Below are 144,179 nucleotides of genomic sequence, written 5' to 3'. Positions count from 1 at the left end.
CGTTGCCAGTGCCGCTGTGTTATCGACCATCTGATACGCGACAGCAGAATATTGAAGTTGATATACCAGGACAGACAGAGTCAAGGAAACAGAATCTTGTGTTGAATGATATTGTTGCAGTTGATGTCAGTGTTGTTGAGGATGCTCTACACGCTAACCAATCTCCGTGGACGATAGCATACGCAATGACGATTCACTCATGTCAAGGATTAACTATTACTGATACAGTTGTTTGGATCGTTGATGATCGTATCGAATGGTTGAACTTAGTTTGTCTTGCAGTGTCTAGAGTTAGAAAGATATCTCAAGTGCGGAGAATCGTCTTGGACTTGTCAGAAACCATTAATGATGATAGTGACAACGATGTAATAAGAAAAAAATTGACTGGTTATAAACAAAGTGACAAAAAAAAAACGCGACTTTGATCTTGACGTTGAATTTATCAACGCGCTAAAGCAGCAGCAGAATAATCACTGTGCAAGTTGTAATTGTATAATGTTATGGCAGTACTCGAGTAATAATCCAAGACAATTTACCGTAGATAGAAAAGATAACAGCCGCAGTCATACACGAGAAAATGTGATGCTGACCTGTCTTGAATGTAATCGACGTAGGGGTGCTAGTTAAGTGATCGCGGTGGTAATTGTGTGTCTTCGGGAATTACTTGTAATTGTTCACGTGTAAAATCCACGTTGAGGAGCAGTTGAATCCAGTCTGTAGATTGCGGGTCTACCCGTGGATCTTGTGATGTTAGATATCTTGTGTGTGGTAATACTCCAAATAGGATCAGTCGCTCTTTTTTACCGCCTTCATGTTCACCGGGCTCATATAAATATCTTACAGTGTCATTGCCCAGCACTGGCTGTGTTGAAAAATCACGTCGTTGTACGGGTATATGTTTTTTTGTGACTGCGCTAATGGGTTTCATGTTAGTTGTTCGAGTAATCTCATTATTTAACGTGGTTATCACATTTGGTAATCTTGCAACCCATTCACGAGATCTCTTGTCTTGAATGAATTCCTTCGCATATTGATATCCAAATAACCGCTCAGCAAGTGTTCGATTAAATCGTTCAACAATTGCCTGATCACGATGAATTGCAGTATGTCCTCGTTTGATGGTGACGTTATGTTGCGATGATACTGCACCCTGAAATTCTTTGCCAGGATCAACTTGTAAAAGCTGTGGCCATTGCAAGGGTCCTCGTTGATAAATTCGTTTAAACGCAGAAGCAACTTCAGCAGTTGTCTTTGTTGACAACAGTTCTGCTTCTTTGTATCTACTTGCAACGTCAACGACAGTTAGCACGTACTTGTATGTTATTTGACGTCTTTGGATTTTAACGGTATCATGTGGTAGAAATAATATATCAGCTTGATGAACTTCATTAGGAACACTAACATCGAAATGTGCAAAGTGAATTTGCTTAGGTGGCGGTAGTTATTTTGCCATATTGCCTGTCGGGATAACCATTTTTTAGCAGTAACACGTGTGACATTTGCTGCTTCAGCGAGTTTACTAATCGCTGCGTTACCTTTCCAATATCCTCTTGGGGAATAATAAATCGATTCCATTATAATTAATTACCAGCACCTAGCGCTAATTTACCTTTCATTGCGGATCTTACTAACCAATTAGCCAGTGATTCCTTGAAAGATTTATTCGTGATGGAATTTAGCGCGTGAATTAATTTTACATCTGCGATATACCTATGCTGCAGATCTTAACTTTTATAAGCTACATCATGAGCATGACACGCTTTATCAATAGCGTTTATCGGATACTCACCTGGCTTTGGTTGGTCTTGGTTGTCAAGTCTGATATCAAGTAGGTTCCAGGACCACAGTAATTATATCCTGGAAGATGTTTTTCTCCTGGGTATTTAGCCCACGGAGTCCCTGGTAATTTTGTTAATTTTGCTGCAATATCACCTCCTCGTTTTTATTGAAAACCCGACTGCACTGACTTGTCAGCGGGAATAAATTTAAATTTCTTTGTACCGCATCGTTCACACTTACCCGTAACCGCTGATCTGTTATTTTGTGTTGTAATGGTTGTTAGATCACCTGTTGGGGTACGTGTCCTGCATTTCACACAATATAAATCCATATTCTTTTTATATACCATGAATGTAATTGATTTTTCTGCAACACGAAAACAAGAACCAGTCAAGCATCATGCTGCGCTACCAAATTCTGATTATTATAGGACCATCTGGAAGTGGCAAAACACAACTGCTACTTAATTTGATAATGAGATGGCTTAGGTGGGATAAGTTGTATTTGGTAGCTCCGTCTGTGGATGACCAGCGGTGCTATGAAGTTTTAAAGGATTTTAATGAAAATACAAAATCGTTAAATGAAAACGGCGATAATGTTATCGAGTTTATCACTGATATCGATGAAGCGCCAATTATTGATGATATTGATGGGTTTATTAACAATTTAGTCGTGTACGATGATGTAATTCTTGATAAACAATCAAATCCAGCTAGGATATTTTCCAGAGGCAGACACAAAAACACAGATGTTATTTATGTAACCCAGCGGTATACACAAATGCCAAAAGTCATCAGAGATAATTGTAATATTCTTGCTGTGTTTCATGGAGTTGATACTCACACGTTACGAAATATTCATCAGACCTGGTGTAGCGGTGATATGGACATAATTAAGTTTAGAAATTTGTTTAGTCAGGCTCAGTCAACCCCGCATGGATTTATACAATAAATTTACATGATCCTCGAGCACGATATCGAGTCGGTCTTGATACGATCTTTGGATAATAGCAGCAGAGAGGGCGCGCCTCCAAATTGGCACCGACACGATCGCATATTTTCCTTCGATGCATCGCGATTAGAAAAAACCTATCAGCGATAGACGGGTAAGCCAATTTGTCGTTGGCAGGGTTGTCTTACACTGGATATCGCGATTTTTGGGGGGTTTTTTTGCGATTTTCCAGGAAGGCTCATATTGCGAAAATACGGGTGAACCAATTAGAGTCTGTTCTCCCTCTCTGCTGCTCGTTGATATACACGTATGAGCTCATGTAGCACAATCACCACCAAGAATATCTGGTCAACCAGTTATTTCTGGTGGTTACAAGAGCATTCGCTGTTCTTCTTTCCGACAAAACAATGTTACTTGAAGGTGTTGGTGGACGAATGAGAGTTATTGATGCCCCAGTGGAAAACATGTAATTAAATCGTTCATGATATTATGTCACATCATTATGTTAGTGTTACTCTGATTTCTGGTTAGATTAAAAAGCTGCAATCGAAATCAGCAAATAAATGGGGAACACAAATAACACCAAAACAAGAACAGATCACAGGTTGTCCGAAAAAACAATCGCTGACGTCAACTCAGGCACTTACAGTGAGTCCAAACAATCAAAGACTGGCGTTAGACCTAATCTTTCTTCGGATGATATTAAGGATGCACTCAAGACGGGTGGAATATAACCAATTCTTGCAGTTATACCAGCGTTAATAGCCGCTGAGCCCTAGCCGATGCAAAAGCAGCTGCACTTGGTGCTGTTGGAACTGCTGCTTGGATGGCATTAAACAAAGGAACATGTCAGATAATAAAAACTTCCTAAAAACGGAAAGGGTCCACGAATACCAGGAACTCCCCACTCGTGGTAGGGAAAAGGTCTGAGACTTACCGGGACACTTCAGTAGACGCAAAGCGTCTCCTTCCTACGTCCACTTTAAATTTACTTAATGCTACTAAAAGATAAAACATAAAAAAACTTCAGAGGTGTATTTGTGCTTGACTACTTACCAAAAGAACCAAACCCTGTTTAAACAGGTATCATTGATCTCGATGAAAATTCTGGAAAAGGTACTCATTGGGTTGCATACGCGACTGATCCACGTGGAGTTGTTTATCTTGATTCGTATGGGTTGGCGCCACCAAATGAATTTTTTAAAATATGTCGGCGGACTTCAAAACAATTCCGTCTGGTATTCAACCTTGCCAACACAGACAATAACCGATCCGCCAATATGTGGCCGTGAAGTAATTGCTATACTCGACGCTGTGTCAAGGTCGCAGACACCACCTCATGAAGTGGTGCACGATTATACAATTAGACGGTATCGCCGTCCTCCGTCGTTTCAAACAGATTTTAAAGTATAATGGTAGATATTTAACGGATGATCTTCTCGCCTGAGTATAACTCAGAAAGGCCACTTATCTAAATATGCAGCTCTTGACGAGGTCAAAGATGAACTTGCTAATCTTTTGAGTTTCGCAAATGTGGATCAAAATGAAGTCGTCGTTTTTCAGGATTAAAAAGGACGATTAAAAACGAGTAATATCCCGTTGACAGATATTTTTTGTGGGTTCCATATGCGACCGAAGATAATATAATTGTATTTACTAAAAACGGTAAAATTAAAAACTTAGAGGAATCAGTCTTAACACTCATAGGAGAGATTTGCTGTACGCATCAGAAGAATTGGAGATATTATGTATGCTGATCTCAACATGAGTAAAAATACAAATATTAATGTGACAGAACCGAAATCAGACGATGATGTGGTAAGGAAAAGATGCATAGGCAGCAGCAACAACACGATCAGAATTGAGATCAATGACCGTTTACTAACCGCAGTTGATACAATGACGGGTTCTTTCAATATGACTAACAATAAAAGTACTGGTCTTTGAGAACCAGAATCAAGGCATGATGTTGCAATGAAAAATACGTCGATGATAGCAACATTCCGATGTTGAGCTCGTTAATGACAGTCAATGATGGAATGACCACATTTAGATCTGAATACTCTAATTATGTACAATCGCTTATAAATTTCGCAAACAATAAACATAAATTGTTGATGTTTTCTTTGAAAAGCCATCAGTTATCGTTATTAAACTATCCGAGATCAAAATTATTACTGAAGGTGTATTATATACAGTAGCGTCTGGATCGGCATTATGGACACCACTCAATAAATCCATCAAACATCGTGCTAAGGTTACTGGTATATACCGGTTCTCGGTACTCGGTACTCCGGCATTTATGATATCTACCACAATTTCAGGCGTTATCAGCTAACTGGATTCTCTGGATATGAGTTAGTGATGCTGGAGCAAAACGACGAGGAAACATATGTTGTGTAACCCGAAGATTTTTTTTAATAGGATTGTTGTCCTGTTGGTGTCTTGAATTAATCACTAAACTACCGCCTGCATGAAATATAATTAGCTCCTTAATCGAGTTAAACATTACAGATACATTTAAGTATGTGAATGGCAAAACAAAGCGAAAAATATCGTTGTCAAATATACAGTAAAAGTAAAAAAAATATCGCAGACGTGAAGTAATCGCTGACATAATTGTGTATTCGGCGTCCGCTGTTATCGCTGGAACTAGCGTATTGCTATGACACTGACATTGACAGCAGTTGTAATTTTTGTTTCAGCTGCAACAACAATTGCTGGTATTGTTAATATCATCGTAAGAAATATGTACGTGCACATATACAAAATTGCATGAGTATTCAATACTCCAAGCTATCTTCGTTGATATCATCAGGCTTTAGAGATGGAATAATATCAGGTACTGAATTCACAGAAATGATTAAGATTTACAACGAGGCAATGACTGTGTCAGAATTTACGTACGATTTAGAAAATCGGGATTAAGAATCCTGATTTAAAATCGGGGGTTATAAATAACGTCGTCTTTGCAAGAATTACTGCAACCGATCGTCGCTAATAGAACTCCGTCAAACATCACGATGAAATCAGCAAGCTCAACCAATCCTAAATTTCGCGTTAAGTTTCCAACTGCGATTCCAGCGAAAGAAATAGCACTAGCCCAATTACGAGTATTTCATAGTTGGCCAAATATTGGATCAAGTTCATTCAGTGGGTTGCAAGCAAATAATTCACTGCTATTTTCGTAAATAAATAAACTCTGTGAAATTCCCGAATGACAAGTTGTTGATATTCCCACAGGTAATAACAGATCGAACAAATCAACGATGAATTAAAGCTTAGGATCAAATATATCGCCAACATTGTCAGCCTCGATATAAACAAATTCGCTAGATTATGCTGTAGAAATATCAATCGTCTATACGAAGCGTATTAGGATGGACATAGATACCACCTGATTATCAAGGACACTGAGAACCATAACGTGCTATTTTTTTACACGGACAAGAAACTAAATTTGAAGTTTCTAGATTATGGAAAAAGAGAACCATCGAAGTTTATAGAGCACGGCGAGATGCGGACGGTTATATAAAATTTTATTTTATTGTGTCTGATGGTATGAAATTTTCTAAATTAAGAAAAACATTATATGGTACTGATTACAAAATCCATAATCCATTTATCGAAAAAATTGTATCCAGTCATTTTCTGACCATATTAATCCTGAGCACGCACGTATACTTGATAACCTACGAAGTTTATTTTCTAGTGTCTCACAATACTACAATAACGACGTAAAACAACAGATCATCGAAGCGATACAACATCTAAACCAGGTTCCATCAGACCTCAAGTATGTCTATTGGATTATCATTTAATCAGTAATTTTCGACGAAGACATTTTTTCTTCTTTTCAGGTACCATACATATAAACTAAAACAATTATTTCTCTATCATTATAAAATAACCGAGGCAGAATTACCAAACTTTTGAATACCAGAATTTAAGCAGCAGAGAGGGCGAACAGACCAAGATCGAAAAGCGTCGAAAAACTAAAAATAACCCTTCTTACGAACAAAAAATAATAAAAAGCGTCGACACGAATTAAACCAAAAGCGTCGACACAAATTGAAGCAAAAATAAATCTTCCAAAGATTTCTCAAAATTGGTGTTACTTTACCGTCGTTGTCTTTTTCTTTGTTCGTAGAATGGTTTATTTTACAACGTGGACACTTTATTGAGGTCGCGCCCTCTCTGCTGCTATATTAATTTATCCAAATATTTTGTCAAGACCTACACGATATCTTGTTCTAGGATCGTGCAAATTTATTGTTATAAATCCATGCGGAGTAGCTTGCGCTCGTGAAAAGAAATTTCTGAATTTAATTATATCCATGTCACCGCTGCACCAAGTTTGAGGAATATTTCTCATCGTGTATGTGTCTACGCCATTAAAAACAACTAAAATATTACAATTATCTCTGATCACTTTCGGAATTTGTGTATACCGTTGAGTAACATAGATCACATCTGTATTTTTATGTCTACCACGAGAAAATATTCTAGCTGGGTTTGCTTGTTTGTCCAGCATCACATCATCATACACAACTAAATTATTAATAAATCCGTCTAAAACATCTACGGACGGTGCTTCATCAATATCTGTTATAAAATTAATAATATTTTCACCGTCATTTATTAATCTTGCATTTTCGTTAAAATCTTTAATACTTCATAACACCTCTGATCATCAACGGATGGTGCTACCAAATATAATTTATCCCATTTCAACCATCTCATTATCAAATTAAGTAGTAATTGCGTCTTACCCGATCTAGATGGTCCTATGATAATCATTCTGATGGAGTTTGGTAACGCAGGGTGGTGTTTAACTGGCTCTCGTCGCCGAGTTGCTGAGAAATCAATTATATCCATATATTTTATATCATGAATCTATATTGTTTACGTTGTCGATCTAAAACTCCAACTACTGATTTAGCTACGGTTACAACAAAAAATAAAAAAATAGCGTATGGTGCAAAATGTTCTGTATGCGGTAGAAAGAAATTTTCGTTTTAACCTAATAAGCGCGGTGGTGATATTGCTAAGTTGATGTCAAAGTTTCCAGGTGCTCCATGGGCTAAATATCCAGGAGAAAAACATCTACCAGGATATAATTATTGCGGTCCTGGTACCAGACTTGATATTAGACTTGATAATCAGGATCAACCAAAACCAGGCGAGGAACCAATAAACACTATTGATCGAGCTTGTCACGCTCATGGTGTAGCTTATAAAAGTAAAAATCTACAAGATAGGCATATTGCAGATGTGAAATTAATTCACGCGCTAGATTCTATAAAAAATAAAAATATCAAAGAAAAATTAGCTAATTGGTTAGTAAGATCCGCGATGAAAGGTAAATTAGCGCTTGGGTCTGGTAATATATAATGGAATCAATTTATTATAGTCCAAGAGGATACTGGAGAGGCAGAGCAGCAATTAGTAAACTTGCTGATGCAGCAGCGGTTAAACATTCTACTGCTCAAGCGTGGTTATCCAGGCAAGCGATATGGCAAATTTTTCTACCACCATCGAAACGAATTCATTACGCGTATTTCGATGTTAGTGTTCCTAATGAAGTTCATCAAGCAGATATTTTATTTTTACCACATGATACTGTACGTAGAAAAGCATACAAATACGCGTTAACTGTTGTTGATGTTGCAAGTAGATATAAAGATGCAGAACCGCTATCAACGAAAACATCATCTGAAGTAGCTGATGCGTTTGAACTAATTTATCAACGAGGACCATTACGATGGCCACAGTTATTACAGGTTGATCCTGGTAAGGAATTTCTTGGTACAGTATCATCGGTGATGAAACAACATAATACCAAAATACGACGAGGACATACTGCAATTCACCGTGATCAGGCAATTGTTGAGCGATTTAATCGAACACTTGCTGAGCGGTTATTTGGATATCAATACGCTAAGGAATTTATTCAAGATAAAAGATCTCGCGAATGGGTTGCAAGATTACCAAGCGTGATAGCAGCGTTAAATAACGAGATCACTCGAACAACCAACATGAAACCCATTAATGCAATTACAAAAAAATATATACCAATACAGCGAAAGGATATTGAAAAACAAAAAATACTGGGTGATGTTACAGTTAGATATTTATATGAACCAGGCGAACTTAAAGGTCGTAAAAAGAGAGCGACTGATCCTATTTGGAGTGTTACCACACATAAGATATCCACCGTGACAAGATCCCCAGGTAGACCTGCAATCTACAGATTAGATTCGGCTGCTCCTCAACGTGGATTTGTACGTGAACAATTGCAAGTAGTTCCCGAGCGTACACAACTACCACCGCCATCACTTAACTAGCGCCTCTACGTCGATTACACTCGAGACAGGTCAACATCACATTTTCTCGTGTATGACCGCGACCACTATCTTTTCTGTCAACGGTAAATTGTCTTGAATCATTATTCGAATACCTCCACAGCATTATACAATTACAACTTGCGCAATGATTATTCTGCTGCTGTTTTAACTCAATAATAAATTCAACATCAAGATCAAAGTCGCGTTTATTTATTTATCAGATTGTTTGTATCCGATTAATTTTTTTCTTATTATATCATCATCGATGATGTTGAATTTATTAACGATTTCAGGAATTATAATTCTCCGTAACTGAGATATTTTTCTAACCCTTGATACCACTAAATAAACTAAATTTGACCACTCGATACGATCGTCTACAATCCAAACTTGTGTATCAGAAATAGTTAATCCCTGAGACGAGTGGATCGTCATAGCGTATCCCAACACCCATGGAGATTTGTCAGCGCGTATTGCATCTTGGACCACACTGATATCAACAGCGACAGTATCATTTAATACGAGATTTTGTTTTTCAGTCTGTCCTGGAATATCAACATTAATATTCTGTTTTCGTGTATCTGATGGTCTATAACATAACGGTACGGGTAATTCTGAATATTTTTCTTTATGCAGCTGAAATAACTGCTGTTGTAAAGCGTCTCTGATTATTTTTCTGCTTGCTACCATCAAATCGTCGGGTCTCCATAAATTCAAAAAATCGTTCATTGAGGTCTCTGAGTTCACTCCGCGTATTATTTCACACTGAATTTTGTTTGATTGTAATCTGATTAATTTTTAAAACTCCTTTAAATTTGCATCAAGAACTCTATGATCATCATCTATTTCTTCGTAATAATCAACGAAATTTTTTAACCAATCATGTGGAGATGGTCCAACAAAAGGCGGCGGTTGACCATGATCGCCACACATTATTATAGCGGTATTTTTCGTCAACAACCAATCAAGAAACGTTTTTAATGTATCCAATGACACCGTACATATCTCGTCCCAAATAATCATTTTAGGTATATATTTTTCTCCCATTCGTTCAGGAGTCCATGTATCCCCGCGCCACCGAAAGAAACTATGATACGTGCACGATTGTACTTGCCGTTGTTTCATCTCTCGTGCAAGTTTATGTGTGGGTGTCAGCACGGTCATATCTGAATTTCTAAAAACATTAATTGCTCGAGTCGTCTTGCCGCATCCACCAGGTCCATTGAGATATATTGTCTTATATCTAGTTATTGGATCACTCACCGATGGCGCTTTCGACATTTCTGATATTTTATTACACTTACGATAAACATCTCTCATCGGAACATCTGCTGATTCTGTATAATTGTGTAATATTTCCTTTTTTATTCTCCACGAACTCCATCGTTCATCATTACTTATAAACTTCCTAACAGACTCTAGATATTTACTCGAAATATAAACGAATCTGTTGCGACTCTGACCGCGGTCTCAGGAAACCTATTAATCATCGATAATAAATTTATAGAAACATAAGCCAGCATAGAAGATCTTAGATGTGTATACTGTGGGGAGACATCATTTATGTAGCTAACGATCGTACCCAATTTTGTTCCGTCGGATAAATAAACACTTTCTCGATTTACAAATATATCTCTCGCTGTTGTATCACCAATTATAAAATCGTATTCGGCATCATCTAGAATTAATCGTGCGTAATGTCGTTTATGATCATATGCACCACCCTGAGTAAATTTACCTATAATTCTTCTACCGAGATCTTTTGCGGTTTTTTCGTTATTTTTAAGTTTAATCTCGAGAATTTTAGGAGCTTCTTTGATAATATCATCTTCGGAAACACCAGAACATTTTTCCTTAAATTCCTTAATAACTTCATCGAGACTGATAAAATCTGGCATGGGTAACCAAACTTCGGTCTGCGCGTGATATGATATAATTGCCTCACTGACAACCAACGATGTCAGTATTGCACAATCTAGCATATATCGTAATAAAACTATGGGCGCCCAACGTTTTTCACAAAAATGTCTACCAAACCAAACATAACAAATCTTGTGAAGATTTTCGTTAAACTCGAATGATTCAACACAAGCGAATCCAGTCAGATCAAAATCAGGTAATGGTCCATTAATTGCCACTCGCGTCATCTCGTTTGTAGGGTGACCAAATCTTTTAAAGTACACAGAACAATCTCCGCGTCCTAGAAAACTTCCCGGATAACATGCAACCATATCAACCGAAATAACATCATTGTAATTATACTTGGTATTCCACAATCCGCCGTGTCCGTATTCGACGCAACTTGCGCGTACGTCCTCGAGTAAATCAAATCGTGTTGGTTTCCATGAATTTTTTCTCTGGCGAAATGAGCCGCAACAGATGGAACGGTAAAACAATTAGTTAGTAATTTATCAGTATTTTCCGTGAAAAACTTCTTCGCGAGATTTTTCATCCCGTCGTGGAGAGATTCTGTTCGATATATTTCACGTTTGGTCTAACAAACTGATCAAATCCACCTTCCTCATCACTTTTAAATAACCATACCGATACAGGATCGTTTTTACTTATTTCGTTGATAAAATCAAACATGCTTCCACCAGAATTATCTGGGGGGTAAAATCTAACAGTTCGATCACGTGGAAATATTGTTACTGCGCTGGTCCATACATGCGTATTATGATCAATAATATTTATTGGAGCTCCTTTCGATTTATATTTTGATTCGTATAATATTTCTCCAGTTATCGTTGATTCTTTTATTGGAAATTTTAATATTTTTCCTAATTCAGCAACATCTTTTATTGTAGCACCGGTATCCTTAACTGAATCAGCCCACGAGTTTATTTTTTCACGTCTTAAATCAGTTAATCCGTTTCCACGCATCGCGTTTGTAAAGTGTTCTATTACTCGTTCGGCTACACAGTTTAACCTTGAAAATTTCACTGGTGCCAGTTTATCAACGTTGGGTTTTTATTTATCTTATAGATTCCATAAATAACTGCTGTTACAGGGTACGCTCGTTCATAATACGGTTTATCAATACCAGTCAATAGACCCGGTCTGGAATTTCTACTTAATATGGCAATTTCATTATTACCAAGGACAGGATCATATTTGTCACGGATAATCCAACTATCTGTTTCTGTTAACACAATAAATTTTACTCTGAAGAAATATTTTTGATTACCCTCGTACTCAGCGATGTAGTTAATGATAGTTGACGCTCTTTTGTCATTCATTGTAGCATCCTTGACTTCGTCAGCGTTGCTTATAATCTTGAACGTTGACTATACATGAGATGCACCATCTGTATAAAATTCTTTTTTTGCGTCATGAATTTACTGATCAAACATTTATTTTTCCGATCAACCAGATCTCGTACTGGTAAGTCAGGAGATAATCTGTCGAGATTAAAATTATATTTAGAAGGCCTAGTTTGGGATAATCTCTCGAATTAGTTCATATAATTAAAACAAATATTTAAATAAGGAATATTATGTATACATGATGAATCATTGTACTTGGCCCATGATCGGCTCAGTAAATCGCTGCAACAAATCCTGTAGAGGTGAATTTTGTTGGATGCACTTACAAAGTATACGGCGGGGGAGTCTAGGACCAATACCGTGTCTGCGATATGGTGCTGGAGTGCGAGGAAAAACAGAATTAAGTGCAAATTGCGGTGCAAAATGGTTCGGAGAACTTAAGAGATATTATGACAAAAAAAACATAACAGTGAAAACGCTATAAAATCCGTGGAGGATTATGTATCAAGATTTCAGACAAACAATGATTTAATCAAATAATATTATTATATAATGGAGCAAAATAAATTTGTCCCACATCATAACAAACTATGAATCAAATATTGATGGTGTGATTAGAAATTGTAGGTTTTGTTATCGATCATATTGATGCTAACCCTCAAAATAACTCCTTATCCAATTTACAAGCTATCTCACAGAGTGAGAATAATATACGTGGTAATGTTGGTACATGTAAGACAGTTTCTAGAAGGGTGATCAAGGCTACAAATACAGAGACCAGAGAAGAAATTATATTTCAGTCGATGTGTGCTGCTGAGAAATACTTTGATATTCACCCGTATTCGATACAACTCGTTGCAGAAAATATATATGAAACTGCTTTGTCAAAAAAAATAAACAGAGAATCACCTTCCGATATTGTTAGTGAAATAAACTATCATCACTACCTCGAATTATATTTATTAACTATTTTTTTAATTATTTATTATTTTGGGTCGCAGTATTTCCCCCATATACTACTTATTTTTTGACCCATGCGAAAGGGAGATTACTTCTGAATGTATATATTTATTCGTAGATTTCTGATTTTTATGGTCTTAATTAGTCAGTTTAACCATTTACGTCGTAATTAATTGCTTGTAGAAGTATATTTATGGTTTTTAGCTCACAAAATAAATATATAAACGTATTTCCCATCGTACAACATAGCGGAGTTATTTTTGGATCTGTTACGAGAAATCGAGGCAGAACACTCAGTTTTAATGCAGATATTTACAATTTGCTTAGGAACCTCTGTTATAATACAAATCGATCTGTAGGTAATAATAACGCAGTGGTTGTATATAGGCAGAACACGCTGTTTGAGTGAGATATTTACAATTTGCTTAGGAACCTCTGTTATAATACAAATCGATCTGTAGGTAATAATAATGCAGTGGTTGTATATAGGCAGAACACGCTGTTTTAATACAGAAAACGCTGTTTTAATGTAGAAAACGTTGTTTTAATGTACAAATATGTACCGTAACTATATATTACTTTCTAAAACTAATGTTTATTAACTGATTCGATAGCTCAATCGGTAATGTATTGGACTGTGACGCTCGCGGTCCAGGATCGAATTCCCATGGCTGACAACTGTCAGTGGTTACGCATAATTGCGATTTTTATAATAATTGGGGGGCACCGCCAAACCCCCCTCCCCCCGCTCAGCAGAACCCTCCAACCACATATCAACTGGTGGTTGATACATGTTTTGTATCACCCACGGGCTGATTATTGGGGGGTGTTCTGCTGAGCGTGTATGTTTGTACTGTCCTTCATTCATTGTATATACCCATTTCATTGTATATACCCATTTCATTGTATATACCCATTTCATTGTATATATCCATTTCATTGTATATATCCATTTCACTGTATATATCCATTTCATTGTATATACCCATTTCATTTTATACATTCATTTCATTTCCTTAATTAAGTTATATGTTTGTACCGTCCTGAGCTCGCTAAAACACTCGATTAGGGGCTCGTCATTCATTCATTACATGCATAATCTGAGCTCGCTAAAACACTCGATTAGGGGCTCGTCATTCATTGTATATACTGTATATGTTGTATATGTTGTGCCATCCCGCCGAACTCGCTAAACACTCGATAGGGATAAAATTTTTTTATTTTAAATATTTATATATTATATAAACCATGAAAATATCTTTCTGCTATTAGAAAATTAGAAGAAAACGGAATTAATATATCTGATGGACCAAATCCTGATTTTATCTGATTTTGAAACGTTAGAAGAACTTAAAAATGAAAATAAGTACGTTATATCATCTCAATATAAGTTCATAAAGCGGATTCAGGCAGCTATGTTTCAGTCACTAGCTATGGTGAACGATGATCAGGTAAATGAATTTATTCCTCTTTCTGTTGCAGTAGAAAAGGTCAGATCGGGATTATCCAACGAGTGCGAAACAAAAATAAAACAATCAGTACCCGCATAAGATACTTAAGAAAAATTATGTCAACAGATAACGACCAAAGCAACCCTGTCTGAAATAGTTTATTTCTGAAATATAAAATCTGATTGATTGGCATAATTTTAAATACCAAACTACAAATCTGATTGATTAAGTACCAAATTACAAATCTGATTGATTTACACAAATTTGAGTACCAACCACCCCATCAGAATTAATAAACTGATTGATTTGTATAATTTTAAGTACCAACCACCCATCAGAATTAATAAACTGATTGATTTGTATAATTTTAAGTACCAATTACCCCATCAGAATTAATAAACTGATTGATTTGTATAATTTTAAGTACCAATTACCCCATCAGAATTAATAAACTGATTGATTTGTATAATTTTAAGTACCAGTTACCCCATCAGAATTAATAAACTGATTGATTTGCATAAAAAAATAAAATATTTTAGAATAATAATAAAATATTTTTTTTGTAGTATTTTTTGGAAAACTGATTGATTTGTATAATTTTAAGTACCAACCACCCCTTCAGAATTACAAATCTGATTGATTTGTATAATTTTAAGTACTAATCACCCCATCAGAATTAGCAAATTGATTGATTTACACAAATTTGAGTACCAATCACCCCATCAGAATTAATAAATTGATTGATTTACACGAATTTGAGTACCAATCACCCCATCAGAATTAGCAAACTGATTGATTTGTATAATTTTGAGTATCAATAATAAAAAATATTTGTATTTATTCTGAAATATTATTTTTTTAAGTTGATCGAGTTTAATACAGGAGTGTGCATAATTTAGAATCTGATCTCTGTTACAAATGATCTCGATAATATGTTCTCGACGGAGCTCATCTAACTGTTCTTGTGTTAATAAGAAATCCTCGTTTCCGTATTCATCAATAACTAAATTAACGTTAAATTGCTCCATGTTTGGAGGTTGTGAAAACGCTGTTCTGGTGGCGTTTTCAAGTACTTCTTTTTCATGTATAAAAACCATCACGTGTTGGTAAATTATATAATATTTACTGGATCTTTAAAATCAAAGATCTACGATTTCACATACAGATTTATTACAAGCTCTTCTCCACGTATGTCAATTAAGCGATTAAGGTGATCTGTGAGCTTAAAATTTATTCGTGTTAACATATTATTGTGACACCGCAAATACACAGGATTAGTTGGTTCTTGCACGGTTAAACTTCCAGGGGATACTTGTGGTGTAAATGTATATAAAATATATTCCTGTTGAGCCTGATTTGATTTTCCGAGATCTATTTGATAGCTGCCATCGACTACGTCACAAACCAGATTGACTACGATCGTGTTGGTTATATTAACGATTCCTGGAGATACGTGTCTGCCGCCGCCGTGTGGATCGTTATTGTATCTGAGAACAGTTGGAGGTGGTGCTAGTTTTTTCCACGCATCGAGTATTTTAGGAAAAAATTCATTGATGATGTCATTGACTGATTTTCTTAACTCGGTTACGTTATACCAAAGAAGTTTAAAATTCGGTAAATTCGCCTCTGGTATTATAAAGAAGTCTAAAAATTGCTGCTTATATTTATTTTTATCGCTGTCAACATGATCGATTATCGCCTGAATTAATCGCTGGTTAAAATATTCCATGTCATATACGAGCTGATTTAATATCTCAATTTGGTTAATAATTTCGCTGCGTAAAGTTATATCAAAAAGATGTTCTTGGAAAAGTTGCCGTAGTCGCTGTAGTTGTCTTCTATGCTCTTGATCAATGAATTTGAAGTAATCATTGATCTCATCTAGGCGTATAGTCATGTATTTAGCTGTTCCTCTTTGGAGATTTCGCTCATAAGTAAAAAACCATATGATATTATCCTTACTGTGAAATTCAAATATACTACCAACGTTGCGTTTTGTAGCTGAATTAAATTTTCCTCGTATAATGGTAAAACTCCGTGGTATGATTTATTTTCCGTGACATAATCAGACTTTTTTGGTTCTGGTGGTCCTTCATACACTAGGGGAACATCCGGCCAACCTAGTACGGATCTTATCGTTCACTGATAAATATCAACGGCATAATCAGGAGAATGTATTTCAATCATCGAGGACAGCGTCGGCTCATGAACGTTAATTGATATTTTCGCTTCTTTTCCTGTTATTGATTTTATTCTACGTTGAAATTCCTCATTGATCTCTTCAATCTCATAACTACCAGTGGGTATTTCAACATCTATCCAGTCAGGAGTACCATCTGGTTTGTTCTTGTTAGCAAATACAAGCGAATTATTTGCTGGTATACCATTAAATGATTTTGATCTGATATTTGGCCAGCTGTAATATACCCGTAATTGAGCCAGTGCTATTTCCTTTACTGTAATTGCAGTAGGAAAGTTAACACTAAATTCAGGATTAGTGGAACTAATCGAGATCATCGTTATCTTTAGCGGAGTTGTATTAGTCACGATCTGATGGAGTAATTCTGTCATTATTAGTACTTGTATCTTTAATACCGATACCTTCGTGATATATTTTAGTTATCATTGAAAACTCGAAATCAGATATAATTCCATCACTGAGACTCGTGATAACAACGAAGACAATTTCGAGTATGCTACCGTCGTTGTGTGTAATTTTATTATGTAATCGGATAATTTTTCATTCGTGCAGGTACATATTTTTTTGATATTGAGCACACCTGCAATAGTTGTTGCTGCTGAAATACAAATAGTTACGGCTACTGGTGCCATCATTGTCACCGCTGATAATATAACACCTGTTCCAGCAACAACAGCGGATACTGAATAAACAATCACATCAACGATAATTAATCGTCGTCGATATTTCTTTACTTTTACTGTATACTGTTCGACTCGATCTTTTAATGCTGCCTGCCATTCACGCGCTTGATTGTACCTGTATTGTGCACCATCCACATATATTTTATGCAGTAACCAATTGAGTTGTTTCAACTACAAATTCCAAACACCACCAGTAAGATGTTGCGGTTAATTTCTTATCACCTGCTTCCAGAATAAATATTTCTTCGGTTCCGCTATTTAATATAACAGATACAACCCCGGAAAACTTATCCGTTGAATGACGCCATGGATACGTTGTAAATATTTCAAATTTTGCAGCACTGAACACAGACAACCTGTACACGCCAGTGACTGTTGCGGTATATTTGATAGTTTTATTTTGCTGCGACCATGTTGCAAATCCCGATGATACAGTGTATACGATGTTGGTAATATGCCCAAGAGTTATTCCAGCTGTAATTTTAATCAAATTGGTTTTATTAACGATCTCAGGAATCCCCGCTACGATGTCTTGCTGTGTTTGTTTGATCGTGTCGATGTTCGTCTTGATATCAACGAGTTTTATGTCAATGACGTGCGGAGTGCCAAAGAATTCCTCTGCGGTTTTTTGATGGTTTATGCGAAATTTTGCAAAAGCGCCCACGTGAACGCCATACTCTGCTCGCAACGTGGATAGTTTACTATCTACGGTGTCGACGTATTTTTTTTGTTGCTGCGTCCTCGTCGGATGTTGGATCTCTTAGCACTGTTATCTTATTCCCGTTCATGCTGAGTTCACCCGTCATTGTGTCACCGGTATTTTTTACGCGATTAGCAACGCTTCTTGTAATTTCATCTCTGATGGTTGTAAACGATATACTTGAATCCCTGATTTTGCCGCTGTCAGTAAACACAGGGATATTATCCGTAACTGCACCGAGTACTCGTCGAATTATATCATTCCATCTGATATTGCTCGTTTTTAGTTTTCCGTATCGATCCTGAAAAATAACAACCACATCTGGGTCAACTCCAGCCAGGTTCACGATATCAGCGAGTTCATCTTTAGTCGCATACTTCGACAGATCAACGTCGCCGGGTTTTTTCTTAACGCGTGAAGATCTTCTTACGTAAATATCAACCATTATATTTTAAGATCTGTTTAAAACGAATCGGTTGCTTGTATAATCATGCACGACTTTATGTGGCGGTTTCGATGATTTTGATACAGCGTTAAGTACTTTAATTGCCTCACGGCCACATATTGGCGGATCTGTCATTGTTTGTGTGGGTAGCGTTGAATACCAAACCTGCATGTGAAGTGGTGCAACATACTTGATAAATTCAATGGGTGGAGCTAACCCGTACGAATCAAAATAAACGATTCCACGTGGATCAACCGCGCATGATACCCAATGAGTACCGGGTCCTGAATTCGAGTCGAGATTAATAATACCTGTTTCGAGTTTGTTTGGTCGGTCCGGCAATTGATCTCGCATAAAAAGACCTCTAAAGGCTTTTATTTTTAATTTTTTAGCAACATCAAGTAAATCAAAATTTGATGCTGGAGCATTTAACGTGGAAGCCTCAGACCTCTTCCCCAACGAGATCCCGGTAATCTTAGGCCACGTCCCTTTTTTTTGTATCCCTTTTCTTTAGAGCCATTCCAGCAGCTGTTCCAACAGCACCTAACGCGGCTGCTTTTGCTACGGCTGGAGCAGCAGCAGCTATTAACGCTGGAATAGCCGCAAGAAGTGGAAAAATATTACCGGTTTTAACCATGTCCTTGATGGCGCTCGGAGAAAGATGAAATTGAACCCCGGTTTTTGATTCTAGGGCTTTATTGAAATGTTTAATCTGGTTATTTGTCAACGATAATTTGTTTGGACCACCACCAATCTGATCTCGTTTTAGTGATATTTTAGTTCCGCATTTGTTGGTGTTTTTTGATTGACGCTTTTTTACCTGACCAGGAGTCAGAGTAACATTAACATGACTATACGACATTTTTATATAAATATATTTTTCTAAATAACATGATTAAAGATTTTCCACTAGTACATCAACGACTCTCATTCGACCACTACCACCTTCAAGTAACATGGCTTTATCGCTGAGTATGACCGCGATTGCCCTATAATCAACACCACCCGTATTTAACGCTGCTTTAAGATGTATATCAACGACAGATTGTTTTGATAGATCAAGATGTTCCAATGAAAAATAATAAATCGGATACAAAGTTCTAAAATCATGTTGTGATATTTGCAACCCAGTATCAACATTTTGATCACGTCCCATGAATGACATTAAACGATAATATACACGTCCTATACTAGTTTGTTCATAATTTAGTTGTATATCCTCTGTTGGTTCTTGTTGTCCGTTTATCCGTAAAGAAATATTTGTGACACCTAGTTTATCAAATATCATATGAGAGCGAGTTTGATCACCTAATCGATCATAGTTTTGAAACGCAATAAAAATATGTCGTGGTGCAGAAACACCTTGTTGTGATGCTATATGCCATGTAAACTGACCGTTAACGTCAGTTTGTATACTATCCGTGCTTGTTGTTAACCATGACAACAAGGATTTACCACCAGTGTCCATGAAAGAAATCAACTTTTGTTCTTCTGCGATCGCTGGAGTCATTACCGGCATCCACAGTGAAAGTTTCGATAATACTACTTTACCAGCATCACCAAGAGGTCTCCACAGAGCATCGTTATCATCACCCTTTCTTACAAGAACAACCGTGTGTCTAGCTCCAAAAATAACCTTTCTAACATTTCTACAAAATCCAAAAATATGCGATAGTGGAATTGTACATGAAAATCTTCTATTGGCTCCTAGCAACATATTTTTACGCGCTGCAAATCCCAAGTTGAAACTTTCATTAGAACCATGAACCACCGGCCACACAGCAGCATCAGCGGTATCGGTATCGTTTCTTGGTCGTCTTATATTATACGGATCGCTTTCAGGGTAATTAGAATTATCTTTCACAAACATCATTGTGGGACCTGCTGATCTTGTATAATCATCAGAATATCTTGCTAGACCAATTATTGTTGTAGCAACGTCGACATCATTCTGAATTGATTCAATATTTTTTCCATCAATCATATACGTGGCGCTATTAAATAATAACATGATCCCGTTGTTGACAAAATCAACTTGTACTGCATCTCCGTGATTAGTATTATCCGTTTTTACAATTGTACCTTCTACCTCAAGAAAAGCCGCAGCGGGTAAAAAGTATTTACTTGTGTCATGAACTTGTAGTTCAATTCTTCCTCCACGTTGATCTGGTGTTCGTGATTCATAAGAATAAAACTGATAATCACGTATTGATTCATTTTAAGGACAGGTGCTTCCATATCAAATGCTGTGTCTGATTCACGCTTGAACATTTTATTATAATTATTTCCGTCTAACACGAAGATTACCGGGTTTGGAAACTCCACTTCCTGATATCATGTTTGAAATATTATTGCCTGATTCACCGAGTCCTTGATCTGCTAACGCCGCTAGTTTTTGATTTGCAGCCTGATTTATTATTCTACTGACATCTACTGGCATCACTTCAGTACTTGGTAATTTTACTGGTTGTGATCTTCGTCGCAATAATCGTGCTAGTCTTTCTTTGATTGCCGAGAAAGCCCTACCAGCAACATTGACAATTGCACCAGGAGCTTTTTCACGAACAATATCAATAGCTTTCATCGATAATTGTTTTGCAACAGGTGCTGCTTTTGGAGCTATCCTTGTGAATAATCCCTGAATAACATCACCAAGTCCATCTCCGTAAATTGCTCTATAGATTGGTAATCGTGAGTTTACCGCTCTGACCTGTACATGTTTACGATGATTATTATGTATGATCATCTTATTTTATTTGTTATTTATTTAACAACTAGTCATCAACAAGTTCATCGATAAGTTCTCGGTAAACGCCGATATCCATGATACCACCTTGAAATAATCGCCGACAAATATCAGCTGCTTCATTAATTATTTCTAGTGAATTATTTCCGGCACGTTTTCCTCCTATGAGAACTTCTAACCGTGACACATCATTAATGATATTATCAGGACAAACAAAATTGTTTTCTCCCGATGTAGTCAGAAAACCACTTCCTACAGCGCTCGGAGGATCATCACCAGGATCTCTTTCTTTACCTAGTGAACGTAATTTCTCCTGTTGTTTAGTTTCTATATCTCTGAATATTTCTTCTTCTTGTTTCCATTTTTCTTCTGCTTTTCGCTTCATTTCTTTTGCCATGTGCTTCCTTTTCTCTCTAGATGGTTTTAACATCATCTCTTTTTGTGGTGAAGAAGATTGCTGTTGTTCTATTTGTTGCAGAGGTGGAGGAAGTTGATACTGGGAGAGTTGTTCTTGTTCTAGTTGTTCTATTTTCTCTCTATAAAGTCTTTTTACTTCTTCATCAAGATTTCTGTATTCTAAATCATCATCTCTAGCTTGTCTTTTATTTCTATACACACGATATATCCATTTAATAGGATTATCATCACTTACTTTTTCATGACGGGGTTTTAAAATATCAGATTTATTAAATATGCTAATTAATATCTTTTCAGGTAATTTTTCTTTTTTAGTATTTCTAATATCTTCGACAAACCCTTCCTTAAATCTTGCAATCAGTTCTACGTTTTCTTTTATTGGTTTGGGTTCAGGTGCAACTTTTTTTCTCACGTCGGCGACTTCAGTACGAAGTTTTCCAATATCTTCAAGTATTTCTTCACCAACGGGTGGAGGTTGAGCCGCATCTATATCGGTTGGAAGATCTCGTAAAATCTTTTTTGTCTGTTTAGTTATTCTTGCTATTTTTTCAGTTTGTTCTGCTGTTTGTTTTGATACCGGAAGAAGATCTTCTTTGATGACAGTTGTAACTTTTTCTGTAGCTGCAGTGACGGGTTTAAACAGTTTTATAGTGTCTTCTTCGTACTCAACTTGTGCTTCTTGCTGCGCTTGTAGATTTTTTCTGAATGAATCGCGCACGGGGAGAAATTTTTTAATTGCTTCTAGTCTCTCTCGTGCTATTCTTGCGGTATGATTCTGGATGTACCATTATTTTGATATAACAGTTTTTTTAACTAATAGCAGCAAAGTGTCCACGTGGTAAAATAAACCATTCTACGAACAAAAAAAAAAAGACAACGATATTAAAGTAACACCAATTTGAGAAATTTTTTGGAAGATTTATTTTTGCTTCAATTTGTGTCGACGCTTTTGGTTAAATCTGTCGACGCTTTTTATTTATTTTTTGTTCGTAGGAAGTGTTATTTTTAGTTTTTCAACGTTTTCGATCTTGGTCTGTTCGCCCTCTCTGCTGCTATTTAACACTTATGAACTAAAATAAAATCAATCATATTTCACCAGGAATTGTAAATATCATATCAACAATCGCATCAATCTTACATATGTGTATGTGATGCAATTGATAGCAGCTATCATATAGATCTTGAAAAATCTAGTCAGGATTAATAGGGATATATTTTATATATATTCACACCTCAAGCACCCCCTGGAGTTAGGATTGCATTATAATCTGTTAATCTGGTTTATCTGCAACGTCATAATCCGCTATTATCAAGGATACATTTCAAGCTTACTGACCACCTTGAATCGCGATATGAAGTTTAGAATATAAATATGTATATAGGATCATAAAGATCATTTCTTAAATCTTCACGTTTGTGATTGATTTTCAATCCTGATTCCCAATAAGGGGAAATAAAATAAATTATAACAGAATTTATTTTTACTGATTCTTGTTCAGGTTGAGGTAAATGGTACTCAACCCTGACAAAGTCAAGGCAGTCAGATTTCGTAATTTGCTGGGGTAAATAGTACTCAAAATTGTAAAAACCAGACAGAAAACAGATAAAATAAAAAATTGCAACTTCATAAATTTATTATAACAGAAATTAATTTTCATTGATCATCAGTCAGATTTCAGGTAAAGCAACCTTGACAAAGTCAAAGCAGTCAGATTTTATAATTTGATGGGGTAAATGATACTCAATCTTGACATTGTCAAGTTAGATTTTTTAAATTATAAAATAGGGCAAATGGTACTTAACCTTCACAAAGTCAAGGCAGTGAGATATTTTAAATTGATAGGATAAATAGTACTCAGAATTATGAAAATTCTACCGAAAACAGAAAATTACATAATAAATATTATAATCTGAATAAATATTATTATCGAAATTAAAAATCAATATTATAATCAGAATAAATATCATCATAATAAATGTTATAATCTGAAAAAATATTATTAACAAAATAAAATATAAACATTATAACAAGAATGGATATTATTATCAAAATAAAAATAAAAATCTTATTCTTCACTGATTATCGTATATGCTTGAATAAATGCTATTTAAAATTGTGATCATCCATCACATTTCATAATGTATTGGGGTAAATGATTCTCAAAGTAATAATGATAGGACTGACTGCATAATTTACTGGGATAAATGTTAATAAAAATAATGAAAACCCTACTGAAAACAGAACATTTACATAATAATAATTTCACAAGATAAAATAAAAATACTTTTGAATTAAAATAAATATTATTATCAGAATAAAAATAAATCTGGATCAGAATAATATTATAATCTAAATAAATATTATAATCTGAATAAACATTTTTACTATAGTCAGAAATGAATTATTTTGTTTAGCTGTTAACACAGTCACTAGTGACTGCTCATTCACTTTCACAATCACTTGTCACTTTGTCATTGTTTTCATTTTCATTTTTACAAGGAATCGTTTCATGATCTGACATAATCTTTCTCAACTGCCTTACACGCGTATTCACAATCTGTTTTGTTTCGTATTCGTGAGATAATTCTGATCTAATTTTTTCAATCGCGAGTGCGAGTGATACGAATTGTTCAACTTGTGTAACTTTGAATGTCGCCAAGGATTGTAACCTATCTTGTTGAATCAGATTAATGAATCCGTATTCTGCTGGTAGTGTATATCTATCTTCAAACTTTCTTTGTTGTAATGATTAAAAAACACCAATAATTTTCTCAGGATCAGAAATTTTGACACCATTATTATGTAATTTTTTAATTTCATAAAGAATAACATTACTATTTTTGAAATTCATTATATAATATATATCTGTTTAAAAGAATATTCCTCAACCAGTAATGTATAATGACGACACTACAATTGTACAATATAGAGCAGACACAACAAACGTATATTTTACTTACCTGTTCACATCCACGAATATATTTCCTAAATAACCACGAAGAAAAATTCTGGTTGCCTTTTAAATCGTTATAATGTCCACGAGGAATTTCCAAACGTATTTGCTACAACAGTTTGGAATTTTCCGAAAATAACTTATAATATATTTCCGTTTTGAATTTTCGAAAAGAACTAATGGCGTCTTTCCGTTTCGAAATTTCCAAAAATGTTTTCTTGAACCGTGTGGGAATAACCAAATTATCTCATTACGTGTTTTCGTTTGGGAATTCCATTCAGGCGTTAAAACGATTATAAAAAGGAGCTAGAAATATTAGCAAGTGTATTCGTGGAAGTGAACAGGTAAGCAAAATAATTTCTTGAACGTAGTGTTATGTTAACTACCACACAGATAATTAAATTACTGAATGATGACACAAAAAATAACAATTCGCGTTAGTCATATAATATTACGCAGTAACAAGCAGGGTAACAAGTTACTTACTCTACCGGATAAAGATTCGCTTGACAGAAATATTTCCCTTGATCCAAAGTGTTCGGATCTAACATAACTGGGACATACTGAAATATTTTATTTGTTCATATGTCTTCCAATACGACGATCTGGTATTATATTTGCCACACATTGTAAGAATGCATTGAAAGATCGAAATATTTGCCTGCTGCATTCATTGATTGAAATATTACTTCTTCGCGATCCTCTGTATTTACAGATTTAATAAATTATGCAATTTTGTTTTGCTTACCAGTATTTCCAAATTTTCTATTTTGACTTTGTGTAACAGCTCGTAAATTACCCATATAATTATTAAGATTTCCGCCATTAATATGATCGATCACAAGACCATCTTCGAATAATCCGTGAAAACAATCGTAGACAAATGTATGACATTTATGCATTTTATTCCTCCACCCGTATTGAATCTGAGGTTACCAGTACTAATAACGGTACCGATTTGGTTTTTTAGTCGACAAGTCGACGATAATTCTGATTAAAGTATTCATAACACCACGAAATAATTTCGTGGCGATGGTGCATCTCATGTGTGGTCAACATTCATACGATGAATGACCAACGAGCGGCGCCGATTATTCTTGATCTCGACAATCAAAGATATTTTTAGAGTAATATATATTGTAGCGGTAGACACCACGAAGTAAACGATACTTGGTATTGCCGAGACAAACATTACGCTTTCGTTCTTTACACTGGAAATACTGTCACGTTAGATAAAAATTATAAACAAGGAATGTTGATTGATATTGACAAACCGTATTATGTACGAGGGTATCCTGTGATTTCAGTTATTTATGAAATATATCCGCTGATTGATAAACCTAGCGTTGATGATCGGAAACCAATGAAGTTTTCGAAAATAAATTGTGTACTCGAACGAGTAATGGACCATTTTACAAATGCAGCACATGGAATTAAACTAACAAATCTAAAAATAAACAAATGAGCGGAATCAAAGATAAAAGTGCTACAATAAATGATGTTGCTAAGTTAGAAAAAACATTACAATTTCCAATAATGGTGAAAACGATAACAGGACAGGTATTATACTAGCCAATCTATTCATCGAAAGGAGCTCCGATAAATATAGTTGATCATAATGCGCATGCTTAGGCTTCTACTATGACAATATATCCAAGAGTTAGAACCGTTAGATTTTACCAAGAATATATACTGGACTTTATTAACGAAAAAAGTAAGAAAATGATCCTGTATCAGTAACGTTATTTCAGAGTTCTGAAGAAAATCATGACGAATTAATATAACCTGAGAGAAATATCTTTATCGAAGAAAATAAATTTGATCAGTTTGTAAGACCTAATGCTGAGATTTATCTAACAGAATTTCTTCATATAGAAATTAAAGATCTTGCGTCGAAATGCACCAATGTTCATAAAAAAGTTACTCAGTAATTGTTTTACTATTCCACCAGTCGCGGCTCATTTTGTTAGATATAAACAAAAATCATGGAAACCAACTCGGTTTGATTTTCTCGATGATATATCAAGTTATGTTATATAAGGTCACAGTTGATAATGGAATACCAGATACGATTGCAGAAATATGATATCACTGATATGTCAGCATGTTATCCCAGACGTTTTTCCCGGAAAACTCCAACGACGCTAGATTTTTCTATAACGATTCATTCGTCACAAGGATTAGCTATTTCGGATACTAATATTTCGATTGTTGATGATCGTATCGAATGGTCAAATTTAGTTTATCTCACAGTGCCTACAGTAAGAAAAATATCTCAGGTACCGAGTTATCATAGACATCACAGAAAATAATAATCAAACTCTGGAAATCAATGATGATGTTGTCAGAAAGCATTTATTGGATACTCTTCAGGTCTTGATTGATCTCGCTCGTCAAGTCGGATATTAAGTCGGGTTCTCGGACCACAATAAGTATATCCATGAGGATGTTTTTCTCCTGGATATTTAACCTATGGAGCTCCTGGTAATTTTCCCAGTAAAGCAGCGATATCAGCACCTGTTTTCCTTGACTTGTCAAGTGAGATAAATTTGTATTTTACAGTACCACATTTCATACACTTGCTTATAAGTGCGCGCTTTTTATTGTTTGTTATTATTGTTGTTAATTCACTGGTGGGAGGTGGATGCTATGCATCAAACACAATATAAATCTATGTTATTTATTAAATTTATAACTTTTTGACGGCAGCTTTGCCTTTTCAATAGCTGCAGGGACTGTAGCAGATTTTATGATAGTTATTATATTAACGTGCTTTATTTCCAATGTGTAGCGTTCTAGTGACCACCAAATGTACTTTATCGACAAATGAGAATGTTAGCATTCATGCCTCATTCGATGATCCCTCTAGCAATTCTTTCTCCCAGTATAGGGTTGGTTGCGTTCAAGTAAACGATGAGATCGATATCAGCGAGCTTGACGTCTATATGTTGTTTGAATTGGATCCAATATCCAGCCGTATCTACAGTAATTGCACCGTTGCATGTTCTTTTCACCAGGATAGTTTCTCCCGGACATTCCCGGTAGCTTCATTAACCAAGGTTTTTAGACCATTTTTAGAATGTATAAGCGGCGTGGTTTGTGCAGCATCGCATACGATATGAAGAGTATGCAACAATTGATATTTAACATGGCATTACCACAGAGATAACGTCCAATTTTACCTGCCAGTAACTGCCGCACATGCATATCCCAAACCGCACACGCACGGGGACAGATGACATATTGCCAAAGTCAGTTCGTATGTTAATGATTGGCCTGACCAGATCAGAAAAAATACACAGATGTTATGGAATATGAATTTTAGATTCTTCAAGTAGGATCGGCTGCACAATCAGAGAATGATTTTCCGTTGTCGCTAAGAAGCAAATCTTCTACCACTGAATATCTTTTCAACAGTCGATGAAGCTCCACCATTGACGACTTTGATCGGAGTGAGGACAATCTAGTGTATGACCGAGAAATCACTGCGAGAATATTCTATTGAGGCAGGCACAAAAACGCATATGCGATTTATATAAACAAACATACGAAAATGTGACTAGGTAATTCGGAGAACTGTAATATGTTAGTGATATTTCGCGTCTTTCAAACGCGTGGTCTCACAAACATTTATTGTTTTTTTTGTGTGCTCTTGATTACTTGTAGGATTAGTTTCGGAATATGTCAGTGGAGATCGAGGTGATCTCGAGGTGGACCCGTATAGTTTCCTCATAATCGACTTGATCAATGGAACACGCATGTGTCGTGCTGGCTTGGATATGACAAATTAAACGATTATGATAAAAAGTATACCAAACGCTGCCAGTGAAGGCATAGCCAAGCGCGTCAAATATATCAAGAAAGCCATGAAGGCAACCGCGGAAACCATTGTACGACTGCCAGAGGCGATCTCAAGAATCACAAAAGGCATCTGAAAAATTGGAGTGGAATTTGGTGAGATCTGAAAAAGAACCCGGATACTTGATACATACGTCAAAGCGGCACTAAGTCTCCACCGCCACCTTTGTAAGAGTAAATGATAAGAACATTAAAGAAAGAATAAATAAAACTGGTAGCCAGGGGATCTATGAAAACTGGATCTTTGCTAGTCTTCTTGTACCCATCAACTGCAAAAAACCTTGTACCCATACAACCCAAGAAGAGTGCATAGGGATATGAAGCAATTATGTCTACAAGGATTTTACTGAGTTAAAAAAGCCCCTGGCCCGCTATTTGATTTTATAACAGAACACTTGATATATCTGCAGCTTTGCAATATGACCAAGCCCAAGATATATGAATCTGAACCCGAACTCGAAGCATTTGTTAGGATAACACAAAAAGACATGAAGAAAAAAATGCAAAACCAACGACACGGCCTGGATGACTGCGTAACTCTTGCGACCTTGAGGATCGATTGGAAATACTCATGGGTTAGATTCGCGCGAGTATCTACGAACCGGAAATCTTTAATGAGGCCGCCTCAATCTGTCAGCTGTTGTTCACCTATGACCTGGTGGACTCGGTGACATTGCGCGCGTTGATACATGAACTTACTGAGAACGTCGATGCTGTATATAACGAACGAAGCTCGTACGCCGTTATGAGACGATTGAATTTACGTGACTTTTTCTAGACAAACCATCGCGACCGTGTTTAGCAAACTTTCAATCATAATTTTATCATAGTTGGCACAATAATCAATCACGAACATTTGGGCAATTTCCCACAAATAACTCGCTTGTGTTTTATTAGACGGTGGTGGCACGTTGGAACGTTGCCACATTTCTCACAGACGCATGCAATGTTGATTCAGTCAATAATGAGATCGGACTGATGATCACATTAATAACCTTAAAAGGCCATAATATATCTATACGCACAATTGCTAACACGAATTCAACTGTTTAACGGACATAATACGGAATTGACCCTGGTGATGTTGTCCAGTGATTATTTGCAGACGCACCAAAGATATTCGCTGCTCTCTTATTGCGCTGGGCACCAATAGCTAAACAAGTCTGAATACGAGTAGTTTATAACATTAAAAACTTTGTTGTGGGTCGTTTAAAACAATCTCGGATTGCAGGTGATTCAACTGAGTCAAGATCGGCTACGGCGATTAATGACTTGAGCACCAACATAGGCAGTTTCACATTAATCGACAGAAACAATTCCAGACCTTGTCAGTAAAATCACCAATGAAGCCGCTAAACCGCGTATAGCTGATTCAGTTATTGCAAATTTGGTAATGCGAAGCTGATTACGGTTGTCTCGCGATAGGTAATAGACGATACCATTATTTAGATCGTCTCTGGCATACCAGTAGTATAGTTAAGTGCGGGTTCTGGACCACCTTTTAAAGGGAGGTCACTCAAACGCAGAAACAATTTGTTTTTTATGGATATAGCCAAACCCAGGAAAAAACTGGGGGTGGGGTGTTTGACCGCTTTTTAGTGGGGTGTTCAAGCGAGGTGAAAAATTAACGGATGGTTCTGGGCCATGTGATGAAATGTAGGAGGGAACTATTTTTAGTTAGAAGCTTTTAATTTTGATGTTTTTACGTCCAAAGGCTAATGTGGAGATACCATTAGTGCAGTATCTTTTATCATCAAAGTTGCATAATCATTTTTTATTAATGAGTAAAGTCGCTGTGTGATGTCGATCTGACTTGAATGTTCTCATGGTGTATTAATGGGGATTTCGATCCAAGGCCGCTTTGTAGTGGTGAGTATTAGCCATATGATTACCCGTGTGTTTTGGGAAACTTTGGGTTTTTCTTTATTATGTCTGTATTCGTTTCGAAACAGTACGTTTTGGATCGTAATGCGATGAATTCGACACAGGACCACAATGGGTTTGGTCCTTGAACTTTCTAAGAACGTTGTTATCATCTGCACAGAGTATCCCGTGGATATTCACTGAGGTCCAATTGTTCTCGGTGATCATGTATATCCTGGTAAACATACTCTGTCTGAATCTCATCGGTATCCGTCATGAGAGGACTAGCGCGATCTATATATGTTTGCTTGCTAAATCCATTATAGAAATCGAGCATAAGCATTTTCGAGAAATCGATTATGACTGCTCCAACGTAAACTGGTTTATTCAGCTTAAGCTTGGTTTTCGAGACTCGATGGTGACTAACTCCTCATAATAGATTTTCATATGTTTTAAGGCATCCGATGAAACAAGATTATCATTGACGTGGCCGTCCGAGCGTTCCTGCATAAACTGTTTACCGGATTTCCAGTGAAATCCTCCTGTAGGAAAAGATTGTCACAAAGTCCGATTTTAGAGATTGTTTGAATCGATATAAAGGATATATGTGGACGGTTTATTGGGATCGGAGTTGTGCATATATTTGCTATTGGCAATATCACGTTCTTTGGTGAATACGGAGATTCCCCCTCGCACCATCTGCTATCGTGGAACGGTTCAAATTACTGATAGCATCTATACAAGTCCATACAAATTGGGATGGATATCATAAACGAAATAATGGAGACCTTAAATTATTTTATTATGTGCCAATTTTTTTCTTCTGCCTAAGTCTTAATTATGTAAACAAACATACACAATACAAAATAAAAAAAGTATGCCGTATTCCGAATTAAATACACAAGCGCAGATTCATCATTACACAACAAGGACGGTGTAAATGCGAACATGACTCCGCCCAGATAAATTTGAACTTGGTCACACGCTAAACATAACTTTCAAAAGAAAATGGCGTTTTGGTGTACTTAAAATTGAAATTTGGAGTCACATTGTGAATTGAATGCGCATTGCAACAACTTTTCCATTTGATCTGGATTGAATAGAATTTGTCATCTTTTGTCGTTTGTACGAAATTGTGTGATTATGTGCTGGATTTATGTGCCAGATCTAGATGAAGTACATCGGATTTCATCGGCAAAGCAGGAGCGTACTATTGACATCTGCAAGTGTTTTTCTGTTCTGCCATTAAATGTTTGAAATCAAAATATGGGAAAAATATGAAAACAATTGCAATGATCAAACAGGCGTTATGGAATCTAATGTTTATTTCATTTTGAATGCAGTAAGGAGGATGTAATTGTACTTGGAATATAGTTGAAATTACGGTACAATTTTGAAATGCGTAATCAAGCTTGAGAACCCATGACATGGCTCATGTAATTCGCATTTACAGAACATTTTGAGAAACGTCAGGGTGTAAAACTGTAAGTATATTTTTTGCCATTTGTATTACCAGCTAAAGAAGACAGTTTATGTCTTGCCACTTGGGTGTTATTTGTAAGGAATGTCTGGCGTCCATAGCTTGATTAAATCCGAAAAACTGTATGAATAAAGTTAACGCGCAATGTGCCGAAGCAGTTGGTATGTGTCAGTCCACGAAACATCTGCTATAGTTCATTCAGTTGGTTTACTTTTTCAACAGACAAATAAAATCAATCAAACGTGCTGTCGTCTGCGTCCAATCTCGCTGTCTGTTAAGGTACATTCACTTAGGCAGGAGTAGTTATTGATAGCTTCAGAGAGGGTTGTGCCAAATGTTCTAGGTGATAAGTGTGGAACTCCACATTGAAAGCACTCACAGCAGACACAATGTGTTGACAATGTACACGCTTTATTTCGAACTCCACATGGGAATTTAATACATCTGGAACCAGGATTTGGATTTATTATCTCAGTCAAGAATAAGTCTACATAGGTATAATAAGACTAGCGTCTTCCTACATTCTAGTCCTCTTATCTTGGGCATGGTTAATCGCATGTTAGCTATGAAGTGAATGGAGAATGCGAATCATGGTTTATCTACCACGTAAAGGGGTGTGTATTAACCGTTTCATTTAGACATGGTGAAATGATAAATATTTAGTTAATGACAGAAGGGTGCGGACTAGGCACAATATTGGGTCAAACCAGTGGAGTGTTCATCGGTGTGAACTTAGGGTAATTTACTTGTCTCAGCACGATATAACATTCCATGTGTTGATGTGCCAGATACCGCATTCAGCCAATAACCGACCCCATCTTCAAGCTCAATTTAGACTTCGTGTTATGTTTGATGAAGCACCCATTTATACGATAAATGTGCCGTCCTTGTTACCAACGTGTCATCCTTCTCACAATGCAAGAATTTATCTCCTTGTCGTTGTCCATCTATCTATGTGACAAATAATCAATCATTAATGGACAGCAAGGCTAAGTGATGGATTGATGGAGAAATGGATTGAAGTTTTATATATGTAAATTATGTATGTAAGTATATTCGAACAGACATAATAACATGTACACGTAAAAGAGTAAATGTTAGTTGAAGTGGTGAATATGCATGTGTGTTTATGATTATCTGATTATCTGCAAATCAGATCTGAAGAAGATATTAATAATTTTAATATTTTTAACCAGACAGTAGATGAGTATTTTAAACAAACAAAACAGGAAACTAGACAAAGAGAAGAAGCAATGAAGCAGAACCTTGAAAAAGCAAAAGCAGAAAGGAAATCAGCCTCAAGAACATGGAAGAAAAAAGCAGATAAAACAACATGCAAGGAAAAATGAGAACCTACAACAGAAGAAATAACTGATGAAACTTATTATAAATATTTTGGTCAAAAACTAGAAACTGTCTTATTACTTCCTGTCCTAGCAACGTTCTTGCCGATTGTGAACGATTAGATATTTTGTTTTGTGGAAAACGAGCTGGTAATAAATTCACATAAATAATTAATGAAGCAGCTGATTATTTACAGGCGGTATTATGGACATTAATGTTTATCGGTCGCTTACCAATGAAATCGTTGATGATTATCACACAGTGATTGAGGGTATACAATTAGATCAGTGACAAGAAAATAAGATGATTATACATAATGCTCATCGTGGACCTGTAATGGTCAGGGTGATAAGTTTGCGATTACCAACATACAATGTTACCTACGGAGATGGACTCGGTGATGTTGTTCAGTGTCTATTTAGAAAGATAGCCACAAAAGCTATACCGATTGCAAATCAATTATCAATGAAAGCTATTGACGTTGCTTGTGATAAAGGTATTGGTACTGTTGGTGATGTTGCTAGTAAAGCATTCTCAGCAATCAAGGATAGACTAACACGATTAATATAACGAAAACCACAGCCTTAAAAATTCCCAGCACTGAAGTTATTCCTGCAAATGTTAGTAAAATTATAAATAGAGCTACAAAATCAAAAAGTAGCAGAGTTGGCTGGTGTATCCATGTCAGAAAAGGATTATTCAAGATAACTGCTAGTTTGATAGCAGGAAGTGGTCTTTGTGTTAGACGCACTTATAAAAAAAAGATTTTAAACGTGTATCTGATCCAGCATTTGACATGGACGCACCAGTTCTCGAAGATAAATCTGTACGCGATTACCAATATTATTTGTATGATGCACGAAAGCCAAATCATCCTGGTAGAATTGAGCTGCAAATTCAGGATACAAGTAGATATTTCTTACAAGCTGAAGCATGTATTTAAGTAGATGGTGAAATTCTGAAAACAGATAATGCTGAATATGGAGCTGATAATAGAATTGGTGTCGTTAATAGTAGTATTATTTCGTTATTTAACAGTGCTACATACATAGTTGACGCACAAAACATTGAAATATGCCATACAAAAAACGATGTCGATGTTGTACGACGATATTGGGTCTAGCAAGATATCTTGATGATTATGCAAGTTAAGCTGGTCCGCCAATGATGTTTGCCAAGGACACTTCTGACCACCCTAATAACATACAATATAATATAAGACGACCAAGAAACTTCGCCGACAATGTTGACGCTGTTGTGTGGTCGGTGGTTCATGGTACAAATCCAGAAATTAATTCAGGATTCGCAGCGCTTCAATCAATGCTGAAAGATGGTCGTAGAAGATATTAACGCGCAATTCCACTGTCATATAACTTTGGATTTGCAGAAATGTCAGAAAGGTTATATTGGAGCTAAGCAGACAGTCGTACTTGTAAGAAAAGCTACTGACGATGATGCAATTTGGCGATGCTGGTAAAGTAATACTGACAAAACTATCACTGTGGATGCCAGTAATGACTCCATCAAGACCAATGGTTGCTCTCTTTTATGAGTCAAGGTGGTAAATCAACATTTTCATGGTTGATGATGACCACAGATAGTGTTCAGATGACCACAGATAGTGTTCAGAGTAACATTAATGGTTTATTCACATAGCATATAGCATATAGCACCAAGACATATATTTGTTGCTTTTCAAGATCCTACACGAGTAAACTCACAAACACAGTCCAATGATATTTGACAAACTTATCACTGAAGTTTCATTAAGGATAAACGGGCATCAAGAACCAGTTGAGGATATAATACTAAACTTTGAGAATAATCATGTTGCACGTGTATATCATCGTTTGATGACATTTAAGGGACGTAATCAAAATGTTGATTTTACAACGCTGTATCAAATTTATTACTCAGGCAATCTGCTTTTGAAATACACTTCCGAGCTCGAGTAAACGCATTACCCGCTGGTGATTACAGAGCAATCGTTGTTATACACATTGATTAAACAATGTTACTTGAAGGTGTTGGTGGACGAATAAGAGTTAAAATTAAAAAACTGCAATTTCTCAAAAAGAGAAATGTGATTAAGATATCATTAAAAAGAACAAATTGCAGGTGGTCCGAATAGACTATCTCTGACTGAATGTCAAATCAAACACTTCAATAAAGCCAAATAATCAATAACCGTCGTTAAACTTAATCTTTCTGCTGATGCTATTAAAGATGTAGTAAATACAGGTGGAATATTTCCAGTTCTTGCAGCTACACCAGCAGTAATAGCCGCTGCAGCACCATCTGTAACAAAAGCAGCTACACCCAGTGCTGTTGGATCTGCTGCTAGAAATGGCATTAAAGAAAGCAAGAGAACCAGGAATAAGGACTTGTAACAAAGAGAAGGGGTCTAAGATTAACAGGAACCCTCAATGGTACAAAGAAGGTCTTTGACTTTCAGGAACACTTCGATGATTCTTCGTATGATACATTTTGTTTTACTTAATGATTCTAAAAATTACATATACAAAACTTCAGAGGTGTTTGTGTGGTTGATTAATTATCAAAGCAACCGGATAATATTGAAACAGGCATTATTAATCTCGATAAAAGTTCCAGTCCAGTAATCATTGGATGGCATATGCAATTGATCCGCGTGGAATTGTTTATTTTGATTCGTATGGGTTGGCTCCAACAAAAGAATTTTTAAATTATGTAAACACAATAAAAAAACCAGTCTGGTATTTAAAATTACCAACACAGACAATAACAGATATGGCAATATGCGGGCTCGAAGTAATTTCTGTACTTGACGTCGTGTCATCAGCAACAATACCACCTCATAAGGTCGTGCAGGACTATACAAGCAGACGGTCGGTCATTTTCAACAGATCTCAAAGTATCTTCTCTTGGCATCCGTCCGTCTACCGGAGACGATGGCATAGCTCCAAAGTACGCTTTTCTTTATCCTCTTTTTCTAGCTCTCTTTTCAGCCTGTTTTATTCTTCTCTCTTCCTCTGCTTTTTGAACTCCCTGCCTGACAGCTAGACGCCAGCTGGAACGGTTGTTTGCACAGTTCTCCCAGTCGTTGACATTGATGTTTGCCGTCTTCATATCCTTCTTGCAAACATCTTTGTAGCGCAGATGTGGTCGTCCAGTTGGTCGTGCACCTTCTGCTAACTCCCCATATAACAGGTCCTTGGGAATGCGACCTGGGTCCATTCTCTTGACATGGCCAAGCCAGCGAAGGCGCCTCTCGCTGAGAATGGAGAACATGCTGTTCATGTTGGCGCGTTCTAGAACCTCTGTGTTGGGTACTTTGTCCTGCCACTGGATGTGCAAAATGCGCCGCAGACATCTCAGGTGGAAGCTGTTGAGTTTCCTCTCGTGTCTTGCATAGGTGGTCCATGTTTCGCTGCTGTAGAGAAGTGAGCTGAGTACGCAGGCTTGGTAGACACGCAGTTTGGTCTTCTCTGTGAGGTTGGGGTTGTGCCAGACTCTCTGGTTAAGTCTGGCCATCACTGCTGCTGCCTTGGCAATCCTGCCGTTCACCTCAGAATCAATGGAGAGTGAGCTGGAGATGTTAGACCCGAGGTATGTGAAGTTCTCGACAACTTCCAAGTTGTACCCATCGATGGTGACAGAGGGAGGGGAGTCTGTGTCCTGCGCCATGACGTTCGTTTTCTTCAAACTGATGGTCAGTCCAAATTCCTTACAAGCATGGGAGAGGCGGCATAACAGCTGCTGCAGTCCATCTTCCGTGTCTGATGTCAAGGCTGCATCGTCAGCGAAGAGCAATTCACGGATGAGTACCTCTGTGACTTTAGTCTTAGCACGGAGACGGGCGATGTTGAACAGCTTGCCGTCAGCCCTGGTATGGATGTACACTACCTCGCTGCAGTCCTTGAATGCGTACTGGAGAAGCATGGAGAAGAAGATGGCAAAGAGTGTCGGCGCAAGGACACAGTCTTGTTTGACTCCGCTGATGACTGGGAATGCTTCAGATGTTGCGCCATTGAAGCACACTGTGCTCTGCATGTTCTCGTGGAACGACATGATGACAGCAAGCAGACGTGGGGGGGCAGCCGATCTTCTGCAGAAGTCTGAAGAGTCCACTCCGACTAACCAGGTCAAACGCCTTCGTCAGGTCTATGAAGGCAATGTAGAGGGGCATCTGCTGCTCGCGACACTTCTCCTGCAGCTGAGGTAGTGAGAAGATCATGTCTACAGTTGACCTGCCGGCTCGAAATCCACACTGGGACTCTGGGTAGACGCGGGAGGCTAGGATCTGCAAGCGCGCCAAGGCAACACGGGCGAAAGCCTTTCCAACGATGCTGAGGAGGGAGATGCCCCGATAATTGTTGCAGTCGCTACGGTCTCCTTTGTTTTTGTACAAAGTGACGATGTTGGTGTCACGCATGTCCTGTGGGATGTATCCCTGTTCCCAGCAAAGGCAGAGGAGTGTGTGTAGGGGCTGGAGCAGTGCTGGTTTTCCGCTCTTGAGGATTTCAGGTGGAATGCCGTCGCTTCCAGGAGCCTTCCCATAGGCAAGACAATCGATGGCTTTTCCGAGCTCTTCCAGGGTGGGCTGTGTGTCTAGCTCCTCCATGACAGGCAGGTCTGGAATGGCGTCCAGGGTAGTTCCAGTGACATTGTTTTGGGTTGCATATAGCTCGAGATAGTGTTCAACCCATCGCTGCAGTTGTTTCACCGGTCTCTGATGACTTCGACCGTCTTGGACTTGAGGGGGGCGGTCTTGTAGCTGTGGGCCTGTCGCCTTTTTGATACCCTCATAATTCCTCTTGTATCCCCGGTGTCAGCAGCTGTCTGTATAATGTTGCAAAGGTTCAGCCAGTAGGTGTTGGCACAGCGGCTGGCGGTCTTCTGGGCGTTGTTCCTTGCAATCCTGAGGGCTTGTAGTGTTCTGGGCCTAGGTGCAACCTTGTATGCCAGAAGGGCTTTCCTCTTTGCCTCAGTCACGGGCTCCATCTCCTCCCAGTTTGCCTCATACCAGTCGACATTCTTTCGCTCCCTCTTCCCGTAAGCTGTGATGGCTGAATTGTACACAGAGTCACGGATATTGGACCACTTGGAGTCAATGGTGTCATCAGGTGTCACTTTGGTGAGGGATTCCTTCAGTTTGCTGATGAACTGCTGTGTTTTCTCTGGGTTGCTTGCACAGCAGATGTTGATGCGTGGGTGACCCTTCTTCTTGGCGTGGTGCAGCTTCTTAGGTAATATTCGCACTTTGCTGGCCACGAGGGAATGGTCCGTGTCACAATCGGCGCTGTGGTAGCTGCGGGTGAGGAGGACACTGGCCAGTTCTGCACGCCTGGTGATGACGAGGTCTAGCTGGTGCCAGTGGCATGAACGTGGGTGTCTCCACGACACCTGGTGGATCTCCTTGCATTTGAAGAAAGCATTGGTCACACATAGGCTGTGGGAGCAGCACATCTCCAGCAGTCGCTGACCATTCTCGTTGATCTTGCCCCTTCCGTAAAAGCCGAGACTGGTGGACCAGGCCTCATGGTCAGCTCCCACTCTAGCATTGAAGTCTTCTAGTAAGTAAAGGCTTTCATTGTTGGGGATACTGGATATTGCCTGATCCAGAGCCTCATAAAACTTGTCTTTCTCCTCGTAATGGAGCAGACAGTTGGTGTGTACACGCTGAAGATGTTGACCGGGCCTAAGGATGTTGACAGCCGGAGGGCAAGGATTCTCTCAGTACCTGATGATGGACGTTCAATGAAAGCGATTAGCGTGTTCTTTACAGCAAAGCCTACACCATGCTGCCTTGGTTCATCCAAGGGCTTCCCCTGCCAAAAGAACGTTTAATTGGCTTCCCTGATGGTGCCGCTGTCAGCCAGTCGGGTCTCCTGGAGGCAGGTAATGTCGATGTTCAGTCGGGAGGGTTCTCTGTCAATGACGGCAGTCTTCCGTGCATCGTCGATCTGCTGTAGGTCAGCGGTCAATCCAGGACACATGGTCCTGATGTTCCAGGTGCAAAACGAAGAGTTGGAATCCTCTTATTTCTTCTTTTAGTCTTTCCTGGTGCGGAGTTTTGTGGCCCACTTGTCGAGATGGTTCTCTAAGCTCCATGCACCCAGTTAAGCAGGCAGGCCATGGCGGGCAGCACCTTACTGACTGGGGACTGCCCAGCTTGAGGCGGGCGGTAGCTGTCCAGTGAGACCTGGTGATCTCTCCCACTGTCAGAAGTAACCCCTGGCGCCAAGCTCTACGCCAATTGAGCTTTGACTTAGAACCGGTAAACTGCTACTTCTCGTGTTGTGCCGACGCCGTACGACGACGCTGGAGTGTCCTCTCCAGTGGAGCTATGAAGCCTGGGCAGGGTGGTATGGAGAATCAGCTGTTGTCAATGCAGCAGATCCCCCTCTCCACGCAGCTGGTGAGCCCAAGGGAACGACGAATGCCGATACAGCTTGGCAACAACGGCGTCGCAGGAGTTGCCGGAATGACGTTGAAGTCAATGTCAGACCGCCTTAATTACTCTATCTCCGGATTTTCTGTCGGGGTTTACTCCCTTAGCCTTTCCCATGAGTGGGTATAGCCACAAGGCAGCAGGGGTTTGGAATCGGAGTTTTCCTTCTCCTAGATGAGCTACCATCCAAGGTTTACGAGTCCCATCTACCCGAAGCAACTGGTTTTAAGGCGCCAGTGGGCAACCTTCACCCCTTCTCCTGTTAGTAGAAAACATGGTCTGCTTCAAATCTAAGCCACTCGCGAAGGCCAGGAGCTGGATTTTAGATGACAGAGGCAGTCAGAGACTCAAGCCGTATGGGGCATTTTTGGAGGATTGGGGTGCTTGTCTCCCACTCCCACCCCGGGCAATGTCAACCTTAGACCACATAAAGTATAATGGTATATATATGTAGAAGTTCTTCTTTCAGTAAGACTCAGTGCAAACTTCAGGGCGACTTATCTAAATATGCAACCTTGACGAGCACATGGATGAACACGCTAATCTTTTGAGTCTAGCTTATGTTGACCAAAATGAGGTTGTTGTTTTTCAAGATAAACAAGAACGATTAAAGACGAGTAATATCACGTTGACAGGTATTATTCTGCGGGTTCCAGATGAAACAGAAGATAACTTAGAGGTGTTAACTAAAAACGGTAAAATTAAAAAATCAGAAGAATCAGTTCTATCAATCAAGGGGATAATTTCTGGCCGTATAAGAAGAATTGGGGATTATATGTACTGCGATCTCAATATGAGTAAAAATATAATTCATAATGTGAGAGAACCAAAATCATATAATGATGAGATAACAAAAATATATGTAGACAGCAACAACATGATCAGAACTGAGATCAGTCATCGTTTATTAACCGGAGGTGATACAATGACTGGTTCTCTCAAAATGACTAACGAAGAAATATGTCGATGATAGCATCATCAGGATGATGAAATCATTAATGACAATCAATGATGGAATGGCCACAATTAGATGTGGTTATACTACTCACGTACTCTCATTTACAAGTTTTCGTAGAAAGACAAATAGAACCAGTAATGATATTTTTGGAAATTGATATTAAACACTGACATTAAAAATACCAACCATGTAGTATATACGGTATCATCTGGATCAACATTATGGTCGCCTCTTCATCAATCTATTAAACATCGCGTTGAGGTTACCGGGTTTTACAGGTTCTAAGTACGTGGTACTATCGCAATTTCACGGCGTTATCCACTAGCTGGATCCTCTGGATATATGTTAGGGATGTTGGATCAAAAACACAAGGAAACATTTGTAGTGGAACCCGAATAAAAAGGCAACCTTGAGCTATACTAAGTGTGTCTTGAATTAGTTGCTATTCTACCACCTACGTAAAATATAATGAGCTCCCCAGTCAAAGTTCAACATTACAGATAAAATGAAGTACCTGAATGGCAAACAAATATAAAAGATATCGTTGACGAGTATACAGTAAAAGTTAAAAATATCGCACACGTATAGTTGTTGTTGACATAATTGTTTATTCGACGTCTGCTGTTATCGCTGGACCCAGCATATTACTTTCAACAATAACAATGACATCACCAACAGTTGTAACAATTTGTGTTTCAGCTGCGACAACAATTGCTGGCATTCTTAATATCATCGCAAAAAATATGCACTTGTACAAATACAAAATTACATGAGCATATAATAAAATTACACGCATCAACTTTAGCATATTCTAAATTATCTTTGTTGATACGTCATGGTCTTATTGATGGAATAATATCAGGTACTGAGTTCACGGATGTGATTAAGAGTTACAAAGAAGTAATGACGGTGATATAATCCAGGCCCGATTTAAAGAATGATAAATAAGAGTCTGTTAAAAACTACGATTATATCAGCAAGCTCAACAAATCCTAAATTTAGTGTTAGCTTTCCAAATACAATACCAGCGAAAGAAATAGCACTATCACAATTACGAGTATATCATTGTTGGCCAAATCTTAAATCAAATTCATTCGGTAGATTACCAGAAAATAATTTTTTTGTTTTTTCGTATAAAAATAAAACTGATGGAATGCACGATTGGCAAGTTATTAGAATTCCCACGGGCAGTTATCAAATTTAACAAATCAACGACGAATTCCAGGGTAGAAATAAATCTATTAGAGAAAGAGAATTTAAAATTGCTATTACGGTTCAGGAATCAATAATATCAGCTGCGATAAAAATAAACGATCTAGATTATGCTGTAGGTATATATCTATCGTCGATTCGAAGTGTTTTAGCATGGCCAGAAACAGCAGCAGAATAAAAAGGACCACCTGAACCAAAAGAAGTTGATTTCCTCACGGAAAAGAAAATATTTATAAAACTTCCAGAATATCGAGAAATGGGTAGTGAAAGAAGAAGCGATGAAATAATTTTCCAACCCGATCAAATCCATTCATAAACAATCAATTAATAAACTACAACATTAATTTTCTTGTATTGCACTTTATTACAATGATGATACGCGCCAGCATATTATTGAGCTAATAGAACATTTGATTCAGCTTGTATCAGATCTAGATTATCTTAATAAAGCAATCATTGAATCTGCCGCCCAACTTAAGTAAATTTTACGTCAAAATATAGTACAAGTATTCCTCGATCATTTTGAAAATAACTGAAGCGGAATTACCAACATTCGTAACACCAGAATTTAGAACCGACAAACTAAAATAATCAGCCAACAATCTTATTAATTAAAACGTTTCTAAAATTGTTGAGTCATGAAGAAAAGTAGCCCCACCAGCAGGTATTCTCAAACATAAAAAAGATCCGTATGGCGAAGGTCGTCTTATTTCACCAGGAATCATAAATATAACATCAACGATTGCAGTTAATCTTGTATGTGATGCAATTGATGACAGCTATTAAAAAGATCTTGAAAAATCTAGTCAGGCACAACAAGAATATATTTTATGTACATTTACACCTTAAGTACCTCCAAGATATTTGATCGTACAAGAACCGATTAATTATGTTTATCTCTGTTGCCACAATTAATACTTTCACGAATACCTTTTAGACTTCTCGGTCAGATATAAGGTAAATGGTACTTAAAATACCGAAAATCAGTCAGATTGTATAATTGATGGGGTACAATAGTACTCAAAATAATGAAACTTAGAGTTTATAATTAATGGGGTAAAGTAATATTGAAAATAATTAAAAATCTCATTAAAAAAGCAAAAATATAAAAAATTACATAATTATAATTTCATACTTGACTTTGTCAAAAACAAAAAATATATTATAACAGGATATATTTTTTAATGATCATCAGTTTGATTGCATCAAACTGATGTGTATATTACATATAAATATTCAGATTATCAAACAATTTAATCTAATTGATGGGTATATTACCCAAATTAAATCAGATTATCAAACAATTTCATCAGATTGATGGGGTAAATAATACTCAAAATAATAAAAATCTCATCGAAAACAGAAACAATAAAAAATTACATAATATTAATTTCATCCTTGAATTTGTAAAGGAACACATAAATATATTATAACAGAATTTTATGTTTTACTGATTCCAGGTTTCAGGTAATTGATAATAAATTTCATGAAAATCAGTCAGATTTTATAATTTGATGGGGTATATGGTACTTAAAGTCATGAAAATCATTTAAATTTTATAATTTGATGGGGTGAATTGTACTTCAAATAATAAAAAATCTCATAAAAAAAGAAAATTAAAGATAGTTATTATCAGAATAAATATTGTAATCATGTTCTTCACTGATTCTCAATATTAGTAGGGTATATGGTACTTGTAATTGTGAAAATCAGCCAGATTTTATGATTTGATGGGTGAATGGTACTTACAATCATGAAAATCAGTCAAATATTTTAATTTGACTGAGTATATGGTATTCGTAATTGTGAAAATCAGTCAGATGTTCACTTTGCTGGGATAATAGCTACTAAAAATAATGAAAATCTTATCAAAAACAGAAGAAATCAAAAATTACATAATAATAATTCTTGACAAAGTCAAGGCAAATAACAAAAAAAAATATTATAAAAAACTTTCTTTTACTGATTCGCGTCTAGATTTCAGGTAATTACTCATATTCTGAATAACTAGCGACACGGAACCCAGTTGAAATAACTTTCATTTTCCTCAGTGACGTTGTCACTACTTTCAATTTCACAATCCCTTTTAGAAACGCTGTCACCACTTCGACTCTCATTTTCACAATTACAAGTAGTAGCGATTTCGTTTTCACGATCTGACATAATCGTTCTTAATTGTCTAAAACGTGTATTCATAATTTTTTTAATTTATTAGTCGTACAAATAATACGCAGTAACAAGAGAGGTAACTATTTAGTTACTCTACCGGAGAGAGAGCTTAGCTTGACAGAGTTATCTCCCTTCAGCAATAATGAAATATTTTTTGTTTATCTTTCTTCGAAAATGCTAATTTGTATATTTTATCCGTGATGCGTTGAACCTAAGGCATGCACATATCAAAATGTTTCCAGCTGTAATCATTTATTGAAATATTTCTTCAACTGTCTTTGTACTTACATATTTAATTAGCCCTTTTGCAATAGTTTTATATTTCCCAGTATTTCCAAATTTACAATTCTGATATTGTGCAAAGCTCGTAAATTAATAAATAATTATTTTTCGGATTTAAATCAATGTAATGAATCACATGACCTTCGTTGATTACTCCGTGATAACACTCGTAAATAAATGTGTGGGAGTAATTCTTTTTCTTCCCATCTACACCAAACATTAGGTAACCGGAAGTACTATTAACAAAACCGACTGGTCTTTTTAGTCGACAGTTCCTAATGATACCATCACGAGATGCCTCGTAATGTTTGATGATATAATGTTTTACAAATTCCTTTTGCTCCATTTTATATAATATTATTATTTGCCTAAATTATTATTTTGAAAATCTGGTGAGATAATCTTCAGCGTTTCTTATGACCTTGTCATTATTGTCGATGTTGTTATTTATCATAATATCTTTTCAGCGCTCTGTATTTTTACCACCACATTGCACACACAACTCCGTTTCTCCTCTAACCCAAAGAATCACACTTCAAACACGGTTTTGGCCCATAACTCCCTCTTTGTACACTTTTCAAGTGAGGTCAACAAAATTCCAATACGCAAGCGTTGTTACATGGAGCTGTAGAACCTATCATAAACCATTTGCATTCATTCTTTGTTGAAATCATTATATGTATATATATATATATATACATATATATATATATATATATATATATATATATATATATATATATATATATATATATATATATATATATATATATATATATATATATATATAATTATATTTCAATTTAACTATATATTTGCCTTAATCATAATATGGAAGAATTTGAGAGATTCTCTACAATCGAGCCTTCTAAATCTATTTTTGATCTTGACAAAAGAACCCCTGACTTGCGGAGGCGGGCTCTGGTTGATCTGACGGAAACTGTAATTAAAGGACTTCGTGACACCAAGAAAGAATTTTGCGACAATGATGCAGCTCATGTATAATAATAATAATAATAATAATACTAATTCGTTGATCAATTATCAGCTTCTAATACTAGTTTACCTTATATAGCAGATCTTATCAACCAGTTAGTTAATGATTCATTGAAAGATTTACTTTATATGGAATTTAATTGAAATCGTCTAGATCAGGGGTGGGCAAACAACGGCCCGCCAAGGGTTTTCATGCGGCCTAGGAACAAGTCATCATTCGAACTGACTCTGTTTATGTTACTCTGTTTATCAAATAAATGTGCTTCTTTTGAAGTTTAAGTTTAAGTTTTCAAATATTAACAACATATTAACAACTGAAAATTATGATGTTATTTAGAAAAACCTTTAGTTTTTCCTATTTCAAATATTAATTATTTTACTTAATGAACTATGTGGCCCGCGACAAGGTGTAAATTTGTGTATGCGGCACTTGCACTGGAAAGTTTGCCCACCTCTGGCCTAGATGAGCTAGTAAAATTCATAGAGATGATGCATGCGCTCAATACCAGATATGTTCCTCATACATATATATTCATTTGGAAGGTCATTATTTAGACGCCCCTAGAAGAACATACGGCAAAATCAATATTTTTTGGACGAGATAAAATTAAACGTGTGATCAGTGACCTCACTAAGGGTTGCGGACTGCATCGTGTGACACCAAAATCACTGTCTTTAACATGTTTGAATTGTTGTGCAGAAAGGTGGTTCAAGGGGGTGAAACCAGGAGTTACCGCACATGACTGTCGATAAAAAAAATTTAATTTTTGTGCTGGAAGGAGATCCATAAGAGTGACACCATGAGTTTAAATTTCAATACTCGACCGTTAATTTAGATAACCTAATTCAAATCCCTATTAAATCGGCAACCTTTGTGTCAACTATCCAAGAGATTCCTCTACGTATTGCAATATTAAATGCCCAATCCGTAGGACCACCGGAAACGATCACAGAACTAGTTAATTTTATCAACAATCAGAATATCACGTCTTTTTCCTGACAGAAACATGGCTATGAGCCCAAGTGCGCGGATCTAACACCCACCGGTTACTCCATCAATTCGTTGCCCCCGCCACTCTCGCGGAGATGGCATTGCTGTTATCACAAAGAGCTCCATGATCAAACCTTTTAACCACACCACAACTTTCAATTTCTACCACACATCGTTTGAACGAGTTCAAACCACACTAACACTAGAAGTAAGTTCAGTCCATTTCTTCTGCCTATACCTAGCAGAAACAACAAGCTGAATGATTCTCTCTTTTTTTGGAGCACTTTCCGAATCTACTGGAGTATGGAAATTCGATAGGTGGCAACCTGGTTATTCTTGGAGACTTCAACTTTCACTCTGACTGCCCCAGAAACCCAAACACACCAAAACTCCTTGATTACATTAATGTTTTCAACCTCAAACAGTCAGTTAACCAATCCACACATTAAATATGGTCACTTTTCAGACTGGATTCTTCATAGAGCTGATGATAATATTCTTCGTTCCTCCCTGGTATCCCACGAACTTGCATCAGACCACCTCTGCATTATATGCCATCTTGACCTATCAATCCCTAACCCTCCCCCTTGTTTTGCTACTAAGAGAAACCTCCGTATGATAAATACAACCAAACTAATGCATGACATCCAAGCAAACCTAACAATTTGCCTACCTCCTACAGCAGAACAACTCGATAACTGCCTGCGTTCATTGCTCGACAAACATTCCCCAGCCACCAAGTACAGAGTATCAATTCAAAAGTGTTCTCCATGGTATAGCAGTGTTAGGGACCGGCTGATCACTGCTAAAAGAGACTGCCGTATAGTTAAGATGATTTGGCTTTCCAACAGACTTACTATTCATAAGCATATCTATGAAGCCGCTAAGAAGAACGTCATAAACATAGTCCATGCAGCGAAATCAGCCCATAACAGTACTAAGGTCATGGAAAGTTTCAGCTGCAAAGAGCTCTTCGAGATTACTAACAAGCTAATGTGAAGGAACAAATGTACACCACTTCCAACTATCTTCTCTCTAGTCGACCTTCCGGACCTGTTTGCAAATTTCTTTCGTGACAAAGTACAAACCATTAGAGATAAGCTTGACAAAACAATTTCAATTGACTCGTCGTCACTATACAGTTCGGATACAGAATTTCAGCGGCAACCATTAGCATCATTTGAACCTGTCTCCATGGATTTAGTTCGTACAATCGTGATGAAGAGTGCACCAAAGTCATGTGAGCTTGATCCAATTCCAACACCACTGCTGCTTGAGTGCTTAGATCCAGTATTGCCTTTATTAACTGATATTATTAATACCTCTCTCACATCCGGGGAATTCCCATCATTTTTAAAAACTGCCATTGTAAAGCCTCTGCTGAAGAAACCAACACTCGACCATAACGATTTAAAGAACTACCGCCTAGATTCTAATTTCCATTCATATAACAAATCTTAGAAAAGATTGTTCCATCCCAGCTTGTATCTCATCTGAATTCAAACGGTCTTTTTAGCAATGTACAATTTGCATATCGCCCTTGTCACAGTACTGAAACTACTCTTCTAAAAGTAGTTAATGAAATTCTCTCTGCTTTGGATAGCGGAAAGATTATAGTCCTCACCCTCCTTGATTTGTCTGCAGCAATTGACGCAATAAACCATGGCATATTACTTCACCGTCTCCAGCATGTATTTGACATGCATGATATAGCCATACTGTGGTTCAAGTCCCACTTGGTCAACAGGACACAAATTGGGTCTGCAAATGGAATACACTCCAGCCCAGTAAATCTATGGTGTGGTGTTCCACAGGGGTCTGTTCTTGGACCTGTTCTCTTCATTATATACACTCAGCCGCCCTCAAAAGTCATAGATTATCATCCAGTGTCACACCAATTGTACGCTGACGACACCCAAATATACAAATCTAGCCACCCAACTGAAGTTGATGCTACCATCCACGGTGTAGAGAGTTGCATTTTTGATGTGAAATCATGGATCGCAGTTAACAAGCTGCAGATGAATGATGATAAAACTGAAGCCATTCTGATCACAACACAGACTTTCTCATTGACATCCTTTACCTCAAACAATAAATATCAGTAATACCCAACATTAAATTCAAACAGTCAGTACGAAACCTAGGTGTTACTCTGGAGAGTACTCTCACGTTGCACCAACATGTCATGAACATATGCAAGGCTGTATATCTTGAGCTCAGACGCATCAGCTCCATTCGCGAATATCTTTCAACTGTGCCACTAAAACACTTGTATGTTCATTAGTACTTTCAAGACTGGACTATTGTAACTTAATTCTGTCTGGTTCATCTCAATATCTACTTCAGAAACTTCAAAAAAGTAAAAACACAGATATTCGGATCATACTTTAAGTACCACGACCAGAGCACACTTCCCCGCTGCTCTGTACCCTACACTGGCTATCCATTCGATCCAGAATCAAACACAAAAGATGTTCTCTGTGCTACGTTTTTGACGGACTCCAGTCTAACATACCTATCCGACCTCACCCAAATGTACTCACCAGCAAGATACTTACGCTCCTCTTCTGACAATTGTAGACTCATTATTCACACTACGAAAACGAAGTCATGTGGACAACGTTCTTTTGCATACCAGGGCCCAGCAGCGTGAAAATAATTGTTTACTGAACTAAGACACAAAGACACAGTGATCCCATTCAAGTATGCTCTTAAAACTCACTCATTTCGACTGCAAGAACAAACTTAAAGACCTAATAATGTTTCCTACCTGAAATATTGTCAGCATGTTATTATATGTTAGTTAATTTCATGGTGTTTGTTTTTTTGCAATAATATCATTATATATGATTTTGTTATGCTATAGGTGTTGTCGAATGTTGTAAAGCGTTTAGAGCTTCTAAAGATTAGGTGCTATACAAAGTCCTCATTATTATTATTATTATTACCGCACTGGGTGACACAAACCCTAGTGACGCCATTGAGTGTGATACAGTACACTCCGGATTGAACGTCACGCGCTGTGATGTCATAATGAAAGCTACGCATGTTACTAAAATAGTTCATGCCACTTAATTTTGTGACGATTTGACTTTACATGCTCTTTACCTGACCCGATTTAGTACCTGTCTACCAATTGGAAAAGTCCATAACAATCGATATTTCTCGTCTAGAAGTTTCTTGATAACAGTTAAGGTTCTGGGCATTCAATGAACATGATCATATATACGTTAATTAAACAAAATTAGCATTATATGTTTCAACAATTTATTTTGAATTTAAAAAATCAACATACATGACCTGTGTGACTATAGTTATAAATATCTTTCTGCAGTAATATAACCCAAAGCCAGTCTATATATATATATATATATATATATATATATATATATATATATATATATATATATATATATATATATATATATATATATTTCGTTCAGTCTAATGTAACCTTACAACATTGTGTAAACATATTTGTTAAAAACAAAGAAATAATAATATTATCCAACACCAGTATATAAATATATGAGTAATACACATCCTTTTGAGTTGCATTTAACCTGTTAAAAGGTTCATACTGACATATGCAAATATTTAATGAAATAGTCATAACGGACCTTTGTTTTAGAGCCCTGAACTAAACAACAATGGTACATCAAAGTGTTTAATCACAAATACCACAGAGTAGTCCCTGTGCGGTCCAGTGACTAATTTCTCTCATTAAAGAGATAATTGCCCCAAAGAAAATCTTTACAAGATTCAACCTGCACAACTTTCTCGGTACACTCTATTACACTTGATCAGACGACAAACTCGAGCTCGTGCCGACCTGTTAAATGTATGTACATGTAGTTGTATATTTACTATACGTCCTGAGTGGCTAGCTAAGGTGGGAAATCCACTGCATTGCCTCGCCTTTTAAGTGGTGATGATAACAATAGCAACACATATCACAACCAAAAAAGGGTTATTAAATTCTTGAAGTTGTATTCACGAAAAATGTGTGTGTGATTTGGATTTTTAACGTAGCTTTAACAATTTTCAGTCATATTGCTACGATGTCTGCAGTGTGACAGTTTATAGTGATGTCCAGCACTGGGGCATCATGCCGCAGACATGTAGCATGATGACCCGGCCAGTCACTTTATCCTGACACCAGACCGACCAGTCCTAACACTAACCTCTTAATCCTGAGCGCCAAGCGAGGCATCTGTTAGTACCATTTTTGTAAGTCTTTGGTATGATTCGACCGGGGATCGAACCCACGACCTTCCGATTCCGAGGCGGACGCTCTAACCACTATGCCACCGGAGCGGTCGTATTAACGATAAAAGCAGTGAAGATCGAACGAAGAAAATGACAAGAGATAAAGACAATGTAAATTGTATGATTGGCTCCAAAAATAGCCTCTCTGATATGTCTACAAAATCCAAATTTATGTGACTGTGGAATCACACAAAAAATCTTCTTCATCAGTTTACCTTAGTCTACGTGCCGCAAATCCTAAGTTGAATTCTGGATTAGCATCATGAACCAACGGCCACACATCAGCGTCAGCGTTGTCGGCGAAGTTTCTTGATCGTCGTATATTATAATGTCTGCTTTCCAGATGATCAGTTGTATCCTTTGCAAGCATCATTGATGGACCAGCGGATCTCGAGTAATCCTCGCTTTATCTTCCAAGGCCAAGTATCGTTGTGGCAATATCGACGTTTTCCAGGCATAATTCAATAGGTTTTCCGTCAATCATGTATATGGCACTTTTAAATAACGCCATAAACCGTTGTTAACAAAACCTGGTCGTTCGCCAATTATGATGCCTGTACCATCTGCTTGTAAAGGTCTACCTTCTACTTCAGTGAATGCCCTGGCGAGTAAGAGATATCTGTTTGTATCCTAAACTTGCAGTTCGATTCCTCCACGCTGATTTGGCTCTCGTGCATCATAAAAATAATATTGATAATCCCGCACCAATTCATCCTTGAGAACTGGTGCATTAATGTCAAATGCTAGATCAGGTATGCATTTAAACATTTTATTGTAATTGTGTTTGTCTAGCACGAAAACAACTTCCTGTTATTAGACTACCAGTTATATTTTTTTCCTTTTCTTACCGAGGTACACCTGCCAAATCTGCTAGTTTTATTTTATTTGCAGCTTGATTTATTATTGTATTGGCATTTGAAAGCATTTGAAGGCATAACGTCACTGCTGGGCAGTTGTATTGGCTGTGGTTTTCGTCCTGTTAATCGTGTTAGTCTGTCCTTGATTGCTGAGAATACTTTGCTAGCCATATTACAAGCAGCACCAATACCGTTATCACGAACAAAGTCAATGGTTTTCATTCCCATTTGTTTTGCAGTCGTTTTGCTTTTTGGGGCTATCCTTCTAAATAGACCCTGAACAATATCACCGAGTCCATCCCCGTAGGTAACTTAATACGTAGGTAATCATGAATTTATCACCCTGACCATGATCGGTCCACGTTGACCATTATGTATTTTTTTTGTTACCGATCTAATTACATACCCTCAATCACTGTTATAATCATCAATGATTTCATCAGTTCGAGACCGATAAATATTGATGTCCAAGATACCGCCTGTAAATACTAGTTGACAAATATCAGCTGCTTCATTAATGGTTTTTGGGGAAATATTACCAGCTTGTTTTCCGCCAAACAGAATTTTCAGCCGTTCAACATCGGCAAGGACGTTGCTGGGACATGGATTAATAAGACAGCTTCCAGTGGTTGTAGGTACATCCTGCAATTCCTATTCTTTTTCCTCACTTGTTGTTTGGACCGGTTGCTGTTATTCTTGTTTTTGTTGTCGTTGTTGTTTTTGTCGTTGTTAATATGGTTGTTGCGATTATCTATTTATTCTTTTCACGATTAAACTCAATATATCTTGGATAATTATTTCGGGCCTGATTAACTTCGTAGTGTGTGCGATATATTCATTTGTACCAGGTTTTACAACTCACATTATCATTAGTGTACTCGGGTTTCAGAAGAAGAAAAAAAATCTGATCAAAGCTGTTCATGGCAATTTCAGATAGGTTGCTCACGTTTTGAATTTCTTTTTTGATGAAGGTAATAATTGTTTCGGTAAATTTATCAATTACATCAACTTTCTCTCTTGCTCGTTTTGGTATATCACCTTCTTCAATTACCTCTAATAATTCTTCCTCAACAATAGGTTGCGCAGCAGCTATTTCACCTGGAAACTCTCGTACAGTCTTTTTTGTTACCTTCGTTCTTTCTGCTATTTTCTCAGTCTCTCAAGCTGTTTTCTCCAACGTGGGGAGGAGACCTTTAGTAGCTTTTGTAAAGGGCTCAGATAACTGTTCTGCATCCTATGTAAATTCCACCTGAGAATCCTGACGAGCTTGTAACTTTTGTTTGACAGAATCACGGACTGGAATACATTTCTTACTAGCTCTAGTCGCTCTCGAGCTAACCTATCTGTGTGAGATTCCATTATTAAAATAATAATGATTTAATTACGCACACACTGCATCAGCAGGGAGAGTGGCGACCAGCAATGAGTGTCCTGGTGGGTAAACGAACACGCATGCACATTTGAAAACACTAGCGACAAAGATAGAGTAACAAAATGAGTTAACCCAATATAAGAAACTTTCAGTCGGCTAAAGGCTTCGGTTTGACGTTATTGACCTTGTATTTTTAATTTTATTTTGTCAAAACACCTAAGGAAGTTCATCGGGTGGATCTTTGATTTCTTTCACATTAGTATCGACGAGAACGTATATACGACTACGCGTTAACTATCGTGGACGTTGTGAGCAGATACAAGAAAGTATGGTGACGTCTATTGATTCAGCATGTGTCGCATTTGCTTTTATACGTATTTATCCAAGCGGACCAGTAACATGATAATGGATGTTGAAAATGGTGGACCCATGCAAAGAATTCGTGGATTCATGTTAGACATCTTAACAAGCATCTTGATCAAACCATTGTCGAACGATTTGATCGAACATTTGCGGAACGACTAATTGGATATCATTCCTTACAGGAATTATTTAGAAAGTCTCATGACATGTCTTCCATCAAGCATGCAAGTATTATATAGTACAATTGAGTTAAAACCCGCTGAGGTTTTTCGACATTAAAACGTCAAATTTATCTTTAAAACGATTTCACAACCTCACTCGTTGGACTCACAAGGAAACAATGATGTCCGGTATCTATATGCGTTGGGAGAGCTAGAAGGCGGGCAACGTTGGGCTACTGACTCGGTATAGTTCGTCGATGTTTTTATAATGGACCAGACTGATACTCCAAATCAACCAATACGTTCCGGTTTGGCGCCTACGGATGAAGGTGCGGGACAGACACCACACAGAACATTTGGTAGAGAAAAAACTGCAAGTCATTCCCACAAACACGAAACTATCACTAATTTTTGGGGGGGATCTGCGCATGCTGGTACGTGCAAGTAGAGCTGGCATCTGCAAATATCTACCATTTTATGTCACGCGATGACAACCATACTTTAGTGTAACGATACAAATCCATCGGATTTTTTAGACCTGATCAGATTAGCTGCGTGTGCCAAATCATGTAGTTGCTGCAGACATACTTATCATCTCGAAGGTATTTTTGCACAATCACATGTAAGAACCTTTCGCCTTATTAATAATTTTGGATCGAATATCTACTGGGGCGCAGTTCAGGGTATTCCTCGATATATTTACCAGATTTGTTTAACAGCGATGTCTGACCTATGCCCGAGTACACATCGTTGGTGGTATCCCAATGATGAAAAGTAATGCGCGTAATAGAGCTTCTACACTCACATGGCTGTATTATGAAACGTTTTAAAGACATCTCCAAGCAGAAGAACGTCTGTTTTAAAATACAGATCATGATTGTCACAAGCTTTGACCAGAGAATATTTGTATGTTCGTTGTAGTTGGTGGAAATGCCGTCGCGAGATAACGACCAATGAAACTCCTGAATCAATGACAAGTAAGTTTCGACAACTTGTCACAGACTCTTATGTATTAATATGGGTACAATTCTTTTCTAGTTATGAACTTCATCTTTTTTAAGTGTAAGTGGTACCATATCGACTACCGATTTTGAATCTGGAAGATTAGCTTCCTGTTGCAATGTTACTGACCAGCTTATCCAGGCTCGAATTCCAGAACTGTAACTAGTCAAATAAACTGCAGCTGGCCGAGTCTAAAAAGATTGACAGCGAAAGTGCTCCAATAAGCATCGACAATTTTACGCTTTACAAAAACACATTTTAACCCAAGTTTTGAAACAATTGTACTTAGTTTATAATTTCTACAAAAAGATATATTAAACGGACTTCAGTAAGTCATGTAAATTAACCAAGTAATGGGACTAGTTTGTTGCTCATACACGTGATCCCACTGCTGCTCGGCATAGGCACTATATCCAAAATTGAATGATAAATCTTCAGATAGCAGAGTCAATTCTTTAGCGACTATGGTGCAGAGTCCCTGACCAGTTGAGCAGTTGCTAAGGTGAGCTAATAAAATAACAAGACATCCACCTAGCGGGACAGTATATTCTCATCTGCGTCACGACGTCAGTAACATGTGTACCAAATATTATTTGACTATAACACCCGGTTAGAGTTACGGCCCGGACAGGAGTTGACCTTTGACCCACATTGTGACATTAACCTTTGATGCACTGCACTGAGAGTTGCGCCTGGCACATCGTCTTGATATAAGTAACATTTGTAACAATTGTAATTCGAATATAAAATCTGGTTCAAGAATTACAGCCTTGACACGAATTTGAGAAAGATGTACATACAGAGGCAAAGAGCCATCACATAAGACGGGCGTAATAAGACGGGCGTATAATAAACACAGTTATGCTATAAAAGCTACATAATTAGTGTATTCATCGAAACTAAATATACGCCATAACTAACTGTATATATGTATAACAATGTATACATGATTGGGAATTAAAATAACTGAGGGATCTGGTGACCTAGTGGATAACGTTACAAAATTGAAACTAGCAGGATGCTGATCCGATTAGCATGTATGCCTATATACTTGCTATGTGATGAGATTTTAAGATTTTGAGCAGCAGGGAGGGCGAACAGACCAATGGTCGAAAAAACGTCCAAACGTCGAAAATAAGCCGTCCTACAAATGATCGAAAAAAAGAAAAGTGTCGACAGATTTTAAAAAAGCGTCGACACTTTACTGAGAGAGTCTCTATGGAATTTCTAATTAATATTACTTTATTGTCGTTGGTGATTTTTTCTAGTTTATTATGCACGCGCTTTACGCAATTACGTCAACTTGAGGTCGCGCCCTCCCTGCTGCTATTAATTTATCCAAATATTTTATCGAGACCTACACGATATCGGGATCTAGAATCGTGTAAATTTATTGTTATAAATCCGTGCGGAGTAGCTTGCGCTCGTGAAAAGAAATGTCTAAATTTAATTATATCCATATCTCCGAGACACCAAGTTTGATGAATATTGCGCAACGTATGTGTGTCTACGCCATTAAACACAACTAAAACATTACAGTTATCCCTGATTACTTTCGGAATCTGTACATATGGCTGAGTAACATATATCACATCAGTGTTTTTATGTCTTCCTCGAGAAAATATTCTAGCTGGATTTGATTGTTTGTCCAGCATCACATCATCGTATGCAACTAAATTATTAATAAATCCATCTAGATCATCTACAGATGGTGCTTCATCAATATCGGTTATAAATTTAATGACATCTTCATCCAGTAATCGCGCGTTTTCATTAAAATCTTTAAGCACATCATAACATCGTTGATCATCAACGTTTTTATATCTTCATCGAGAAAATATTCTAGCTGGATTTAATTGATTCGTCAATCTAATCATCCTTGAATCTCAAATAATATTATATTTCTGATTGTGGTTTTTCCATTATAGGATCTTTAGTTTTCCTTTTTTGTAATATACCATCAAACGCCTGTATCGATCTCCGTGACATTTTGTTACAAATCAAGTAAACGTAAAATCTGTATGAGCGTAACTTCTGACTCACATAGACCGCTTTATTTTATTTTCGGCACACCAATTTTTAGCACCAGTTTGAAACTCTTTTTGCAATACTTTATGCAAAATCTTACCTGCTATAAAAATAGTCAAATTTTATTAGCGTCGCTCCCAGCTAACTAAACCCTAACATTTTATGAGTGTAACTCCAAACTCAGCGGACGTCACATTTTTGTGAAAGACCTGGCTCAATGGTGGCCACATTTCATGAGTTGTACTCCTGGCTCGGTGGTTGTCAAGACGCTGTTATAACAACCAAAAAATCCTGGCCACAAACTAGTTGTTACCACACAAACACAAACTCACACACACACACTTTTTTATATTATTTTGTTTAAACAACTATTACATGACTAAAGTATTCTCTATGTTCATGGGATTAAAATCTGAATTATTATTAATAGAAGTAAATATGTTTATTTGGTTCTAGGTATTGGAATTTCTTTAGCGTATTTTACATAATCCAGCTTATGGTTATTTCTTTGTTTTGTTGTAAATATCAGGATCATTATAGAAGGTCATTTTCCATTAGTTAAAACAAAAATTTAAAAATAGAAAATGCTAATTGCGACATGCGGTCAAATACAGATCTATATAATCTTGTAACTGAGAGGAATTTTTCAGCAGTGCTTTAAGATCTAGCACTTTCAAACTGTGTTATATGTTGTGTCCAGTATTTTATTTTTTGAGCTAGAAATTTTATTTCTTCAAATTATCGAACTCAAGTGCTTATTTTCTCTGGAAACACAAAAGTGCTCTGATACGATTTCATAGGCAGAGGCTGAATTTATTACTGAATTTTATTCAGGGTTTTAAATTATTTGGATTTGTGTCTGTAACTTTTGGATGATTTTGGTATTTAATTCACAATACTGTAAGTTCTTTTTTCTCATTTTCACTTCGTATACAGGGGAAATAAATTATTTGTTAAATATCACAAAACTTGTTCCCTTTCACTCTTTTCTCTTACTTATTTTAAGAGCATATACTCGTAACATAAATTGGGGGTTGTTCCGGGATCCAAATTTATCTAAAATCTTACTCTCTTTCAGAGGCAAAGGCTATTTTAACGAAGTAGGAAATAAAAAATAATTTGGTCCAGTATTTGGTGGGAAAGAATTTTCTTGATTAAAGAGCTTTGGATGTTAACAAACAAGTAAAGAAATTACAATGGAAATACAAGATGGAGTTAGAGTTAAGAAAGAGAAAGAAGAAAAACAAATGCAATTGGAGAAAAAGGAGAGAGTGGCAAATGCAGTTAGAGAAAGAAGAAAACCAAATGCAATTAGATTAAAAGGAAAGAGATAAGACAGTGCAATTGGAGAAAGAGAGAGACGAAGACGGTTACAAAAAGCAGAAAAACAAATGCAGTTACAGACAAAATAAAAACAAATGCAAACGCAATTGGAGAAGAATGAAAGAGAGACTCAAATGCGATTTCAAATGCAGAGAGAAAGAGAAAATGAAGAAAGGGAATATTAATTTCGATTACAAGAATTAGAGCTGGAAATTGAAAAGCAATCATCAATTTTACACAAAAATTTAATTTTTGATGTGATTACGAATATTAGGCTAGTACCCCCTTTAAGAGAAAAAGAAGTAGATAAATATTTACCTCATTTTGATAAACAATTGCTGAAAATTCGAAATGGTCAAGTGAGCATTGGACTTTATTATCACAAAGTGCACTCTTTGCAAAGCCTAAGTTATATACGCTTCCTTGTCAGTGTAGCAAAGTGCTGACTATAATCTGGTTAAGAAACCATTTTAAAGGGCTACGAGTTAGCCACTTACGCTTATCGACAAAATTTCAGGAACTATTAAAAATAAGTTGGACAAACTCATGTCGAATTGGCAAGAGAAAAAGAGCAGTTATTTGATAGGTGTTGCTTAGCCAAGAAAGTTGATTAAGATTACGAAAATCTCAGACAACTCATATTAGTCGAAGAGTTCAAGAATTCCAACCATAGTGATATTAAGATTTATCTTTATGAACATAAGGTCAAAACTTTAGAAAATGCTGCTCGTACTGCTGACGAGAATTCCTTAATTTATGATTATTTTGTCAGTAAGTCTTCCACACAGCAGCAATCTGGTACAAAAAAAGTATTTCAGCCTAATACGACGTTCCTAAATCTCAATCTGGCACAACGTTTAGAGATCAAGTTATAACTTCCTACATGTACCTATTGCAAGAAGAAAGAGCGTGTTATTTCTGATTGCTACAAATTGAAAAATAAGCAAAAGAATCAAGATATACGTATTCCAAATGCTCTAATTTCTAAGAGGTCAAGGTCATGGTCATGTATTGAGAGCAAACAACAGTATGATTTTTTCATGGAGAATTATGAACATTCAAATCGAAGGATTATATATCACTCTTAAGTAATTCAGATAATCCTATTCCAATTAAAAACTTTAAGGGACACATGGGCTTCTCAGATTCTTTTATTATCAGGTACTTTGTCTTTTTCTGAGAAGCTTTCTTCTAATGAGAATGTTCTTATTCAGGGAGTAGAGTGCGGCTTTGTTAATGTTCCTCTCCATTGTGTACATTTGTCATCAGACTTAGACTCAGGACCCGTGACAGTTTGGATAGTGTATGCTTTACTCATTTATTGCATTCATTTATTACTAGACAAAACATAGCTAGTGATAAGGTTGTAGTCAATCCACTTGTAACGGACAATCATTGTTTGGATCAGAAAGTCAATCCTCTTAAAAAGAAATCCCTAATTTATACTCATCTTGTGCAGTAACTAGAGCGATTGCAAAGAAAACTCGATATTGATCAGGAAAGCATACCTTTAGCTGAAACATGAATTGTTCAGGATTGAAGAGGACACTTTTATTCCTTGTTCAATCAAAGGGTATTGATCACAGTAATCCTCTTTTAACTACTCATTCTCTTTATTCTAATCAGGGTGACAAACGACAATCACTTTTCGTTGAACACGAAAAAGATCCTGGGATCTCCTGTTTGTTTCAATGGGACATTAGTAAAACTGAAGCCAAAGAAGTACTTGTTTGTTATTTTGTTAAAAATACGATTCTGATGAGAAAATGCGGACTACCTGAAGTGAGGTGTGCTCAGTGAACTATCAAATTGTAGTTCCAAAATCGTTCAGAGAGGAACTTCTTAGTCCGGCCCATGAACTCCTTTGGCTGGACATTTAGTGATTAATAAGACCTATCACGAAATCTTGAATCAGTGTTATTTGCCAAAAATTAAATATGGTGTTTGTAAATATTGCAGATCTTGTCGAACTTGTTGAATGGTAGGAAAACCCAATCAAAATATACATAAGGCTCATCTGCAACCAATTCATGACTTTGACGAACAAGTTAACAGAATAATGGTATATTATGTCAGTCCCTTACCTAAGACTAAGTTAGGTAAACAATACTTGTTGACTAGAAGATTCCTAGAGGCATTTCCTTTGAGGACTATTAAAACAAAGATAATAGTAAAGACTTTGATACAGATTATTACTCTGTACGGCTTTCCCAAATCTGGTAATAGAATTCTCGCTGTCTTGCCCGTGTCACAAAATCCTTTTCAGGCTAATTATTATGGCCCTTATACATTTTAAAAAAAAGAAAATGATTTAAATTATATCAATACTCTTGGCAGGCGAAAATAAAACATAATTCGCCATATAAATATGTTAAAGGAGTATTTTGATAGAGATAGCTAAGTTAATCATGCAACTAATTTAGTTGTACCTGTCCCACACAATGAGGATTTAAGTGATGGAATGCAATCGGACTGTGTTGACTTTGGAGTAACAAATCTTCGAAATTCAGTAATAATGAATAATCTGGACCAGAAACTCTAACATTTGCAGCCACACAAAAAGAAATTAAACAATTATTTAGTTGAATATCAGCACATGTTTCCAGATGTTCCTACAAGAACAGATACAATCTGTTCAGCTCCTTTTCTTTTATTGTGTTTAGTGATCACAACACTATTGCTTTCATTGGCAAGATGAAAAACAAATATCAGATATTACTAAGGTTTAGTTTTATGTTGCAGGAATATTATATGACATCAGGCACAACAAGGGAAAAGATAACTTAATAGCACATTAGTACATTCACGTTTATAGAAATATAGTGTTTCATGTATAATTTGTGTCATTCATAAGATTTCTCCTTACGTAATTGTTCTTTTTACATGTATGTTGTACTAATTGTAAGAAGAAAGCTTTATTGCGTAAATCTTTATTTTTCTTTAAATGGGGAGAAGTTATGTGTATTTAAGTTACCTTGTTTGTTAGTTTTTTTTTATTATTTTGTTATTTCTTTACAAGCTATCGTAATGTAACATTGTATGTTGGACTGGACCTTATCCAAAAGTGCATTTATTTCTGCTTGACCCATATCTGACTGTTTTATTTTAATATGCGTAAACAACTAATATATAGCTAAGTTATTATCTATGTGTATGGAATTAAAATCAGAATTATTATTAATAGAAGTAAATATATTATTGGGTGTAGGTCTAGGTTTTGCAATTTCGATACAATATTGTACATAATCCAAGTTATGTTTTTTTTTATTTTTTTAGCATCAGGATCATTCTAGAAGGTTATTTTACATTAGGTAATAATTCTTTTAGAAAACGCTAATTGTGACCCGAGTTAAAGTAGAGAACTATATAATCTTATATTTGAAAGGATTGTTTCCGTCGTACTTTAAGATCCAGCACTTTCAAACGATTGGGGTATTTTTAAGTTCCCTAGTGTATCTATAGGGTTGTTCATCCGAAAGTGGTTTCTATTACCCTTTCTCTGTATAGGGTTTCCTTATTAATATAATGCAATTTAAAGTTCCATATGTATTTAATTATCTGATTATCTATGTTGTTTAATGTAACGTTACTTATATCAGTGGATTTCATAATATAATTTACATTAGTATACATATATGTTTTGGCCACTTGGGCCCGTTCGATGATGCATAGTGGCGTTAGTGCCCAGATATCAACGTTTCTTTTAATTTCATTTTCCACTTTTTTTAGTTTTCTTTTTCCTCATTTGCTCCAAAATATATCCCTAATGCTTTGACTGTCTTTTTGAACAGGTGTGCCGGTAAGTCTGAGTGCTTACCACGCCAGTTGCCTATCTCTAGGATTTCTGTTTTATCGTGATTGATTTGCGATCCTGATGCATTGCCGAATTTTTTAAATTCCTTAATTAAGTGTTTAAAGGAATTAGGATCTTCTATAAAGTTTGTGCAATCGTCTGCATGTTGTAACATTTTCACATCATCTTTTATGTTTGGAACTTTTATACCTTTTATATCTTTGTTGAGTTTTATGCTGATACTTAGCATTTCGATTGCTATTACGTATAATAGCATGGATAGTGGGCATCCTTGTCTCACTGATCTTTGGATATCAAATTTCTCTGTCGTGGCTCCATTAACTTGTACTCTAGAGGTTATATTATTGTACAGTATTTTAGTCCATTTTCGGAAGTTTTCTCCGTATCCAAATTTTTCTAGGACCTTTTGTATATAGTTGTGGTCAAGTCTGTCGAATGCTTTTTCTTGGTCAAAAAGTACCATGGCAAGTTTTTTTTCTCCATTTTCCTGTAGATAATCTATGATTGTTCTTATGTTTAATATATTATTTTGGATTTCTCTCTTTTTAGGTCCACATGTTTGATGTATGTTTATAATTTGGTCCAACCCTTTTTTTTAATTCTATTTGATAAAATTTTGCTTAAAATCTTGTAATCATTATTTGGGAGGGAGATGGGCCTCCAATTTTTTAGGTCATCTCTTTCCCCTTTTCCTTTATATATTAATATTATGATTCCCTCCATCACTGTTTCAGGCATTTTGTTATCTTTAAGTAATATATTATTGCATAACCATTCAAGTATGGGCGACAACTCTCCACAGAATTTCGCATAGAAATCCACGGAGAGTCCACCTCCTCCTGGTGATTTCCCTTTGTTTAGTGTTGGGGTACTTTCTCTTATTTTCTTCCTGCGAGATGAAATCGTCACATAAGTCTTTATGTTCTGACGATATCATCTCGCAGGGGATTTTTTAAAAAATATTCATCAATTAAATCTCCTGTGATATTTTGTGATTTATATAAATTAGTGTAAATTTTTTTAAATATATTCCATGATTTCTCCCTGATCTGTTGCTATCTTATTTTCTGCTACTTGGTCTAGTATTTTTTCTCCCCCCCCCCCCTTCCTTCTTTCTTCCCTTTTATATAGACCCTCTGCCTTTTTATAGATTTGGGTAAATTTTCCCGCTCTAATTTCCTTTCCTCTAATTTCTTCCCCTATAATTTCTTCTAATCTATTTTTAAGCTTGGCTTCTAATTCTTTATTGTTTATTTTTTTAAGTTGAAATTTAATTGCCTCTTTTTCCATTTTCAATTTTTTACTTTTAATATTTGAAAATTTTATTGCAATTTCTTAAAATTTCTTTTTTAGAATTTCCCATTCTATCATAATATCGAAATTTCTTTTTTGTTTAAAGTTCTCTATTTCCTGTTTAATTTCATTTATAAAGTTTTTATCTTTTAATAATGAGTTGTTAATCATCCACCTCCCATTTCCCCATCTTTTAATTTCCATAGTCATATATATAAGTTTACGGTCTGAAATTTTAAAATTTACTATCCCAGCTTTTTCATATATTTTTTCATTGTAATTTATACAGAGAAATTTGTCTAACCTACTTCCTTTATTTATTTTATAATCATATGTGTATTCTTTTCTTAATAAGTTTAACCTTCTATATATGTCTATTAAATTGTGTTTCTTGATGAAAAATTCCATTTCCGGTTTGATTCTTATGTCTTTTGTGCTAGGTCACCTTCCCTGTCTATATTTTCACCTACCCAATTAAAATCCCAACCCCCCCATAATTACATTTTCCATGGAAAACTTTTCCAGGTATTTTGACAATTTTTCTAAAAATATTTTCTTGTGATTTCTATTAGCTGGCATATATATATTTATAAAGTGAGTTTTTTCTATAATTATATGTAGGAGCCTTCCTTTGAAATATTTTCCTTCCTCTACTCTTTCCCAGTTCAACCCTCTTTTATTTTTTATAAGAGTCGCTACTCCCCCTTTAACATCATTTCCTTCTTAATCGTTCATCAAGAGTATGCCATCTAAAAAACTTTCACACAATATTCTGTTTTCATTATTAAAACCATTGTGCGTTTCTTGAATAAAGATTAAATCATACTTTAGGTCTTTTGGAAACATTAGTATTTTATATGTATTAATTCCATTAACATTAATAGACAGGAGCTGTAAGTTTATTCCTTCCATTCCTGTCTCTTACCAGGGTGTCGCATTGATGGTTATACCTTAAAATTTTGTTTATCTTTAAATAATTTTGTTTCACTGGGATTATATTGAAATTTGAGGGATGGGGGCACTGGTTTCCCAACCCACCCACCCACCCCTCAGATGAACTGGGTGTAATTTCATTTTCTGATGTTAGTGTGTTTCTTGGAGTTGTTTCTTGTAGTGTACTGTTTGTTCCATCAGTTGTTTCGGTCCTAATTGTTTCTTTTGTCTCTTCATTTTAGTGTGTTCTTCTGTATCCATCTCCGATCCTGTTTCATATTCTGATTCATCTTCTTGGTTATTTCCATGGTCAGTTTCCTCATCCTCTTCAGTAGCATTTGTTTCCCTCTCACTCTCTTGATCTGTTTCCTCATCTGTTTCTTCTTCTCTTATCTTTTTTGGTTTGGTTTGGGTCTTTTGACTGGCTTCTTTTATGGGTGATGTAGCCCTCTCTTGGGGGGATATAGAATCCGCTTTCCTCCTTTTCCTATTTCTCCTAGGTAGAGGTGTGGATGTTAAGGGCGTGGCTGCTATGTTTTCATTTTCTTCTTCCTTTTGGGTTGATTCAATCTCAAGACTCTCGAATTTGTTTTTGGTGTTTACATCTGTTTCCATTGCCTGTGTGGGAACCCTTCCGGTTTTGTTGGGACTTAGAAACTGCTCCCACTCTAGGGTTTTCTGTCCTTCCATGTGGGTTATGTCGAGTTCCGGTAGTGTTTGAATCACTTCTTCTGTTTATTTTCCTTCCCTCACCTGCTTTACGAGCTTGAGTATCTCCAAAGTTTGTTCTAGGTTCCCCATTTGTTGTTGTTGTTGTTGTTGCTGCTGCTGCTGCTGTGGTGGTTTCTGAGTAGCGACTTTGCTGGCATAAGTTCCCACTTGTTGTGCATTTGTCGCCTGTTATTCCCTGGGGCCATGTCCTATCTGATGACACATGGGACATATCCTATCGTTCTCAAACCCCTTATACCAAGATTTCAGTTGAAATCCAAGAGCGTAGGAAAAAAACAGGTATTTTCTTCGCATCTTCTTTACTCATGTACACGAGTCTATTTCCAGATTTGATGGGGGCAAAGCCCCACACAGTGGCCATTTTATGGGTAATCACTTTGGCCCCTAGTTTCTTTTCTATCTTTTGAATTAGCTCTCTGCTGTCCACTTCTAGCGGGAGTCCCATGATGTGGACTTCCGTTGCTCTGTGTTCAATTTCTCTGATGAAAGGAGGTGTCTTAGTAACTTTAACTGGCATCCCTTTTATCTCGATTGTGTCAGTTTCAATCAGAGGTATGTTAAGCTTTGGATAAATAACAAATTTGTTTATCCCTCTGTTCTGTAGGGCTTCTATCTTCCCTATATCGATGCCAAGAGTGTGTAGGCCCATAAGTACTTCCCCTTGTCTAGGCATGGATGTTGTGGCCCCAAAATCGAGCGTTTGGCATCCCTCTGGGTGACAGACGACCATCCTCGTGTCTTCAATTATAGTGTGGAAGTACTGTTTGATTTTCGAGCCTCTCGGTATGGCTCTTACAGGCATAGTCTCAGTTTCCATTCTGCATTGTAGGCCTGCTTGTAGAACAAAAACTACAGGTCTCACACTTTTTTTTCTATAAAAGTAAGTTTTGGAAGGGTTTTTTTTTCTTCCTAAATTTAGGCGGTCAATATTCCTGCTGTTTGGTCAAAAGATCTATTTTAGGGGTCACTCAATCAGATTTAAGCTGGCCCCAAATATAGAGAAGGTTTAAAGTGCTATGTGTCTAAACACAAAAATTTTAGACGATGATAGGTATATGCTGAGTATATCTCACTCCCGTCTACTGCTTGTTAATCCCAGCCGGGATTATTTACATGCAGAAGACCAGATCAAGATAAATAGTTATGTATAGTAACAAAATAAATGTAAAAGGTGTTAGTAATGAAATGTCTCACCAATACTCTACTTTGTCCTTTGCTTTGTCCTTGCCATTTTAGACGATAAAACAACAGACTGTACCTCTCAAGAAGGAGTATACGAAATATATCAACGGACTAAAACATGAAACAATATCACGTCTAAGTCACAGTATTTGTAATATGTCACTTCTAATATAGAGGTTTAAGTACATAATATAACAAGTATTATACAAGCTATTTCTACTGTACAATACAAAGTAAAAATTATTTCTGAATATTTAATTTAGTGGAACTATGTTATATTCAAACAAAAACTTCGCAAAAGATTTCAAAATTTATCTGATGATCAAACGTTAGGTTACAGAAACCTGAAGTTTCTACTGACGGTGCATGTGTTATGCTTATTGATATGGTTATGAATACGAGTAGTAAAGTCAGTTATAATAATCATTTACTAAGGTCATCATATTCGTTTATACTAAAGACTGAATTCTACTGCATATACCGTCATTGTAACGAATATAATAAAAAAGATGGAAAATACTCTAATAATTAGCGAAAAGACAGACAAAGTTGAAAAAATAAAGGAATCATGTAGAAGAGCTACATTGTTTAATGATATAGGAATAAATGAATCATGTAGAAAAGCCTACAAATATTTAATGATATATGCATGATAAGGTATAAAGAAATAATGCAGACAAGACTACAATACATGAAGATATAATGATATAGGCTCGTGGATAAGGAATAAAGGAATCGTGTGGACAAACTTATGATACATAATGAAAAGGGCATGAGAACCATATCGAAAAGACTATATCACCTAATTATATAGGCACGATGATAAAGAATAAACGAATCGTGTAGACAAGCTTATGATACCTAATGATATAGGCCGTGAATAAGGAATAAAGGAACTTTATCGACAAGCCTATAATACCTAACGATATAGACATTAGGATAAGGAATACAGGAATCATGTAGACAAGCCTATTATACCTAATGCTACACACAATATTTCAAATAAGGAAGCGTTTATTAATATGCCTATGATTGTATCATCTGGATCATTTAATCTTTCAAAATAACTTCACTAAGGTGTTTAAATATTATTTAAAACAGAGTAATCTCTAATTCTTTTCGTTATTACAAATAAACTTTTTAAGTATAATTGCAATTAAGCAGCTAATTAAAGCAATAATTAATAAAACATCATTATCATATATTATATATATGTTTTTCTTCCTCGCGATATTAAAATCCAGCTTATTACATTGCTAGTAATGGCAGACAATGATCTTGTTACAATTTAATCTTCTAGGAATTTTTGAACATGCAATTTTATTTATTCAAATGTTTTTAACTTTCAATGGCAGCAGAATTGGAAGTACCTGAATAATAATGTTTCACATTGCAGAGATAGAATAGAGATTCATTATATATATCGCGATTGGTATGGCAACGTTTCAGTTCAAGAAAATTGCATATATCAGTAGCATCAGCCACATCATACGTGGACTGAAAACACATAATACTGTTTGGACGGTCCTGGGTTCTGAACTTAGGGTGGCGTTATAATCATCTAACGCACAAACCATATGTGTGGATGGAATGTGTGTATGAGATATATATTATTTCGTTCAGTATTAATTCTGTATAGACTACGTTAAATGGGTACATGCTCAATCACAATAGTACCCGAAAACTGTTTAGTGCTACCGCAGCCTCCACCGCTCTGAACCCTCGATCGAAGAGTCATGGAAATAAAATTCGTAGAAAATGAGTTTTATTGTCATTATAATTTCATATAGTATATACAGTACATAGGGATACCACTTCACCCAATCATATTACTTAGTACAACATTTCTCATATATATTCACTTGTAAATAAAGAATATAAGCTGTTTGGTATACATCAAACAAATTAATCAGAATAATTTTACATGCAGACTTGTTAGATAATTATGATCATAATACGATTGGACTGGACGGTTTCCGTAATAGCAACCTTAGGTAATAAAAAATACCTTAAGTAGGTTAGATTGTTTTGATACTAATTATGAAAGCCTATTTGAGTGTTGGGTAAAAGCGTAGTGCTGGCATGGGTGTGAAACATACGTATTCTGCCTGGGTAGTCAAGTTGGGGCCGATGTTTGTCGGGGGAGGGTGAAAAAAGTTCCATGTGATATTGATTACAATCGGAAAAGGAACCATTTGGCCTGATTCCTTTCCCTAACCGTTCATGTAGGTAATGGGCGTCTCTACACAGTTTCTTGAATTTATGATAAGGAAGCATACGATCTTCTAAAAGAGAAAGGGGCAACTGAGCTGCACGAAAATATAATTCGGCCATCCGCGGGTATCCCGTAATCGATAGGTGTTTTAAAAAATTCTAACAAATCAGGATTATAAAAGCTGAGGTTATATGACCCTAGATTAAGTTTGCCAACATTTCGTCGGAGAATTGAAGGAAAACTGCAATATGTACCAGCTGGAACAGGATGCCCAGTTCGTTATAAAATATTGCGCCCCTATGAAGGCAAAATATAACATATTTAAAGACACTAACGTCATAATTGATATAACATTTCTTGTCATCTAGTAAATAGATGATAAAGTCCTTTCTCTCTTGCAGATTGAATTTTCTAGAAATTTTGGTGACTGTATAGTCAAATGAATATTGCATAGTCAAATGAATATTGCAGATAAGTATCTGCCTAACAATATAACTCAACACTTTCTAAGTAAGGAGATCATGGGAATGAGAGTTAAATTAAGCATACTAGAATGCTAAATCAACTTCGTGGCGCATCAGATATCCAACACACAGGAAATCAACCAAGTATCCAATAACATACTCGATGATATAGCAGGATATGTCGAATACCCCACCAGTATAAAGAGATTGAAGGCAATGCGGGTCAACCATCGCTAATCCATGTTGAAACTGAATGAAAATTCAGAGATTGGGGGAGGTCAGAAGTTGTCTGGACAATCGCGGCGTAAATGAACACTGAGACAAATATTGAGAATGCCATTGATTTTAATGGTCAGAAAAAAGTTCCTGAAAATATTGGATATATTGTTAAAGTAAACGCGCACACGTCTTGTGAAATGCGACAACATTCCCTGTTTGCTCTCCTCTTCAAGTAAATCTATGCTAGGCTGATCCCAGCATTATAGTGTACTCTGGGTTGATCCCAGCTCAACTGTAATTGGTGCTCGGCTAATCCCAACATTAAAGTGTATTCTGTGCTGATCATAGCTTCCGCAGACTGTGCTGGGCTGATCACAGCATTCAAGTGTATTATGGGCTGATCCCAGCTTAAGTAGACTAAGTGCTAGGCTGATCCTAGCATACTATTGTATTTTGCCCGTCAAGAACGTCAAGAGAAGAAACGGAAAGAAAAGAAGTTTTTGAGATATTTCATAGAAGTTATACAAACTCAAATTACTTTCATATACCATAACATGGTTTGGTAAATTATATTTTCTTGTTCTTAAAAGTAAAGAATACCATATATTTTCTATGACTGTTCTCCTTGCAATTGATGTACTCGTTTAAAGTTTAAATATTTCTCCTCCTTAATAGGCATTTCTTTTCTTAAATTTTCCATCAGTTTATTATACAGTGACAAAAAGTAACTGTTTCAAAGACGTATTCATTTCAATGCAAGATTTTAACCAAAACTTGTGCTATTCAATGTTTCTGTTTGTTTCATGTCTGACTTAAAGTTAAGATCATCGAGTGCATTTCTCTCGTTCCTTTTTATCTTACATAATAATTTAGATACTTCATGTCTTGTTCCCTTTTATCTTACGTTACGGATCACTGCCATCTCACCTCTGTCTACGTGGGTTCGAGTCTCGGATTCGGGCAATGTGGGTATGTGAGAAAGCTTGCCAGTAGCTTCTCGTGGGTCGGTGGTTCTTCCCGGGGTTTTCCCGGGTTCTTCCTCCACCATTAATACTGGCCGCCATACATAGCCTATCGTGTGCTGAAAAATGGCGTTAAACCCCACAACAACAACAACAACAACCCTTTTATCTTCAATGAATTTATTCTATAATGTTGAGAAATCAGACTCATCCCATGTTAGATTTTAAACTGCTGAAAAATATGATTTAATATAGACGCTAATTATAAAAGACGATATTTAATACAAAAGAGTGATCAGTTTTCAACTCTTGTAAATACACTTATGTTATAGGCGTAATTCATTAGATATGTTGTTTTCATGGTGCGCTAACCGTATTGAAAATATGTAAAGGTACTTAGAAAAGTGTGTAAAAAACAGACGAAATGTAACTTTCGTAATGAAGACAAGCAGCGAGCAAAACTAAGAAACAAATGACTAGAGTCAGTGGTACTCTGTAAGCCAAATGCCTCCTTAAAAACGAATAGTAGGCATTGATGCGCTTAGTTAAAAGAAACAAAAACAATTATAGCAATGAGAGAGAAATAATTAGTATTATGCATGTGTATTGTATGACTTATTTATCTAAGTGTTATAGTAATCTATTGGTCGGTATTGTGAAATGATTGCACCATCACATTCATATCGCTAAAACAACCTGTATTTTGACATTCACATCGATACAATCAATTCTAAGAAGAGGTAAAAATCTCTTTTGGGACAGACCGTCTTAACTTTATTAGAGGAAGGTGGTACTTCACAGTGATTTTCATCTGAGGTTTACTTTCCGTCTCCAACCAACACATTATGTACCGAGGCTGCACGACTTTAGACGGGCACGGCGGAAAACTACTAACTGCAACTGATACGGGAGTAGTAGTTCTAAATGCCGTTTCTAGTACAAAACATGATTGTCTATTATAATAAGTTTATTCTGACAAAACCTTACTGATATTATAATATGCTTAGTTTGGTAAGAACTCTCCTCTTTTCCTAGGACCGTCATCCACTATCCGTACTACCTCTACTGTCATCTGGTGAGGTTTACTAAATCAATCCGAGATCAACCAATAAATTAGCTTCAGCAGTAACAGGATAACATCTGTTTGTAAAGCGAGTATGTAAATAGGTTATGACAATTCGATATGATCGTGTTAATGTGAAAAAAAAATATTTTAATCCCATTCAAGGCCGCCAAATATGTATCGTGAGTCAAAGATTTTTTCAATGCCTTTGAGACAATTTTTGACATCCTCAACTGCTAATTTAACCGAATATGTTTTACTTCCTTATCCAATAAATGCCGCTATAGGCACTACTTCGTCTCGAATTTAAACTTTCCGATGATCTTGTTGAAATTTGCTCATTTTAATGTAATCCGAAAAAATCAAAGAAAATGTTTGTCCTCATTCACATCTTCTAAAGACCTCTCCTCTTCCTACGCTTGCTTCTTTTGTTTCCCCTATTTTCTCTTAGAGCAACCTGAAGACCAGTGTTCTTTCTCCTGACAATGATAACAGATAACTTGAAAAGGACAAATATTCTTTAAGTATTCGCAATGAAACATATCTCTTTGAACGACATGAAGGACAACATCAAAGTTCTTTGACAAGTGATAATCCGCGACTTTTAAGCAATTAGCTCAATGACAGATAAAATAATTTTGTGGTTTAAGGTCTAAACTCTAGACTTAACAGTACGATATAAAGGGCAAGGGGGGTAAATATATGATATAAATGGTTCATTGTCTTTTTGTACATGGATTGTTTATAAAATCAGGATGATAATTAAAATATCAACATGCAAAATAACTTTGTCAGCTCATAGTGACAGAAGATGTTTTGGCTGACAAAATACATACTTTATCTTATGGATCTTTTAAGTAATTTTACAGTCAATACAATTGCATAGCACCAAATGAAAACAAGCTACAAATATTTATGCCAGGAAATGGAATAACTTCAGTCAAAAACAATAAAGACATCACCAACAACTAATAAGTGTCGTCATTATATTTTTAACATCATCATAGAACTAAAAATGACTGAAATATACAAAGTGTATGTAATCAGTTTGTTTTTCCAAGGAGTACATATCTTATATGTAAAAATTAAAATGTATGTTGTCTGAAAATACGCTGTAAAATCAGGACACAAAAGCACTCAACACACAAGAAAAAAACGAAAACAATAAAACATTAGTAAAAACTACTAATGAAGCAGTAAGTGACGCTCTACTCGACATTAAAACAGTATCAGCATCTTTTAAATCGAAATCCTGAAGATTGAAGAAAATAGTGTGAAAATTAGCTCATACTAAACAAAATAGAAAAATAAACATTTGCCTGACACTGATTCGTTGGAAAGTTTCATAGAAAATGCTAGAACTGAGTTTGTACCCCGGTACACCAATGCAAATTCACCTTTAGAAGGTTTTCCGAGCGTGATTCCACAAATATGGATGCATTGTTGTTCGTGAAACATTGCCAAACTCAAATGATTAAATTGAAAAAAGTTAAGAAAACGAAAACGTGAAATTATGAAAACATTTAACAACAAGATTGTTACAAAATGCTTGCAAACAAGTTAACACAATAGGAAAGCGAAAAGAAAGAACGAGCAAGATCGGCATACAAATTTGATTGGAGGTTTGAAAGGGTATATCAACTGAATAAGAAGTTAATTATTTAAATAGATACTATTTTTGTGTTTATTAATCAGTCTGTCTTTCACTATAGGAAGTGATGATGATTATTTAGCTCATTCACTTATAAAGTATAGAAGCTGATATTTTGTGTCCTAATGATAGTTTAGCTTGTAATTTAATGTTAAAAGGCTTTAAATAATGATATGCGTTATTATTTTTACAAATCTTACAAACAATACCTTAGTGCGCTAAAAGCACAGACTTTATATGCTACTGGTACTTTAATTTTTAAAGTTCTTACAGCTTTTACCTTTTAAGTTCCTAATCAAAAAGTGATTGAATTACATATTTTAAAAAGAAGATATTATGAATTTAAACATGCACAATATACAATTACTCAATATTACAACTTGATAAACGTATAATAAATTTCATATTTTTTCTTAGTATCATAGAGGTATGTGCAATCCTAAGCGTAATTGTAATTATCAAATCTAATCGCCTTAGACAGGACGAAGTAAGAAAACCAAATTGTTATTTGACATAATTTTATAATGTACGAAAATTACCAAACTCTATGTTTCAATTAAAGAGGTTTCCCTTATGGAAAATATACGGAGGTATTATCCCATTCAATCAAATCTTGTTCAGCCATATTCCCAACATACCCGATATTTGATCCGACGTAATGGGTATTAGTGAACTACCTAAACAAATACATGCCAATAGAAGACAATACCGTGATAGGGCTCTTGTACAACAAAGCAGTCTACGAAGCGGATGACAGGCAAGTAATGAGGGTATACGTGTTTGGAATTGACAATAGTGTATCCGTTGGAGGATTTCGTTGATATGGTGAAAAATATACATAAATGCATGTGCTGATTATTGATTATAATATGTAGCAGAATCGATGGATTGTTTTGGTGGAAACTAACATGGAGAAAAAGGTTAGTATGTATACTAATCGAAATAGTTTATACAACTATAATGATATAAAACAAAATCAAAGTTATTATTCCAGAATTAGTTTTCACCTAAAACTGGAACTTTTTTCGAGTAAGATTAATCTTATTTGCACTTTGCAAGTCCAGTGAAATAAATTTCAAGCCCCAGTTTTGTTAAATAAGTTTTCAAACTTCATCTCAGCAACAATTCATGATTGGAGGCAACTTTAACATGATTTATTTACTGATATCGCGCTCTCTATGGGGAATATTTGTGTGGGGGAGGGGAGCCATGGTGTTCTAACATTATAAGAAACAAGTTATAGACATCTAACGAACTGCATTTGCTAACAAAGGATGGCTGAAAAATTGTGAAAGCAACGATAAAAATCCAAATCACATACACGCACACACAAAGGAACATTCCCAAGAAAAATTAGTTCCGCCGCCTCTAAAATGCATTGTTCAGCTAAATATTAAAATTCGCTGTATTCGCATAATTTCTCAAACTTAGACCCAAACGTTGTCTACATGCTAAGAAACAATTCATTCAAACTGATTATGCGTTCGTTTAAATGGTAAATTAATCTTGGCTTTATTTCATATTTCTTCAATACTAGTCTGGACTTCGCCCAAATTGAAGACACTCGCATTGACAGATCAATATTAAGTTCATTACCATCTCTGTATGATTGCATCGATTAAAGCATTGTCCAAATGTGATGGCAAATATCTGTCTCAGTACTGATATGATCCAACCATACAAAGTATCCGCATGACCAAGCAGAATGAATGCTATCTCTTGTGTGTAACAATAAGACAAAAGTAGTTGGTTTTGAAGTAATATTTTGTCTTCAATCTAGGACTAGAAATATATATGTATGTATGTCTTCTTCACCGTCTACTGATCCTTTTGTGCAATTGGGGCCTCGGCGTACTTAATTTATTACCTTAAAGTACCACATTATTTATTTTCAAAGTTTATTCAAGTATCCTTAAATGAATAAAATATATGAATATGTAAGAATGTACTTCATTTAAACAGTACTTGCAAGTTATAATGAAACATTGCAATGAAAGGGACAGAACATTTTGCTCATAAATAAATGTATGTATATTTTTGTAAACCACTTTGATCCTTTTGTTTCTATAATATAGGAATTAAACTTATACTTACTGATATAGTATATGCACATTGTAATATATACGAATATGTACTTAAAAGATTTTGTTTTCCATAGACGCAATGCAAAACGACCGTAAAATGATATTCGAGAAAAAGCATGAGAAAAAAAATGTCTCCTCGTTCACAACTCCGAATATCACCTTGATAATCATCTTCTGTTGGTAATAAAGAGCCAAGTAAATAGTCTCGGAGACTAGGTACCCTGGTTTTACTTTTGTGGTCTACTAACAATAAGTGCTAAATCAATTTCTGGGGTCATCATTTTGCATATCACTAACGAGTTAGACTTAGGTTCTGAAAGGGCTTAGTTACCAATTCCTGTGTAATAAGTCTACCAACAAAATAAAGATGACCATGCCTACTCATTAGCACAACAAGTCATATAAAAGCAAAGTAATTTATGTTATTACTTAACTAATAAAGTGACATCTATAAATGATATATAGATGTCGCTGTTCCATGTGAATTACGCTGAATTCAGTTAGTGTATAAAGAAACGTTCACGAAATGTTGAAGAAGAATTTTGAAATTATGACGATTTTTTGGGGTAGACGATTAATAGTGACAGAACTCTGTGTGATGGACACGTATGTATTAGTAAATTTTGCAGACTGACAAGGCATTTTAGAGACCTGTTGAAATGAGGAATATCTAGTTACATATCTTATATATATATATATATATATATATATATATATATATATATATATATATATATATATATATATATATATATATATGCGTTTCTTTATTCACATATTTGCTCATGTTGCTACACAGAAAAATTATATGCATATCATTAACTGAAATTATTTTTCTAACACCAAAAAATAGTCTTTAAAAAAATCTACGTTTCAGTCCTAACTTTACCTTAGTGCTAATACTCCAATGATGCTGAGAGCGAACATGTGTATTGTTATGTGTGTTGTGATACAATACTTTCAAAATGCAGATGTTTCTGTACCGTACATATTTGTACTCATGTCACTAAATGAGTTAATATCATATTTTATTATATACTTAAGTGTGAAATACAGAGACTTATTGGCGAAATATATGCGACGCATAATTGTGTGTACCTCTAAAAGTTGTACGTGCAGCAAGAAAAACGAATAGTTTGAGAGTTACAGAAAATAAATAGAAACGAAATGCCTTACATTGCTAACAGAAAATAATCATTGATAAACTTGGCCTGAAGTTATTTCCCCTTACTTCTTTGACAACAAAGATAAATCCGCTTTAATGCATTGCTGAATCGGACTGGAAATGTTTTGAGGTAGGGCAAAGTGTTTTAAAAATGACAATACTAATGTACTGCGACAAATTGGGTAGACCCAATCGTTTCGCTTTCTTAAGTCGAGTTTATTTGTATGAGGCAAATTTCCTTAAAAGGGGATCTGGGTGAACGTGCTATGACGAAGAGTGACAGCTTAATCGTGTAAAATTAAATTCTGGAGCAAGTTTTGTATAAGAAGTTCAAATTGTTTTGTGGTTTAGGGCCAATTTTATCACTGCGTGACAAAATTGGTGTCCTAGAGAAAGCTTCTATATACTAATGGGTTCTGGGGCGTCTGGGCCACCTTTTATGGATGTTGGGTTCTGTGCCATGTGATAAATAAGTGTCCATGGGTTACTGGGCCTCTTTCCGCTTTTGTCCCTGTTAGAGATGTGTTTGTAGTTTAGTGACGATGTCTCTTTAGTATTATCAGCATGTTTTTTATGTTTTCTAATTTCATGGTGTTTGTTTTTTGTAATCATATCATTATAAAGGTCTTGGTCTTTTCTGTTATATGTGTTGTCTAATGTTGTAAAGCGCTTAGAGCTTCTAAAGATTAGGCGCTATACAAAGTCCTCATTATTATAATTATTACAATTATTATTATTATTATTATTATTATTATTATTACGATGATGATGATGATGATTATTATTATTATTATTATTATTATTATTATCAGTGGAAAGTGGATCAATTGGGTTTAAGTGATAAGTTTATTATGTGAATAAGAATCTGAGATATGTGCTTGAGATGATGTATTGTGAGGAAGGAAGAAGAGGAGAACGAGAAGCGGGTACCATCAGCAATATTACATCATGAATAAGATGAATTGCTTTCTTGTGTCGCAGTCTCAGCGAAATGAGTTTTATTATTGGCTGAATAAGGTGACGACTTCTGATGGCAGGCCTTGAAAAATTCCTAACAGCTGAGTGTGTGTTGAAGCGCATCTTCGAGACGATGGGTTTTAACGAGTATGCGACGAAATGTAAATCTGTCTTTGTAAAGAACCTAGATGATACGTATGATAAGATTCTTTCATATGCATTGTCGGATTCACACTAGTCAAAAGGGGCTGTGGGAAGCTACTAGATGAATCGTTCAGGTTAGCCAAACTACTTGACGTTCAATTTTTAACCTCAGTTAGAGATTACTATTTCGACTCTGAAGACGTCCTGGGTTGTTTTTATTTTTGTTGCTGTAATTCCTGCTCGTAAAAAGACCCTTGGATGGGTTTTCCTAAGAAATCTTTGAGCTTGTAGGTGACTGGAATGGTTTTTGAACGGTAACGACGCTAACGACAACGAAGACGTGGATTTTTTGTCTGTAGATTCTGACGTGATCCCCTCACCTTGAATTTGGATCTAAAAAATAAGGTCTCTGTGACCTGATGTTTTTGATGTGTGGAAGAAGCTTCCGTGGGTGTCATACGAATGATGAGATGCCAAATGTGATTTTATTGGTCAACGAGGTCTTGTAATATGTCTAAGTATCGATTAGTGTTACAACTGGTGGATCTATTTCACGTGTGATTTTTAATAGTTCGGTTAAACCTCTCGACGACAGAGGCCTTGAGTGGACATTGTGTCCTGTACAGGTAAATGTTATTTTTTAAGCCAGTCGAAAACGATTTTGTTATAAAATTCACTACCATGATTTGCTCATAATTTATTGGGTTTTCGTGCACCTACAATGCTTCTAATGCTTCCACGATAGAATTTCCATTTTTTGTTTTTGAGAGGAAGCACCCGTGAGTATTGGTTGAACACGCCAATGACCATCATGAGATATTTGAAATGATTGTTATACGAGCTGTAATCTCTCATGTCGACGAGATCTGCCGACCATATATCGTCTGCGGAGGCAGCAACGACCCCGTTCGTGGAAAATGCTTGAGTGCTGTTTATTCAGTTCTTCTGCAACAAATAACATGTCTTGAATGCCAACACCCAATTTATGTTTAGTACCAATGATGCCACGCACGAGAGCCCGGTCTACACCTTCTCTGAATTATTTGGGCTTGAGTTCTTCCAAGTTCCCCAGCGTGACTCTATCGCATCCCGCTTTATCGTCGGGATGATCTCGGTAACATATATAGCGATGGCATCGACACCGTTGTAGGGTTCTTGACCTGGCAGTGGCTGATCGTGTTTATCCAGTTGTTGTTCTAAGGAATGTCACGGTTCGTGTATTTATGTCCTAGCAGCGTCCATCTACCAAGAGGTCTTGGAAGTTTTTTTATCAGCGCATGAACATCCACGGCTCGGCCGAGAATTTGTCGTTGTCCGCAGCCTTTACTTTCTCCCACGCACAGATTTCCTTCTACGCGAAGGTCGAGTTCTCAATGCCTACAGTGGTACATGTTCTACATAGATCCACTCTAAATTGTATTGTCCAACTCGTTTTGTTTGACGAAATGTGATCTTTTTAACCACACACAGCACACAACGATTTGACCATGAGTCGATGACTTTTGGCTACCACCAGCACGGTGTTTGCACTCTCCGTTCTGGCCTTGAACTTGAGACATCACGAGTACTTATTGCTATGCTATGTGGATATTAGTTGAGAAATAACAGTTTCGACGGGAGATTGTCCATTATACCTACGCTAGATGTACTCGATGCATTATCAGACACACGTGCTATTGTTAAGGTCTTGCAGTTGTAACGAGTTGTACACAGTGTCTTTAGTGGTCTGCTGGTGATATCGTACGACTTCATCAGGATGAGGTAATCCAAACGAATTGAAATAATAGACATCGTTGGATAGAGGATCGTTGACGACGGCGACCCATGTCCATCGAAATATTTTTGTAGATTAATGACGCCGTTTTCATTGGGTGTAACGTGGTCAGGCTACTAGTCCTTCGAAAAGACACCTCTGAAATTGCCACCAATGGAACCTAAGAGGTGCTCGAGGTCGAAGTTAGTTAAAACCTGTTGTTGTTTTTTTCTTCATGTCGGCAATTAACTTTCCGTACGTGGTTCCAGGAATTGTAGTCTTTCTCTGATGCCGAGCAATAATGGAAGTAAGGATGCAGCAATTCCTGCTAACAGAAGTCCGAGAAATCCTTGTTTAGACATGTGCGACACCGATAAGTTCAGGACGATGCCTTTCCGTGTAACCTTATGTTTGACGACGTAAGTCGCTTGGCGATGTGTGAGTATGAGTCTATCGGGTCCGATCAATGCCGACGCTGTAAATCAAAAGAAGGCGGGTCTTTTGTGCGTGTCTGTCCTAGCGATACTTTTTTCTGCTGTGGTGACAGTGTGACATCCATTGGAATAAAGGATGAGATGATGTTATATGAAATGCTATTATTTTGAGATTTTTAGTTTAGCTCGTTTGCGATTAGGATAGCCATCGGACGAGGTGACGATGGCTCTATTTGTTGTCCTCCTGTCCATAAACTCTGCTGCCATACATATCGCTTCCCAGAGTTACTTTTGAGTAGCTCTGGTAATGGCTCCCATCGCTGAAGCCATTTCTAACGGTGCAAGGGCCGAAGCAAATAGCTTGGCAACCATCTCTTGATGATAGGAACGATGACATTAGCAATGCCTTGTCCGCGACATCAGGATGACCTTTTTAGTCATGTTTGCCGATACAAGAATATTCGTTTTTCCATTGCGTACGTTAAGCATCCTGAATCGGTCTGACGTCACCAGCTCGTAACAGACGTATTCGCCACCTGAATTTACGTCCACCGGAGTTCGATGTCGGCAGGAGAATCTTTGAGACGTTCGGAATGTTTGGATACATCAAAATGGAAGATAGGATACAAGCTAGCGAAATCGTCCAGCGAAACCTGCGTACTCGTATCCACGTCTTGATATTTCTGAACGGCCTCCACCAGCATCATATACGACCGAGAACAATTTTGGGTTGAGACGGCGACGTTGCATTCCAGTTCTCATTATAGATACTGTCTAGAAATGATGCGGATGTGAATGGGAGACAGACCGAGATTATTAAACACTAGATTGTTTCCGGTCTGTTCATTATGCTGATTAGCTAGCTGAAACGCAAAGAAGACGTGTCTGGGAAGTTCGCTCCCTGGATTGGTGGCGAATCTCCACGATGATGTTGTTTGATCTATGATAAATTGTTGCATATGGATGTGGTGTTGTTCGACGTACATTATTTTTTGGTGAATTTGGCCAGTATCGATTCCAGTTCGAGCATGTGTGTCGTGGAGGGCGTAATTTTGGGCATTCACATCATCAACCATATCATGTTGAATAGCACTCATCGACTCCTGCTGATCTGTACATGTATTTGGCGGGTACGTCTCTTTCAAGCACCAGCGTGTGTTTAACTCCTCTGAAGACCGTGATGATATCCCTGCATACGTCAAAAACGCTGCTCAGAGGAAGAAATATCTCGTGGTTGCAATGGGTAAGAACACGTCGAGAAAAATTGGCTCTGAAAGTGGCTCCAGTCACTTTAGTAGCATCCGCCATGCTTGTCACGGGAAGAAGGTTTGCTTTGGCAGCGAATTCGTTACTGGTCTCAGCACCACCTACTGTATCCCTGAAACACCACACAACTGTGCAGGAAACGGTGTCGCTGAAGCTTCAGCTGACAACTGAATGAGCATCATGAATGAGCATCATGGCTATTTATTTTTGTCCCACAACCGCTCCTGCAAAAGAGGCTGTTCTGATGGTTCCTTTTCGGCTGTCTTGAGGACAATCGGAGCGGATTTGGCGGAAATGCCTTAAAGGGCTGCTCGTATGGAAGAAAACGATCTGGATGAATCTCCGCCCACGATTGTACGTCGTTGTACTCGTGAAGTTCTCATAGCTGCTTATTTTATATCCAAACATTTTTATGCACATTTTGTACGCACATGCAGTCCATATGTTATTCTTTTGTTGTTATTATGGATGGTATTTCAGGACTGATTGATGAGTAACGTGGTGATGGGATAGTAAATCATAGCATATGTGCTCCTGTGGGAACGTTAATCGATGTGGAATAAATTACGTTGGCGGCTGAACCTACCGAGGATAACGCAAATCGAACATCAGCGTGGTGTTGTCTAGAGACATTCAATATAAAGTCCTCGTACACATTCGAAACTCATCCAAGGTCACCAGCTTTTCATCCGAAGATGATTGAGGTTCTCTACTAATTCGTTATCGATTTCTACACCGACATTTTCCTCTTATTTAGAGGCAATCAGCAACCGAAGACGTGAGACGATCTCAGCGTTAGTGTTGAAGTAGCGGATACTACCTCCATGACGTCTTCCGATACCTTCTCCCTGAGTCGCTGACATATTCTGCCCCGCAGGTTCACATGTTGTCTTTTCTTCAAATTGTTTAATCACATCCTCTTTCCTTTTCCACACTAAGGTTTCTGTATAACTATAAAGACTTCTAAGAAAGAATTATGTTTAAGCACCTCTGCTTTCGCTTCTGTAAGTTTCACAAGCTTCTCTTTTGATAATGATTCCACATGTGGACTCTCTACATGTGACTGCTTGTTCTTTCGGTCGAGCAGACTCTAATCCTGTTGGTGTTTCCGACTGCTTTACAACGGGCACCATGAAGGCTGATTCTGCCATTGGAAAACAATGTGCAGCTCCTCTTCGGTATTGTTCTCTGGTTCTGACCTGTTATGCAAGATGAACGTTAATCTCCTTTGACCGAACAAGCAGCTTTTCCATGCATTTGTTTTACCGCGTCCTGATGCTTCTCGATCCTTGATCTATATACTTGGTTGACCTTGCTGACCAAGTGACGTGCAGCGGGTGCCTTAAAGTAATTATCCTCTGCAGACGATCCTAAAGACGCATAATTAACGATTTCTGAAATCGTTTCATGCACAAAACTCTCTAGTTATTCTTTGATGTGTAGTGCTGGTTGATATCTGATATCATTCTTCAAATTTTCCGAGCCTCAAGTGAACTTATCCTTCTCACGTTTTCTGAATATTTCCTCTTCAGAAAAATTCTTCTGAAACCTTTCTTTCTCATGCTGAATTCTATCTTTCATTTCCTTTTCCATCTTTTGTGGAGTTGCCACTGCTTCTTTTTATTTTCTCTTCATTTTTTCAGTTTAGCTTACCTAGCTTCTCTTTTTTTTCTTCCGATCGTCTTATCATCTCAGATATGTCAAGTTCAATAGGAACTGGTGGCGTGAGCTCCTCGGTAATCGCTGCTTCTTTTGCAGAGTCGGTTTGAGCGTGTCCTATAACTGATCTTGTCTGATATCGTACGTCGTTTTGGCTTCGTCGTGAAAGGTCAGAATGGGTTTGAACAATTATCCAGCCACATCGCGCTGAAAGTATTGATGGCCTACCTTGTCTTTGAGAACGCGCTCACGTAAGGCTGTGCGTAGGTCGATAAACCTCTTGCCGACATGATTCCGATAACGACGACTGGTGATCTTTTCGAACGACATGTCATTAGATCAATCAGGAAGGTAAAATTCGTCAAAGCCTTTGCGATAACGTTCAGGGACTGTTTCCGCGTCGAGATAGAAAATCACAAAATCGTGCTTGGATCCCCACGTCGATGTGGCATAGCAATCATTGAATTAGTGGGTGGTGATGCCTCTGCAATTGTCTCTCGCAATCGCATCGATATATCGGATATGGAGTCCTGAAACAATATGAAGCATCATGTGATCCGTCAAATTTATTTAGGTAACATCATAGTACGACTGAGTAAGATAAATACTATTATAGCGCTTGTGCCTAGACAATGAAAATTTGAAAAATACTCGCAGATTTTATTCAGGTTCTCTTGATCGATTTTAATGTCCTAATCCAGATCTTCTATGGGTTGGATATCGTCTGGATCGGCTAGGTTGAAGACGTCAACGTTTTCTTCAACAGTATTTGCAAACTGGTGCAACGTGTGGAATTTGTGTTGATGAGGATTAAGTATGTAAATCTACCCTCGGTTGTATCTAAGCATGTTATTAAGCAGGAGATTCAGGAAGAGATTGGTTTTACCACGACCTGTTGGACCCACGATCATGTCATGGCAGTCCAACATCAGAAAGTTATGCAGATGCTTTTTTGTAGTTTTCTTCGTGTCCAAGTTAATGATGATCATGTTCTATATAACACTCCATGTCGTACACGTCTTTTGATACTCTGATCGCATCATGAAGTTCTGAAAATAAGTTGGATCAAAAAGTCAACCGCACAGGAGATCCCATGCAGGGTCATCTCAACTTGAGCGGCAACAGTCTCGCCAATCTCGAAGACGTGAGTTATCCACCCCCAGACGCCAACGCTGAGCGATGGTTTCACGTGAATCTACTCGCGCAGACCAAATTATCGTTGGCTGATGGAACGATGACAAGAAATCTCAACATGGGTAGAATGAATGCGGTCGGACTTCCCTCGGCAGCAGCTTGGTCTTCTCAACCCATAACAGCCTCCGATCTCGATGTGTCTATAGCTGTAAAATACAATAGCACGGGCGGCTAGGTCACTGGCTATGTAGCAGTGACTGGTTATGTTCTCTCCAAAGTCTGGACCCACGTCTCAAAATCCATGACGTGTGGGGGTGTATAGCGGACTCCTCACGAGAGCTACCATTGTCTATTACATTGGAACACCAGATCATTCCATCTGGATCGACAGACAGGCGAGTGGAAATTACACTCATCACAATTCAAACGGTAGAGGGATTTCGCGTCAACAACTCTAGTTACTACTCTTTCTTAGAGATATGTGATAGCCAATTTAATCTGTACATAACCAAGTTTGCACAAAACCATCAGTTGTACGGACTTCCTACAACGTCGCCTATCACTGATAAAACTCAGGCGATCTCGTATTCACAAATCAACTCGATTGGAAGCACTATGTTATCCACAAAAGGAGGCACCATGATAGAAAGCGATCACCATGTCGGTAAGCGCCATAAAAGATCTTATCACCACCACTCTGTCAAGCGATAATACCGCGAATAATTATCTAGATGTGAAAAGTTATGCAGTCAACAAAAGTGGAGATACGGTGATGGGCAGTGTATGATTGGCTACGGGTGCAATATTGATGGTTCCAGACTATCCTCCAGCATTCGACACCGAGGCCGCAAAATTACAGTACGTGGACAAACGACGCGTCAAAAATAACAATGGTCACATTCCCGTGTTACCCGCTCCGACTGGAAATCGATGTGTCTTTTCAGTCTCGGTGTCATCGGAAAACGATGATTTTCGCATGGCCTATCTCGTTTACTATCATAACTTACTAGTGAGTAATACCACCAACGAGTGTAACGCCAGAGTTACCTCCAATTGTTTAATGTGAGACAGGAACACAGTGCGTGCTCACCTAGAGAATCAATTGCTTTAAATCTGATACCAAAACCTATGTGCTGTATAATGGAACAACGATGATCAGAGGTAAACTTCTGGAGTTCACGACTTTGTATAGATCATGGCGAAAATAGTTATCATCGCTATGGATTTGTACCACCTGCTGATCGACGATACTTACAGACATGATTCGTCGTACTCTGACAACGATCAGCACGTGCTTAAGCAGACCACGGGAGTGCATGCGGAGCTGAATGAGGTGAGAAATGCGGACAAATCCTCCTGAAGGTACGAGCGATAGAAGCATCACAATGTGAAACGGTCTCATCTTTCTGTGTGGTATATGCTGCAGGAGCAGCTCAGAGAGCGATACTGGACGGTCTTTAAAATTTTAACTTTAGAGAGTCAGTACGGTTAGTCAAAACCGTCGAAGGGATCGTGCAAGGCCTAATTCACGAATTACATTCAAACATCGTGGACACCATCGTTAGGGTTGGCTACAACAAGCGACGTAAGGAAGACTTCGAGGCACACAAAAAATCACGAGTGCTTGAACAAATTGGTGTCATTAAAACGCTTTCGCGGTAATAAAAGACTACGTGAAACTATCAACAAACGTAAATTTTTTATCATGAAAGAACAAAGTATCATCATATGGACACGATTATAGCAGTGATGGCGCTCGATGAATGCTATGTTGGTATCAGCGATGATGAGGAGCGTCATAAACCATCCATATTTGGAGGCTCTGTTTTACATGCACATGTACTATCACCATGGAAAGATCAATGTTGACGTCTTCTCGCATCAGCATATCGTTATCTCGAATCTCTGCCTAAAATAGAGCTGGAGCTTACCCCATTCACTAGTGTACCTAAATGATATTTTGCTACCTATTCTTCAGCAGAAGATGACTTCAAAAATATGATCGGATCGTTAGCAGGCACCTCGATGTGTCAAAATATGTGTAAACGAGGTGGTCTAACCCTAAGGAGGCTTTCGATACGCTTAATGCTGCTTTGTTTGAGTATGAAAACGTCAACCTTAACGACGACAAAATGGATCTTGCCTTTTATCAACCTTTTAGGAATCAGCTCGATTATGTGGTGGTTGCGCTCAAAAAACTTGCATCCTACCTATATCTGGAAAGAATAAATGTTAAGGAGGAGGTAGTGGAAGATCTTGTGAGGATAAGTGAGATCACTAAAATAAATACACAAGCATCTGACCGACCTCGAGTCACATTGAAGCGAGAATGAGACCCATCCTCGACTTCAACCACAACAGTAAGAATTTACATGCAGATCAGCGCCGCGAACTAGAATTGTATTACCACTATTATCACCGACGGGTCTACGGGTACAAATATGAATACCGATGATACAAGCACATCCTGAGAGTCATTTCGCTGATTCCTCACGCCATGACAGCCATCGGAGTGGTGTCCATGGGTCCGATGGTTTATCCAATGATGTTGATTGTGTCCAGAGCTGGACAGACCATGCAGACACTGATGAAACGTCTCGAACAACGACTAGAGGCAAAAACAATACAAAAACAATATCACCAAGCAGGCCATGCTGTCCTATATATAAAAATGTTCAACCGATCTTATCTGCGCGGAACTCCTTTTTACATGCCGTGACACATTCATGAGAAGAGGACCGTCGACGATCTCATCGTCGAAATGGTAGGCAACGGATGTGGATTGACACAACTAGGCCAATTTTAAAATGTTTTTGACCCAAAATATGAGATCTGATTCTATAAAAGATGTCTGGATTCAACAGCTATGATGACGAAGAGGTCTTTCTCAGCCACGTGATATTGCATCATCAAGAAGCGCTCCATGAAGCCATTACGAATTAATGTTTCGGTAACGCTCGAAGTGACGCTGACCAAAACACAAGGGTCAGCGAGTGGAGAGTTATTACTCACGCGAGAGCAACGTGCGCTGTTATCACGAGATGATCTTCTGCGATGAATATATTATCAGACAGACAAAATCTTAAAAATATCTTAGTATAGAGACTTGTAGGACGTAGAGATGGTTCACAATGACCACAGCGTGGGTGATACGCGATATCCCACCTACGCCCTCGTGGAAAATCGAAAAGATCTCGAGGATGCCACCGCGAATGACTTACAGCTAAACATAGACATCAACGTGTCTCTCTCACTTACTAAAGTCGTGTGAATAGGAAACAATCTCATGCTGCTCACGGCGGCACAGCAGAAAGAGCTCTACGTCAATAGCTTGCTCAGCAGCATCTACGATAAGGAAATCCTTTTCAAGCACTGCATCTCTTGCATACATCTAGAAGAACTCAAGTTGATGTACAGATCTACCAAGGTGTAGAAATGAAATTTTAAAACATAGTATTTGAATTTTTTGCTATCTGTCAGGCGTTATCTCTAAGTTGCACAACCGATTATCCGATTTATCTCCGTTGAGATGCACGACGGTATATCCGAAGGGAACCACTCCACGATGAGCTTCAAACACAAATTGATGACAGCACATCGTAGCCCTAACTCCATTACACACACGTGAAAGATGGAGTAAACAATGATGATAAACTTCACAAAATGCCTAATTTTGCTGCGTATGCTACGCACCCCTCCCTCCGTGTTAGCTTCGTAACGACTAAACACGGGATGCACTTTCCACATGGTCAACTGTGTTGTGGGAAACACTGTTTCCTGCGTCATGCATACTGTTAGGCGAAAACTCGTTGAACAATGCTGAAAGGTTTTTGGGTCTCTGTGTAGATCTCGCTTTTCGTAGAAATATTTAATCGCCGAAATATTTCGTCCACCGCACCGCTGACACACTTGGTGATGCCATCGAACCCCCTACTGGAAACCCATCCAACGTTTTATTCCTGGACTTCCACGCGTGTTAAGAGCATGATGCTGAGCGCAGTACTTTCTCACCAATGCGACAGAAAAATCTAGCCATTTTGCTAACCTTATTTTTTTTTATCTCAGTCTAGTCTTCTCAGACCAGTCGTCTCAGTCAGTGTGTCCACACGCTCAGAACTACTTTTAAAAACAGAAAACCTTGTTGTCTTCTGCTGTGCCTGACGTAGTTGTTCTAAAAACCAATAACAACAAGAAATACAGAACAAAAACACAGTCACTTAAGGTCAATTCATCTTTGAGAACACATCATACAAAACATCTCTCATGCATGACTTATTGCATTTTTCCGGACTACCTTAACGTAACCATGCACACTTGTGAGCTCCACGAACAGGCATTGTGCTATAGAATAGAATAAACTTTTTTATTTACAATGAAAGAAATGACAAATGAACAAGCAATTAAAGAATTTAAATACGGGGCTATATGATATAGCATCTCTATCATCGCAAAGATAGATTAGAATCATGCCCACTATTCATGGAATCTCGTATTATAGTTCCAGGAAAAGATTTTATTCTTCTGCATGATATTGCTCGTCGACTGAGGAGCATCGCTCAATCACGGTCAGCAACAAAGTTACCGTATCCCAGACTGAATGCCGCTCTGCACGAGTTAATTCAGCGCGTTGAGACCTCAAGGCGATGCCCCAAAAAATATCCTGCACTTTGGAAGCCCGTCAACAAGTAGAAAGCACTGGTGGGACGAGAGATGCTCACCACGCCGCAATACCTAAAGCAACTGCGAGACAATTACAACGCGCTCATGGGAAAAGCCACTTAGTTTTCCAAACGTCTCCGACTTCAGCATGAAATCATCAGTCGATCGCGACGAGCTGATATCGAGAATAAAACTCCCCAGAATCGATTAACAAACCCTTCAACGGCAATTCGACTGTATCACCCAGGCGCACTGAAAAGGCGTACGGACGTGCAGAAAAAGGATTCATTTAGGATCATTCCCATCTTCTTCAGCAAGGAATCGACAAAGAACTCACGTAGCGCATTCTACAACCTACCGTAAAAAACAGAACTACTTACATACACTGCCATCAAACTTGAAGTAGCTCTCAACGTCCATTTGGTTACGGAAAACAAGAGCATCGACGTGTGGATCGGAGACAAATTGCCCGTCGTGTCTCGCAGTGACGATTTCAGTCACATCGTCGATGTCGCCTCTCGTTTATCCACCGTTCGTGATCTATAACATGCTGATCTCCAAAACATCATCACAACACAGCATCAATTTACTTTGTTACCAAAACCATTTCGTGCACATCAAAGACTTCAGTCGGTTATGTCCATCTCTGTACATGCAGAATAAGAATCATGGTTATTTCTGCTTTCGTTGCTTACAATGCCTTTCTCAAATGCATTGACTACATGATCACGTCTCGTCGGGATACTGTCAAGAACTACAAACCGTACAGATGATACGCGAGGGAACAGTTCAATTCGAACATCCCTACAAAATTTAAATACACGCAAACTTTTCACATCTTGGAAAAAGTACAAGGAACATGTCTTAGTCAAGACCATTATTTTACTCACATGTACCACAAACACATCTGCTGGGCGATTGGCTATAAACACTTGTTGGAATTTGTCCTCTCCCTATCGTCAACATCGTGGTGAGGATTGCGTTCTCTGGTTCTTCGAGCAACTCGTCGAGAAGTGGAAACGTATCCGAGAACAACGAAAAGGTCCAGCCAAGATGATTTCACTCACACCACCAATTTTTTTACAGCACAAAGCAGCACAGTATTGTTACATTTGCGATTAGTACTTAGCCTCACGACAAAAAATCAGAGACCATTTTCATGTCACTGAACGTCATCTAGAAGTCGCTCGTAATCACTGTAATCTACGCTTCAAAGATCCCGACTTCCTTCAGTCATCGCGCATAATCTGTGAGGATACGACTGACATTTTATCGAGCCAGCATTCAGTCATCCACGAGTCAAACACATTGTCTCCGAAATGGCAGCTCACATCAAATGCATTCCCCAACAATACTGAAAAGTACCTGTCGTTCTAAATTGGAACTTCCCGATTCATCAATTCGTTTCAGTTCATGTCTATTTCACTGGAAAAGAAAATATCCTCTATATTCTGAATTACACTCAACCATTTACCATTACAGACATGTTTCTTTTATCCGCGTTCATAACGAGGCTAATTGCAAACTTGTCAGCAAGTGGAAGCCTTCATTAAAAACAATATAATTTGTGTATCTTCCAGCTATAAATAGAACACAAAATGGTGTGGCATTCCTAACGTTAAGATACTATTTCATGACATGAAAGTTTCATTTTAAAGTTGTAATATTTAAATGCATTTATAGTAAATATAAACTTACAACGTTTAATTAAAAATATCAACATTAGTCTACAACGAAATCTATTTTACATGATATATATTTAAATTCACACATGTACCACTCATATTATCTTTGTGAAAATTACACGGTAACAGATACTTTGAAAAGAATGAAAGAAAGGACGAAATCAAGACGAATAAACTAAATTTAAAAGATAAAGAACGAAGAGCGAAAAGTTTAAAATATAAACGGTCTAGTGTGTAACAATAGTTACTCAGTGCAAATAAGCAGGCAACAACCATTGCCAGTTAAGTAATCTCATTTTCAATTATGGTATAGGGCAATATTAAACACTATATGTATAAACTGGTGAATATTTCGCAGAGTATGTGTATCAACTCCGTTAAATACAACTAAAATATTACAGTTGTCTCTAATCACTATTGGTATTTGTGTATATCACTGAGTCACATAAATCACGTCTGTGTTTTTATGCCTACCTCTGGAAAATATTCTAGCTGGATGTGACTGTTTATCTAAGATTACATCATCATATACTACTTAATTATTAATAAATCCATCTAGTTCATCTACAGATGGGGCTTCATCAATATCGGTAATAAATTCAATAATAGCATTGTCGTCTTCGTTCAACAATTTTGCGTTTTCATTAAAATCTTTAAGCACTTCGTAGCATCGCTGATCATCAACTGAAGGAGCTACTAAATACAACTTATCCCATTTGAGCCATTTCATTATCACATTAAATAATAATTGCGTTTTACTAGACCCAAATGGATCTATTATTATCATTCGGATGGAATTTGGTAATGCTTTAATATGTTTGACTGGTTCTTGCTTTCGTGTCGCAGAGAAATCAATGACATGTTCTAGAAATATAATTAAAAAATGAATTTATATTGCGTTCGATGCAGAACATCCACCCCCACAAGTGGATTAACAACTACGATAACAAAACTTAAAAAGCGTGCACTTACATGTAAATGTGCAAAATGTGGTACAAAAATATATAAATTTATTTCCCTAACTAAGTTAGGGACACAGTCAGGACATAAAATCGGTTGTGATATTGTCGCTTCATTAGGAAAATTACCAGGAACTCCATGGCCTAAATTTACAGGAGAAAAACATCTTCTATGATATAATTATTGCGGTCCTGGTACTCGACTTGATGTTCGACTTGATAGACAAGACCAACCAAGACCTGGTGAATATCCAATCAATGCTATTGATAAAGCGTGCCACGCTCGTGGTGTAGCTTATAAAAGTCAAGATCATCAGCAACGACATATGGCAGATGTGAAGCTAATTCATGCATTAAATTCTATATTTTAAAAAATCTGTCAGATAATCATTAGCTAATTGGTTAGTAATCTCTGCGATGAAAGATTATTATTCAGAGCCGGTAATTAATCAACCGATAATTATAACATAATGGAATCGAATTATTATAGGCCAAGGGGATATTGGAGGGGTAGAGCGGCGATTAGTAAACTCACTGATGCAGCAAATGTTACACGTTATCTTACTTAAAAATGGTTAGCACGATAGGTAATATGGCAAATTTTATCTACCACCACCTAAAACAATTCAGCATGCACATTTTTATGTCAGTATTCCTAATGAAGTTCATTAAGCAGATATTTTATTTTTACCACATGATACTATTAAAATTTGAAGACGTAAATCACGTACATATAAATACGCGTTAACTGTCGTTGACGTTGCAAGTAGATATAAGGAAGCGGAACCATTATGAACTAAAACAGCAACTGACTTTTCTTCTGCTTTTGAGCGAATTTATCAACGATGACCCTTACGATGGCCACAACTATTACAGGATGATCCTAGCAAAGAATTTCTTGGTGCAGTATCATCTCTGATGAAAAAATATAACGTCAAAATTACATAAGGACATAATGCATTTCATCGTGATCAGGCAATTGTTGAACAATTTAATCGAACACTTGCTTAGCCATTATTTGGCTCTCAATATGCGAAGGAAATAATTCAGAAAAATAAGAGATCTCGCGAATGGGTTGCAAGATAGTCAAGTGTGATAGCTGCGTAAAATAACGAAATTACTCGAACAACTCCCATGAAACCCGTTAATGTTATTACAACAACAAAAATATACCAATGCAACGATATAAATTTTCAAAACAACCAGTATTAGGTAATCTAACTGTCAGGTATTTATATGAACCCAGTGAATTTGAAGGCGGAAACGAAATAGCGACTGATCCTATTTGTAGTATTACAACACATAACATTTCTAGCTTGGTAAGATCCACGGGTAGAGCTGCAATCTACATATTATGTTCAACCGCTCCTCAACGTGGATTTGTACGCGACCAATTACAAGTAATTTCGGAAGACACACAATTACCACCACATTCTCTTTTGTAAACTAGCACCTCGACGACGATTACATTCAAAACAGGTCAGCACTACATTTTCGCATGTATACCCAAAATTACTATTAATTCTGTCTACGTTAAATTGCCTTGGATTATTATGTGAATACTGCCACAACATTACAGTGTTACAGCTCGCACAATGATTATTTTGCTGTTGTTTCAATGTCATGATGAATTCAGCATCGAGATCAAAGTCGCACTTATTAATTTTTTTGTCACACTGTATATAGTTATTTTTTTTTACTATATCATTGTCAATTCTCCGCAGCTGAGATATTGCTCTGACTCGAGACACTGCGAGATAAATTAAATTTGACCATTCGATAATATCATTGACGATCCGAACATTTGTATCAGAGATGGTTATTCCTTGTGATGAATGACAGGAACTAAGAAAATATCATTTAATACAAGTTTTGTTTTTATGATAATCCTGGAATATCAACGTCGATATTCTGCCGTCGCGTATCAACCGGTCGATAAACAATGGTACGGGTAGATTTGAGAAAAAAATTCTTTATGTAACATAACTAACTGTTGCTAAAGTGTATCACGAACTATCTTTCTACTTGCAACTATCAAATCAGTTGGTGTCCATAAATTCCAAGTTGTCAATAGAAGTTTCTGAACTTATATATCGCATTATTTCACATTGAATTGTTTTCGCTTGATATCTGATTAATTTCTTAAACTCTCTTAAATCTGGATCAAGTGCTCTATGATAATCAGTTATTTCTTCATAATAATCCACAAAATTCCTTAGCCATCTATGTGGAGACAATCCAACAAAAGGTGGTGGTTGACCATGATCGCCACACATTATTACAGCAGTATATTTTGTCAATAACCACTCAAACAATATTTTAATATTTCTAATAAAACAGACATTTTTCATCATAAACAATAAGCCTTGGAATATATTCCTCTCCCATTCGTTCAGGACTCCGTTTATTTCTCTTCCATTGAAAGAATTTATAAGTGCATGATTTAATATTTCTTTCTTTTTTCATTTCTCTTGCGAGTCTGTGTGTATGTGTTAATACAACTATTTCCGAATAACGGTTCAAGAATAATTCAATCACACGAGTAGTTCTACCACAACCCCAAGCCCACTGAGATAAACTATTTTATGTCTAGCTACAGGATCAAATACAGATTGTGCTGATGACAATTTTGATATTTTATTTTTTTGTTAATAAATACCCTTAATTTCAACGTCGGCGGATTCAGAATAGCTAAGTATATTTTCTTGTTTTATTCTCCATTCACCCCATGATGCATAAGAGCCGATATGTAGTTGTTCTAGCAATCCTATATATTTTATTGATATAAAATGAATCCTTAGCGACTCTGACAGCAAACTCAGAAACTCTATTTATCATCAATATTAGATTTATCGAAACGTATGCAAGCATTGAAGATCTTAAATGAGTAAACAGCGGTGACTCCCCATCAATATAACTCACATTTATACATAATTTAGTTCCGTCTGATAAATTAGCATTACCTTGACTTATAAACGTATTGTATTCGTTGTGTCAGCAATTATAAAATCTAGTTCAGCATCGTCTATAATCAAACTTGTACAATGATCCTCCATGGGTGATTTTTTCTGCCAAGATATTGGACGAATTTATTCTCAAAATCAGTTATATCGGGATATTCATCATCAGAATATATCTTTTGTTGTGTTAACCAAACTTCCTTCTGCGGATGATAAGATCTAATTGCTTCACTTACCGTTAAGAATAATAGTATTTTTACATCGAGAATATACCGCAATAATATTGTTGGTACCCACATTTGTCTGAAAAATGTTTGCCAAACCAGACATAACAAATCAGATGAAGATTTTGGGCAAACTTAAATGACTCGATACAAGCGAATCCAGTGAAATCAAAAGCTGGTAATGGTTCATTTATCAATACTCTGGTCATTTCGTGTGTGGGATTTCCAAATCGCTCAAAATACTTAGAACACCCCTAATTCCAAGAAAACTTCCAGGATAACCTGCAACCATATCAACTGAAATAACATCTGTATAATCGTATTTAAAATTCCATAATCCACCGTGTCCGTATTCGACACAACTGCGCTGTAATTCTTCAATAAAATCCAACCGTGTTAGTTTCCACGAATTGTTTCTCCAGCAAAATGAGCAGCAACTGAAGAAATAGTAAAACAATCACTCAGTTATTTTTCAGTATCATCATGGTTTATTTCAACGCAAGATTTTTCATTTCTACGAGGAGAGATTCTGTACGATAAAAAACGCCATTAGGCCGTACAAACTTATGATAATTTCCATTATCTGAACTTTGAAATAACCACACTGTTACGGGATCTTTCTTACTTATTTCGTTAATAAATTCAAATATATCTCCTTGATAAAATTTAACAGTTCGATTTCGTGGTAATATTGTTACAGCATTAGTCCACGCATGTACATTATGATCAATAATTTCAATAGAAGCTACTTTTATTCGTATAAAATCTCTGGGATTATCGTTCTCGATGGTATTGAAAAATTTAATTTCTTTCCTGATTCAGCGAAGTCTTTGACAGATGCTTCCGTATCTTTAACTATTTCTCCCCCACTCGTTTATTAATTTACGTCTTTTATCCATTTCCACGTATCGCCTTTGTAAAATGTACCGTTACTCATTTGGCTACACAATTTATTGTTGAAAATTGTATCGGTTTTTAATTGTTAATGCTGGGTTAATCATTTACCAGATAAATTCCATAAATAACAGCGGTTACAGGATACGCTCTTTCATAATACGGTTTGTCCGTACCAGTCAACGTTCCTGGTTTTCAATTTTTACTTAATACGGCAATTATTTCCTTATGAAGGAAAGGGTCACGTTTGTCACCGATAACCCAAGTATTGTTTGTTTCTGCTATGCAATAAACTTTACTCGTCGAGATAATTATTAATCGTTGCCACTCGTTTGTCGTTCATTGTCGCATCGACGACATTGTCGACACCATCGGCGTCGCGTATGATTTTGAACGTCGACCACACATAAGATGCACCATCCATGCTAAATTCTTTTTTGGAGTCATGACTAGTATTAATTAACTTTTAATCGTCGGATCAACCAGAGCTCGTATCGGTAAGCCAGGGGATATTCTGTCAGGATTAAATTTATTTTTAGAAGGCTTAATTTTAATCTCTGTCAATTCGTTCATAATAAAGTTAAGCCATATTTATATTTAAATGGATATTACATATATATAATATAGTTAAGACAAATTTATATTTAAATGGATATTACAATTGTTATATATATATATACAACGATTCAAGCAAAGAACAAATGCAGGTGGCTTATGATAGGCTCTATAACTCCGTGTGACGAAGCTTCTGTAAACGAACTCTGCGGATATCATTTACAAAGTGTACGGAGAGGGAATTTAGGACCTAAGCCGTGCAATCTGGTAGTAACAAATACAGAGAGCTTAAAAGATAGTATGATATATAAAAAAACGACAATACGGATAAAGTTATGAGAAATGTGAAAGATTATCTAGCTAGATTTTTATATTGATTTAGACAAATTATTATTAAAACAATGATATTATATGTAAATGGAGCAAAAAGAATTTGTGAGACATTCCATCATCAAGAATAATGAAACATCTTGTCTTGGTATCATAAGGCACTGTCGACTGAAAAAACCAGTCGGTTATATCACTAAGACTGGTTATCTCGTGATTAATACTAAGGGGAATAAAAATTATCTTTGCCATAAATTTGTATAAGGGTGTTTTCGGTGGTACTTGAAGATGATCTTGTGATAAATCATATTGATGGAGAAAAACTCAATAACTCTTTATATAATTTGCAAACTATTACACAAAGCCAGAACAGCAGATTTTGAAATACTGGTAACCATTCAAAAATTGCAAGACTTGATAAATCTGTAAATACAGAAACTGGCGAAGAAATAAAATTTCAATCAATGAACGCAGATGTCAAATATTTTGATATTTCAGTACGTTCGGTAAAATATATTTCAGATAATATTACCAGATCGGCCTTTTCTAAGAAATAAAAAAAACAAAAAATTATATTTCATTATTGTCAAGAGATAACTCTCTCCGATAAAGTAATTAAGTTGTTGTTTCTAACTATTTATTTAATTTTTTGTGTCATATTTATTGTTAAAATAATTGTGATACATCAGTTATTTTATCATTCTGATGTTAGAGGGAGATGACTCTATCAAGAATACGTAAAGCGGCTAAAGAATTATCTCGTCTGTATTTTACAATGATATTCGCTTATAAATAAAATATATGTTTTGGGTTAATTTTATCCCATCGTGTTGCAAATCGGTATTTTCAAAGCTATACAAAAGTATCTTACTTTAGAGCATACCTCTATTGTAAGACAGAGAAATTCAACGTCAATGACAGTCGTTCAACTTGATCCAGAAAAATTATTTGTGATTTGAATCGCTGCAAACACGTAAATTTGAAGATAGATATAAACTACCAGCGAAATATAGATTCATAAAGATTATACAACAACCTATGTTCCAATCTTTGGCTACTGTAAAAATTCGTATCCCTCTCAAGCGTGATCGAACACATCAGATCAGAATACGAGACGAAGAAAATTATTCATACGTGCGTGAGGCAGTTTAGAAAGTTTATATCAGATCGTAAATATGAAAACAACGACAAAGTTATTAGCGAAAGTACTATCCTCTGACTTTTATTCTACCTGAGAAATAAAATAAAAAATCTGTTATAATATATTTATTTGGTATTAATTTTGACTTTTGTCAAGGATTATTATATATTCTTTTAATATTTTCTGTTTTTGATGAGACTTTCACTATTTTAGTACTATGTACCCATCAGAATTATAAAATCTTACTGATTTTTACTATTTTAGATCCACTTACCCCATCATAATTTTGAAATTTAACTGATTTTCACTATTTTAGTACTATTTACCCCATGAAATTAACGTAAACTCAGCATTAAAAATAAATTCTCTTATAATATATTTATTTGTTATTTGCTGTAATATAGTGTAATTTTTTTCTTCTTCTGTTTTTGATGAGATAATCACTATTTTAGTACTATTTACCCCATCCATTTGATGAAATTGTTTGATACTCTGGTAATAAACCAATCAATTTAATGAAATTGGCTAATAATCAGAACAATCATGGTTATTATACCTATCAATTTAATGAAATTGACTAATAATCTGAAAAAGTATGGGTAATATACCCACCAATTTAATGAAAACAGATTTTTTTATTCACAATTAGACAATTTTTTAAGTTTGTCTAATTCAATACAACAATGTGCTTAATTCATAATTGATATCTATTGCACGTAATCATACTAATTATGTTCTCGCTACAGTTCATTTATTTGTTCCTGAGTCAACAAAAGTTTTTCATTGCCGTATTCGTCAATAATTATATTACCACTAAATTATTCTGTATTGACTGGGGGGCTGTGTCATTATTGTTCTGATGGCTTTTTCAAGTACCTCTTTGTGAAAACTCTTACGTGTTAGTACATTATATGATACCTCTTGATTAAATAATTAATTGCAAAACACTCTGCATAATCAAAAATCGTTAAGATCAAACATATAAATTTATATTCAAATTTTCATTTCTAAAGTAATTAAGTGTCCGGATTGGTAAGTAATTTTGAAATGTATTCTTGACAATAAATTATTATGACATCGCAGATAATTCGGATTAATCGGTTCTTGTACGATTAAATTATCCAGGAAGTACATGGGGTGTAAAGGTATACAGAATATATCCTTGTTGAGCCTGACTAGATTTGTCAAGATCTATTTGATTGCTGCCATCAGTTGCATCACATACAAGACTAACTGCGATTGTCGATGTGATATTTACTATACCGAAAGGATCATTGTTATGTTTGAGAAGAGATGCTGGTGGGGCTATTTTTCTCCATGACTCAACAATTTTAGGAAAATTTTCATTAAGACATTTTCTTAGATCTTCTTTATTAAATGTTGGTACAACAAATGTAAAATCACCTGGAACTTTATACTCTTCTTCTGTTATTTTATAATGATTGAAAAGAAATGATATGTTTATATACTTCTTCAGTAAAAATTTTATTGACAGAATCATAATCTGGTTCTACATGATTTAGATGTTGTATTGACTCAATGATCTGTTGTTTTAAATAATCATTATAGTACTGTGATAACGACGAAAACAAATTTCGCATTTTTTGATTGGTTAATTGATCTCAGAATTAATGGGATCGGAATACATTTTATAAACGTCTATATATCTTAACTCATCACGAAAAGCATAAATATTTATATACATCATCAGTGCTACTTTACGAGAAAATAGGTCGATATTTTGGAGTTGTTATATATTTTTTTTTTCATTTCTAAGAAATTCATTTAACCTTGGTTCTGGTGGTCCATGATATTCTGGTGTAATTTCAGGCCAACTTAAAACAGATTTAATTGACGATTGATAAATATCTACAACGTAATCTGGAGAATATATTTCAATTGTAGCCTTAAATGTTGGTTAGCTATTTTGGATTCTCGTCCCATTCTATATTTTATTCTGCGCTGGAATCAATCATCGATTTGTTCCATTTGATAATTGCCTGTTTGAAATTCTCACAACATTCCAGTCTGGTGTTCCATCATCTTTATTTTTATTTGCAAATAAAAGTAAATTATTCGCCTGTAATCCACCGAATGATTTTGATCTGATATTTGGCCAGCTGTAATATACTCGCAATTGTGATAGCTCTATTTCTTTCATTGCAATTGCAGTTGAAAACTTAACATTAAATTTAGGAATTGTTGATCTTACTAATATCATTGTTGATTTTGTTGGAGCTGTGTTAGTTACAATTTGTTGGAGTAATTCGTTCGGAGTTGACATTATTTAAATCCCGATTTTCTCAATCAATCACAGTCATTGTTTCTTCGTAGATTTTAATTATCTCCGTGAACTCAAAATCTGATATTTTTCCATCACTAAGACTTCTTGATAATAACGAGGATAAAATTTGCAGTATGCTAACATCGCTGCGTGTAATTTAATTATATAATTATACAATTTTGTTTGTACACGTGTATATTTTCTTGCAATTATATTAAGGATACCGGCAATCGTTGTCGCAGCTGAAACGCAAATTGTTACAACTGCTGGTGTCATCACTAGCGATGGTGTTATTGTTGATAATAATACGCCGGCTCCAGCATAACAGCAGACGCTGAATACACTATTATATCAACGATAGCTACAAGTCTACAATATTGTTTTTACTTTTACTGTATACTTGTCAACGATAATTTTTTAAATTTTGTTTGTCATTCCCTTGCTTGGTTGTATCTGAAACGTTAAACGTTGATCGGACTACTCATTATTTTTAATTAGGTGGGAATTTAGCTACTAACTGAAGACACTAATAATAAATCAAGCCGAGCTTTCTTAATTCGGATTCCACAGTAAATGTTTCCTCGTCGTTTTAACCTAATATCACTAACATAGATCCAGGAGATACACCTGACGGAGTTAGTGGATAACGCCGTGAAATTGTGGTAGATAAAATTATTGTTACAACACCAAGTACTGATAGCCTGTATATATCGGTAATGGTTTAATTGAGTGGTGACCATAATGCTTGGTCAGACGCTACTGTATACCAGGTTGATAATTTGCTTGTGGAAAATTTTAATCAGATTAATTTTTTAACGATATCAGGAATTCAACTTATAACATCTTCTAGTCTTTTTCTAATATCATCGATATTACTCTGTGCTATCGTGATTAGCTCTGAAAATGATTTAGGATCTCTGATAACATCTAATCATTTATTAAGCGTTTCGGGGCCCCGAGTGGCCGAGTGGTCTAAAGCGCTCACCGTTCCGGATCACTGCCATCTCACCTCTGTTTGCGTGGGTTCGATTCTAAGGCTCGGCTAGCGTGGGAAAGCCTGCCAGTAGCTTCTCGTGGGTCGGTGGTTCTTCCCTGGGTTTTCCAGGGGTCTTCCTCCACCATTTATACTGGCCGCCATGTATAGCCTATCTTGTGCTGAAAAATGGCGTTAAACCCTAGAACAACAACAACAACATTAAGCGTTTCAATGTCTGACATAGCTGTTTTAATATCGCCAAGCTTTGTGTTAATATCAACGAGTTTTACGTCAACAGTCAACGAAATTGTGATTGTCGTTGACATTCTTCAACATCAGAAATGCAGCACCAGGTCTGGCTATTGCTACAGCTGGTTGTGGACCACTCGCAGTATTTTGTGGTACTTGTACTTTTAATTATTGTCTATGATCAGGATGATTAGTGTTGTCTTTGGTAAACCTCATTGATGGTTCAGCTGATCTAGTATAATCATCTGAATATCTTGCTAAATTTATTATCGTTGTAGCAACATCAACATCTTTTTGAATTGTTTCAATCATGTACGTAGCGCTGTCAAACAATGCCAAAATACCATTGTTAACAAAATCAACTATGCCATTAGCTCCATATGCTGTATTAAGAGGAACATCTGTTACAAGCTCTCCTCCTACTTCAACAAATACTTCATCAGGTAAGAAATATCTACTTGTATCTTGATTCAGTTCGACCACGCTGATTTGGTACACGTGTGTCGTAAGAATAAAACTGATAATTGCATATAGATTCGTCTTTAAGAATGGGTGCGTCCATATCAAACACTGAATAAGATATACGTTTGAACATCTTATTATAACTATCTTCGTTTAACACAAAGACCACTTCCTGAAATAAAACTTGTATTTGTCGGCATAATTTCATTAGTCAACTTTGTAGGAACAACTTTATTAATTCTGCTAGTTTTTCATTTGCAGCTTGATTTATTTTTTTGCTAATTTTAGCAGGCATAACTTCAGTACTGGGTAATTTTACTGGTTGTGGTTTTCATTGTACTAATCGAGCTAATCTTTTCTTGATTGATGAAAATGTTTTACCGACAATATTACCAATAGTATTAATACCTTTATCATGAACAGCCTCAATAGCTTCATCTCCGTAAATCGCTTTGTTAGTTGGCAATCGCGAATTTACTACCCTAACTATCATAGTCCACGTTGAGCAATGTGTATGATCATTTTTAAATTACACGCTGATTAATTAATTGTTTCAGTCGTAGTATAATCATCAGTGATTTCATTAATAAAAGAATGATAAATGTTGCTATCCATAACACCGCCTGTAAATAATCTTCGACGAATATTAGATATTTGATTAATAATTTCTGGAGAATCATTTACTGCGCGTTTTCCTCCGATCAGAATTTCTAGTCGGTCAACATGGCAAGAATACTGTCAGAACAAGTAATAAGACCACTTCCTTGAGCCTCACTTATTGTTTCACCCGCTTTTCTCTTCCATAATCTTAGGGGTGATCTTTCCACTTTTGCTTTTTTAAGTTGCTGCTTCATTTGTTCTTCCTTTCGTCTTTTATCTTGCATTTTTTCTTTAATATACTCATCTACTCATATACTTAATTTTCAAAGACCTCAAAATTATAAATGTCGTCCTTAGATTCGATTCGCGGAGTATTAGTAGCGACACGATAGACATCCTTATTCCAATCGGTAGCTTTTAAAGTATTAATATATTCGGGTTTTACATCATTTTCTCTTTCACGATATCCAAACGAGGCAATTTCAATTACTTTGTCTGGGTTTTAGATATCGGCAATATCTTCAGGCGTAAATTTATCTATTATCTTGGTTCTGACTCTTGGCAGAGTTTGTTGCTGAACTTCAAGTTGTGGTTGAGGAGGTTGCTGGGGTGGTGGTTGAGCTACTTGAACACGGCCAGCAATATCAACAATTACTCAGGATTTTGGCTTTCTTTTTCAGACCTTGAAGCTACAAGGGTTCAACTTACTCTAGCAATACAGATAAAATAACAATAGAAAAGATAATAAATCCATGACAGATTTATTCAATCATTTCTCATCTGTAAAAAAAAAAAATGCGTCCTTTTTACCAGTTCACAGATTCAAATTTTACATACCAGTAGATAGAACCATAGTGGATATATCTCAATTATCTAAACCCAGTTCATAATTTACTAAACCTAAGCTTGAGTGTTAAAGATATAATGTGGGTAAATTATGTCGAAATCCAAATTTGGGTTCCAACATTCGTATATAGAAAATTCGTCTGCTTCTGAAAACTTGCAATTTAAGGTGTAAGTTCAAAATTATTTTTCAAAATTTCATACAATAAATTTTCGTTTCGTTTCGTTTTTTTCTAAGATCTCTATCTTCCTCTACCCCCTTCCCCCCCTTCCACTTCCCTTCCCCCCCCCCCACCCGCCCACCCCCCGCTTTATCTTCCTAATCCTATCTGTCTCCGATTTGGAACAACAGCGCTCTTTGTATACCATTTGGCACGTGTAAGCATTCTGGTAAACAAATCATGGATTGTTGGGTATTGCAATCGATCGGCCAATCCGAATCGACCATGTTGACGGAACATGACCTCACAACATCAATACACACAATTCCGTGTTGTGATTCTTCTAATTTAACATAATGTTAGACAGTAACATCAGTCATGACAAACCTACCCCAATATATTATTCTCATTTTCGAATGTTTGTGTAGGTAATTTAATTTTATAATCTTGTATCGTACAACATAGACGAACGGCTAACAAGCATTTCAATGTACAAGGGGATATCTCAAAATGGCTATGCTCGATTACAACAACGTGTTGTGACTAAAATTAGCTGATCGGAAAATACATGAAATAACGGCATATATATGTAAATACAAAATAAAATTCATACGTAGGATTTGCTTTCTGACTGAGTAAATTGGTCATGCACAAGTACACATTTGTATTCATTTACAATCGTTTGTTTGAACAAAGATATTTTGTCGTATGTATGTGTTCAAACTGAAAAATAAATAAATAAACAACAACAAAAATTAAGTTAATTAGCCTGAGATCACATTTGGAAACACAGATTCAATTTTTTTTAAAGTACAAATACAGAAACAGTTGTTGAAAATATACTGTACTGTCTAGTTTAGGGAAGTCGAGTTTTAATAAGCAAATGATAGAAGTACTTTGAAGAGTAGAAGTGCAATGGGTTCAATTGTTTGGTTTCGGCCAATATGACACCGACCTGCGTTCGACGATTTTAATTTATTTATCCGCTTTCTTATTTTTTTATTTGGATGGATAAATACATACATAGATACATACATACGTATACATACATGCAGACATACATGCATGCATACATACATACATACATACATACATACATACATACATACATGCATGCATGCATGCATGCATGCATACATACATACATACAGATACATACATACATACATTAATTCTTTTCTTCCTGAAAAAAATTATATACCTTTTGTAAAACAAAAAGAAGTATCACAGCATGAAGAAAAAAACAATAGCTACCAAATCAAGAAAAGCATTAATGACAACGCACGAAATCGGGAACAAAAGTAAATTAAAATAACACATAAGTTTTTTGTTTTAGATGCACTTTAACCTAACAGTTTGAAATACTGATAAAATCTAACCTGATTAATTTACATTGTCAGGAAACCATTGACAGAGGGCATTTTAAGATAACTGACATATATTTGGAGGAGGATACCCTGACCTTATGGAAGCCACCTGAAACCAAACAACAGTACAAACTCATTCCGGAGATAATTCCTGAAGGTGATTGGTCCGGAATACTGCAGACATATTACACAAAATTTGATTGCGTCACCAATTTCTTGCCTTTGGATGATCTCGTGCCAATAATATCTCGCCAAAGCACAACGCTTAAACCCACAGATGACTACTCCATCCTTAGGGATTACCCAACTATAAAGGGATTGTGGTTCAAACCAGACATTGATGAGAACATAGGCCCAAATTTGGACACAACTCTTGGCAATGTAAAGCTAAATATTTCGTTACATCGCTCAGAACAGGAGAATATCTTCACTCAGATGAATGTCTACTTTCTAGAAGTTCTTGATTACCCAGCAGAGGATAAATCAGTATCCAGATTTCTTTTGACACGGTCCTTTCATGAAGAGTTTCATATGTACAATGTATTCAAACCAGGTGGACCCATTCTAGCCATTCGCCACATTGGCCCATTGCATGGCGAAATAGAAATGCTCTACCTGAGATTTAGCAAAAACTATTACAGCCAAAGATGGAGACATGAGGTAGAATTTATGCTTGAAGATGATCCATGGCCCATATGTAAAATTATGCCTGTGAACAACACATGTTTGCCAATATTAGTGTCACGTGCCGATGGTCTCGAGGTCCATGTCTCCAATCGTTATCGTAGTGCATCTTGGGAACTGACCATTGCAGGACTTTTTGTCTGGGCTTTGAGGGCTCGTCTTGCTTGGCTTGTCTTTGAAAGACTACACGACAAAGCCAAAGAAGAGGTTAACATAGTTGTTAGAGGTGTTACGAACTACTGCAGTACTGCAAACCCTCCTGTGGTATGTCCATTAGTATACGAGGTGCTTGAATCGCTGATGTCGTTCATTGCAAAATGTCAAAACGAGGAGGACATAAAAGATTTTTTAAAGATTTTTCTGTCCTTACATACATGCAAAAAAGACTGCCCTTTCACTTCATTGACAAATATGGACATTCAAGCAGTGATTGATTCATATTTGTTTCTTCTGGAGAAAGTGATTGCATGTTGTTCCGTAGAAGTGCGAAGAGATATCACCTCGACTATTTTACCATGGTCTGTGATGGCATATTACTGTTCATCACAAAGAATACACAGCTACAACAAGATAATTGCTTTCATCAGTAAGATTGCAGGACTAAAAACGAGATCATTATTACATACACCAATTACAAACGGGCGATCTCACATATTCTCATCGTCAAGTTCCTCTTCCACGAGATTTTCTTTGATGGGCCAAGCAGCAGGTGGCACAGCTATATGCCAAGGCGACGATGAAATATATCCCGATGATGTGCAAGACTTACGTACCGATGACTTCCTAGGAACGCCAAATGAGGAGTGTCTCAGTAATGGTCCTCAAGATGGCCGGTATGAAATTGATATCAATGGTACAGCACATGCTCTCGATGATTAAAATATTAATTACAGCCTATCAAAACCTGTGCAGCACAAACTAGTTAAAACGTTTGTATAAATGACTTGTTATTGTTCCAATGTTCGATCCCCCCAAAAGTCTTTTTAGCATAACAAAATTAATCATTTTTTTGGGAGGTAACGTGCTTGTCTGAAATACCGAAGACAATCATGGAAACTATTAATGGAGTGTAAATTTAAGATTCTCCTACTTACGCCACTCTTCAGGCGATTAGTAGTCATACCTTTTATTTCGTTGTCGACAACGCAGTAAGCCAGGTCAAGCTGGCATGCACAAACATAAAATAAAACATCCATCCAACCCACAGAAAACAACACACACACACACACACACACACACACACACACCATGAATTAACAATAAAAATGATAATGGTTAAAAATCGTGTAAGGTTTAATTCATAATGTCTAAAAGAATGCCCCATGGTATAATGTAGACGAAGTATACACACAATTATTTTCTTGGATATCAACTATTTTAATGTTTATGGAATGTAGTCATATTGAAATAGCTATTACGAGACTTGAAATGTGAATGATGTTTTACGACACGGCCATATTTACAGGTTATCTAGTGCCTGAACATTCTGAGTAAAGTGCCTTGCCCATGGATACACCATTGTAGCTGACCCAGCATTATCCGATCGTAGGTTCAAACCCGCACCTTTTCACTCACACTACTTACTACTTAGCCACCGTAGCTACTGCCTCTTTTACTAGTGGTCTCTTACAAATATATGTGTGAATGGGTTTATAATATACTGAGGGAACACGACTTTAAGGAAAATAAACCTATTAGGGTAGTTAATTCAATCGAAATATGTGACATTACAAATTATAGAGAACCAATTAAAACAATATCAAGATTTAGCTCAACAGGCAATGTTTATATCCATAGTCTCAATAGAACGTAATGTCAGCTACACATATTGTGAGACAAACAATTGCGGTGGAAAATATTAGATACTTAGGCAATACTTAAAATGTTATTTTATAACAAAATATATTGATCAGAGTGAAAAATAGAAAAGATCAGATTCAGTATGATGTATTACAACTTTATTTCGTGGATTTTAAGTCGGTCATATTCATAATTTTTCTCTTTAGTATATCTTTCAGAGATGACTAAACCCGGATTGACCAATATACTTTTTTTACGTATTATTTAATTCAGAACGCTGTGTTGTATTGTTTTGTGTTTATTCTTTTGCAAAGTGCTTCAAACCAATTTTATTTTGAAACTTGGTGGGGGTGGGGGGGTAGTGTGAAGCTTTGTGACGTCATATATTAGAGGTGGATGAGAATTTATAGGAAATGTGCCCGGCGAGGATGAAAGATCTACCAGAATTACGTAACATATACAGATGACCCCTAACCTAGGATAAGTTAATTCCCCGAGTACTGAGTTTGGCCATTGGGGTTTTTGGTCCGTATTCAAGGTTTCAAGAAACTTTTCACATACAGGCATGTTAATATCATGAAATAAGTGCTTGCACACTCCTATCTTTGCGTTTGCAACAAGGCTAATAATACCACTAATACTTGGTATTAATAAATAGCTTATTATTATTCGGTGTCCTGTATCCTGTATTCTTTTCAGTTGTTATATTTTTATTTCCAGCCAAGTTTTCGTTATCTTTCTTAGTGCTTGACTTTACTTTATAGGCATATTAAATTTACCCGTAGTGATTATTATCAACCTTAAGTAAAGAAAAATTCAAATGTTGGATTGTTTTTTAAATATTATTTTTCTCTATTTTTTATTCTTTGCCTATATTTAATAAATACCAAATATTTAGTAAATTCAGGCGATATATGAGGTTTTGATTCCTTTATATATTAAGATTTTGATATTAGATGTTCTGTGTAATTGTTCTGTTTGAGAATAAAATCTAACTCTCGATATGAAATCATTGAATAGGCGAGACAATTAGGTTGTTTAAATATTTATATAGCTATGATAATTTTGGACAAATGTGCTTTATATTATTCTTTATGTAGTTCTGTATATGTGGCGCACCATTTTATATGGAAAAGAGTGAGGTGGGTAGCACTACTTGTAGTAAACGAAAATAGGCAACTGGCAGAGTATTTATGTCCGTCTTATCGACATCAAAAGCCTAATGCTTACTCTTTCCCGTATCAATTATAATCGATACTTATTACACCTAAGAGATTACAGTCTTTATAATTACATTTTCTACATTATTTTTATAATGTTCACTATCTTCAAATTACTCCTTATCTGCATATTTTCTTAATAGAAAATCTTAATTGTCATCATAAGAGAGAAAAATCTTAATTTCTCTTAGATGTTTTTGTATGTCCATTCCCTCCCTAAAACTCACACAAAATTCTCAATTTTATTCAATAAATTTGTCATCTTCATGGTAATATTCCAAACAATGTGCTCTCCATTGGTGGAAAATGTGTAGACAGTCAGAACTGAACGTCTGATGGACCGATAGTATCGCTGATCTTGCGATCTCGTTTACAAAACAATATGACCGTGCTATTTCATTAAATTTAGGTCAGTTTAATATCTTCGGTAATATATATCTGGTTATCACCGTTGTGATATTATTAAGACAAATATTTTAGTACAAGTAATAAGATTGAAATTCTCTCTAAATTGCATTAAAATTACTTTTTGATTAAATTATAGTGAAGGTAATTTTCTATTAAAATATATTAAGATTAAATCCATTTATTTCGGTATTACAATTATATACTATTTAATAAAGATTGCGCCCTTATGAGCAAAGGCAAAACTCTTCATACATTTCCCTTGTATCATAAGTCAGCAAAAACTACACTCGCTAAGTTGTGTAAATTACTGCATTGCGGAAGCATAAAATTCCTGACTAAGCTATAAGCTCCACGCGCTGACGTGATAGAATTGTCTCACTAAGGACGTACATAGACCCAGACGATAGTCTTTAAGAAACTATGAGGCCTCACTTTGAGATTCTGGTGGACACGGTCACTAAACGCATGTCCATATTTGGACGTGTCCTAAGAAACTGTTATTAAAAGCGTCAATCCACGAACATTCCAGTTCATTCGTCAGAAACTCAAAGAGACTTCTGGCTTTACAGGTAAGATTATCGTCTATGTACAATATTTCATGTAGTATAATGATTTTTAGTGTTATAAGGATTTTTAGTGTTAAGATGTTAATCTAACATCAGTACTTTGCAACAGTGGATTATTTTAATATTTCTTAACTATTCTTTAATATAATGTATTGGAAAGTTTAATTGTTTGAAGAACTTATATTTATTTGTAATTATATTGTTGATTATAGTAAAAAGCAACGTTCGCTACCAACTTCATATTCAGTAATAGTTCATTTAAAAACAAAATACTCTTTAAACAATAGCGTTTAATATGTTGAAATTTTAGATTAAATTCAGTAAAATATATTTCAATTACGGTATTAGTCTGAAATATTGAATTTTAGATTCTTTAGCTATCGTGAATCTATTCGATATTTAATTATCTGTATTATATTCAAAAAGGCAGAAATTATACAATGAATGATGTTGATAAGTGAAATAATATTGTAGTTTTATATGTATCTCTTCTATCTGTAATTTAAGTTATGTAGATTGATATTGGAATGTAATTTTACATGTTGCGTATTTCAATAAAAAGTTCTTTCGTCAGATACTCAAAGAGACTTCTGTCTTTACAGTCGTTCCCGTACTTCCGCTTGCCAAAATTCCCCAGATGTAGCCATACCTTCGTTGTCAAAGTGACACCTCTTTCAAGAGAGTTTGATCTTGTTCTCTCTCTCTCTCTCTCTCTCTCTCTCTCTCGGGTCATGGAAACAGCTTGACCAAGAGTTGATGAGACAATCAGTCTCGTAAAAGCTGATGGATAAATCTATTTCTCATAAAAATATTACCAGAGGAACAATCGTTTTAATTAGGCTAACTGTATGTCTAAAAAAGAACAACTGATTGCTGCTGAACTGTGGGAGAATGGAGTTTACTAGCTATAATTTGTTGACATTACTGGAAATGTGGCTATTTAAATCATACTGATTATAAGGTTGTTGTTGACCAAGAGTTAGTCGGTGGGTGTGGATGCATGTACGTATACTCATTTTTCTGTATAATTATGCTAGTTTCTGTATACGTCAGTACGTGTAAAATATACGCCTGACTAAATATTTTATTGTACAGGGTATTGCTGGCGTGTGAAGTTCTGTATTAGATGGATAAATTCTTTTTCAGCAGATTTAATTTCTGTAAATTATATGTTCAATGTTCATATGCTGTACTTACAACGAAAGGAGAGTTCATTAGGATATGTAGACGATTTTCTTGTCGATTACTCCAAGATATGAATAACTGTTTCTCAATATATGCTATTTACAAGATTTTATTTATTTACAGTTAAAGTGCGTGATATAAATAAAATATTTATAAATTCAAGTTAATTCAGCTAATACATACACATGAGCAAATTAAAATATCTACGTTATCCATACTTCAAAGATTTAATCATTTTCAGTTTGAATAAAAAATATTAGAATCTTCCTGAAGTCTGATATAATCAGAAATAATATCAACAACATATTATATAAACACAAACGTTCCTATGCAAGCAAACATAAATGTGTATTCCAGAACGTACTGTTATATATACTAACGATCACACATGCGAAAGTTGTTGAAAGGGTTATTACCTACAAAACTGTACCCTTTTGGGCAGCATCAGTTATATTTATGACATTTATAAAGTTAATGATACCTACAGTTTTCAATAAATATAACGTAATAAAGTCATTGTTAAGAAAGTAGTCACCAAAAGAATTTATGTACAATCTTCAATAATTTCAATTTAAATTAGATAATTTATGCAGAGCCTCAATTTACCAATACAACTGTTATCAGTGTATGGAATGAAAACAGAACCTGATGAAAACCTGATGAAAAAATAACGATTCTTAGACAAAAAATAACGGTTCTTAGACGTTGTGTGTTTTTTGTTATTAAAAACAAAATATATCGGAAAAAACATTTACGATACAAAATGTTTGCTGATATTTATGAAACAAGATCAAGTAATCCACCACTTAAAGATAATACAACCGAATTCTAAACAATCAGTCAAGGACTAGCAAATTGCTAAACTAGTATGTGCAGAAGGCTTGGGCTGGGTTGGGTCCGTGAAATAGGTATGGTTTTATCCAGAAATCTAAGCTGCAAAGTCCATTTCTATATAAATATGCAACAAAATGAACAATTTGGAGGAAGGTAATTTCCCCTAATGTCCCTTTTAATCCTCAAAATTCCATTTGCTTCTTGTTAACATTTCTTCTTTAATAGCAGAGGTTTGCTTTCTTTGTTTTCCCGCCCCACCCCACTCACACCCCACCTCGTCAACGTCTCACCGCATTTAAACACTTAACTATTTTCATATTGTGCTTGACAAGTTTCATATTAGTTTCGGATGACGCCATAAATGCATATGTAAGCCTTCCTTGTGTGTTGGTGAATTGATTCATCGAATCCATGATGCCTTCATAAATCCGACGTTATCTAAAACGTTCTTTGAATATTGGTGAATTGTTTCATCCAAATATTGCTGTTCAATGGATTGTAGGGTACACCACTCTTCCTCAGCGGCAAATTTTTATATCATATTTCTGAAATGACATCTTCTTTGTCGGATATTTTCATCGATTTCTTTGACTGATTACTTTGATTACTTTTTTGTGATCCTTTGCGTGATGGTGTATCTAAAATGAACACAAAATAATATGATAAAGTGCAAAATTAATCAAGAAAAACTCACAATTGTAATGAACCATATATATAAAGCAACTCTGCCAATATACAGTATATATATATATATATATATATATATATATATATATATATATATATATATATATATATATATACATCCATCCATCTATCTATCAATCCATCCATCCATCCATCTATCTATCTATCTATCTATCTCTCTATCTGTCTATCCACGTTAGTTCTGTTGATAAAACGTCGAGTTCGTTATCCTAAGAGTGTAAGTTCGATTTCCTCTGTGTATTAGAGGAACAATGCTGCATAATATGAAAAAATATATAAAATTCTTGAAAATAGTGTTATAACGATAACACTATTTTCAAGAATTTTATATATTTTTTCTGATTCATAAAGTACGTGTCTAATATTTAGACTTAAAGAGAAAATTTCAGTCAGACTTTCAAATTTGAACAATTTCAATCGTATTTTAGTTTGATAGATAGATAGATGGCCCACGGGAATAATATATACAAATTAGAATAACTACGGTTGTTAACGTAGAAGCTGATGACTCCATGTAAACATAGGAGAGGCGAAGATGAAATAAAAAACTGCCGGTACAGAAGGGATTACTTTGATGAAGAAGACAGAAGATGATGAAATGGTAGATAGTGCAACAAATGCAAATGAATTTGAAGCTTTCAACTTATGGAAAATGGGGCTGGGTGGGGGTGTTTGTGTGTGTAGGTATTCATGTTTATGCAGCCCTGTATGTATATGTGTACTTATATGCTTACAGTTATGTATGCATGTATGCGAGTAGGTAGGTAGTTAGGAATAATAATAATAATAATAAAATAATAAACTTTCTTTAACAAGGATAACATGTTTGGTCATTTCTGACACATCTGACATATGGTCCTCAATTTTTGTAATTGGTTATGTTAAAAGTATACAAAACTATCAAATCATACACATACTCGGGTATCGTCACACACTTATTCATTCGAATTTAACATGAAGGAATTTGTGTGACTATACTGAGAAACAGATACATATATGTAGAGAGAGAGAGATAGACATCGAATAAGACATGGATATATTAGTTATGGACATAATTAGTCTTCTATTCAGAGGCTTTATTATGTCATTCCAGCAGGTCAATAAAGAGTACGTTTTCGTATGGGCAGCCATTGCAGAAGTGAAAACAAAACATTTGAGGGAGTCATAATAAGAAGTTTCAATATCATTCGGACAGCTTTTTTCTAGAGTTTATCAATTCTGGACACATTATACCTGGGTGTGTTTCCATATTTGGTACAAAACTAGTCAATCAGTGATAGAATATATCCTGACAAATAATTTTCAAGTGATTGGGAAGGTAGAGATCTCTACAGCAATTTTAACAGAGTTATTCTTTTGACAACCATTGCACATAATTGATAGACATATGCATTCCAGCTGAGAAGTTGATCAATGTAGATACCAAGAAGTTTCTTTATTTTTTACGATATACACGTCTAAGCCATTTTAAGTTAGAAGTAAATCCATGTTAGAGGATTCCATTGTCGTGCATTTCGTTTTAGAGATATTAATATGCATTTTGTTTTGTTGACACCAAATTGATATATTGTTGATATATATATAACTATCATTGCGCTTGCTGAATCTTTAGATGTCAACGGCTTGTTGAAAACATCTATAATGGTTAGCGCGTAATAGAAATGTATCTTGGTGTGGGTAGATATATATACTACAGTTCTTGCTTAGCCAACAATGCTCGAGCAGCCTCGTGGTGGGCTTTGATGCGCTTGCTAGCGTTTAAATGGCAGATTCTCCTTTCCAATAAATGCGGCGTCTATAGAGGACCGCGACTGTTTTCATTATATTAATATGTCTTACCTCCAATACGTGTCGCACTAGATACCATCAAATGCGATCCTAACCTTCTTACAGCCTTTGATGATCCATCTTGCAATTCGTTTCCAAGTGTAGGATAAATGGTGTTAAAGTCAAGGATGAGATCCGCATCATCGCGATTACGTGCATAGGTATAATTTAATATTTGGTACACGAGATCGTGTCGGTCACAAACAACATCATCAAATCCAGTTGTATATTCAGCCGTGTCCCAGATCCGCGGTATTCGTATCTAAGTCATAAAGGGATTCAAATGTATTTTTATTAGTGTATTTGCTGCACAGATAACCGGGTAGCTTTGTTTATTCTTCAACAAAATCACCACCGCCAAATCTTTATTTTGTTGGGGGAAGAGGTATTTAAAAATGCATTTTCGTTCACCACATCCGAGAAACATGAACTTCTTTGCTGATAATCTAGCACAAGTTTCAGCGATCGCAGAATGACCATCACGTACTTGACCTGGAGTTCGACTTGTAGTTTCTTTTTTAGGCAACATCGTACACAGTATGTAGGCACGATTATATTATTCAAGACTTGACATTGAACATGGTACCACGAAACAGAAATTCACCGTCATTGACTTTTCTGCGCAGGCAAAGCCCAGATCATCGAAGCAAGATGATATATTTCCAAACTCAGTTTGAGTGCTGATCATTGATTGGGCTGGGTCCAGGAAAACCCAGCTGTTACTGAATCTGATTATGAGATGGTTAATGTGTACTAGGTTGTATGCGATTGTGCCGTCCCCAGTCGATCAACCATGTTATGATGTACTCAAAGGTTTTACGTAAGAGCTTCGGTCGTTCCAGCACGATTGATGAAGCTCATGTCACTGATGGCTTTCAAACAAGCGGTAATAATTTTGTTGTTTACGATGATGTGATGCTTGAACACCAAGACGATCCTGCAAGAATATTTCCTGAGGTTGACACAAAAACACAGACGGAATCTATGTAGCAAAGCGATACCCACGTGAACCTAAAGTGATCCTGGGCAACTGTAGCATGTCGATAATATTTCGTGACATTGACATGCATATTGTGGTAAGTATTCATTGGACCAGCTATGCCAGCTATGCCGCTGATAATTAGTGGGAAGAGTTTCGAAATCTGTTCCCGGAGGTCACCTAGTTTCCAAAACGTTTTCTCACTATTAACTTTACTGATCTTGCGCTTATTTGATTAAATTAGCTTTAAATCAAAGCGAGATGTATGTAAGAGCCACTACCAATGATGTCATAGCCGAATAAGCTGACCGATGCCACAAATGTGTCCAGGATCAACTGAAATTCTGCGGTTAAATTGATGTCCGTGAACACGTCAGAGATATGCTTGCGTTCCCACAGAACAAACAGGAGTACCTTACAGCGGGCTTTGCATAAACGTTCGCACCGCTGATGAAACCCATGCGCGAATCGCGAAACAGGTCAAGAAAATAAGTTACGAAAACCACCACAGCGATGATGGGAAAAGTAGATGAACCGGATCAGATTTTCGGGACAACCCGAGCCATTTAACAGTTGCCTTAGCGCCCAGAGGTGGCTGTTGACCATGTAGTTAAAAAAACAGGGAACGTCACAACCGAAGAGTAAGTTAAAGGTACCACAGCATGATTTAGAGAGTTAGGCCGCAAAAGACTGATAAACATATCGTAACATTTGCCGCGTCTTTCGCCAGCTACTGAAAATATTACTTATCAGTGTCATATACAAAACGCTCCAACAATGTAACATCCGCACAGTGAGACAGGTGGGATGTACCGGAGAAAGTTTACAAAGCCCGCGAAAACTGGCGACGAGTTTGTGGAACAGTGAAGTCACAAATATACGGCTTGAAGAAGAAGTCTCAAGTTGAAGTATATGTTTGCTCTTTGTTAGTTGCGCAAACGCAGGCAAGGAACTCGTAAACGCAGTGAAAACACTGATGGGATCAACTCGAGCCTAAATCAACGTCCGAGAAGTCATTAATGAGGATGCATTGATTTGTCAATGCTTACGCACATGCACGAACACATTATGATATTAGTGATATTTATAACACCGATTATGAATTATCGAGGCCTGTCTTCACGCGTTGCATCACGAAACTAGTTGCAGATAAAATGATTGATGGCAACAACAATATTGCACAATCGGTCGAATCGTGCCGACAACAATGTTGCGTATGGTGAGAATAATAAAGTCGGATTTGTCAGCATTGTCACTGTTATTTCTGTTCCCATTATCTCATCGATGGAACAAAAATCGAAGCCTTTTTGGATACTGTTGACATTTCTACAACAATTTTCGGACTATTCAGACACAGCAACGATTAGATCCGCTGGCCCATCTATGACGTTCATCAAAGACTCAAACAATCATGCAGATCATATCCCGAATATCTTTAGGGACCTTACGCATGTTGCTTTCCTGGACCCGCAGCATTCTGCCTGCCAGACCTGGCATTATCGGGTCGGCCCTACACTCTTTGGCGCTAACCAGAATTTCAATTTTGGCTTTGCAAGGGAACGAAAAAGAACTAAAGAGCTCGGGAAGTTTACCTGCATGATTACACACTCAAACATAATTAAATTTTGCAGAAGCTTTTGTAACGTTATTTTGGAGGCCAAACATACAATCACGTTAACAAATAAGAACACCACAATGATACGATCTGGCGTGATGATTGCGCCGCCAGTGATGGTAAAGTTAAATTATCCAAGCATAGTCACTGCAAACCTTCAACGAGTCCTTCAGTAACTAGAGAGAAACATTTGACACCATTTCTCGTGTGGTACATTCATTATTCTAGTTCTGAATTTTCTATTCTTCATTGACGCAAACTGTAAATGGCTGCTTGCAAGTGTTTAGATCTACTTTCCTTCTGCGTCACTGTATCTTTCAGTTTGCCTACGACTGAATTGATTCTGAAGTCTGCCTTATTACAAATGCTATGCAATTTTTCACAAGTTTTAATATTATATTTATAAATTTGATATATCTCAAGTTACATCATTCCAACTGTTGATTTTATTCTGCATTGCACAGAGCTTGCCTTGCAACACCGTAACTTCAGAATGTTCTCCTTGTATATGCTTATGACACCTTCTAAAAAGATGATTATAATGTCGCATCAAGCATGTTGCAAGTTAGCATCACGGAAGTTTGCATAAAATAATGCCTCATTATGACAGTAGATGACGCTTTGACACGTCCATTCCTTACAATACGACTACTCCCCTGGTCCTAACAACAAGAGGTTATACCATTTTACGGTTTGTTTGGGCGTCTTTTTTAAACTATCATTCGAATATATAATTCGAATATATCCTGCATTACAGTCAGCTGGTTTCCTAGAGTATTAACTTTCGGAAAGGTCTGCAAGTAGCATAAAACAAATTTAATGCTTCAAATTGTATATAATTAGATGTGTTTACACAATGTTATATATCCGCTGACCCTTCCCATCCCATTGTTATTTGGACATTTTGTGGGTTTAATATACCGCTATCGCACGGTGGCAAAATAATAGGGTATCCGCTTACAAGCAAGGCTTAAGGTCCTAAGTTGTTTATATATTCTCATTCACAATGTTATCAATTTAGAGCAAGTTTATGATTTTAGAGTAATGCAGTGCAGATTCTGCATTTTGTGTCATTAAAGACTTCATAAGATTTGAGAAAATTGCAGATAATTGCACCTCAAGGCCATACTTTTTCTTGTTGGTTCACGAGAGAGAGAGAGAGTACATTACAGATATGAGGATTCTGCTCATTCTCTCATCCCTATGAAATTATTATCTTATACTAATCCAACTATATATATATATATATATATATATATATATATATATATATATATATATATATATATATCACACAAGCAGTAAGGTAAATATTCAATTTATAGAAAAGTGCTTATATATTCATGGTTATAATTATGCAATAGCCAGCAAGTGTTTGTGACTAGATGTCTGTGGCAAGTATCTCATATCTCCAATTTCAATTTAAATCTCCAATTCCAATACAATAGCAAGAGGTAAATGACTTAAAACAAGGATATTACATATTACATACAAAGCATATATAAAGCAAAGAAGAAAATCTACCAGTATGAAATATATTTTATATATCTAAACATAAAGAACATTTTCATACAACTATGATATGCTTTTATTACAGATATCAAACTGGAAATATTTTTTATTATTTAAAATCGTATGCGTCCATGTAGTGATAGTTATGGTACAGATGATTGACGTTAAGGTACTTCACTGATAAAACGTCAGATTTTTTTGGTAGCAGCTATATAAATATAATATATTAAATATAAGTAACGTTGCTGCCGCCACCAGTAACCAGCTCAATTTGCTTTTATTATTACTGCTTCAACACAGTACCAAACTTGCTTGATACATTTAGGTATGAAATTAATGTAGTAGTTGAAAGGATTCATACTAATTTTACATGTATCTTTTACAAATGTGATTGCTTTATGTTAGAAGAAAAGACGCACACACCCACATTACAATTTTTTTAAAAACTTTTAAAGTTTTTAAGGCTACTCACAACTCAGGCTGTTGTAGCATCCATCCCCCGTGCAATAACATCTTCATTTGTCTGTGATTTTATCATTATCTTATCCTGTTAAAAATAGCTAAAATTTTCATGACACAAAATATCAGCACAATAAAACTATAAAATAAAGCGAAAAAATAAATAAATAGAAAGTATATACAGACCTGTTTTTAACTTTTCATAGGAAATGTTAGAGAAAAATAAATATTTTATATAAACTGGCGTTCATAAAAACAGTATTGTTAGATGAATTAGTCTAAAAGAAAATTATCATGCCGATAGGCATTTATAAAGAACAAATACCTGCATTGTCGTGTAAAATTGCTATCACATATTGATTTGCCAATAACTTTGGTTTTTCACTTTCACATGAATAAAACATAAATAAAGACAAGCTTTTCACACAAGTTGGCTTCTGGACTGGACATACACTGTACACACATAACTGCAAATTCTGAGGAATTTTAACTGTAAATTACTTGACCTATATTAAACATATACACTTGTACAAAAATGCTCACTTTTGGAGAATATTGTTTGCAGGCAATGAAATAAGTTATTTAAGCAAAGACCATGAAAAGGATTATATTGTTATTGCTAAATTGTTGTTTCTTATGCTCTGACCTTCAAGAAACTACCATATTATGAACCTGAGATGAAATGTTTAATCTGGTCTAAACAATGGATACGGTACATTCCATAACTTAATCCTTAATCACTCAGCAGACAGAGTGAGAGAGAGAGAGAGAAAGAGAGAGAGATTCATAAATAAATTAGTTTCTTCACAGAATAATAGAAACCACTCACCAATTTCTGACTGCAGTTGTAAAATATCTCAGCAGAAAGTAACAGCTACTTTTTTAAGCATGCAATACCTTTTGATGAGAGTTAAAAGCCCCCAAGTACTATTCTTTAGAGAGGACACAATACTGGATTTCAGAAACTGAAGCCACACAAGTACTAGTTTGTTACTTTGTGAAAAATGTGGTCACTGTGAAAAAATGGAGACCACCTACTGGAGATGAATGATCCGTGATCAATCAAATTGTTGTCCCTGAGTCATATAGACAGAATAATCATAGACTAGCCCAAAAAACACCTTAAGCTGGAATTTAGGTGTCAAGACTTATGACAAGATCCTGAATCATTTTCATCGGCCGCCAATTAAAAGTGATGTTTATAAGTGCAGTAAATCTTGTCACACTTGTCAAATGGTAGGAAATCCCAATCAGAAGATACCTAAGCTACATGCGCAACCTATTCCTGCATTTGACCATTTGACGAAAAATTTAACAGAAAAATGGTAAACTGTTGGTTCCTTACCTAATACCACGTCATGTAACCAGGATACGTGTTGACAATTAAATAAAGTCAAACCAAGCAAAAGACTGTGATCAGTAAAATTCTACACTATATGATTATCGAGTAAGATCTGTAGGGTTATTTTTCCTTGTTGATAGTTGTTGAATTAAAGACCCTAAGACTGTCCCAGAACATGCTCATCGACCCATGATATATGTAGATCATTACAATAACTTAATGAAATATGCAAGTGTTGATGCATTCTCTCTCTCTCTCTCTCTCTCTCTCTCATCATATATAATTTTAACCAAGCTACTTTTCTATCACAAAGAGCGGCCCACTTAATAAGTCCGAATCATGCATCGATACATTAATTTTCAAAAATTATTTTACAGTTATTTTGTAAGCTTTAATGTGACAAAGAACCAAATAATTGGAACCTAAGGATACTATATATATACGTTTTTTAAAATTATTGAACCAATTTATTATTTTGAATTAGGTTGATAATGGTAAGAATTACAATAAATAAAAGTAAAATCTCCTGCAACATTGTTTTGTGCTGTCTCTGATTATTTCCACTTTTAGAGACACAAGTTTTAAAGTTTAAAACCAGCTTTAAAATGTACAAATTTACATTCAAAGGTTGTGGTCTGTACATTAACAATGCAAATTAAGCATTGGAAAAACAATCGTAAACAAAATCTAATACTTTTAATTAAGAGCAAACATATTTATCACGATTCGAATATGATTTTCCACAATTTGATTATTTCAGCTTTTGCGACAAAAAAATTTCCAAACTGAAGAATATGATAAGAATAATAAAAACCTTAAGGAATTTTTAATTTGTTTATGTTTTTTTTATATCTATAAGCTTTTTTATGTGTTGTTGATGTTGCTGTGAAATATATGATCTTTACAACCTGAAATCGTCTGAAGAAAGCTCGTTAAGAAGAGTACGAGGGAATATATCATTGTCATTTCTGATCCGTACTTTGCTAAAATAACTAATGTTTCCTGAGTAATGAGACATATCATTAAAAAGTGAGTTCATAAAAGGTGAAATTAAATACTTAAGTTTGTCAAAACTGGAGTTCAAGAAAATGAACCACCATAACAGGCCAAATGTAAAACTTCATCTAAGGTTAATAAATATGGTATTTTTGAGAAGGTCAAAGCATTCAAAATAACAAATTAGCAAATAGAGTATACTCCTTTTCATGGTTTTGTTCATAGTAAATGCAAACAACTTATTTTATTGCCTGCAAAGAAAAAGAATTCTCCAAAAGTGAGTATTTCTTGTACAGTGTATATATTGAAAATAAATCCAGTAATGGAAAGTTTTTTGGGGTAATGAATGAAGCGGTCACTAAAGAATATATCTAGACTGTTCTTGAGGCATAATTTACAAATGTATGTGGTATATAAAAGGAAAGTTTGCTGAAATGTGCCTCAGACAATCCAGAATTTGCAGCTTGAATTACTCAGAATTTACAATTATGAGTACATGTCCAATCCAAAAGCTTTATTATGTGTAAAGCTAGTTTTTATTCCTGTTTTATTCATCTGAAAGTGAAAACAAGGCATTGGATGCTACAAAGAGCCTGAACTGTGAGTAACCTTAAAAAGTTTATATTAAATTATTACGCAGGTGGGCTTATTCTTCAAACAGAAAAAAAATCACATATCTTCTGTAAAGATACAAGTATACATTTGTATTAATCTTTTTTACTACTACATTAATATCATATCCAAATATATCAAACAGGTGTTGTACTATTTTGTAGCAGTAATAATAAAAACAAACTGCTGGTTACAGGTAGTGGTAGCAACGATATTTATATTCATTGAGTATATAGTTGCTACCGAAGGAGTCTGGCTTTTAGTCAGTAAAGTATCTTACAATAAATTCCCTGAATGTACTATAAATATATGTATATTTATTATACGGATAAGATGATTTCGTGTGGTCACATATTTCGTTGTACTTTATTGATGAAACGTCAGACTGTGGTTGATACCTCTACCATGTGCTCAAGGGAGAGAACTAACACATATTTCTGGTTAAAGATGAGACGGATGGTATGTTATAATATAACCTTATTCCCACGAAACGATGATAAGTACCGCAATATTCTTGGCACATTCTATATTATGATACATAAATAAAACCTCTCCCATATGAAACCCTCCATGATCCACACGTTTTGTGGATTTTGTACGAAAATATTCTTTGAGCCGTATCATATTCTTACCAATAATGTATAATTTAAAAGAAAAGCCAAACGGTTTTCTTTGCGCAGGTTATCACGTAAACTTTACTCGCTATTCATGAAATTATCCGATCAAAATTAAAAGAATGGGAGCCGCGTAAAGAGGGGTACCCTCTCTGTACAAAAATAGTAAGATGGTGGCACTCGGCCCGACTGAAGCGCCCTCTAGTTACGTTGTTATCGCTAATATGCTGTAGTGTATGCGTAAGGTGCCATAAATCACTTAGATCTTCGAGAAAGCATATCATTGTAAAGAACGATTAAAACATTGTCGCTAACGTACACCTTTAAAAAAGAGATTAAAAGAGTGACTATATCTATTCGACACGTTGATCTTGTAATTTCTTTATATGGTGTTTGCCATACAAATTGAATGCCGTAAAGCAATCTAAATTCCAGTCTAGAGCATTCATTATTTTTGATAAACGAAAAACTTTAGAAATTTATAGCGCCGTCTGTTTTCATAATGCCAAGCTAATACTCTATTATCCCATTATTACAATAGATGGCAACGCGAGTTGGACAGCAGTGATGATACTGATAACGCTATTTACTAGGGGTGAAACGATTCAAAGATATATCGATGCGTCGATACTTATGCTGGAACAATACACATATTGATATAAGAGGAGAATTGACACAAAACGATGCTTACCATATATAAGTTATTTTAGCCTTCAGCAGTTATTAATAATTATTATAGGTTCGCCTTCTTATTATTTAAATACATAATTCATCTGAGACAGCAGTTAAAGTCCTAGACACTCATTTTTGTTTAGTATAAACGATAAAGACTATTGAGAATACTCGCTCGCCATCTGCAAATTCAAACAAAGTTCTTAATCTGCCCTCAACCCCTATTCCATGTTAATTATCTTAACCCAGCAGCATGTTCAGCATAAAGGATACATTTCAAACGTGTTCCACGTGCATAATGAATATAATGAAGTACTTTACTCATCATTTAATATCCAATTTTACGCGAAATTGATCTTGTCTACTTTGGTCGATTTGAAAGCTACACTAGTGGCGTGTCACACGGTGAAATATGTTACGTTCAAATCTTATTGTGGTTACCGCTTGTTCCGGTCCAGGATAATAACTACCAATCAGTAATCAGTGTAGCTTATTCCCTGCATAACAGACAGGAAGTACTAGCAAAGCAACAGAGAAGCTTCGCTCCAAAGTCATTGATATATAAAGTACTTAAACTGGGATGCTGTATGGGTGTGCGATTGCGTGAATCGTGCAAAATATGTACAAATTTGCACACTTGGAGATTGGTGATGCGCGAAAACTCCCGCAAGAAGGATGAAAGTTCAGCATATGAAAATGTGCTCGACGAAGTATACCATTTTTATTTAACCATTCTTGTCGCAAAATCTTTTTTTCAGGTTGGCAACTGTTTACACATCTGGGGACTTCGAGCATAACAAAATTGGTTGTTAAACTAAATTTGATTGGCACATTGTGCCCTGGAATAAGCGTTATGACGTAGCTTGAACGCTCCATGAAGGAAGTTTTACAAATGCGCGTATAAAATACGGGCAACCTAGAAAACCCAAATTGTCTGATTCCCGGCGTGGTTCATTACGTTTTCGTTCGCCAGATAATGACTGGTGATAGTGATGATGACAATAATTTTTAAAGTTATGAAATATATTGGATTATTAGAGCTGGGAAATTGTTAATGGAGATACCAGCGAATGGTTTTGAGTCCGAAAATTTTGTTAAATATGAGTCAGATGTATATGTTGCATGGACAATAATAGAGGTCATGACGGTCAGTCTCCCTTTCAGCGGTTTTTCGAAATTTAATTTAGAAAGGGCTGATTATTGAGCCTGATTAAAATACAGACAATTTAAAAGCAGAACGCAATTTTGATTTGTTTTATCAATCAATTTAGTCTTGTGAATCGTATACTACAAAACCATATATCCATATCAAGTGTCACGTTGTGTGAGAAAAATTTGCTAAGAATTCCTGCCTCGTGTTTATACATGTCTTCTGATAGAATTCAAGCAGACTATGGCATTGACTGACTAAAAACCTTAATAAAGCATTATGGAACAGATAGGAAATCTAGCATATTAGTCGGTTAATTATTGATTCAAGAAGTATGTTCGTTTTAGTGAACAGTCCTATTTTGGAGCAGATGTATAAAAAAGATAATATCTGTGAGCTCTGGAAAATTCTAAATAACAGCCATAAACATCAGTTTCGAAACATCTTCAGGTTGACAAAGCTAGCCATGCATATGCCTTTTCAGAAAGAAGCGCAGACAATATTCATATATAGATAAGGCACAGGGTATTCTCAGAAATAATTAACAGATTAATACTTATATAGCTAGAGGTGACATTTTTTGTGAAGATTTTGATTTCAGCAGAGTTCTAAATAAGTGGAGTATTGAAATGGCAGGTAAATATTGAACCATGACTGTTTCCTAATCCCCCTCCTTCTTTTCTCCTATCCCCTTCTTTCGGTGACAAAGTGTGAATTCCCCTTTAATATAAAATCCTGGCAGCATTTGGCCTTAACTTTTAAATGGAGAACGAGCTTGGAATTTCTCTATTTAAGCAGAGATATTTAACCAGTGAATGAAGGTACTGATGGAATAAATAAAATTACCATCGAATCAGCAAGGAGGCAGATTTCAAACAGCTGAAGCTTATCACCTTGTGTAAAAAAAAATTTTATATAAAATTATAGTATAGGACTGGGTGTTGTCAATAGTTTTCTTTCTTCATTAATTAATACAAGTACCTGTAGCCACAACAGTCGTTTGCATATGCAGGAAGTACAATGTGATACATTTTGTTGGTATTTATCCTCATTCCCATGCTCGGATTTGTTCTTGATGAGATTTTCTTAGCACTAGTAATTCGCTTTATTTCTTCTTTTTTGAAGATAACATCATAATGTCTTCCAAGTTTAAGTTAGACGTGAAATTGGTAATAAGATGTTTTCAAAGCATTCATGCAGTGCAAAACAATGGGTCTGGTGGCTAAAGTGAGTTAAAATGAGCCACTATTAAACAGCCTGAAACGCTGAATAAAACTCACTGATAACCAACAGATAGTCTGTTTGGAAGTATTTATTTATCTTGTCATCGATGAGATTTGCATATAAATATATGATAAATATATCTCTATCTGTAATCTGCATTCTGGAAATACTACCAGTATGTCAACATGCATAAATGGGCACGTCCTACCTTTCAAATATGAAAGGACCATCCAGTTTATCGATATGTATCGTATCGTAGGCTGTGTCATGAATCGTATCGATACGCAGCACAGCTGTATCATTTCACCCCTAGTATATACATTGTTGCAAAGCCAAATATTTATGATCTTCGCTAGCCAAGGTTCCGATATGATAATCCTATATTTATCTTGGCGTATCGAACAGATAGATATACTGGTACATTGTCCTAGCGACATCTGATTTCATGAGTTGTCTCCCTTATTTAATGCCAACTGGAATCAGGTCACAATTACTAATTCCGGTTCAGTACCCACGAATGTAGTTCTAGTCTATTTTTAGAAACATTTATCCTCTCTCATTTTGGTGTTGATAGAAGAGATAGATTTATGCATTTTAGGTAGGGATTCAAAGGTAATTGTTCATTCTTAAGACTATGAGCTCAGGGTGTGGTTGTTTCTTGTGTATTTCGGCGACAGTGCACAATGAGTAATAAGGCCTTGGTGATGATCCGGAAGTGAAATCATTGTTCTGTTTACAAACTGCTCTGTTTACAGTCCAGCCTCTCAAAACAATGCAGGTGAACCTTTGACAAGAACTTCACCGTGAAGTCATCTTTGAAGGTATTTTAGATTAACATATGATCTGAATTGATTGTCACACAGTTGAAAGGTCAATACTGAGAAACAAATGTAGAGAATATATAATAAAATTAATTGTGTTCTATGGCCAACTAACCAATAGCGTGGTGCATAGTATATCAGCCGAAAATGGTGGGGGCAATAGACCTGAAAGAATGCTTTGCAAGTTTAACATCGAAAGTATGAATATGTACCAGAGCGAAGCAATTACAGTAGTATTTGAGTGAAAGGTATTCGTGCAAACACGGACCGGTACTGGAAAATTGCTTATTTATAAGTCCATTCAAGCTTTGTGCTCCCCTTATTTCGATCACGTAGGAACAGTGTCCAAATTTAAACTACTTAATTTTGATTTGATGCGCTCGCCACCGCATCCAATGAAATTCAAAGACTCGAAGCACAGAAATATCTGCTCGATCCACCAAGGTGTAGATAGGCTTATTACATCGGAACCTTGGCTACCGACGATGAATACAAAAAAACAGCTGTATGGAATGATGTAATTGTAATATGGCAAATTTATAAATAGAATACGAAGAAAAAATCTAGTAATACCTGACATAGCATTTGCCTTACGACAAACTAAAGAATCAGTTTTTTAGCCGGCAAACTGTAAGATACAATGACGCAGAAAGAAAGCATTTGCAAGCAGCCATTTGCAGCTTGCATTAATCAAGGATAGATAATTCATTACTAGAATTATGAATGTAGCACTTGCAAGCAGCTATTTACAATAATGCAGAGGGAAAGTAGCACTTGAAAACTGCCTCATACGTTTGCATCAGCGAAGAATTTCAATATGCATGGATAGAATCATAAAAGTAGCACTTGCAAGCAGCCATTTACATTAATACATCAAGAAAGAAGAGAAAACACGTACATAGAATTATGGCAGTATTATCCCTCCATACCTAGGTAGTGTCAGCCATACTCTCAAACGAGACCGGAAAGAATATTAACAGAGAAAGCAGAGAAAAGAAAAGATAGTGTAGTAAATGGCAGAATTGTTCAAAAGGCACAGAGGATGATTTTGATATTCCTAATCATTAGATTTTCAAAGTGTGCTCATTTGAACCAGAACTAAACGCGGGTGGAGATGACTAACAATGTTTGAAAATGATAAGCAAAGTGATGGTTTTCCAATATCACATGCTATTGATGCTAATGTCGCAAAATCTTTTACATTTGCATGAACAGAGCCGTTGGTCGCCATAGATGAAATTCAGTTTGAATCATTTAATATATATTCGTATTGGTGCTTAACCATCCGTGGCATTTGTGTTTAACATTCAATGTTTCATTACATATAAGTGCGCGGTATGTTTGTTCACGTGATTGTTTTAGCAAATCATGATTATCTATGTGGACGTGGGTGTAATACTCGGGTCGTACTCCTGGCATACTCGTGTGGTACTCGCGTCACTCTCACGCCTGTATTAGTCACGTCACGGAGATATGTATAGTAGCATGACAATATCGGTTTGTTCTGGTTACTGCTTTATGTTAGTTTTCTACAGCACATGTGTGCAAGTATGTTGTGAGGACAGAGTCATGGGGATGGGGTGAAAGGCTTTGATCTAGATTAGTAATAAAATTCCAATAGTGATATGATCATAATACTACTACAAAATGTATGCTAATGGAACAACCTTTTATTTTGGCAGAGTGGGCGGCGGCACCTTGAATTTTCTTTCAAATCAAAATTATTTGTATTTATTTTACCTTAAGATAGTTCTTTGCAGCTAATAAAACGGATATAATAATTTATTTTTGTCTACAAATCAGACCTTTAGATTTTCGGTCTTTATGAGGGCTGGAAATTTGTAGTGTTTGGGATAAACTACTCTAACCTGTTCAATTCTGAAATTAAATGGGCAGTACCTGAGTTTAATATAACTAAGAGTGTGGGTCTATGTGTCTTTCATGTTCTGTACAGTTTCACTCATTAACGTTAAGCATTCACTGTGGATGACCATGGGATTACTATTTATTTTGCCATATAGATCAAGCAGATATAGGGTACATTCTTTTTTTATTTAATGAAATAGAGGGGGGAGGAGGGAGAGAGGGGGTCTTATCACTTAAACGTTCAGTCCGTAACACTTTGAGATGACCACCTATGTACCTTTATAAAAAAAATTAATTGCTTTGTCCTCTGATCGCAAACAGCGTATAAAAATGTATTACTTCAAGTAGAATACATTACTATGCATTAAAACTACACTGGTGACAAGAGTACGTATTTTTCTTATTATCACATAAATTAATGTTAAACCATCAACATCCACTCTATGCCGTTTATGCTTTAGACTACCAATTTCATGTATCAGTATTTACAGACTGTTTTTTTTTTAAAAAGCAATTTTCAGCCTTTTCGACTGACCACATGCTTAATTTCAACATATATTAGCATTTTTTTTAAATAAAAAAAGCCTAAAGGCAGTTAAGTGTTTAGGGAAAATGTGTGCTGTGTTTGGTCTTCTAAACGTGACGTTAAAATAAACAAACCAGTCAAACCTAACCATCGCTTTATCTATCATTCAATAAAGTAATAGTAAGTCCCTGCGATAAAGGTAGAATTTTTAACAAATGAACTATAATACATTATCGTCTAAGAAATGTCACATTCTATTGAAAAAAGCATTAATTGAAGCAGGGATCACAAACACGTGGCCCGTCAACCGTATTCTGATGCCCGCAAAATAATTGGCGTCACAAGATGTCATGCGAGATAACAGAAGCGGTGTTGTGGCCCTTGGGCCATCGAAAATGCCCTCATGCGGCCCTCGGGGTGGTTTGAGTTTGAGACCCCTGAATTAAAGTCTGAACCAAGTGTAATTTTCTTAATTTCTTTCCAAACAGAAATACTACCGAAGTCACCTGGACTTATCGTGTTCCCAGATGTTATATCCTCACCTAAAACATACATTTAAAATAGTTTTTACATATTAGCTAAATATGAACATGATTAATAGAAGAAACTTTTCATATGCTTTCTTGTATGCAATCAAAAGATAGCCGCTTAAGATGCAAATTATCATGAAATTTTACTAATGATAAAAGTTGAAGAGCTAGACATTTAAAAGCCTCATATACCTCCCAAGAAGCACTAATACAAACACTGCAATAAAATAATCATAATAATCATAATATAAATATATTGTAAATAACCGTCTTAATAGATTCTGCTCTTTTGAAAACGCATTTTTGTCGCAGAGATTACACTTGGTGTTTCATCTGCAGCTATTAAGATTTCCAACCTATGACGTCAGTAAAATAACCCACATTACAGTATACCTGAATTACCTGAAACAAGTGGTTGGAATTCATATGGAGACTCTTTCAACGGTGACATGGCAGAATTTCTAGGAGATACGTAACTGCTATTAGAACCATTTGTAGATGAGTTGCTTCCTCTCTTTGACAACATAAATGTACTCACGCCGGCAAAAGGTGTCTGTATCCCACTGAAATAATTAATTAATAGTACTACTACTACTACTGCTACTACTACTACTACTAATAATAATAATAATAATAATAATAATAATAACAATAATAATAAGAAGAAGAAGAAATAGAAGAAGAAGAAGAAGAATTTCGGTTATGAACATATAGGAAATTACATTAAAGAGAGTTATGTCAATTTACTAACTTTCGATAGATCAGCTTGTAGCTTTATATTTTTGGGGTTCTACATATTTAATTGTATGGATAACGATACCATGCATACACTCAAGATGAAAGTATCGATATTTTTAAACATGTTGCAAAAGTAAATTTGAATAACAAGCCAGCAGAAATATCAGTCTTTTCTATAATTTGGTGATTTGAGCAAAAGCTGTGCCGTAAATAGTACTTGCCTTTATCACAAAGTTTGCGCGGCGTTTGAAATATCATGTATTATACTACTAAACAAGAAAATAGATAAAAACAAACATAATGCTTTATCTTAGGGTTACGTCGCTTGATTTTAACCAGTGTTTCTTTAAGATACTTCAAAAAGAAAATAATGCAGAAATGAAACTAAATTCACCGTGCATGATAATTTATGTTCAATGCAAAACAGGTAAACAATTCTTGAAACTAAATTCTATTTTTTTTCCATTGAAGATTGCGAATTATATATATATATATATATATATATATATATATATATATATATATATATATATATATATATATATATATATATATATATATATATATAACATAGGCTTGATGTTGGATATAAATTATGCAAAATGAATGCGCAAAATTTATAACGATTTAAACTTTATGTCAAAATATCACTTTCTATAATAATTGTAACCGATGTGCAATCAGTTATTTTTGTCTAATTATCAAACAACATATCCCCTTTCAGTCCCGAAAGACTTTTGTGTACTATGGTGTCAGTACTGTGTTTGTGTGTTTCTTTTGGATTTTTAACACAGCTTTATCAAATTTTCATTCATATCGCTACGATGTCTGCAGTGTGACAGTTTATAGTAATGCCTAGCACTGGGGCATCATGCCGCAGACATATAGCATGATGTTCCACAGGGTCGACCAGTCCTAACACTAACCTGTTAATATTGAGCGCCAAGGATGGCGGATGTTAGTACCATTTTTGTAAGTCTTTGGTATGACTCGGCCAGGGATCGAACCCACGACCTCCAGCATCCGAGGCGGACGCTCTAACCACTAGGCCACAGGAGCGTCAGTACTGTGCGAGGGAGCAAAAGCTTAATTAATTAACATTGTTTACGGGTAAAAACATTAAATCGATATGTCTTTATTGGCAGTTTTACTCTAATATCAAAAATATATCCACTAAAAGTGAAGTTAGGAATGCAGTTTAGTCAATATCAGCCATATTAAAATAACATTCCGACATGATGTGAGTCACTCTCTCAATTTGAAAAAAAAAAAAAACATCTTCAATGATTTCAATAACTTCTCGTAACATGGAAAATAGATTAATGATTATTAGCGGACGAATGAAGTTGTATGTAATAGGTTTTCTTTTAATAGCCATGTGAAAGATCAATTTACATAACGTTTTAGTGAAATAAATGTGACCGAAACTTAAAATTATATAATAAAGCTTTCTACACATTCATTATATAATTGATTTAATGTTATATTATTATTAATATAACTATAAAGACATAAATGTATATGTTAGACGGAAAATTTTACTAAACAAATTGAATAATGTTTGTATGTCTCATCTCACCCTGGTGGACGGACACTTATTCGGTTATTTCCATTATCGTAACCAAGGGAATATGTTTGCAATCCGTCATCTTTGCTTTCTCCCAATCCTGGTACTTCAAGCATGCGTAGACGTGGACTTCTGTCTTCATCCTGAATGTCTACTGGTCTACATTTCTTTCTCCGTTGTGTCAGGACAAAGATTAATGCAAATACCAGAATCATGACCACTGCTATAGTTATCCCAAATGCCAGAAGACCATATCGACCAAAAGCAGTTTCTCCCTTGACGTCTTTTCCTGGAACACAGTATAAACACAGAACGCACTGGATAGATAAAACACACTACGACTTTTCAAATATACACAAGTTAGGTCTTCAACCCGTATTTCATCCCATGTACAAAAAGGCAATAAGAGGTTTTTAAAAAAAAATCGAGTTAACAAAGTTTAAAAAGTATTATCATTCACTTATGTGGGAAAAATAGGATCGTTTCAGGAGAAACTAAAGCAAATGAAGAGAAAACATAATGAGAGTTGTATTACAATAAATATTACTGAGTCATAACGAAATAAGTGCACTGAGAAATATTTTAGCAGACAGCTGGCAATTCATGTTCGAAAATTGCAACCTTAAGTAATTTAACCGGCTACATCTTATTGTTGTTGTTGTTGTGGGGTTTAACGCCATTTTTCAGCACGATAGGCTATACATGGCGGCCAGTATTAATGGTGGAGGAAGAACCCGGAAAACCCCGGAAAGAACCACCGACCCACGAGAAGCTACTGGCAAGCTTTCTCACATGCCACATTGGCTGAATCTTAGACTCGAACCGCCGCAGACAGAGGTGAGATGGCAGTGATCCGTAACGAAGAGCGCTTTAGACCACTCGGCCACTCGGGGCCCCGGCTACATCTTAAAGTAAACGATAAAATTTTTTGAATTAATGACATTCTTTCTATTTATTTAAAACTCATCGTATAACGTTAGCTTTAAACTATTAGGAAAAGAGACATTATAGCAAACCATCTTACAGCAAGTCATCGGAAATGATATGATTTATAGTGTGAAAGTTACAATTATAAAATAAAATATATAGTTGAAAATTAATCACATTCAAATCTACTTCAGGCAAAACAACATGAAATTTCAGATAACAATCAATTCAGACTTATAATAAAAATGATCATTCGTATGCTGAACAACTTCTCTTTACTGGGAGCGTTACTTAAGACAAAATACCACCGTAGTTCAGTGGTTAATATGCCGGACTCGGAAACAGAACGTTGTGGGATTCGATTCCTACCAACAGATCAGCACAATACTGCTGATCCCTCGGACAAGATAATTTACTCTTGGCTCAACATGATATAACCCTCAAATGCTGATGTGCATTAAATTAAAAAAAAAAAAACTACTAAGTTGTTATGGCAAAAGTTGTGATGTTTTCATAAGTAATATAACTCATTCAATAAAATTCCTAGTCGAAGGCCGTGTTTGTTTTTAATCGGGACCATTTTTGTTAAAGTGTAAGTCCAGTATATTGAGAAAAGATGACAAACGATATTTTTGCCCACCAAAACAATTGTGTAAGTATTTTAAAGTCGAACAACTAAACACAGTTATTATCCAAAAGATGAACATTTATAGAATACGGACATTTATTACACCAATAATTTTACCTAAAGTACTAGTTGTTTGTGTTGATGTTACAATGTGTTTGAAAGTTGGGTCCGTCATTTTTGCTGGTGCTTCAGATATTGTAGAGGTAGAAGCATTTGTGTTGTGTGTGCTTGAATTCGACATCGCTATAGTGGAAAGCTGAGTACTTGCTATGGATGTGGATTTGCTATGGACAATTGCGTCTTGTGTGCCGTTTTCTGTTTGTATATATGCAGATGATTTCTCGACAGGCATTATATAAGATGTAGTTGGTGAAGATGTTGCGACAGTTGCATTATCTTGGACGATGAGCACAGATTTTCCCGTAATTTCTACAATCGACATGAGTGTAGTCCACGTAAGTTTTGTTGCCATCTCATTTCTGGTCGTGGGAGAGTTTGTAGCTGTTTCATTCTGTGAACGCGTTTCGTTAACACTTTGTCTCCTAGATCGTTGCAATATGTGATGGTCTGGACTTTCATGAAATGATCTACCTTCAGCATTAAGAGTTCTTCTCCCTGCAAGTAAAATTATTTGCATGTGATTGTTTAACTCGACTTTACGATCTTTGGACATACATGGCATCAAAATGTACCTTAGCAAACAAATCGCAATCGTAAAAGTACAATTGATTTACCCACATGATTTTCTGCAGTTAAGTTATACAGTGCTCCAATATTTTAGATCTAATAGTGATGCAATTGATAAACAATATCTTAACGACTAAATTTATTTTTTTATATGTTACTTTTTTTATTGAGTACAGTTATAAAATTCAACGGCATGATTCAGTGTTTATTTTTAATAAATTTATAATAATCTTTACAATTTACCCATTAAATATAGTAATTCGGTGATTGCCTATTCCAGTACCATTATAATAATATAATTAGTGAGTAACTTTGAGTAAACCAGCCGATGCTTGTGCAGTAAGAAGTGATTTGCTTCAAGAAGAAATAACTGACATCATAACAATATCAATACTGCATGAAGCTGAATAACAGTCGTTCCCATAAGCTTACAAATCTTACAAACGCTTTAGTCTGTTTGAAAATGTGCCTGACTCCGATTAGAATAACGACAATTTTATTTCACATTCCTGCAAACTTTGAAGAGTAGAAATGATATTACTAAATAAACATGTTATCCTTTCCAATTTAATCATCGTGAAATTTCAAGTCAGCCTTTTCAGAACTGGCAATCGGTTGCAACTGTTGTTTAACACATAATATCGAGACTTTAACTGAACAAATAGATCAGTTAATATTAGTTTTTTCTTGCCAAGGAGATAATAAGGATAATTACCGTAATAATTGCGCTTAAAACATGTATTGCTTGGACAAATATATCAATCTAAAACTCATTCCAGCAAGCACACACTGTCAAAGTCGTATACTATGTTTTTATTGCTCGTAAGGACATGCTAGAAAAATTAGCTACTTGTGGGGACTCGGGTCACAATTATTGCTTCCATTTAGCACCCACAAATGTAGATCCTGTGTACTTTTATAGCATATTTCCACTCTCATTTTGATGGTGATAAAATAATAAGCATTCTTGGTATTAGTTGAAAGGTATTTGTTTTTTCTTTAGAATTTGAGCATTATGTTTTGGTTGTCTTTGTGTATTTCGCTGCTAGTGCGGTGAGTACCGAGGAAATGATGCTGATATGGAAGTGAAAACTGTGACCCATTGCACTTTGCTTTGTTTATAGTCAGGCCTGTTTTCTTTTCACCGTGAGTCCATTGTTGAAGGTATTTTAATACATAATATGATTTATTAGGATTTTAACACCACTGAATTTTCAATACTAAGAAACACATTTAGAGACCATATATGAAAAATAATTGTGATCTAAGTCCGTATGTATTTTGAGAGCTCTCCACCGAGGAGGTTCATTGTTCTCTTCTAATAAGGTCACAAAGCACAGTCGATATCAATTTTAGATGCTGATTTAGCCAGCAGACTTAAGTGATGACGTAGACATTAAATAGAGATGGTGATATACATCTAGAAAATGTTGATATTTTAGGCAGGGACTCTTATCTTTACTTAAAATTTACCTAACAATTATACATATACTATTAAAATAACATGGGAAGACATGTCTCTCCCACCTATTTACGAGTCAACGCCGATATTTCAAGATAAACTTCGCATAGTATAGTAAATTTGGTACCTATACTTAGTTCAGGCATTCGAATTTTTATGCCTATGCAAAGTGCGACTTATTACCTCATCTTCAAGGAGAGACAAACAATTATCCCTCTACCGGTTGTCACGATCATGATCACGCCCGCTTAATATTCAAGTACAACACACTGAATGGAATACTAACTTTTCATGTTCTCATGTTCCACTGAATCAGGTTATCTGTAGAAATGTACGTCATTTTCGGTATTCCAGTATTCCATTCCACTCGTTGCACATCGGTACCAAATTTATTTGTTTTCTTCCCACAACATAAATTGAGATCGGAACATGCGTAGTTATAAGTACTATATAACCGTTTTAGCTACTTTGACACGAATGAAGGGTGCACGCTCATCACTTCATTGCGGAGTACGATTTAAAGCCTCTTTTGCATTGTTCAGGCAAGCAGTTAGCAGACTGTGTATACACTAGTAACTCTGCCATACGCGTTTATATTAAAAAGTTTACCAATGTATTTATTTGCATTCACAACCTACTCAATCCCACCCCCAGCAAAAAATGACCAAGTTCACATCATAAAATTCACTTCTTCAGTGATGCTATTAGATTAGATACTGTTAATGTAACCAACGTTTACTAACAAATCGATCTGATTAAAATCAGATTTCCACGTTCCTACGTGTAGATCTGACAGACACCGATAAGCGTTCATGGTTTGGTGACCGTTAAAATTTTCAGTCCACTCATTTTTAGTATCCTATCAGATACAGCGTTGCAAATTTGTGCTGGGGAGAGTAAGTATTTCTACGTTCCGAGCAACCTCTTACTGATGTCCATCGGAAGGACGGTGAAGATCTGATTTTTATAAAGATTGACTAACAAATATAAATGAAGGGACCCGACTGCCAATCGAGGCTAAATACAATGTTAGGGTAATGATTATTAAATTTTAAGAGAAAGATACGTGTATATATTAAATGCTGATATAGATCTTGACTAACATAAATTATATTCCAATAAAAAATATACCATTATATCGATCACTACTACCACCGCCACCACAATGTTTCGAATGACATCTGAATCTACGAAGGACACTTTATTATTATATGCTCATAGTTAGGTTTGAGAAGTAATTGTAATGTTCTCCATGACAGATGATATTAAATAAGAAAAACAGTACCTAACACTTCTAATACTATAGCAACTGCTACAACCACAACAGCAACAATAACAACAACAACTGCTACTACTACTACTAATAGACCTTGTACTTTAAAAAGATCGTCTCTAATGCATTCTGCAATTAATGATGTGCCATAAAACGGTAAGCCAGACCTTTCATGTTATAATAGAGAGGAAATATAAATGCAGGCGAAACAGGGTGTCGTCAGATATAAAAGGATATCTCTCTTTACGTGTCAAGATTAAAATATCTAAGAACCTGATTCCGTCCTTTCAACACGTTTCTGTCTTTTACTCTAAGTTGTACAAATGTTAATGTATGGTGCCTCTCAATTTTTCTGGAAGAAATGTGATAATATGATAGAGTATGCATGCGATAGTTACGCATTGTAACTTCTAATGCATATGCTATCAGATATGATTTACGTCAGTATAAACATCTACACATACAGACATAAACCCACACACACACGCGTCTGCAGAACACGTTGATAAAAGTTGGATTCGTCAACCTCATTTATAGTGGAAGGTGAACCATTGCGTCATAAATGATACATTATGACATGTTTGTCTTTCACAAAGAACCTAGGACAAACAGAAAACCATACTAGGTGATGATGTGACTATGTATGTATGTATGTATGTATGTATGTATCCGTTAGTTGAAGAATCTACGTATATATTGTATAGGTTTGTGCTAATTAGGGAATCACTTACCGTTAGAATTGCAAAAGAACAGGAGAAAAAGGCAAATGTACCAAAACAATGATAGAGCCATCGTAAGATGATCCATGAATCTCGTTATTATATTTTCTCTAACATCGCTTATTGGACTACATCACACTAAAGTAAGTATGCGTATGTGTAAGCCCCCAATCTACATACAAGCACAACATAACATGATTTCCGGTATTGAAGTACTTGACGACAGTGTCACAACAGCCTGCTTCCGGCAAGATAAGAGAATATCTGCTAGTATATAGAAACCTTCTAAACATACTTGATCAGCTATCACAAAATATGTATGTTAATTACATATTATTGCACTGAAAGCTTGGATTTAATGAAAAGTGATATGTAACGTTGAAAAAACACTGGAGTACGTGTTTCATGCATGACCCAAAGCAACAAGAAGTGAATGTGCCCGTCTACACATCGCAAATGATCACAAGTACATTTCCATGTTCCTCTATTTTCTTGCATTTAATTAACTGATTATGTACTTTACACGGGGAAGTATAGATCCTTATGGCTTACCGACAAAGGTGCTTCCCGTTTAAATCCAAGAGCCGGAATGTGCGATGTTTAGCAGTCATCCATCCAGCCCCCCTCCCCTATTGCTTGTATTTTATATAACAGTTCAAATTGCACAAAGCCCGGAAAGAGGGTGGGGAACTTAATGTATAGTGAACATTATATTCATACATTAGCCAAAATAAATAACTGTTATTGGTGTATTATGTAAAAGTTGTAATTTCTGTCAGGCATTAAAAACTTGAATCACCTGGCAACATATGAGATAATGTTATTTCAATTCGAGATAATGTTGTGCATTTCTTTCATGATTTGTTATTTAAAATTTAAAAAAAAAAACAACAACATGATACACATCATTGGCAATGTATGTTGTGACTGGATAAAGTTTTACCCTGTCTAGTTCTAGCAGAATTATCTCTCTTAAGTGCACTGGAGTACCTGTTTCTGTCCTCGTCAAAGAGCCCTCTTTTGGTCTATGTGACAGTGTGTGACACGCATGTTAAAGTAGGGCATAAAGTATTTTTATTTCACCAAACGTTAGCATTGAAGACTATGGAGACACCAAAAAAAAAAAAAAAAAAAAAAAGGTGGTACCCTGATACCATATCCAAGAGTGGATAATTCTTACCTAGTGTTATATCCCTTGAAAATGTATATGTTCATCATATATTTGTACACAAGACACTACACATAATTCATCAGGCATAGTGTACAGAAACTACGTATATGATTGATTGATAAAAGTTTATGTTTTTCGTAAATATTTGTCCTAATACAAGTGCCATTTAAATAGGAATTATATATCGTCGGATATCCTATTCAACGCGTTGGATGAGAAAATACCTGCTTGCCTGTTCTACTTTTTTCCTAATATAAATTTTGCTTTTAAATCCAGTTATATTTAAACCTGAAGTTTGATTAGGCAGTATTAAATAGAAAAGATATTTTGCCAGTATAATTATTAGTCAATACTGCTCCACAACAATTAACATCCTAACTTGATTATCTCTTGGAGATTTATTTGGTTACGCAAAATATTTTTTACTATTTAAATAACGGATTTACTCGCAAAAGATGACTTTCTAATTCTTATGTTACGTGTTTAGGATCGAATAAACAGTAACACAAGAATGAGTGACAACAACAAGCTTTGGAAAATATAACAAATAATTTATTTCCCTGGAAAAACATTGTAAACATTATTTTTTAAAATATGAGAACTTACGGTTTCCAGGACAAAATCCAAACTTAATACAAGAATAATCCACGAATAAAGCTTTTGCAGTCCTAATATTGAAATATTCTAATGATGTCAAGTTTGAGTCCCGACGAAGAATCCAAGATGGAAGGTGATGACGTATGCTGTAGCCTGTACTGTGCTGACGTCTACAGTTCCTTTTACAAACACAATAATTCATCATCCGGTCTTGGAAATCCAAACAGAATTTTCAATAAATGTCCTTGTTCAAGAATTCTGTATGAATACAATAATATTTCCAGAGAAACTAATTGATCTTTTTGGGTTCAAATAATTTGGAGAAAAATTAACTAATAACTCAAAAACTCAAAAGTTCAAATCCCGGAAAAGCCCCCAGTTTTCTTATGTTACGTGTTTAGGCTCGAATAAACATTAACACAAGAAAGAGTGAAAAGAAGAAGCTTTGGAAAATATAACAAATAATTTATTTCCCTGGAACATTGTGTGTGTGCGTGTGTGTGTGTGTGTGTGTGTGTGTGTGTGTGTGTGTGTGATTAGGATTTTTTAGCGTAGCTTTAACAATTTTTCAGTCATATCGCTACGATGTATGCAGTCTGGCAGTTTATAGTGATGTCTAGCACTGGGGCATATTCCGCAGACATATAGTATGATGTCCCACCCAGTCACATTATCCTGACACCAGGCCGACCAGTCCTAACACAAACCTCTTAATGCTGAGCGCATAGCGAAGCAGCTGTTAGTACCATTTTTGTAAGTCTTTGGTATGACTCGGCCGGGGATCGAACCCACGACCTCCCGCTTCCGAATTAGATGCTCTAACCACTAGGCCACCGGATCGGTTCCCTGGAAAAATACTGTAAAAATTAATTTAAAAAATATGAGAACTTACGGTTTCCAGAATCACAATATCAGTTTCCTCGTAAACAAAATTGCATTATATTGACATGTAAAGAAGGGGCCCCGAGTGGCCGAGTGGTCTAAAGCGCTCTCCGTTACGGATCACTGCCATCTCACCTCTCTCTGTGTGAGTTCGAGTCTCGGATTCAGCCAATGTAGGTATGTGAGAAAACTTGCCAGTAGCTTCTCGTGAGTCGGTGGTTCTTTCCGGGGTTTTCCCGGGTTCTTCCTCCACCATTAATACTGGCGGCCATGTATAGCCTATCGTGTGCTGAAAAATGGCGTTAAACCCTACAGCAACAACAACATGTAAAGAAAATAAAAGATTCTAAAACCCACAATCGAATCAATCAAATACAACTTAAACCAAATATAAATTGAATCAAATATATGTAACATAAGTAACGTATTTTTATCATTCTGGAACGAATTTTTGTTTCTTTTTAATATTTTTTTAAATATTTTGTATATCCCCCCTCCCCCCGTCTTTCAATCAGTAGATAGCTACTTCGTCTATATTTAAATTCATTTCGAACTGATATGATGTAGAATATACATAAATGGGCAGTAAGCAATAACTTGTGGAAAAAGCAAGACATACTTCGAAATTTAAACTTCAGACTTCTTTAGATCACCTTCATAAAACCCCTTCTGAACTATGTGGATTTTATTTGAAATGACTGCACCCAGTGACAAAATGATTAAATTGAAAAAAAAAGCAAGTTGTAGCAGGTAAAACTGCTAACGAGGCAGGGGTGCCTGGTGGCCGAGTGGCCCAAGGTGAAAGATCAGCACAAACTATATATAGACTTCCATTAGGATGTTACTTATTAAACCACGATCCTTTTAAAAATAAAATAAACACTTGTCATTTAGCAGTAGGTGATCATACGATGAGTCAGAAACCAGAAAACACTTCCTCTCCTACTGCATACAATATTTTACAATCAGAAACTGAACAGTAGCAAATTTTGTCCCATAGTATAGACATTATTTCGATATTATTGCATACCATCTTGTAATCGCTTGAGGTCAAAGAGGAGCTTTTAAGGAGTTCAAAAGTACGTAACAGAAGTCACGAGATTTGTTTAATTGTCTAATTTGGATTTACATTAAGCTTTTGTATCGCTGATACGTGTTAAATTGCAACATAATACAGCCAGAGCTGAAGAAGTTAAACTTCCCATTGACTACTTCCATCACCACCATCCAAATAACAACACAATTTTCATTTATTTTTCTTTTAAGAATACAGTGAAGTTTGTCTGCTATAGGCAGTTGTGAAAATACGGTTACCTACCCTGTCTCCTAGAGCGCGCCGCTGCATAAGTATAACTTCCGGTAAGTATATGGAATCGGTTCACAATTAATACTTCCAGTTAAGTACCCACGAATGTAGTTCTAGTCTATTTTTAGAACATTTTTTTCCTCTCTCATTTTGGTGGTGATAGAAGAGTTTTATTTATGCATTTTTGGTAGGGATGTAAAGATAACGGTTTATTCTTGATAATATGAGCTCAGGGTGTTGTTGTCTGTGTGTATTTCGGCGACAGTGCACAGTGAGTAATAAGGCCTTGGTGATGATCAGGAAGTGAAATTTGTGTTCTGTTTACTTGCTGCTATGTTGACAGTCCTGCATAAAAAAAAGAGCAGGTCAACCTTTGACGAGAACTTCACCGTGAAGTCATCTTTGAAGGCATTTTAGATTAACATATGATTTGTATTGATTGTCACACAGTGGAAAGGTCAGTATTGAGAAACAAATTTAGAGAACATATAGTAAAATTAATTGTGTCCTATGTCCTGTCAGGGCAGCATTGATTCAAATTTAAATTGCTATAAAAATTTTATTGTTAAAGATAGACAAATGAGATTTTCACACCATGTGTACATTGACTGTAGCAATAAGAAAATATAAACTAAAATTTCAAAAAATTAATTAAATTTTTTGAAAATTAATTTAAAAGAATTAAAAATTTAAAAATAAATTTTTCCCTATAAATTCACAGAAATGGTATCTGTTGGAGATAACACTCATTATTATTAGCAGCAGTGTATTCCTACACCATATAGAAGTTGCAATGGAGGATTTTTTTTAAAAGCCTGTCGGCATAAATTTCATTGAATTCTGTAATAGCACATAATAGTGTTTGTAAAATATGGACAGGAAATGTAACAGCCAATGGATTATATGGCCTATTATCATATAAGGATCCCGTGACAAACAAATGGAAGAAAAAACATGTTCACAGACTGGCACTGATGGTGAAGTTGAGAAGTCTGACTATACCAAAGGAGCTAGATGCATCCCATTTATGCCATAATAGTTTGTGTGTGAATGTGGATCATCTGGTTCTAGAGCGTCGTTCCATTAACAATAATAGACAGTATTGCAAAGGTTATGGTCATTGCATTGGCCATGGTGACGATCCAGACTGCATGGTAAAGCTGAAATTGTAATATGGAATAAATTCAGGTATCATGATATATCCTTTACACCCACCCACATCCATATCAATGTATGTCTGGCATGGAAGGAAGGATGGATGGATGGATGTGTTGAGTAACAATGAGAAAGGAAAGAGTGTGGTCTTTATTTTAGTAAACCGTTTGGTATGACAGTGCTTTCTTAAATACATTCCTCCTTCCCTCCCTTCCTTCCTTCCTTCATTTCATTCATTCATTCAGCTAGTCTAGTAAGTCACGTCTTGTCATGTCAAGTTATTTTAATTTTGATTTTTTAAATCTTTATTTATTTTGCTTTTTAATTTCTTTATTTGTGTCTTCATATTCAGAGAAAACTGATTCGACCTCTCCATAGGTCTCATCAGGTGGTAGTAAGTAACACAACTGCACATAACATGCGTTGTGTTACCTACGGATTTCCCCACTACAGGTTTCCCTTCTGTACAATGTGTTCTTCATGGTGTCTTTGAGCACTTTCATTATGCACATGGAATTAAGATAACTTTTTCTGTCTGCAGTGTCCATTGGCTCCTGCTAAACCTTTGCATAGGAGTGATCGCCCTTGGTATCTAGCAGTCCTTTGCAGTAGTCAGACTTCCTATTGCCTTGCTGTGTCCTGTACCTCAGATGGGCCTGTATCATATTTCCTCATCTTGCTAGAATACGTTTCCTGGTTTGGGGATGCTTTTGATACAACTGATGGTAAGTGCACTCTTTATCCATTGTCTCCAGTGATCTCAGAGTCCTTGTTGAACGTTTACCTCCCAAGTGTGTCACTTTTATTTTCAGTGATGATCCCAGGCTGTTACTGAGTCTGTGTATTGTTGAATGCACTCTTGCCTCAAAGTTTATTGAATAGTTCGCATTTTTAGGTAATGAAACACTGATTGATCTGTTCACTGCCTCACATTTCTGTGTGTTTGTATTCAGTCACAGTCTTTCTACAACATCACAGGAGAGTTTCATTTTCAGAACTTCTAGCAGGATGTTCTTATCATTTTCTGTCATGTTGATATGAGTCATTTGATGAGGGCCCAGGTATGCTGATCGCATCCACCAGCTGTTAGTACTTCCTCCCCCACAGACCTTTGAATAATGCCGGCATTTGGAGCAGTCCCGTGAATAACAGCGCAGAGTGGCATCCAGTACTTGAGGAAGTTGACATTTAATTTTTGTAACATCACCACTATTGTCCTCCATCATTTGCTTGAAGATTAAACCGCAAAGTGCTTTAATGTCTTGGCTGACAATTTTCTGTTTGAGCTTTTTTCTTTCTCTTGTTATTATTCCTGGAAACATGTTTTCACTAAATATTGCAGAATTACACCGTTTGAACTGTAAACGACCCAAATGGATGGGATCCGACAGTCTTTCTACTTTCCACACTGGATGCAGAATGGTGTAAGCATTTTGGAAGCCAGCAGCAGCCTGTGCATCTCCATCTGTTGTTGCATGTCTAAAGAGAATCTATTGCAGCACAAACTTGTTTCCCATTTCTCTTGCCATTTCATACTCAGAATGTGGTGCAACTGGTGACAGATTTGCTGTGCAGTCAACATGGCCTCCTGGACATTTCACATCAAAACCTTTCCCCTTCAGCCATGCTCCAGTCCAACACAGCTTGTTTTCTATTGTAGTTCCCATAATGTATTGCTTCTCTGTAACAGTTTCGCAGGCAATTCCAACAGCTTGTGCTGAACTTTGACCAGGTTTCTTTTCATGTCCAAAGCTATTGGCATTGTATCTTGCATCAAAAACAACATTTATTTGCTCAGGATGCTGAACACCACGCATAACATTAACTTGTCTGACTAGTTTCAGCTTGTCTGTCATGTCCATTTCATTGAGCTCCACAGTTGCTTTGCCTACAAGTTTGGAGACCCGGAATGTCAGTGGCTGCAAGCAAGTATCTAGCCCTGGTGTTGCCCATTGGTGTACCTTGTAGTCCAGCCTGAAACATCATATTTACAGCAGCAGGATTTGGCCCAGGTTTATTTGTTTTTATCTCATCATACAACTTAAACTCTGGTGACTTAAAGCTGCAGTTTTTACACATCATAGTATGCTTCCAAGCAAGTCTCCATTTTATTTCACTAGCAATTTGGAACTCTGGTCTGCCACATATGTTGACTTGATTGCCATGGCGATGAATGATATCATTCCACATTTCAACATTTTTTACATACAGATCATACGTGTCCCATCGTGCTCATTCAAATTTGTCTCTTTCAGGTCCAGTTTTGCTTTGGGTAATGGTCGTAGAAGTTTTGCATACCCAGGTGTGTCATTACAGTCTGGTGCCGGAACTGACTTGAGACCCCCATTTGTCGGCTTTGTCACTGCTATGAGAGAGAACTTGTCTGCATCATTTCTTCTGGTCACTGGAACGGATGCAGCACTGGAACTTGGTAGAGTATCATCAGTCAGATATGTGACTCCTTTGTTATGTGGAATATATCCAGATTTAAAAAAAGTTGTCTTCCTCTTCTTGTACCCTTTCATGGTTTCAATTACAATAAATGCATGTACAATACAAGAATTATCCTCTCTCTGTCACTTATATAACTAGGAGAAGGCATGCTAGCTTGGTTTCAGAGAACTTCACCAACTCTCAATACTACTGGAAGCCTGACATCTGAAGACTCCTCCCCTTCATAGGTGGAAATGATATCATGTACTTGGTTAGACTCTGCTTGCGTATTTAGATACCACCAGATTTCAGGTGTTAACTTTCAATGACAAGCTCTGGTTTAATTGCTTCACACCTGATAAGGAAAACCATTGATGTTTATGACAAAGGAATGGAGAGACTTTGCCATAGAATAAAATTTGTCAACTTCAGGTTTTAAATTTTCATTAAAATTTAAGTTAAATTTAAATTTTCATATCAAAATATGTATCATTTTTTAAAATTGAATTTTCTAAGAAAGTTAAACAGTCAAGTTTAATTTCTAGTAATTTCTAGATTGGTGTTAGAACTATAAACGAATTACAGTTTATTTGAAGTGTTTATCTTGATTAGCGAAATCACAATTAAACTTTAAGTTTTGTGCATTTTTGAAATTCGGCCATTTGGAATCGGCTTGTGCTTGTGTTACGGTGGTGTCAGCTAAAAGCCTGTATCTGTCCTATTCATGGATGAAATTCCTTAAAACTTTGCAGCAGTATATAAGAGACATTGATTTGATCACGGATGAAGTTTTGTCCATGGAGGTGAAATTGTCTAACCCTGTCAGGAATCGTTTCACAATTAATACTTCCAGTTCAGTACCCATGAATGTAGTTCTAGTCTATTTTTAGAACATTTTTTCCACTCTCGTTTTGGTGGTAATAGAAGAGTTTTATTTATGCATTTTTGGTAGGGATTTAAAGGTAACTGTTTATTCTTGATAATATGAGCTCAGAGTGTTGTTGTCTGTGTGCATTTCGGCGACAGTGCACAGTGAGTAATAAGGCCTTGGTGATGATCAGGAAGTGAAATCTGTGTTCTGTTTACATGCTGCTATGTTGACAGTCCAGCATCTAAAAAAAGAGCAGGTCAACCTTTGACGAGAACTTCAC

General features: G+C 36.1%; 2 protein-coding genes across 2 annotated transcripts; one reads left to right on the top strand and one right to left on the bottom strand.

The window, feature by feature from the left end:
• The first annotated feature begins 84,182 nt into the window (after positions 1-84,182).
• Positions 84,183-108,584, top strand: LOC149781413 (uncharacterized). The gene is made up of 2 exons (XM_089934707.1): positions 84,183-84,320; positions 103,322-108,584. The coding sequence occupies exons 1-2, from the start codon at positions 84,183-84,185 to the stop codon at positions 104,894-104,896; spliced, it is 1,713 nt and encodes a 570-aa protein (XP_089790833.1). The 3' UTR covers positions 104,897-108,584.
• Positions 108,585-109,289: 705 nt separating this feature from the next.
• LOC149781412 (uncharacterized) lies at positions 109,290-135,688 on the bottom strand. Its single transcript, XM_089935503.1, has 5 exons — positions 135,497-135,688; positions 131,461-131,958; positions 129,801-130,077; positions 127,886-128,046; positions 109,290-110,668 (listed from the first exon to the last, which is right to left on the bottom strand). Exons 1-5 carry the CDS (start codon positions 135,570-135,572, stop codon positions 110,568-110,570), a joined length of 1,113 nt encoding a protein of 370 aa, XP_089791629.1. The 5' UTR covers positions 135,573-135,688; the 3' UTR covers positions 109,290-110,567.
• Between the last annotated feature and the right edge of the window lie 8,491 nt (positions 135,689-144,179).

This window comes from Sinohyriopsis cumingii, chromosome 15, assembly GCF_028554795.1.
Source record: "Sinohyriopsis cumingii isolate HCF-2022 chromosome 15, ASM2855479v2, whole genome shotgun sequence".
NCBI classification, from domain to species: Eukaryota; Metazoa; Mollusca; class Bivalvia; order Unionida; family Unionidae; genus Sinohyriopsis; species Sinohyriopsis cumingii.
Note: the sequence above shows the minus strand (reverse complement) of the source record. Positions and strands in the feature narration are given on the sequence as shown.

Bases quoted from the DNA above. Each gene is read 5' to 3' on its own strand.
- LOC149781413 (XM_089934707.1), top strand. From the start codon at position 84,183: ATGGCGAAAATAGTTATCATCGCTATGGATTTGTACCACCTGCTGATC. The intron at 84,321-103,321 runs GTGAGAAATGCG...TTAACCTAACAG, and splicing joins TGCATGCGGAGCTGAATGAG to TTTGAAATACTGATAAAATC.
- LOC149781412 (XM_089935503.1), bottom strand. From the start codon at position 135,572: ATGGATCATCTTACGATGGCTCTATCATTGTTTTGGTACATTTGCCTT. The intron at 128,047-129,800 runs GTGAGATGAGAC...TAATTATTTCAG, and splicing joins ATAAGTGTCCGTCCACCAGG to TGGGATACAGACACCTTTTG. The intron at 110,669-127,885 runs GTAATTCAGGTA...TGTTCATTTTAG, and splicing joins ATTCCAACCACTTGTTTCAG to ATACACCATCACGCAAAGGA.